We start from the raw sequence: 127,148 nt of genomic DNA on the forward strand, positions 1-127,148 counted from the left end.
TGCCCGAGATTCGATCGTCGGTATCCAATACCTAGTTCAATCTCGTTACCGGCAAGTCTCTTTACTCGTTCCGTAATACATCATCCCGCAACTAACTCATTAGTTGCAATGCTTGCAAGGCTTAAGTGATGTGCATTACCGAGAGGGCCCAGAGATACCTCTCCGACGATCGGAGTGACAAATCCTAATCTCAAAATACGCCAACCCAACATGTACCTTTGGAGACACCTTTAGAGCACCTTTATAATCACCAAGTTACGTTGTGACGTTTGGTAGCACACAAAGTGTTCCTCCGGCAAATGGGAGTTGCATAATCTCATAGTCATAGGAACATGTATAAGTCATGAAGAAAGCAATAGCAACATACTAAACGATCGGGTGCTAAGCTAATGGAATGGGTCATGTCAATCAGATCATTCAACTAATGATGTGATCCCGTTAATCAAATAACAACTCTTTGTCCATGGTTAGGAAACATAACCATCTTTGATTAACGAGCTAGTCAAGTAGAGGCATACTAGTGACACTATGTTTGTCTATGTATTCACACATGTATTATGTTTCCGGTTAATACAATTCTAGCATGAATAATAAACATTTATCATGAAATAAGGAAATAAATAATAACTTTATTATTGCCTCTAGGGCATATTTCCTTCAGTTCCGATCAGACTCGGTATCTCGGTTACTCAAGACACTTCGACAGGTTAAAACAAGACCAGCAACACCGCCCGAATGTGCCGAAAAATCCTGATAGGAGCTGCACATATCTCTTTCTCAGGGCACACTCAGATGAGCGCTCCATACAACTAAAACCAAACCTCGAGTTTCCCCGAGGGGGTGCTGCACAGGACTCTAGTTTGGACCAACACTCAGAGGAGCACTGGCCCGGGGGGGTTTAAATACGATGACCCGCGGGCTCCGGAAACCCGAGGGAAAAAGAGGCTAGGTGGAAAATGGTAAGACCAATGTTGGGCATTGCTAGAAAAGCTTTAATCAAGGCGAAATATCAAGGGGTTCCCATTATAACCCAACCGCGTAAGGAACGCAAAAACCGGGAACATAACACTGATATGATGGAAACTAGGGCGGCAAGAGTGGAACAAAACACTAGGCGAGAGGCCGAGCCTTCCACCCTTTACCAAGTATATAGATGCATTAAGATAACAAGATAATATAATGATATCCCAACAAGTAAATAAATGTTCCAACAAGGAACGGCCTTCAATCTTCACCTGCAACTAGCAACGCTATAAGAGGGGCTGAGCAAAGCGGTAACATAGCCAATCAACGGTTTGCTAGGACATGGTGGGTTAGAGGTTTGACATGGCAATTTGGGAGGCTTGAAAGCAAGTGGTAGGCATCGTAGCATTGGCATAGCAAAAGAGCGAGCAAACTAGCATAGCAAAGATAGTAGTGATTTCGAGGGTATGATCATCTTGCCTGCACAGTTGTCAGAGTTGACTGGATCCTCAAAAGCAAACTCAACGGGCTCCTCGTTAGCGAACTCGTCTCCCGGCTCTACACAAACAAGACAAACTGTAAGTGCATCTAGTGCCACCCCTAGTTGGTTTTGGAGTATTGACGACAAACCTAGTTGAGGGACTAATGTGTTTGTGAGTATTGCAGGAAAACACAGGTAGAAGTCCCTCATTGATTCGGTTTTACTACCAGAGATGACCCCTAAAAATGTATGAAGACATTGAAGACAAAGGTGGTATATGAAGATATTCACATTGAAGACTATGACAAAAGAAGACACGTTATGAAGCCTATGGAGCTCGAAGACTTAGATCTTTCGTAGTTCTTTTTCTTTTGTGTTGAGTCATAGGAACCACCGTACTGTTAAGTGGGGTCTAGGAGAACCAGTCAGAATGACTGAAGTGATGCCTAAATCAAAAACCTATGTCTTCGAGCGAAGACAATGAGAGCGAATCTTGTCCAGAGCCGGACAAGTCAGCTTTTCTTGTAGCCCAAGCAAAGTTGCCATGAGAGTTTGAAATCTGACCGTTGAGACACGTGTCAGTTCCTTAGTGACCCAGGGTCATTTCGGACAAATCAGGTCGGGTTGCCAAGTGGCTATAAATAGCCCACCCCCCACAACCATAAACGGTTGGCTGCTCAGATTTCAGTGCACGCCTTTTGTCGTTTGAGAGCAACCCACCTCGAAGCCTTTGAGAGAAAATTCCTAGTGAGGAGAAAACCCCTAACCACCCAGAGCCAGAGCAAATTGGGCATCACTTGAGTCTTCTTGTCTGTGTGATCTGAAGACTTATTACACTTGAGGACTGTGAATCCTCCAGATGGTTAGGCGTCGCGTTTAGAGCATCCAAGAGACATTGTGGATTGCCAGTGAACGAAGTTTGTGAAGGTTTGGGAGTCTACCTTGAAGACTTACCAGAGTGATTGGGCGAGGACTAAGTGACCTTAGCTCAAGGAGAATACGGTGAGGACTTGGTGTCCTGGACTGTGTGTTCAGGACTGGGTGTCCGGGACTGTGTGTCCCAAGGTTTAAATACCTAGCCGCTCCAACCATACGTACAGTTGTCACAGCAACTGGAACTGATCCAACATATCATTGTCTTCAACGAGTCACTGGTTTCATCTTCACTTCCTTTTCTTACTGTTACACATTGTGAAGCCATTGCATGCTTGCTTTATCTTTTGTCTTCACAACGTGAATGTATGAACTGTTTGGCTTCATAACTTCTTCCTACCTGATCCTTATTACACTGCAGTTGTTTGTCATTGTGCTTTCACTCTATTGAATACATGACCATGGCTGGCCTAGTGTAATCTAACTTCCGCTGCATAGTAAAAGGCTTAATCTTCGCTGTTTGTCTTCATAACTCTCACGTTTTGAAGACTTTCATAAAAATCGCCTATTCACCCCCCCTCTAGTCGATATAACACACTTTCACAAACAAGCAACAAGGATACAATCAACCACGTGCAAACTCAAACAACACGATGCAAAGATGATATGCTATGCGGGATGCGATGCGAAATGCAAAATGCAAGATATGACAGGAAATGCATGAACCTGGCCTCAACATGGAAATCCAAGTGTGCCACTGGAAAAGATGAGATGAAATCGCTTGAAAACGATATAAAGAACGCCGGAATCGGAGTTACGGTTTGGAAAAGGCAAGTGATTCAAATATGACACCGGTCTGCGATTTACAGCAAGTAGGCATCTAAATGCAATGAGATGAACATGCTGCAGCACCCAAACATGACAACAAAATACATGGCAGGGATTCATTCAAGATGCTTAACAAAAGTCTAGCACTGAGCTACGGCCAATTCATCCATTAACAGGTTCAAACCAGCATGGCAAAAATGCATATGACAAACAGATCTCAGACTTAGTGAAATTAACACTTGTCTGGAATTTCAGATCAGGTAGCCCTCTTCGGAGCAACAAAACTACATGCTACAGGATCTGAACATGGCAAAGTAAAGCATGGCATGGAGCTACTCAAAGAGCTTAACAAAAGTCCCTTAGTGACCTTGAGCCAAAAGGGGTCAGAAAATACAATTGCAAACATGTGAACATAGCAAAAACATAATCAGTTTTCAGACTTAGTGAAAAACTGACACATGCTGAAATATAACTCAAGTAGGCATGTTTACAAGCTCGATGCACTCACTACAGAGCAAGTCATGGCAAGACAAGCATACATCCATCAATAAGGCACAAAATGAAAGGTAGACTAGGCAAGAACAATAACATAGCATGCACGGATCAACTACAACATCATCGGCAAAATTGCAAACAAGTTGACAATCTGCCCAGATTCACAAAGTAGCAAAAGTAGAGCTCGATTGACTCAAGCTAGGGCGCTCCATAATTGCAAACAAAGACATGGATGGATAGAGCACTATAATATTAATAAAACATCCTTACTGATCATCCTCAAAAGAGGCACGGATCACTAGGAAACAACATGAACATATGGCATCATGAGATAAACAGCTCCAGGACTTAGTGAAAAACTGAGTCCCTGAAAACAGACTTAGCAAGTGCACCACTTTGCAAGCTTGCACAAGTCACCACACACATCACAAAAATACATGGGTTGCACCTCTGGAAAGATGACAAAACCCTTAACAAAACACATGTAGAGCATCAGGGCATAGCATGCACTCAATAATCATGGCAAAAATGACAAAAACCTAAATGGAGTAGCAGATCTGACAATTAACTCAAGTAGCCCTCTTCTAACAGCATTTCGGGCATCAAGATGAACTCAAATGAAAATGATGTAATAGAATAAAATGATGCATGAGTCGGAGCTACGGATGCAAAGTTACGGAGTCGTGAACATGAGCACTTGAACTGAAAATATCAGGGACTTAGAAAAAAACCCTCAGATCTAGGGTTTGACCCGGCGCGGAAATCGAGGCGGCGGCGCGCACTGTAGCTGGCCGGATCCGTCATTCCCCGGCGACGGGAGCTTGCCGGACGGAGGGGAGCTCGCCGGGGCGGCCTTGCCGGCGACGAGGGCTGCGAGGAGGCGGCGGGGCGACCGAGGCGAGGTGCGGCGCGGCGTCCCGGCCGCGGCGGAGCGGGCGGCGGGGGCCGACAGGCTCGGCGAGGTGGCAGCGACAACCGGAGCGGGGCGGCGCAGCACGGCGGCGCGTGGCGGAGGCGGCGGAGTGCGGCAGGCGGCGGGCGCGGTAGGCGGCGGCGGGCGGGAGCGGGCCGCGGGGGCCGGATCTGGGCTCCCGGGCTGCGGCGGCGGCTGGCGGTGGAGTGCCATGTGGCGGCTCCCGGTTGGGGCGGCGGCGACGTCCGGCGCAGGGCGGACAATGTCCGGCCGCGCGAGGTAATTTAGGGTTTCGGAGAGGGATCCGGATTTCGGGGAAGGGGGGGGGTCTATTTATAGGCATAGAGGGAGCTAGGAGAGTCCAAATGAGGTGCGGTTTTCGGCCACGCGATCGTGATCGAACGCTCTAGATGATGGAGCAGAGTTAGGTGGGTTTTGGGCCAAATTGGAGGGGTGTGGGCTGCAACACACACGAGGCCTTTTCGGTCCCTCGGTTAACCGTTGGAGTATCAAACGAAGTCCAAATGGTACGAAACTTGACAGGCGGTCTACCGGTAGTAAACCAAGGCCGCTTGGCAAGTCTCGGTCCAATCCGGAAATGTTTAATCCCCACACACGAAAGAAAGCGTAGAAATGACCACCGGAGGAGAACGAAGCGCCGGAATGCAAAACGGACAACGGGGAAAATGCTCGAATGCATGAGACGAACACGTATGCAAATGCAACACATGATGACATGATAAGAGATGCATGGAAACGACAACAACACACGGAGACAAAACCCAAACCCAAGGAAATAAATATAGCTTAACGCCGGAAACGGCAAGAGTTGGAGTACAAGTAGGGAAAGTTACATCCGGGGTGTTACAACACTCCACCACTACGAAAGGATCTCGTCCCGAGATCTAGGACTAAAAGAATGCCGGGTACTCAGAACGGAGGTGATCCTCACGTTCCCAGGTAGCTTCACGGTCGGAATGGTGTGACCACTTGACTTTGAGAAATTTGATTGACTTGTTGCGAGTCTTGCGTTCAGTCTCTTCCAGAATAGCAACTGGGTGCTCACGATAAGAGAGATCTTCTTGGAGCTCAATGTCCTCGAAGTTGACGGTGCGGTCAGGAGTCTTGAAGCACTTTCGAAGCTGAGAGACATGGAACACGTCATGAACATTTGCAAAGTTTGAAGGAAGCTCGAGTTGATAGGCGAGGTCGCCTCTCTTGCTGACAATCTTGAAAGGTCCCACGTATCTGGGGGCAAGTTTCCCTTTGATATCGAAATGACGAGTACTTTTCATAGGAGAGACGCGGAGGTAAACATGATCTCCGATCTCGAAAACCAAATCATGGTGCTTACTATCATAGTAGCTCTTCTGGCGGGATTGCGCTGCTTTGAGGTTATCACGAATGACTTTGCACATTTCCTCTACCTCTGTGATTAAGTCATTACCCAAAAGCTGACGTTCACCGGTTTCAGACCAGTTGAGAGGGGTACGGCACTTCCTGCCATAGAGAATTTCAAAAGGGGCCTTGCCCGAACTTGCTTGAAAACTGTTGTTGTAGGAGAATTCAGCATAAGGAAGACAATCCTCCCATTTCATGCCGAAGGAGATCACACAAGCCCTGAGCATATCTTCAAGAATCTGGTTGACACGCTCGACTTGACCACTTGTTTAAGGATGGAGAGCTGTGCTGAAGCGGATGTTGGTGCCCATGGCCTTCTGAAAAGAATCCCAAAACTTCGAGGTAAAGATGCTGCCATGGTCTGAAGAGATCACTTGAGGAATACCGTGCAGAGAGACAATACGAGAGGTATAGAGTTCCGCCAATTGAGCTGCAGTGATCGACTCTTTGATAGGCAGAAAGTGAGCCACTTTGGTGAGTTTGTCGATGACAACGAATATAGCATCATTGCCACGCTTGGACTTTGGAAACCCAGTCACGAAGTCCATCTCAATGTGGTCAAACTTCCATTCTGGAATGGCAAGAGGTTGGAGGAGACCTGCTGACCTTTGGTGTTCTGCCTTCACTCTTCTGCAGACATCACATTCATTCACGAATTGAGCGATCTCGCGCTTCATTCGAGTCCACCAATAAGCTTGCTTGAGGTCCTGATACATCTTCGTGCTCCCAGGGTGGATGGAGAGGAGAGAATTGTGAGCCTCGTTCAAGATCACTTTACGAAGGTCACCTTTGGGTACAACAATACGATCCTCGAAGAAGAGAGTGTCCTTGTCATCAAGGCGGTAGCACTTGTACTTGGACTGACTCTTGGCAATCCCAATCTTCACCTTTTTCACCATAGCATCAAGAAGCTGGGCTTGGCGAATCTGGTCTTCCAAGGTAGGAGAGACTTGAAGGTTGGCGAGGAAACCTTGAGGAACAACTTGCAGATTAAGTTTGCGGAAAGCTTCACAAAGCTCGGGTTGATAAGGCTTGAGAATCAAACTGTTACAGTAAGCTTTCCTGCTCAATGCGTCGGCAATCACATTGGCCTTGCCTGGAGTATACTCAATACTCGGATTATACTCTTGAATAATTTCGACCCATCGAGTTTGTCTAAGGTTGAGATTAGGCTGAGTGAAGATGTACTTGAGACTCTTGTGATCAGTGAAAATGTCCACTTTTCTTCCCAATAGAAGATGTCTCCAAGTCAAAAGAGCATGCACAACTGCCGCCAACTCGAGATCATGAGTGGGGTAGTTCTTCTCATTAGGCTTCAACTGGCGAGATGTATAAGCAACAATTTTCTTCTCTTGCATCAATACTGCGCCAAGACCTTGGAGAGAGGCATCACAAAAGACCTCGTACGGCTTGGATTCATCAGGCGGAGTCAGGACTGGAGCAGTGATCAATTTCTCTTTCAAAGTGTTGAAAGCAATGTCACACTCCGAAGACCAAACGTACTTGACGTGCTTTTGAAGAAGATTTGAGAGATGCTTCGCGATCTTAGAAAAGTTTTCAACGAATCTTCGGCAATAGCTTGCGAGACCGAGGAAGCTACGGAGTTGCTTCATGTTCTGAGGAGGTTCCCAATTCACAATTGCAGACACCTTCTCAGGATTCAAGGCAATGCCCTTGGCAGAGATGATATGACCAAGATAAAGAACCTCATCGAGCCAAAATTCACACTTGGAGAACTTGGCGTAGAACTGATGTTCTCTGAGCTTATCAAGAACCAAACGCAAGTGCTTGGCATGATCTTCCTTGTTCTTGGAGAAAACCAGAATGTCATCGAGATAGACCAAAACGAAGTCATTGGTGTAGGCATTGAAGATGAAGTTCATCATGCGAGAGAACGTCGGAGGAGCGTTGACGAGACCAAAAGACATGACAGTGTATTCATATGAACCAAAGCTTGTCCTGAAAGCCGTCTTGGGAATAAATTGCTCACGGATTCGAATCTGATGATAACCCATGCGGAGATCAAGCTTGGAGAATACTCGAGCACCTTTGAGTTGTTCGAACAGCTCATTGATGCTGGGAAGTGGGTATTTGTTCTTGATGGTCTTCTTGTTCACTGGACGGTAATCAACACAAAGTCGGTCCGTTCCATCCTTCTTCTTCACAAAAAGAACACCACAACCCCACGGAGAAGAACTAGGCCGGATGAGACCCATTTTCTCTTGAATATCGAGTTGCTTCTTCAGCTCCTTCAACTCTTCAGGTCCGAGCTTGTAAGGACGTTTGCACACAGGTTCCGTGCCAGGCTCAAGATCAATAACGAATTCAACTGGCCGGTGCGGAGGCATTCCTGGAAGCTCTTCTGGAAAGACGTCTTGATATTCGCAAACGACTGGAATTTGAGAGATAGCATCCAATTCACCCTTCTCATTCAGAGAAAACAGACGAATGGTATTATCCCGAGCGGCAAAGACAATTACATCCTTAGACGAATGAGTCAATTGAATCTGCCTGGCAACACAATCAAGATGTGCCTTGTGCTTAGAAAGCCAATCCATTCCGAGAATAAGATCAATATCCGAGTTACCAAGAACAATTGGGGAAGAAAGGAACTTGTAGTCACCCAATGTCATAGTAACCTCCGGGACGCAGGTGTTAGCTGTCATCTGCTTGCCCGGTGACACAATTTGCAAGGAACTTTGCAGATACTGATAATCACACTCATACTTTGATGCAAAAGGTTTGGAAGTGAAGCAATGCAATGCACCCGTGTCAAAAAGAACTTTTGCAGGAATATCATTAACAGGAAGGTTACCCATGATGACATTTGGTGAGTCCTCTGCCTGAGCTGCATTCACAATATTGACCTTGGCGAACTTGGGGTTATGCTTGACCACAGCTGTACTTGCCGATCTCACGGGAGGAGGAGGAGGAGGAAGACGCCTCTGGTTGAGACACTTGTTGGCATAGTGACCCTTCTATTGGCACTTGTTGCACGTGACCTCTGAAAGCGGACGGTGATACGGAGCACTCGATCTTGGAGCTTGAGACGAAGTCTTGTTCTGAAAGCCAGGGTTGGGTGGGTGCGAAGAACCACTGCCACCTTTGCTCTTCTACTGATACGGCTGACGGAACAGAGGAGGAGGAAGCCAATACTTCTGCTGCTTGGCCACTTGAGTAGAGGAAGAAGGAGTAGCATCTCTGACTCGCTTCTTGGAAGCATCACACCTCAACTGAGCAGCCTCTTACTTCAGTGCCATGTTGTAGAACTCATCGTATCTCAAGGGCTCAAAGAGAACAAGAGCTAGCTGAATATCTTCTCTGAGACCACCCCTGAACTGGTATATGATGCTCTTCTCATCAGGGACGTCCTGCTTGGCAAAGCGGGCGAGCTTCTGAAACTACTTGTTGTAGTCATAGACAGACAAAGAGCCTTGCTTCAAGTTGTGGAATTCCTCATGCTTGCTTTCAACCACGCTCTGGGGAATATGATGAGCTCGGAAATCTCGACGGAAATCATCGCAAGTGATAACACGTCCACCTCTGGAATCCTTGTACTGCTGGAACCATTCTGCAGCTTGATCTTTGAGTTGGAAGGAAGCGAACTTAGCAAAGTCCTCAGGCCTGACGTTACTACACTCGAAATGCTTACACAGATCCACAAGCCAATCGTCAGCATCGGTTGCCTCAACACAATTGCTAAAAGTCTTTGGCCCGTTAGCAAGGAACTGGTTGAGTGAAGCAAAGTGAGTCTGATAGCTGCCTTGATTCCCTTGGTTGCCTTGATTGCGCTCTCGAAGAATTTGCATGATCAACTGTGTGTTTGCATTGGTTGCGGCCATCACAGCTTGCCATGCCTCCGGAGGAGGTGGAGGAGGTGGCGGATCAGGATTCGGAGTCATGCGCGTTGGAGGAGCCATCCTGAAGAGGTTGACCACCATTAGCACATTAACAGACAAATATTGAAGCTGAATCCAACGGAATGAAAATTGCAACATATAGTCTTCACATCCAAACAAAATGAACGAATGCATTCCTCTTGAAATGGTCACATATCCATAAATTGAGAAGCCACGTAGAATTAAGGTAGAGAAATAATTCAACAAGGTACGGATCAAGAACGAATAATCGGTAAGAAATCCCAATCTCAAACCAATATCCGTGGAAGAAGAACTAGAGCTACTAGAATTCCCACCTATGAAACTCCCGAACCTTTCCGGTTATGCAATCAGGTGTTAGGGATACAGGGGAAGCATAATATCTCACCCAAACTAGCAAATCCTACATCCAGCTGTATCCATCCTTCAACACATAACCAAGAAACCTTCGGAAACCATCTACCTCAACCTTCGAAAAGCATCTGTTATACAAGTTATGGAGATACTCCCGAACTCCCGCCCCACTACTGGGTGGCGTCGAGGTTATCTCACCAATGAACTGCATAAAAGATATTTTCGATGTCGGCGTACTAAACTCAGGTATTCCAGAACTGCAACGACTAATTATGATGACAACACCTCAGAGCTCAACTCCCCGGGACACTTCCACTAAACCCCTGACAGGAGGCACCAAGACAATGTTCTCATCATAAAACCATCGGAACGATTCCAAGATACCCGCGTGATCCTAAAAACAAATTTAGTGAAATTTGAGAAGAGAAGAGTCAAAACTCTACGTCAGGATGCCTTACCAGAGTGATGAGGAGACTGGGAAGTAAAAAGAATTTCTAAACTCTCCGATATATAATTCCTAAATGACTCAAAAAAAAAATTCTAGACACAACTCGGCCGCTAAAAACGATCAAGCAATGGGGCTCCTAAGGTCGGGGAAGGCTTTGATACCAACTTTTAACACCCTCGATGCGACTATATCTCCCACGTATCGAGGCATGACTTAGAGGCATAATCGCATTGAAGGCATATGTCGCAAGTTAGGCAATCTTCACAACATCCCATGTAATATGAATAATAAGGGGGAGATAGCATAGTTGGCTTACACTCGCCACGTCAATCAAGTACATAAATAACATTACATCATCCAAACACTCATGGCCCGACTATGGCGCCAAAATAAAAGATAACCCAACATGCGACACGGTCCCGATCACCCCCAACTGGGCACCACTACTTATCATCGGGAAAGGAAACATAGTAACGTTGAGAGTCTTCGTCGAACTCCCACTTGAGCTCATACGTGTCACCTGGAGCGGAATCATCAGGCCCTGCATCTGGTGTAATAGTAATCTGTGAGCCACAGGGACTCAGCAATCTCGCACCCTCGCAATCAAGACTATTTAAGCTTATAGGTATGGCAAAGTAAATATATGTGGAGCTGCAACAAGCGACTAGCAAGTATGGTGGCTAACTTATTCGCAAAAGAGAGCGAGAAGAGGAGGCAAAGCACGAGCGAGAAACTAGAGAACAACCTGCACAAACATTACTCCAACATCGTGTCCACTTCCCGGACTCCGCCGAGAAGAGGCCATCACGGTAACACACTCAGTTGATTCATTTTAATTAAATAAAGGTTCAAGTTATCTACAACCGGACATTAACAAATTCCCATCTGCCCATAACCACGGGCACGGCTTTCGAAAGTTCAATCCCTGCAGGGGAGTCCCAACTTAGCCCATGACAAGCTCTCACGGTCAACAAAGGAATAGACCTCCTCCCAAGACGTTCCGATCAGACTCGGTATCTCGGTTACTCAAGACACTTCGACAGGTTAAAACAAGACCAGCAACACCACCCGAATGTGCCGACAAATCCCGATAGGAGCTGCACATATCTCTTTCTCAGGGCACACTCAGATGAGCACTCCATACAACTAAAACCAAACCTCGAGTTTCCCCGAGGGGGCGCTGCACAGGACTCTACTTTGGACCAACACTTAGAGGAGCACTGGCCCGGGGGGGTTTAAATACGATGACCCGCGGGCTCCGGAAACCCGAGGGAAAAAGAGGCTAGGTGGCAAATGGTAAGACCAATGTTGGGCATTGCTGGAAAAGCTTTAATCAAGGCGAAATATCAAGGGGTTCCCATTATAACCCAACCGCGTAAGGAACGCAAAAACCGGGAACATAACACCGATATGACGGAAACTAGGGCGGCAAGAGTGGAACAAAACACTAGGCGAGAGGCCGAGCCTTCCACCCTTTACCAAGTATATAGATGCATTAAGATAACAAGATAATATAATGATATCCCAATAAGTAAATAAATGTTCCAACAAGGAACGGCCTTCAATCTTCACCTGCAACTAGCAACGCTATAAGAGGGGTTGAGCAAAGCGGTAACATAGCCAATCAACGGTTTGCTAGGACATGGTGGGTTAGAGGTTTGACATGGAAATTTGGGAGGCTTGAAAGCAAGTGGTAGGCATCGTAGCATTGGCATAGCAAAAGAGCGAGCAAACTAGCATAGCAAAGATAGTAGTGATTTCGAGGGTATGATCATCTTGCCTGCACAGTTGTCAGAGTTGACTGGATCCTCGAAAGCAAACTCAACGGGCTCCTCGTTAGCGAACTCGTCTCCCGGCTCTACCCAAACAAGACAAACAAGCAACAAGGATACAATCAACCACGTGCAAACTCAAACAACACGATGCAAAGATGATATGCTATGCGGGATGCGATGCGGAATGCAAAATGCAAGATATGACAGGAAATGCATGAACCTGGCCTCAACTTGGAAATCCAAGTGTGCCACTGGAAAAGATGAGATGAAATCGCTTGAAAACAATATAAAGAATGCCGGAATCGGAGTTACGGTTTGGAAAAGGCAAGTGATTCAAATATGACACCGGTCTGCGATTTACAGCAAGTAGGCATCTAAATGCAATGGGATGAACATGCTAAAGCACCCAAACATGACAACAAAATACATGGCAGGGATTCATTCAAGATGCTTAACAAAAGTCTAGCACTGAGCTATGGCCAATTCATCCATTAACAAGTTCAAACCAGCATGGCAAAAATGCATATGACAAACAGATCTCAGACTTAGTGAAATTAACACTTGTCTGGAATTTCAGATCAGGTAGCCCTCTTCGGAGCAACAAAACTACATGCTACAGGATCTGAACATGGCAAAGTAAAGCATGGCATGGAGCTAATCAAAGAGCTTAACAAAATTCCCTTAGTGAGCTTGAGCCAAAAGGGATCAGAAAATACAATTGCAAGCATGTGAACATAGCAAAAACATAATCAGTTTTCAGACTTAGTGAAAAACTGACACATGCTGAAATATAACTCAAGTAGGCATGTTTACGAGCTCGATGCACTCACTACAGAGAAAGTCATGGCAAGACAAGCATACATACATCAAGAAGGCATAAAATGCAAGCTAGACATGGCAAGAACAATAACATAGCATGCACGGATCAACTACAACATCATCGGCAAAATTGCAAACAAGTTGACAATCTGCCCAGATTCACAAAGTAGCAAAAGTAGAGCTCGATTGACTCAAGCTAGGGTGCTCCATAATTGCAAACAAAGACATGGATGGATAGAGCACTACAATATTAATAAAACATCCTTACTGATCATCCTCAAAAGAGGCACGGATCACTAGGAAACAACATGAACATATGGCATCATGAGATAAACAGCTCCTGAACTTAGTGAAAAACTGAGTCCCTGAAAACAGACTTAGCAAGTGCACCACTTTGCAAGCTTGCACAAGTCACCACACACATCACAAAAATACATGGGTTGCACCTCTGGAAATATGACAAAACCCTTAACAAAACACATGTAGAGCATCAGGGCATAGCATGCACATAATAATCATGGCAAAAATGACAAAAACCTAAATGGAGTAGCAGATCTGACAATTAACTCAAGTAGCCCTCTTCTAACAGCATTTCGGGAATCAAGATGAACTCAAATGAAAATGATGCAATGGAATTAAATGATGTACTCTCTGAGGTGAACATTCTGATATGCTATATGCATGAGTCGGAGCTATGGATGCAAAGTTACGGAGCCGTGAACATGAGCACTTGAACTGAAAATATTAGGGACTTAGAAGAAAAAATTCTCAGATCTAGGGTTTGACCCGGTGCGGAAATCGAGGCGGCGGCGCGCACTGTAGCTGGCCGGATCCGTCATTCCCCGGCGACGGGAGCTTGCCGGACGGAGGGGAGCTCGCCGGGGCGGCCTTGCCGGCGACGAGGGCTGCGAGGAGGCGGCGGGGCGACCGAGGCGAGGTGCGGCGCGGCGTCCCGGCCACGGCGGAGCGGGCGGCGGGGGCCGGCAGGCTCGGCGAGGTGGCGGCGACCACCGGAGCGGGGCGGCGCGGCACGGCGGCGCGCGGCGGAGGCGGCGGAGTGCAGCAGGCGGGGGGCGGCGGCGGGCGGGAGCGGGCCGCGGGGGCCGGATCTGGGCTCCCGGGCCGCGGCGGCGGCTGGCGGTGGAGTGCCATGTGGCGGCTCCCGGTTGGGGCGGCGGCGACGCTCGGCGCGGGGCGGACAATGTTCGGCCGCGCGAGGTGGAAATTTAGGGTTTCGGAGAGGGAGATCCGGATTTCGGGGAAGGGGGTCTATTTATAGCCATAGAGGGAGCTAGGAGAGTCCAAATGAGGTGCGGTTTTTGGCCACGCGGTCATGATCGAACGCTCTATATGATGGAGCAGAGTTAGGTGGGTTTTGGGCCAAATTGGAGGGGTGTTGGGCTGCAACACACACGAGGCCTTTTCGGTCCCTCGGTTAACCGTTGGAGTATCAAACGAAGTCCAAATGATACGAAACTTGACAGGCGGTCTACCGGTAGTAAACCAAGGACGCTTGGCAAGTCTCGGTCCAATCCGGAAATGTTTAATCCCCACACACGAAAGAAAGCTAGAAATGACCACCGGAGGAGAACGAAGCGCCGGAATGCAAAACGGACAACGGGGAAAATGCTCGAATGCATGAGACGAACACGTATGCAGATGCAATGCGCATGATGACATGATAAGAGATGCATGGCAACGACAACAACACACGGAGACAAAACCCAAACCAGAGGAAATAAATATAGCTTAACGCCGGAAACGGCAAGAGTTGGAGTACAATAGGGAAAGTTACATCCGGGGTGTTACACTAGGTGCCGGACACGGCTGTTCATTTGCTTTCTGTAGTTGGCTTGCACCCCTTTTAATGCAATTTGAAGTTCTGGCATTTCTCGATGGTCTGGTTGAATCCACTCTCCCCCCTGATTCTTCGCTCAGTTCTTTGTTTTGTGCCAGGGAGGGCAGCAGTTGCCCGACGCTCTCCCTCGCGCGCCTCGCGAGGGGGATGGCCAGGTGTGCGTGCGTCCGCGCTCCCCTGGTCTCCGCGAGGCGCCCTTGATTGAGCTTGTGATCGACGCCCCCCCTTTTAAGTCCGTGCCCACGTGTACCGCGACGTGGTGCGCTAGGCCATGATCATCCCATGCTTGAGGCCTCGCGCAAGGAGGGATAAGGATTTCCTAATGAATTTTCGCAGCTTCGCGATGTCGCCCGAGTCGGCAGCAGGGAAACCCCACCAGATGCCAGGAAGCATGCGCCCTCACAAGGTGGAAGATACCTCGGATGTATCAAGCTAAGTTATTCCTCTGTGCCTGCATAAAGCACAGATTCCATAACACAATCCAGAAACAATAAACATAGCCCAAAGCAGCATAAGCACTACAGTTCATTACATGCCCTCACAGGGCCCCATACTTGTTTCTTGTAATACATGAGGAAAGGAAAGGACAGGCAAAAGCGGCTCCAACGACGCGGCTACTCACGAGGACCAGCCCCCAGCGCCCCCAGACTCAGCCGGAGCCCTCCTCGCGCTTCACTGGGGCGCGACAGCGAGATGACCTGTCACCGTCCTCGAAGCGAGCCCGACGACGTGGCGGCTGGCCGTAGCCACCGTTGCTGGAGCTTTCGCCGGAAGAGGAGTTGCCGTCACCGAGGGAGAATTCACCCTCCTCCTCGTCACGGCCATCGCCAAGGCCGAGCACTTCATCACCATCGATGTCTTCAGGGCCGCACCCGGCGCGGCGACCGTCTTCCCGAACACCCTCACGAAGAGGGTCGCGGCGCCGTCGTACTTGAAGTGGAGGGTGCATCGCTGATACGTCCATTTTGCATCATGCTTTTATATTGATATTTATTGCATTATGGGCTGTTATTACATATTATGTCACAATACTTATGCATATTCTCTCTTATTTTACAAAGTTTACATAAAGAGGGAGAATGCCGGCAGCTGGGATTCTGGGCTGGAAAAGGAGCAAATATTAGAGACCTATTCTGCACAGCTCCAAAAGTCCTGAAACTTCACGGAAGTCAATTTTAGAATATATAAAAAATACTGAGCGCAAGAAGTTCACCAAGGGGGCCACACCCTGCCCACGAGGGTGGGGGCGCGCCCTACCCCCCTGGGCACGCCCCCTACCTCGTGGGCCCCATGGTGGCCCTCCGATGGCCATCTACTGCTATATGAAGTCTTTCGATGAGGAAAAAATCATAAGCCATCTTCTCGGACGAAACTCCGCCGCCACGAGGCGGAACCTTGGCGGAACCAATCTAGGGCTCTGGCGGAGCTGTTCTGCCGGGGAAACTTCCCTCCGGGAGGGGGAAATCATCGCCATCGTCATCACCAACACTCCTCTCATCAGGAAAGGGCAATATCCATCAACATCTTCACCAGCACCATCTTCTCTCAAAACCCTAGTTCATCTCTTATATCCAATTCTTGTCTCCAAGTCCGGGATTGGTACCTGTGGGTTGCTAGTAGTGTTAATTACTCCTTGTAGTTGATGCTAGTTGGTTTAATTGGTGGAAGATCATATGTTCAGATCCTATGTGCATATTAATACCCGTCTGATTATGAACATGAATATGCTTTGTGAGTAGCTACTTTTGTTCCTGAGGACATGGGAGAAGTCTTGCTATTAGTAGTCATGTGAATTTGGTATTCGTTTGATATTTTGATGAGATGTATGTTGTCTCTCCTCTAGTGGTGTTATGTGAATGTCGACTACATAACACTTCACCATTATTTGGGCCTAGAGGAAGGCATTTGGAAGTAATAAGTAGATGATGGGTTGCTAGAGTGACAGAAGCTTAAACCCTAGTTTATGCGTTGCTTCGTAAGGGGCTGATTTGGATCCATATGTTTCATGCTATGGTTAGGTTTACCTTAATACTTTTGTTGTAGTTGAGGATGCTTGCAATAGAGGTTAATCATAAGTGGGATGCTTGTCCAAGTAAGGATAGCACCCAAGCACCGGTCCACCCACATATCAGATTATCAAAGTACCGAACGCGGATCATATGAACGTGATGAAAACTAGCTTGACGATATTCCCATGTGTCCTCGGGAGCGCTTTTCTCTATATAAGAGTTTGTACAGGCTTGTACTTTGCTACAAAAAGGATTGGGACACCTTGCTGCACTTTATTTACTTTTGTTACTTGTTGCTCGTTACAAATTATCCTATCACAAAACTATCTGTTACCACTTATTTCAGTACTTGCAGAGAATACCTTGCTGGAAACCGTTTATCATTTCCTTCCGCTCCTCGTTCGGTTCGACACTCTTACTTATCGAAAGGACTAGATAGATCCCCTATACTTGTGGGTCATAAAGACTCTTTTCTGGCGCCGTTGCCGGGGAGTGAAGCACCTTTGGTAGGTGGAATTTGGTAAGAAAAATTTATATAGTGTGCTGAAATTTATTGTCACTTGTTACTATGGAAAGTAATCCTCTGAGGGGCTTGTTCGGGGTATCTTCACCCCGACCAGTAGAGCAAAGAGTTGCTCCTCAACCTACTGAACCTACTGAAAATGAAACTGCTAGCTGATCCTTTTGCAGGAGACGGAACAATGCATCCTGATGAGCACCTAATATATGTTGATGAAGTTTGTGGATTATTTAAGCTTGCAGGTGTACCTGGAGATGTTGTTAACAAGAAGGTCTTCCCTTTATCTTTGAAGGAAGATGCATTGACATGGTATAGGCTATGTGATGATACGCGTTCATGGAACTACAAACGATTGAAATTGGAATTTCATCAGAAGTTTTATCCTATGCATCTTGTTCATCGTGATCGCAATTATATATATAATTTTTGGCCTCGCGAAGGAGAAAGCATCGCTCAACCTCGGGGAGGCTTAAATCAATGTTATATTCATGCCCCAATCATGAGCTCTCAAGAGAAATGATTATTCAAAATTTATATGCTCGGCTTTCTGATAACAATCACACCATGCTCGATACTTCTTGTGCTGGCTCTTTTATGACGAAGACTATTGAATTCAAATGGGATTTATTGGAAAGAATTAAATGCAACTCTGAAGATTGGGACCTCGACAAAGGTAAGGAGTCAGGTACGACACCTAAGTTTGATTGTGTTAAATCTTCTATGGATACCGATGTTTTCCGTAAATTTAGCACTAAATATGGACTTGACTCTGAAATAGTAGCTTCCTTCTATGAATCTTTTGCTACTTATGTTGATCTCCCCAAGGAGAAGTGGTTTAAATATCATCCTCCCATAGAAGTAAAAGTAGCTTCACCTATTAAAGTTGAAGAAAAGACTATCACTTATAATGATCCTATTTTTCCTACTTCTTATGTTGAGAAACCACCTTTCCCTGTTAGGATAAAGGATCGTGCTAAAGTTTCAACTGTGGTTCGTAAAAGCAATATTAAAACTTATGCACCTCCTGAGCAAATTAAAGTTGAACCTAATACTGCTATTGTTAAATCTCTCTTGTCTGATAATATTGATGGGCATGTTATTTATTTCTATGATGAAACTGCTAGAATTGCTAAACCTTGTGCTAAAGATAAACCTAGACTTGTGGTAGGCATGCCTGTTATTTCTGTTAAAATAGGAGATCATTGTTATCATGGCCTATGTGATATGGGTGCCAGTGCTAGTGCAATACCTATTGGCCTATATAGAGAAATTATGCATGATATTGCACCTGTTGAGTTAGAAGATATTGATGTCACAATTAAACTTGCCAATAGAGATACTATTTCACCAATGGGAATTGTTAGTGATGTTGAAGTCTTGTGTGGGAAAACTATATATCCTGCTGATTTTCTTGTTCTTGGTTCCCCACAAGATAGCTTTTGTCCCATTATATTTGGTAGACCCTTCTTAAACACTGTTAATGCTAAGATAGATTGCAAAAAGGATGTTGTTACTATCGGTTTAGATGATATGTCTCATGAATTTAATTTTTCTAAATTTAGTAGACAACACCATGAAGAAGAATTACCTAGTAAGGATGAAAATATTGGTCTTGCTTCTATTGCCGTACCTCCTAGTGATCCTTTAGAACAATATTTGCTAGACCATGAAAATGATATGTTTATGAATGAAAGAAGGGAAATAGATGAAGTACTCTTTAAACAGGAACCTATTCTGAAACACAATTTGCCTGTCGAAATCCTAGGGGATCCTCCTCCACCCAAGGGTGATCCAGTGTTTGAGCTTAAACCGTTGCCTGATACTCTTAAATATGCTTATCTTGATGAGAAAAAGATACATCTTGTTATTATTAGTGATAACCTTTCAGAGCATGAGGAAGAGAGATTATTGAAAACTCTGAAGAAGCACCATGCTGCTATTGGGTATACTCTTGATGATCTTACGGGCATTAGTCCCACTCTATGTCAACATAAAATAAATTTGGAAGAAGATGCTAAACCAGTTCGTGATCATCAACGATGGCTAAATCCTAAAATGAAAGAAGTGGTAAGAAAAGAAATACTAATGCTCCTTGAGGCAGGTATAATCTATCCCGTTGCTCATAGTCAGTGGGTAAGTCATGTCCATTGTGTCCCTAAGAAGGGAGGTATTACTGTCGTTCCTAATGATAAAGATGAATTGATTCCTCACAGAATTATTACAGGTTATAGGATGGTAATTGATTTCCGCAAATTAAATAAGGCCACTAAAAAGGATCATTACCCCTTACCTTTTATCGATCAAATACTAGAAAGACTATCCAAACATACACATTTTTGCTTTCTAGATGGTTATTCTGGTTTCTCTCAAATACATGTGTCAGCCAAGGATCAATCAAAGACTACATTTACTTGCCCTTTTGGTACTTTTGCTTATAGACGTATGCCTTTTGGTTTATGTAATGCACCTGCTACCTTTCAAAGATGCATGATGGCTATATTCTCTGACTTTTGTGAAAAGATTTGTGAGGTTTTCATGGATGATTTCTCCGTCTATGGATCTTATTTTGATGATTGCTTGAGCAACCTTGATTGAGTTTTGCAGAGATGTGAAGAAACTAATCTTGTCTTGAATTGGTAAAAGTGCCACTTTATAGTTAATGAAGGTATTGTCTTGGGGCATAAAGTTTCTGAAAGAGGTATTGAAGTTGATAAAGCCAAGGTTGATGCTATTGAAAATATGCCATGCCCCAAGGACATCAAAGGTATACGAAGTTTCCTTGGTCACGCCGGATTTTATAGGAGGTTCATTAAGGACTTCTCAAAAATTTCTCGGCCTCTGACTAATCTATTACAAAAAGATATACCATTTGTCTTTGATGATGATTGTGTAGAAGCATTTGAAATACTTAAGAAAGCATTGATCTCTGCACCTATTGTTCAGCCACCTTATTGGAATTTACCCTTTGAAATTATGTGTGATGCTAGTGATTATGCTGTAGGTGATGTTCTAGGGCAAAGAGTTGATAAGAAATTAAATGTTATTCAATATGCTAGTAAAACCCTAGACAATGCTCAAAGAAATTATGCTACTAATGAAAAAGAATTCTTAGCAGTTGTATTTGCTTGTGATAAGTTCAGACCGTATATTGTTGATTCTAAAGTAACTATTCATACTGATCATGCTGCTATTAAATATCTTATGGAAAAGAAAGATGCTAAATCTAGACTTATTAGATGGGTTCTCTTGCTAAAAGAATTTGATTTACATATTGTTGATAGAAAAGGAGCTGAGAACCCCGTTGCAGACAACTTGTCTAGGTTAGAAAATGTGCTTGATGACCCACTACCTATTGATGATAGCTTTCCTGATGAGCAATTAAATGTCATAAATGCTTCTCATACTGCTCCATGGTATGCTGATTGTGCTAATTACATTGTTGCCAAATTCATACCACCTAGTTTCACATACCAGCAAAAGAAAAAGTTCTTCTATGATTTGAGACATTACTTGACGACCCACATCTTTATAAAGGAGTAGATGGTGTTATTAGACGTTTTGTACCTGAGCATGAACAGGAACAGATCCTACACAAGTGTCACTCCGAAGCTTATGGAGGACACCATGCTGGAGATAGAACTGCACATAAGGTATTGCAATCTGGTTTTTATTGGCCTACTCTCTTCAAAGATGCACGTAAGTTTGTCTTATCTTGTGATGAATGTCAAAGAATTGGTAATATTAGTAGACGTCAAGAAATTCCTATGAACTATTCACTCGTTATTGAACCATTTGATGTTTGGGGCTTTGACTATATGGGACCTTTTCCTGCCTCTAATGGTTATACACATATTTTAGTTGTTGTTGATTACGTTACTAAGTGGGTAGAAGCTATTCCAACTAGTAGTGTTGATCATAACACTTCTATTAAAATGCTTAAAGAAGTTATTTTTCCAAGATTTGGAGTCCCTAGATATTTAATGACTAATGGTGGTTCACATTTTATTCATAGTGCTTTCCGTAAAATGCTTGCTAAATATGATGTTAATCATAGAATTGCATCTCCTTATCACCGACAGTCTAGTGGTCAAGTAGAATTAAGTAATAGAGAGCTCAAATTAATTTTGCAAAATACTGTCAACAGGTCTAGAAAGAATTGGTCCAAGAAACTTGATGATGCATTATGGGCCTATATAACTGCATATAAAAATCCAATGGGTATGTCTCCGTATAAAATGGTATATGGAAAAGCATGTCACTTACCTCTCGAACTAGAACACAAGGCATATTGGGCTATTAAAGAGCTCAATTATGATTTTAAACTTCCCGGTGAGAAGAGGTTATTTGATATTAGCTCACTCGATGAATGGAGAACCCAAGCCTATGAAAATGCCAAGTTGTTTAAAGAAAAAGTTAAAAGATAGCATGACAAAAGAATACAAAAGCGTGAGTTTAATGTAGGTGATTATATATTGCTATACAACTCTCATTTAAGATTTTTTGCAGGAAAACTTCTCTCTAAATGGGAAGGTCCTTACGTTATCGAGGAGGTCTATCGTTCCGGTGCCATAAAAATCAACAACTTCGAAGGCACAAATCCGAAGGTGGTGAACGGTCAAAGAATTAAACACTATATCTCAGGTAATCCTATAAATATTGAAACCAATGTTATTGAAACCGTAACCCCGGAGGAATACATAAGGGACACTTTCCAGAACGTTTCAGACTCCGAAAAGGAATAGGTATGTGGTTACGGTAAGTAAACCGACTCCAAAACAGTTTTTAAGGCAATATTTCTCCATTTTGGAATATTTAGAAAAATAAGTAGCGGTCCGTGAGGACACGAGGCCTCCACGAGGGTGGAGGGCACGCCCTACCCCCCTGGGCGTGCCCCCCTACCTCGTGGGCACCTTGTGTGCTCTCCGGACTCCGTTTTCTTACACGACACGTATTTTGGTCGGTAAAAATTCATTATATAATCTCCCGGAGGTTTTGACTCCCGTATCACGCAAATATCCCCTGTCTTTGTTTCAAGCTGTTCTGCTGCAGATTTGAGCAACATGTCGTCCCAGGATTTGGAAGGAGAAAGCTATGTGGCTGATTACCTTGCAGATCCTAAAGTCTATGGGGATGTGGAGCATTGTGGTTGGACTACGGAAGAAGAAGAAGAGGACTATGAACTTAAGGGGAAGGAGGAGACGAGCTCAGATGAAGATGAAGTCCCACTACCTCAACCTGGTGACCGTCATGTGGAGTTCAAAAAGTCAAGCATCCCTGATAGAGTAAAGAAACCTAAGATCGAGTTTATCCCTTTTCGCCTCTTGCGGGAAAACAAACAGGAACTATGCAAAAAGATACTGAGCCTGGAGCAGGAGATCGAGGACCTAAGGGACCAAAATTTTGTCCTCAAGCACAAATTAAGGAAGAAGCCTACACCATCAACAAAACCATCACCTTCTCCACCAACAAAGAAGAACTGAGCATCTGGTATAGGCACTCCCCTTGGCAACTGCCAAGCTTGGGGGAGTGCCCCGGTATCGTATCACCATCACTTTTATCTTTACCGTTTTTCTTAGTTCGATCCTTTTGGTAATATCTTGATCTAGTAGAATAAAAGTTCTTAGTATGATCTAGTTGTGAGTTTTGATTTATGATCCTTCTATGTAATCGAGTCCGTGAGCTATATAATAAAGATTAGTTTTGAGTCAGGGGCTTGATTATTTTGCCATGATCCTAAGTGAATAAAAGAAAAGAGAAAGAAATAAAAAGAAACAAAAGAGATCATATGGATCTTTATGGAGAGTAATGAGCTCACCTAGAAAAAGGTATGATGAATAAAAGTTGTTGAGAGTTGACAAACATAGTTTTGGTCATCGTTGCAATTAATAGGAAGTAATAAACAAAGAGAGGTCTTCACATATAAATATACTATCTTGGACATCTTTTATGACTGTGAGCACTCATTAAAATATGACATGCTAAAGAGTTGACGTTGGACAAGGAAGACAACATAATGGGTTATGTTTTCTTACATCTGAGATAAATTATATTGTCATGGATCATCCAACATGGTTGAGCTTGTCTTTCGCCCTCATGCTAGCCAAATTCATCGCACTAAGTAGAGATACTACTTGTGCTTCCAAATATCCTTAAACCAGTTTTGCCATGAGAGTCCACCATACCTACCTATAGATTGAGTAAGATCCTCCAAGTAAGTTGTCATCGGTGCAAAGCAAAAAAAATTGCTCTCTAAATATGTATGACTTATTAGTGTGGGAGAAAATAAACTTTATACAATCGTGTGATATGGAAGATATAAAAGCGACAGACTGCATAATAAAGGTCCATATCACAAGTGGCAGTATAGAGTGATGTTCTTTCGCATTAAGATTTTGTGCATCCAACCATAAAAGCGCATGACAACCTCTGCTCCCCTCTGCGAAGGGCCTATCTTTTACTTTTTATCTCCTACCTTGCATAAGAGTCATGGTGATCGTCACCCTTCCTTTTTACATTTTATCCTTTGGCAAGCACAGTATGTTGGAAAGATCCTGGTATATATGGCTAATCAGATGTGAGTTTTCATGAACTATTATTGTTGACATTACCCTTGAGGTAAAACATTGGGAGGCAAAACTATAAGCCCCTATCTTTCTCTGTGTCCGATTAAAACTCCATGCCATAAGTATTGCATGAGTGTCAGCAATTGTGAAAGACTATATGATAGTTGAGTATGTGGACTTGCTGAAAAGCTCTGATATTGACTCTTTCCTATGTTATGATAAATTGCAATTGCTCCAATGACTGAGATTATAGTTTGTTAGTTTTCAATGAAGTTTATGATTCATACTTGAAATTGTGATTGAATTATTACTCTAGCATAAGAAATCATATGACAAGAATTACATAAGTTGATGTTCTAAGAATGATCATGATGCCCTCATGTCCGTATTTTACTTTTATCGACACCTCTATCTCTAAACATGTGGACATATTTTTCGATTTCGGCTTTTGCTTGAGGACAAGCGAGGTCTAAGCTTTGGGGAGTTGATACGTCCATTTTGCATCATGCTTTTATATCAATATTTATTGCATTATGGGCTGTTATTACACATTATGTCACAATACTTGTGCCTATTCTCTCTTATTTTACAAGGTTTACATAAAGAGGGAGAATGCCGGCAGCTGGGATTCTGGGCTGGAAAAGGAGCAAATATTAGAGACCTATTCTGCATAGCTCCAAAAGTCCTAAAACTTCACGGAAGTCAATTTCAGAATATATAAAAAATACTGAGCGCAAGAAGTTCACCAGGGAGGCCACACCCTGCCCACGAGGGTGGGGGCGCGCCCCCCTACCTCGTGGGCCCCCTGGTGGCCCTCTGATGGCCATCTTCTGCTATATGAAGTCTTTCGATGAGGAAAAAATCATAATCCATCTTCTCGGACGAAACTCCGCCGCCACGAGGCGGAACCTTGGCGGAACCAATCTAGGGCTCTGGTGGAGCTGTTCTGCCGGGGAAACTTCCCTTCGGGAGGGGGAAATCATCGCCATCGTCATCACCAACGCTCCTCTCATCGGGAGAGGGCAATCTCCATCAACATCTTCACCAGCACCATCTCCTCTCAAAACCCTAGTTCATCTCTTGTATCCAATTCTTGTCTCCAAGTCCGGGATTGGTACATGTGGGTTGCTAGTAGTGTTAATTACTCCTTGTAGTTGATGCTAGTTGGTTTAATTGGTGGAAGATCATATGTTCAGATCATATATGCATATTAATACCCCTCTGATTATGGAGATGAATATGCTTTGTGAGTAGTTACGTTTGTTCCTGAGGACATGGGAGAAGTCTTGCTATTAGTAGTCATGTGAATTTGGTATTCGTTCAATATTTTGATGAGATTTATGTTGTCTCTCCTATAGTGGTGTTATGTGAACGTCGATTACGTAACACTTCACCATTATTTGGGCCTAGAGGAAGGCATTGGGAAGTAATAAGTAGATGATGGGTTGCTAGAGTGACAGAAGCTTAAACCCTAGTTTATGCGTTGCTTCGTAAGGGGCTGATTTGGATCCATATGTTTCATGCTATGGTTAGGTTTACCTTAATACTTTTATTGTAGTTGCGGATGCTTGCAATAGAGGTTAATCATAAGTGGGATGCTTGTCCAAGTAAGGACAGCACCCAAGCACCGGTCCACCCACATATCAGATTATATTATCAAAGTACCGAACGCGAATCATATGAACATGATGAAAACTAGCTTGACGATATTCCCATGTGTCCTCGGGAGCGCTTTTCTCTATATAAGAGTTTGTCCAGGCTTGTCCTTTTCTACAAAAAGGATTGGGCCACCTTGCTGCACTTTATTCACTTTTGTTACTTGTTGCTCGTTACAAATTATCCTATCACAAAACTATCTATTACCACTTATTTCAGTACTTGCAGAGAATACCTTGCTGGAAACCGCTTATCATTTCCTTCTGCTCCTCATTGGGTTCGACACTCTTACTTATCGAAAGGACTACGATAGATCCCCTATACTTGTGGGTCATCAACCGCTTGCTCAGACCGCGTGCGCGGGCAAACGTCTGCCAGCCGCGGGCAAGGGCTACGTTTCCCTTGATGGATACCTCCACCGTGACCCACGAAGCCTTGCTACAGCAACCGTCGGCCTGCAGCTAGAGGCCGCCAGGACCCATGGCCAGCAGCTCGCCGGCAAAGGAGCGTGGAAGTTGAAGCCAGGTGCCGGCTGGGTTCTCTGACCACACGACGAACTCCGGTAGCACCTCTGACGAGTGGAAGCGCGGCCGAGGAGGCCAAACGACCATAGCGCGCCTCCCTTCGTGGGCGGTACTGCCGTGTCTCGGGCAGCTCCCGCCACGCGGAGGGACACCGTCGCGACCGCCAGGGACGGCGCCGGACCCCGAGGAAGTTCGCCTGCGCCCACGAGGGACCACAGCAGGGGTTGCGACATGCTTGCGGGGGCGACCACGCCCCTCTTAGGCGGTGGCAAGACGGGACCCTCCTGGCGAGCATTCCCCTTCTCTGCGGCCGAGAGCCTCTTTTGTCAGCGCCATGAGTGTCGCTGCAAGGCGATGGAGCAAAGAGGAGGAAGAAGCGGGCGAAGTGGTGAAGCAGATGAGTGACGGGGGCTCCGCCCCTCTCATTTATATCCAGAGGGAGGCAAACCGCCGGCCTCCACGATCTAAGGTAATGATGGTTTTTTTCTGCATGCAGCAGGGACACGTCAAGCCGAATAGTTCCCGAGGCAGCGTGGGGAAGCGGAGATGCCCACGTCCTGTCAATCGCCACGCGTCAATCAAGGCCGCAGGCGGTTGGGGCCCGCGGTACTCCGCACTTGCCCTTTGGCTTCGCCTCGAAACCAAGTCCGAGCACGCCTTGGGCCCGGGGGCTACTATCGGCGTCCTGGGAATGTGGGTACCCAGACTTGCCTGCCTACGGCCCATGGCGTGGCTATACCGGCGGCCCGGTACGGCCCATCTCCACCAGCAACCACTCAAGACCCTCGCTGATGTAGGGTGGAACCCCAATCGGCCGATCTTTCACGAAAGGAGCAGATCCCGCGAAGAACACAAGAACACGAGGAGGGGAACGAGGGAAAACACGAGAGAAACACGAAATAAACACTAAACCAACAAGAAATAGTCACACATGTGCTAGATCCTTGAGTACATAAGAGATCATGCGATCCACGGACAACTAAGGACGATACAAAGGTAGCCAGTCTTCTCCACAAGGAGGTCTTGAATCCAAAGGGATCTTCTCCGAAGAGGGGCCGCGGTCTCTCTCGTGGAGTAGATCCGATGTGGATGAGCAATGCTCTATCTCTAAATATGAGCTAAACCAATGCTAACCCTAAAACATAGGTAGGAGAAGAGTATATATAGTCTAGGTGGGCGAAGGGGTACACGGGCCTCGGGCCCTTACACCATGCGCAGACAGGGGAGGCCAGATGTCCGGGGTGCCGGATGTCCAGGCTGTCGGGCCGGATGTCCGGGCTCTGGATCCGGGGACGAACATGATGAACACCGCGTGGAGAGGTCAAATCCGGGCAAAATTCGGAGGAATTTGTGGATGGAAATTGGGGAAAAGTGGATGGAAAGCTAGATCTACCTGCAACACACGACATCCGCGGATCAAATCCAACAAAACTTCATCACACCAACAAATCACAAAAAACAATTAGGGCTATTTTTGTGGGGACATTTTCGAATTAGGGACAAAATCAACAAAAATAAGGCTAGAAACACAATGGGGAGGCTCTGAAATCGTGATCAACGTGGCTCTAGATACCAAGATGATGTAGGGTGGAACCCTAATCGGCCGATCTTTCACGAAAGGAGCGGATCCCGCGAAGATCACAAGAACATGAGGAGGGGAACGAGGGAAAACACGAGAGAAACACGAAAGAAACACTAAACCAACAAGAAATAGTCACACATGTGCTAGATCCTCGAGTATATAAGAGATCACACGATCCACGGACAACTAAGGATGATACAAAGGTAGCCGGTCTTCTCCGTGACGAGGTCTTGAGGTCTTCTCCGCAAGGAGGTCTTGAATCCAAAGGGATCTTCTCCGAAGAGGGATCGCGGTCTCTCTCGTGGAGTAGATCCAATGTGGATGAGCAATGCTCTATCTCTAAATATGAGCTAAACCAATGCTAACCTTAAACGTAGGTAGGACAAGAGTATATATAGTCTAGGTGGGCGAAGGGGTACACGGGCCTCAGGCCCTTACACCGTGCGCAGATAGGGGAGGCCGGACATTCAGGCGTCGGGCCGGATGTCCGGGCGTTCGCGGAGGGCCGGATGTCCGGGCTGGGGTGGCTGGATGTCCGGGCTGGAGGCGCTGGAGGCGCTGGCCTTGCTGCTCTCTGGTTTGGTGGTGTCTGGATATCCGGGCTTGAGGCCGGATTTCCGGGCCTAGCCGGATGTCCGGGCTGGGGCCGGATGTCCGGGGCCTGTAGATGCTCGGCGGCTGGATGTTGCTGTAGTCGAAGTCTCCAGCGGCCGGATGTCCGGGCTCAGGGCCGGATCTCCGGGCCCTGGAGCTGCCTTCTTGCCCTTTCGACGTTCCTCTTCATCCGTGAACTTGGCGGTTTGTTCGTCTTCACGTGCATCTTCGGGAGGGTCCTCTTGGTACCTAATCATGCACAATATCTCGGACTTAGGTAGTAGACATGTCTCGAGGGGATCATATGCAATGTCACTAAGGAGAGAAGTCACCTCGGTCTCGAGAGCTCTAGCTGGTGCTTGTGTTGTGGGTCCTCTTGGCACTTCGTGAGGCGATGGTAGGTCCATGGGAATGACCGTAGGATGCTCCGCATCATCTCCCCTCCCTTGGGGAAGATCCGACCTCAGATCGAAATCCTCATCACCATGGTAGGGCGAGAGATCTTTGACGTTGAAGATGTTGCTCACGGAGTACTTGTCGCGCGGGAGGTCGATCTTGTAGGCGTTGTTGTTGTAGCGTTCAAGCACCTTGAAGGGTCCATCCGCTCGTGGTCGAATTTTGGACTTGCATTCGTTGGGGAAGCGGTCCTTGCGAAGGTGTAGCCATACAAGATCTCCAATGTTGAATACCATGGGGTGCTTGTTGATGTTGCGCTTGGTCGCAAGTCATTGTACTTGGCGCTCGATCGTTTGCCTTATATCTTCATGCACCTTCTTGAGATGTGTCATGCATGCACTTGTGTCCATATTGATGCACTCTTGTAGTGGTAGAGGGAGAATGTCCAACGGGGACAAAGGGTTGAATCTGTAGACGACCTCGAAGGGGGACTTGCTGGTTGTTGAGTGTCTTGCGCGGTTGTAGGCGAACTCGGCGATAGGTAGACACTCCTCCCACTCCTTGATGTTCTTCTTGATTAGCACTCGAAGTAGAGCGGAGAGTGTGCGGTTGGTCACCTCTGTTTGGCCGTCGGTTTGAGGATGGTAAGCCGTCGAGAAGAGTAGCTTGATTCCGAGCCTGGCGCATAGGGTCTTCCAAAAGTAGCTTAGGAACTTCAGGTCGCGGTCGGAGACAATTGTCATTGGCACTCCATGTAGACGCAATATTTCCCTACAAAAGAGGTTGGCAACATGTGAAGCATCGTCTATCTTGTTGCAAGGAATGAAATGTGCCATCTTGGAGAAACGGTCCACAACGACAAATACCGAATCCTTTCCATTTCTAGTCCTAGGCAAGCCAAGTACAATATCCATGCTAATATCTTCCCATGGTTGATATGGAATTGGGAGAGGCATGTAAAGGCCATGGGATTGAGCTTTGGACTTAGCTTTACGACATGTAGAGCATCGTTTGGTGAAGCGGTTGACGTTGCGAAACATCTTGGGCCAATAGTAGTTCTTGGAGAGCGTGGCGAAAGTCTTGTTGCGTCCAAAATGTCCCATTAACCTCCTCCATGAGATTCCTGCAAAAGCAACAAATGAAGAGAAGACTCGGGAATGTAGAGTTTGTTAGCTCTCATAAGATATCCATCTTTGATGTAATAGCGTTCCCAAGATGTATGCGTCAAACATTTGGCATAAGGAGTAGCAAAAGTAGGATCATGCTCATATAAGTCTTTTATATGCTCAAAGCCAATGACATCCAATTCAAGTTGAGTAACAAGCATGCATATGCGGGAAAGGGCATTCGCCATAATATTTTCCTTACCTTTAATGTACTTGATGACATAAGGAAAAGACTCAATAAATTCACTCCATTTAGCATGACGCTTATTCAACTTGGTTTCACCTTTAAGGTACTTGAGCGTCTCATGATTGGTATGAATGATAAATTCATGAGGGCAAAGATAGTGTTCCCATTCATGTAAAACTCGCACTAAAGCATATAGCTCTTTGTCATATATGGGGTAATTGAGTTGCGCTCCGGAGAGTTTCTCACTAAAGTAAGCTATGGGGCGCTTCTCTTGCATTAACACACCTCCTATGCCATTACTGCTAGCATCGCAATGAATCTCAAAGGGTTTGTCAAAGTTGGGTAATGCAAGCACGGGAGCATGAGTAAGCAAATTCTTAAGCTCATTGAAAGCGGTATCTTGGGATGGTCCCCAAACAAAAGGTGCATTCTTCTTGCTCAAAGCATGCAAAGGCGAAGCAATGGCGCTAAAATCTTTCACAAAGTGACGATAGAAACCCGCAAGGCCAAGAAAGCTACGCACTTGTTGCAAGTTAGTTGGTTGTGGCCAAGTCTTAATAGCATTGATCTTGGACTCATCTACATGAACACCCTTAGAAGATACAACAAAACCCAAGAAAACAAGCTTATCAATGCCAAAAAGGCATTTCTCCATATTAGCATAGAGATGCTCTTTTTGAAGAGTTTGCAAAATGGTTCGAATATGGGTGACATGATCTTGAAGAGATTTGCTATAAACAAGGATATCATCGAAGTAGACCACAACAAACACACCAATGTAAGGGCGAAAGACATGATTCATAAGACGCATAAAAGTACCCGGTGTTTCCGATAGACCAATAGGCATGACTAACCACTCATACATCCCAAACTTGGTTTTGGAAGTGGTCTTCCATTCATCACCCTCTTGTATGCGGATTTGATAGTAACCACTCTTAAGATCAATTTTGAAAAGATAGTGGCACCACTAAGTTCATCAAGTATATCGTCAAGGCGTGGAATGGGATACCTATAGCAAACGGCGATAGCATTGATAGGTCTATAATTAGAGCACATGCGAAAGCTACCGTCTCGTTTTGGCACAAGAATGACCGGGACGACACAAGGGCTCAAACTTTCATGCACATGTCCATGGTCTATGAGATGCTTTACTTGCCTTTGTATTTCTTTGGTTTCTTCGGGGTTGACGCGGTAGGGAGCTTTGTTCGGAAGCGTTGCTCCGGGGATGAGGTCGATGCGGTGCTCGATGCCTCGTAGTGGAGGTAGTCCCGGAGGTAGCTCGTTGGGGAAAACATCTTGAAATTCCCGCAAAAGAGAAGACAACACTAGAGGTAGAGTGTCAGAGGTCTTAGCTTGTGTTTCATTGTTCTTGCACAAAAGGACATAGTGTAGGACACTAGATGGGTTCTCACACACTCCTCTTATCTCACTTTTGGTGGCAAATAGGACTAAGTTCTTATTGTCGCTCATCGTGGAGGCGCTCGATTTGGGCTTGTGGCGCTCACTCTCTTTTTGGTGGCTCACTCTCTCACTATTCTCTCCATGATGGGTGGCTTGCTTGTCGGCCATCACTTGGCTTGGAGACATGGGCGAAGTACGTACTCCTTTCCTTTCATCTGGAAGATGTAGTGGTTCGTTCGGCCGTTGTGGATGACACCTCTATCAAATTGCCATGGGCGTACAAGGAGAAGGTGGCAAACGGTCATTGGAACGACGTCGCACTCCAAAGTGTCTTTGTAGGCGCCAATTTTGAAGGAGACTTGTACTCGATGCTCAACTTGGACAGTGTCGGAGTCGCTAAGCCATTGAACTTTTGTGATAGCCTGGCTTATTAGGGATGATAGACTACTCATATCAATAAGGAATTCCTTCTTTTCCGGAAGCCCATTCGGACAGAACTCCAAAGTTAAGCATGCTCAGCTTGGAGTAGTTTCAGGATGGGTGACCGACCGAGAAGTTGCTCTCAGGTGCGCACGAGTGAGGACAAAGTGTGCAGAAAAGACTAGTATTGATCTGTGGGTCCAGTCTAGATCCCGCCAGGAGTAACGACCACCAGCGGGTATGTCCGGGGCGTTACAACTTTGTACGGATGTGGGTGCTTCATCTTGGGCAATTGGAGCTTGGAGCAAAGTTCTTCACTTGCGAGATTATGACAACTCCCTCCATCGATGATGACCTTGACAGATCGTCCATTGATGCTGGCCTTGGTATGAAAGATGTGGCATTGTTGGTCTTCTTCTTGGTGATGTTGGAGAGTCAAGACCTTGGAGACAAAGAGAGTGGGACTTGAATCTTCATCGCAAAAGACTTGTTCTTCTTCATCGTTCACTTGCCGGTGCATGGCGACTTGCTTAAGATCATCCAATTCTCCTTCACTCATTGAGTCATAAGTGTCGTCGTCATTGAGGATCATGGTCTGCTTGTTGGTGCACTCATCGGACTTGTGGCCTCGGCCTCCGCATGTGAAGCATTTGAAGGAACTTGTCTTGACGGTCTCATTGGTTGGAGTTGATGATGATGAAGCTCTCGACTTAAAGTTGCTTGTTGTAGTATGATGACTTGGAGTTGACGAAGCTTTCTTGGAACTCGACTTGTCAATGTTGCTTGTAGAAGGCTTGGTAGACGGTGCTGGAGTCATTGAAGCTTGGTTGTTGGAGAAGCCGTAGGACTTGGATGAGAACTTGGCATATTGAAATCGTCTTGCACTTGACGTTCCGCTTTGTAGCTTGATGCATGAGCTTGATGAGGTTCGAGTATGGTTGGAAGTCGGTGATCTTCTTGATAGGATGGTTGAATCCATTCAAGAAACATGTCATAGTTTGCTCATCATCTTCCGTGACATTGGCTCTTATCATGGCAATCTCCATCTCCTTGTAGTACTCTTCAACGCTCTTGGTTCCTTGCTTGAGTAGTTGGAGTTTCTTGAAGAGGTCGCGGTTGTAGTAGGTTGGCATGAAGTGCACTCTCATGACATCCTTCATTTGCGCCCAAGTAGTGATGGGTGGTTCACCTCTTGCCTCACGGCGCTCGAGTACTTGTTCCCACCAAATGAGGACATAGTCTTGGAACTCAAGGAATGCCATTGCAATCTTCTTCTCTTCTTCATAGTTGTGAAAACGGAAGATTTGTCGACCTTGAATGCCCATGATAGGTACTCTTCGGGATCGTTGCTTGCATTGAACTTCGGCATGGTGAACTTTAGCTTGTCGTAGCATTGCTCTTCTTTGTGTTGGGGTCGGGGATGATAACGCCCATGTTGTTGATAATTGTGAAGCTCGTGTTGCTCTTGTCGTGGAGGATTTCCATTGTCTTCATGCTCTTGGTGAAGTTTATGTTCTTGGCGAGCTTGTGGAGGAGCTTGTCGAGCTCGAGGAGGAACTGGAGGAACTTGACGATGCATGCAAACTTGAAATCTTCATTCGTGAGCTTCTTCGCAAAGTGCTTCTTCATGTTCACGAGCTTGTCGGTCTCGGTTGGCTACGGCTAGACTTGAATCTTGGAGGGCTTGTTGCGCCTAAAGTGCTTGAGCTTCACAGAGTTGTTGTTCTTGGCGTTGTGCCTCGGCATCTTGTGCATCTTGGTGTAGACGCGCGCGCTCTTCCTCTTCATGTTGGCGTTGTCATTGCCGTTCTCGTTCTAGTGCAAAAGCCTCTTGGCTTTGACGTTGTTAGTGCTCTTGAGAGTTGGTGTCACATAGAGGATTGAGGCTTGCTTGAAGATCGTTGCGCGCGACACATCGAAGAGTGTTTGACGTCCGTGTACTTGAGCCAGAGAGGGTGAAGTCAGAGTGTCGACTTGAGCGGCTCCATCTAGATGAGGACGAAGTGGAAGAAGAACGGTTGATCAACAAAGCGCGAATCTCGTCCATTCTTGCGTCGTTCTCTTGCTTCTAATCATCGAGCTTGTGGTCGAAGTAGTCCCTTGTATGTTGCTCGGAGAGTCGCAAGTCGGCGGCGAGGTTGTCGATGTGTTCACTCATTGCTTGTTGATCTTGATGCAGAGCATGTTGTGCACCAAAGAGGTGGCTCTTGGTGACGTAGGAATTCATGTCGTCGTGCTCAATGAAGAGTGGGTTGGTAGAGGTACTTGGCCTATCCATCATTCCAAGAGAAAAGTGTGAGTGGTAGAAAGAGAAAAACGAATACCAAATGTACCTTGACCGAAATTGAAAGTGGATCAATGATCACTCCAATGTGGACAAGCAAATAGCACAATTGGTACCAATTCTTGTCGGTTTCTCACACCTACACAAGTAAAAGCTTATGGTGGAGCTTGGTTAGGATGGTGGCACAAAATTTGATGCAATTGTTAGTGAGCTTCAATAATGTTGGAAAAGATTCGCAAGTTCGCAATGCAACAAGTAGACCAAGCAATATAAGGAACACGGAAACACACACGCAAAAAGATAAGTGGGGTCGTGCAACCAAGGATGAGCCAAAATGTGGAATCCACAAAAATGCTCTTGTTGCACAACACTAGAGAGACGCTAGCACGATTGCACCATAGGCGGATACAAAGACTTGTGCACAACCTACTAAGCAAAAATGCAAGGACTTCTATCCCAAGTATGCTCTATGCAAGGTGTTTCTATGATATGATCCAAGATGATCTAGTATGACAATCTTAATGTTGTATGATGCAATGGTTCTTGCTTAAAAGCTCTTTGCTTATCTTTCCCTTTTGCTTAAAAGCTTGTTTGGCTCTTTGTTGTTTGAGGTCTTTTCTCATGCAATGCTTCACGAACCAAGATATCAATTGTGTATGCGATGACAACCTTGTGACACAAGAGATGATACCAAGATATGCAACAATGATGTATGTATGCTATGGGAAGTATGATCACTAATGTGCACAAGTCTCGTTGCCGGCAATACTTAACGGCTAGTCTTGATGGGTAAGCGACGCAAAGGAGTAAGGCTATGATGGCTATCAATGTAATGGCAAGAGTGATATGTCTGATACCAAGGCGAGGTTACCGTTCTTGCGTATGGTGTCAAAATGGTGGCACGAATACCAAGATGTAGTCGAGGTGGTCGTTGTTGGTGACACGTCCGTGGCGAAGATGAGCGGCGGTGATGTTGATGTCAAACCGTACCTAAATAGCCGAAACATAAGTAGGACACGGAACCGCAACTCAAATTCTCAAAGCAAAATTGGACCAAAATTGTCGAAGTTGGAAGTGGTAGGCGATGGTGGTGCTATGCGGAGGTGGTGGTGGTATGCGGAAGTATATGTGGGCACCGGATCAAAATTTGGCAAAAGATGGACGAAAACGGGAGGTGGAGAGGAAGTGTTGCTGCCAGGGGCCGGATCTCCGGGCTTGAAGGCCGGATCTCCGGGGTGCCAGATGTCCGGGCTGTCGAGCCGGATGTCCGGGCTCTGGATCCGGGGACGAATGTGATGAACACCGCGTGGAGAGGTCAAATCCGGGCAAAATTCGGAGGAATTTGTGGATGGAAATTGGGGAAAAGTGGATGGAAAGCTAGATCTACCTACAACACATGAAATCCACGGATCAAATCCAACAAAACTTCATCACACCAACAAAGCACAAAAAAAATAGGGCTATTTTTGTGGGGAAATTTTCGAATTAGGGACAAAATCAACAAAAATAAGGCTACAAACACAACGGAGAGGCTCCGAAATCGTGATCGACGTGGCTCTAGATACCAAAGATGATGTAGGCTGGAACCCTAATCGGCCGATCTTTCACGAAAGGAGCGGATCCCGCGAAGAACACAAGAACACGAGGAGGGGAATGAGGGAAAACATGAGAGAAACACGAAAGAAACACTAAACCAACAAGAAATAGTCACACATGTGCTAGACCCTCAAGTACATAAGAGATCACACGATCCACGGACAACTAAGGACGATACAAAGGTAGCCGGTCTTCTCCATGATGAGGTCTTGAGGTCTTCTCCGCAAGGAGGTCTTGAATCCAAAGGGATCTTCTCCGAAGAGGGGCCGCGGTCTCTCTCGTGGAGTAGATCCGATGTGGATGAGCAATGTTCTATCTCTAAATATGAGCTAAACCAATGCTAACCCTAAAACGTAGGTAGGAGAAGTCTTCACGTGCATCTTCGGGAGGGTCCGGGGCTTGAGGCCTTGCTGCTCTCTGGTTTGGTGGTGTCTGGATATCCGGGCTTGAGGCCGGATTTCCGGGCCTAGCCGGATGTCCGGGCTGGGGCCGGATGTCCGGGGCCTGTAGATGCTCGGCGGCTGGATGTTGCTGTAGTCGAAGTCTCCAGCGGCCGGATGTCCGGGCTCAGGGCCGGATCTCCGGGCCCTGGAGCTGCCTTCTTGCCCTTTCGACGTTCCTCTTCATCCGTGAACTTGGCGGTTTGTTCGTCTTCACGTGCATCTTCGGGAGGGTCCTCTTGGTACCTAATCATGCACAATATCTCGGACTTAGGTAGTAGACATGTCTCGAGGGGATCATATGCAATGTCACTAAGGAGAGAAGTCACCTCGGTCTCGAGAGCTCTAGCTGGTGCTTGTGTTGTGGGTCCTCTTGGCACTTCGTGAGGCGATGGTAGGTCCATGGGGATGACCGTAGGATGCTCCGGATCACTCGCGAGGGGCCAAGCCTGGCGAGGCGGACGACACAGGACCTCCTCAGAGGCAGCCTCGCTAGGCTGGCTCCCAAGGAGCGGAGATATCAAGGCGAGGGGCACCTCGCGAGGTTCGCGTGACATGAGCCATGACGACCGAAACCAGGCGGGCCCGGCGGGCGCAGAGTGCTAGTTTCCTCTTTGGTGCTAAAGAAGCAGGCGCAGGCGAGGCATCCCGAGGCATCAGGCAAAGGTTTCCATATCGGTGCAACAAGACCAAGACCAGCAGGACGGCAGGACGGAGGTCATCGCGGAGCCCACAGCTGCATCACCACTAGAGCCTTTGGCAGGCGAAGACCACCTTTTGTTAGGATAACCTGTACCAGTTGTCTCCCTTCAAAATTGGTTGTTGTGGGATCCCTTCCTGCCTAAAATTTGGGAAGAGGACCAGGGCCTCTATAAATAGGGCTAGCCACCACCATAGCAGGGACGGATCATTCGGACCATCCTCAGACATACCAGCTCGTCGAGCTCAAGAACACTTCTCCTCAGGAGGCTGTTCATCCACTGTACTAATTCATCCTCAGCCTACGAGGCAATCCACCACACCACACTGGAGTAGGGTATTACACCACAACGGTGACCCGAACCAGTATAAACCCTCGTGTCTCTTGTTCCTTGGGTTCGGCGAGCTACGCCTTGAGATCATTGCGAGAGCAGGCTAGGAAGAGAGAGATCTTCGTGCGCACCCAGAGTTCGAACCTCAAGGGTTTGCCTGAACCCTGAATCCGACAGAGTCCTTGGCTATGCTGACTCGGAGATGCTTCGTATGTCATGTGCACTGCCTTGTACATGATGGTGCTGTACGATCGAGTTGTGTGGGCCCCACCACATAAATTTCGGACGAAATCACTATCATATGTTTGTTTCCGGCTTATTCTGCAAGCCAAATCCTTTTGTTTTGTTTTGTTTTGAGTTGTGGCATTCGAGTTGCTTCAATGTCAAGTGTTGATTCCATAGCTTTCCTAAGCGGTGTTCTCATATTTCTATGGGAGTACTAATCCTTCTTGATCATCGAGATTGTCATGTCAATCCTTCTCAACCGGTGTGCTTCTCTTCAAGTTAATCATATGCTTTCAATTTCTGCTAGATCAATTATCAGTTCTATGCAACGGTGTTTGTTTGATCTGTCCCAAGTTGCCTTTGTTTTCCCACCCTCCCACCCTTTTCATCAAGGACTCAGATATCTTAATCAAGTATCCATTTTATTCATGTGAAGTCTCTTCATTATTTTCCTTCAATATTCTTACCCAATGATTCTCATGAAGATGCTAAGGAAGCTTCAAGTTTATCATCCGTCATTCTATTTTCTTCTCCGGTGGACTTAATTCAAGCTTTTGTCTTAATCATATCCCTTTCTTTTGTTTCACATGTTTTATCATGTTGCAATATCTTAACCAAGTCTCTCTTATTTATTCACCTCTCTCTATTCATATCCGGAGTGCTATAGATATCTCAGAAGATTCATATTTCCATTCTTAATCCGTTCAAGCCATTTGGAGATTATTGTCTCATTCAAGTCATTTAATTCAACTAGTGCAATCTCTCTTCAAAATCATTTCAACGGTGCTTATTTTGAGTAGGCCCTAACCCACGGGTCTTTTCCCAGGATCTTACCTGACTCTTCTAATTTTTTCCGGAGCTATTCTCAAACTCTTTTCAATGTTTGACGTAAGAATGGATTTCCATCAGTCTTATGCCTTCTCCAAGATTGTTTCAAATTGTTTTCATCTTTCGTTCAAACTTTCTATTCTTCATTCCAGAGTGCCTCAACAATTCATGGTGGTGTTTCTCGTCGTCATTCTCAAATTTTTAAGACCGAAGAAGAATTTCTCTTGAATCTTGGTCCGTTCTCTTGAAGATTCATGGTTCTAGCTTCGTTCCATCCTCATAATTGTTCGGGTTGCGAGAAATTCTTTTCATACCCATCCGAAGCATTTCAAGAGTTGCTTTCCTTTCTCGATCATCTGAAGGCCATCATCTCTGAAGATTCTCTTTGTTCTAAGTTTTCAGCTCTCATTCCCCATTCTTCCGGTGCATCGTTCAAGTATTCTCTAGTCAGCTCGTGATCTCTTCGTTCTCTTGTATCAAATTCCCTCAAGTTTTTTTTCATTCGTTTCAAATTCTTACCGGTGATTCGTTCTTTTTCTTCAAGGGTTTTCAAATGCTTACGGTGGTTCGTTCAAGAGTTCTCTTCCTTGGTTATCATATCAATTTATTCGTTGTTTCAATCCTACCGGTGGTTCATTGAAGACCTTCCCAAGTTTGGCTATATCTCTTTCAATATTTTCAAGAAGAATAAGTAGTATGCCAAATCTGTTGCTTGTCATCAATTTAAATTGGTGAAGGATGTGCATAACATAATTCTTATTCTTGCTTCATCCAAGTAATTGATTCATTCTTCCGGCGTTTGTTCATGATGAGTAAATTCTCGGTTCGAGATGCTTCATCTTTTCTTTTCGGAGTTCCAAGCTCTCTCGGTTTTATCGGCACGAAGCTTCATCTAAATCATTACAAGGCTTCAATCTTATTCTTTTCATCCTTCACTTCTTTCTCATCATCCTTTTATTACCGGAGTTCTCACGAATGCTCTACATGGTGGTTCATCAAATATTTCATTCCTTCTTCTAGTGTTCGTCATCCTTGTTGGAGGAGATCAAGCATTCTTCATCGTGCATTCTGAAATGCAATTCTTTCTACATTATCTTTTGAGGTGTTGTTATATCATTCCTGATAATTTCCCTTCGTGTTTCATGATTCACAAGTTTTCAAGGGTGACATATTGTAAACCCATCATTTTCAATTTGTTCATGAGATCTTTTCAACCCAATAATTTCTTCGTTGGTGTTATCATGGTATAGATTTCACTTAAAGCCTTCCCTAAGGAATGTTGTTATTATGGTGTTTATCAGTGATCCAAGTTTCCTTATATTCTCATGGTGAAAGAAGTTTTTCCATCTCTTCGTTCCTCTCAGCTAATCAATATTTTGGTAATGGTTGGTTGTCACCTCATAATTTTAAGATGTCTCCATAAGATGTCTCCATAAGCCCACGAGGATCATATCCTTTCGTATTGATCTTCCAACAACTATGTTCAATCCTTCTTTTTAAGGATGCTCTCTTAAATTCATTTTAGGTAGAACATGTGGTTTTCTTCTCCGTTCTTTTGATTCCATTCTTACATTTGTTCTGTAGGGATTGTGATGTTACTCTCTGCGACCCATCGTCTCGTTTTATAAATACCATGCCCTTTTCCTTGCTTATCAAGTTCTTTTCATCTCTCAAGTTCTTTTCATCTTATCAAGTCTTGCATCTCTTTTCAACCAGAGTGCAGTTCAAATTCTTTCATTCTTATCCTTGTCTATTTCGTCCTAACCGGAGTGGTTTCAAAGTCTATCTTCTTCTTAAGCTATTGGTTCTCGTCGTATTGCTAGTTCCTCTTGCCCAACAGACTGTTTGCAATATCATTCATCTCTACTGTATTCTTTCTTTCAATTTGTTCAACCTCTCAAGGTTCATGGTTCACTCGTTTGTCAAAAAAGCAACTTAGTTTTACCTCTTCCTTCTTCCGTTTCTCTCCGGTGCCATCCCTAGATCTCGGTGCGAGATATCTTGTAAGTGGAGGAGTGTTGTGATGACCCGAGACCAACGCTCCAGATGCCTTCCATGTTTTGCGTGACCGATGTGTGTTTATTTGTTTGTTGCATTTCAGCATCGCATCTTTTGCATTGCATCCGCACTCTATTGCCGTCATTTTTTTTAAAAAAACCTGCATTCGTTTGTAGTCGCCGCTCCTTCCTTGTCTCTGTTGACCCCTTCGCAGATCAACCGGACTGCTCTCTTCTCTCTTGTCTTCTCCGTGGCCTTTTTTCAAACCCCTCGCGTGCGCGTCTGAAAACTTTCCCGAACCTGACCCACTCAGTCATCACCGTTGGGTCCGGATCATCCCCAAACATCCCTAAATTATTTTAATTTTATTTATTGGACTCCCTAGTCTCTCAACCACCCGATTTTGATCGGAGGGTCCGAATCTACCCTAAACTCTCCCACTTTTCTTATATAAGAGACTCCTAGTCTAAATCTGGAAAAACCCTAAAATCTAAGAGATGTGTCCCGTCGCCCACCGCCGCCTTCCAAATCCCCCTCGGGATCTCCCCTTGCCCGATCCACCAACCAGCCGCCGCCACCCTCTCCCTTGTTTTCCCCACCGAGCCAATCCCAGGGCACCAGTCTCCAGTCCCTCGCCCGAGGCTCCCGCAGCCACCTCCTTTCCCGACCTGGTCGTCGACCCCGTTGTTGCCGGCGAGCAGCAGCAGCCTGGAGTCCGTAGCCTCGCGTCGTCGTTGACCGTGACCATCGCGCCTCATCTACGGATACAGGCTTGGCCTCCTCGTGCCCTCCTTCCTCCCGTTCTTCTTATCTCTCTGCTCTAACCTATCTCTTCCCTGTGTTCCCTTCCAGGAGCACCACACCATGACCATCGTCCCATGCCGTCGGACATCGCCTAGTCCTCGCCCCGCGCTGGATCCATCCATCCCCGATGCCTGCTGCCTCCTTCCTGCTCGGATCCGGGAAGTTCCGAGCCGAGACGCCACCATTCCCCTACGGCCTCCCTCCCTGCACCATGCGTCGATGTGCCTGGCCTCGTCTTCTCCAGTTAGTGCACCTCAAGAGCCGACCATGGATGCCCAAATTACCATGTTTCCTCCCCGAGCTCCAAGTCCCCGCACTGCTGACCCTGCTGACGCGTCGCCGTCGGTCAGCAAGCCCCCCTCGCGGCCTCCCTATTTCCTCCCCGATTTCTTTCCCTCTCTGAAACCTTCTCTGTCGTTTGAACAGAGAACATGCGCTGCCTCTTTCAGCTCCGCCCGCATGCCACCTCACCGGAGAACGCCGTTACGCGCCTCGATCCGCCCGTTCCCACCGGTTCCCACCGACCCCGTCGTCGGGACCCCCGGCTGTCGTCTCCTGCGTCGCCATGGACGTGCCACTGTTTATGTTCTTCAGAAACGAGCAGCAGCAGCTCGCCCGCTCATCCCCGTTGACCGCGGCCGCGCGTGGCCTCCGCGCCTTGGGCAGCCTTCTGCCGCCAAGGCCCAGTGCACCTCCAGATCCAGCCCAGCGCCACCTCAGGCTGATTTGGCCCAAGGTGAACAGATCCCCAATGCCCTCCTCTGTTCCTACTTGGGCTTGGCCCGATTCTACTACTGCTACTGTCCTGTGCAGCCCAGATCTGTTCAGATACGGCTAAGAGTCTATTTTTTTACAGTCTGCGAATTTTCTATTTATCCAAGGAAAATTGTTTTGCAGAAAAACCCTTGCACTTCATGCATATCAAAACTCAACAATCGTGCATCATATTAAAATGACTCATATATGTAAAATGCCTAGAATTTCATCTAGTTTCACAATATGTCACTTTCATCAATGTTTAAAATGTTAAACTTTCTGTTTGCATTAATTTTGCATAATGACATGTTAAAATGGTTTATTTCATAACTAAATAACCTTAGCCCCGTTTTAAATAAACATTATATGTAAATGGGGTAGAAAATGCATAGATTAACATGGTGCACTTTATTTTACTGTTTAACAACAATAAAATATGCTTTAGGGCGGAACAGTACCAAATTTGAAATATGCATATGCGGATTTTCTGGAATTGTTGTTTGTTATTTCTGGCCTCATTTAAACTTGTCTAAATAGTTAGTTTACTTATGCTTCACCTCTTTCCATGTTTGACAACATTTAATATTGTTGAGTACATAAACAATAGTGAACTAAATAATCAATATGGTGTTTCGTCAATATGCAACTCATTGCATATTGAGCTCCACTTAATTTGTATTATTTGATTGTTGTACTTTGCCATGCCATGTTTATTAAACCAGACATGCATCATACTTGGTTGTGCATCATGCAATGATTATGCTTGCTTATTTACTATGTTGTTTGCTTCTTTCCGGTTATGCTTATTCTTGATAGTTCTGGTTACGTTGCGATTGTGAGGATCCGTTCAACCTCTTCATGGACTCGTTCTTCTTCCTAGCGGGATTTCGGGAAAAATGACCGTTACTCTGGATACCACTACTATCTTTGCTATGCTACTTGTCTCGATGCTATCGCTCATGCTACCTACCACTTGTTTATCAATCCTCCTAAATTGCCATGATAACCTCTAACCTTTTTACCCTTCCTAGCAAACCGTTGTTTCGCTATGTTACCGCTTTGCTCAGCCCCTCTCATAGCGTTGCTAGTTGCAGGTGCAGGTGCAGTTGCAGGTTGTTCCATGTTAGGACATGGATATCATGGGATATCACAATATCTCTTATTTAATTATTGCACATATATACTTGGTAAAGGGTGGAAGGCTCGGCCTTATGCCTGGTGTTTTGTTCCACTCTTGCTGCCCTAGTTTCCGTCATACCGGTGTTATGTTCCTTGATTTTTGCGTCCCTAACACGGTGAGGGTTTATGGGCCCCTCTTGACAATTCGCTTTGAATAAAACTCTTCCAGCAAGGCCCAACATTGGTTTTACCATTTTCCTAATAACAACTAAAACTTGCATAGGGACTTGCTGGCCCCCGAGGTCCCTTAATCAACCCCCGGGCCAGCGCTCCACATGAGTGTTGGTCCACCTACCTAGCAGTCGGAGGTGCCACCTCGGGGCAACTCGATGGTATTTTGGGTACCGTCCACTTCGCATAGACGGTGTTGTCTTGAGAACGAGATACGCGCGGCTCCTATCGGGGTATCGACGCACCGGGTGGTCTTGCTGGTTTTGTTTTACCATTGTCGAAATGTCTTGTGCACCGGGATTCCGAGTCTGATCGGAGGGTTCCGCGATGGAGGATTGTCTCTGCGGATCGTGAGCTTGTCATGGGCTAAGTTGGGACACCCCTACAGGGTTTAAACTTTCGAGAGTCGTGCCCGCGGTTATGTGGCAGATGGGAATTTTTAATATCCGGTTGTAGTGGACTTGAACTAAACTCAATTAAGATACACTAACCGTGTGCGTAATCGTGGCCGTCTCTTTTCAAGTGAGTTCAACAAGGGAACACGGTGGGGTTATGTTTGACTCGTAAGTAGTTCAGGATCACTTATTGATCATTATTAGTTTGCGACCATTTGTGTAGATTCTCATCTTACTCTTGTAATCATAAGTTAGACATCATACATTGCTTAGTCGCTTGCTGCAACCTCACCACTTATCCTTTTCATACCCATTAAGCTTTGCTAGTCTTGATGCCCATGGTAATGGGATTGTTGAGTCCTCGTGGCTCACAGATTACTACGACAACAGTTGCAGGTTCAGGTAATGCGATGATCATGACGTGAGAGCGATGTTTACTTGTTTGGGAGTTCTTCTTCTACGTCGATCTTGGGTTTGGTTCCTGGTCGGCAGCCTGGGCTAGCAGGGTGGATGTCATTTGAGTTTCTGTTTGTGTTTCATTCGTAGTCGGATCTTGTTTTTATGTATGATGGTTGATGTATTCATGCGGCATTTGTATGCCTTGTATGTGTCCCCAACTATTATGTAATGGTACGACGTAATGATATCCACCTTGCAAAAGTGTCTCCAATATGCGCTTCTACCCTTGGTGGGACCGTCGAGTTCCTTTAGGGTAGGGTCGCATATTGGGCGTGACAAGTTGGTATTAGAGCCTCGACCAATGATAGGAGCCCCCTTGTTTGATCGTAGTTGGCCGTTGTCGAGTCTAGAAGAAAACTTTTTCGAAGTCTAGTTATATCAGAGAGTAGGACTTCTTTTTACTCCTCAGCCCCTTCATCGCTCTGGTGAGAAATCTTGACGTAGGTGTTTTGATATACTCCACTTCCCCTTCAAAATTTTTTAAGATCACGCTGTTAGTTTTCGTTCGTTGCAATGTCAGCTCTTTTCATACGGCACACTTCTCTTCGAGTCATTCGACCCTCGTCGTCTTTTACGAGATCAATCATCAGTTCTTTATCAACGACGCTGCCCCCCCCCCCCGTATGAAGTTGTCTTTCTTTTTCCCACCCGCCCACCCTTTTTCTTCTCAGAGCCTGAGTCCGTAATCGAGTATCCATCCTACTCGTGTGAAGCCTTTGCATTATTTCCTCAATTTTTTTCAACCAATGCTTTTCTCTTCAAGTTATCCATCGGTTCCCCGTTCCAAGTTGCCTATGTTTTTCCCGCCCTCCCACCCCCTTTTCTTCCTGGATCCCGAGTCTGGTCGGAGGGTCCCGCGATGGAGGATTGTCTTCGTGGATCGTGAGCCTGTCATGGGCTAAGTTGGGACACCCCTGCAGGGTTTAAGCTTTCGAGAGCCGTGTCTGCGGTTATGTGGCAGATGGGAATTTGTTAATATCCGGTTGTAGTGGACTTGAACTAAACTCAATTAAAATACACCAACCGCGTGCGTAGCCATGACTATCTCTTTTCGGGTTCGTTCGGAAGAGAACATGGTTTGGGTTATGTTTGAACGTAAGTAGTTCAGGATCACTTCTTGATCATTACTAGTTTGCGACCGTTGCGTAGTTTCTCTTCTTATTCTTGTACTCGTAAGTTGGCCACCATACTATGCTTATTCGCTTGCTGCAACCTTACCACGTATCCATTCCACACCCATTAAGCTTTGCTAGTCTTCATACCCATGGTAATGGGATTGCTAAGTCCTCGTGGCTCACAGATTACTACAACAATAGTTGCACATACAGGTAATGCAATGATCTGACGCGAGTGCGATGCTTGCTTGTTTGGAGTTCGTCTACTTCTTCTTCTTCGATCAAGGGTTAGGTTCCGGGCCGGGGAACCTGGGATTAGCAGGGTGGATTTCGTTCTTCTTTTTTGTTTGATTTCATCCGTAGTCGGATCCTGCTCTTCTGTATGATGGTTGCTATGTATTGATGTATTGTTGTATGAATGTTGTAACTTGTGGCGAGTGTAAGCCTTTATCTTGTATTCTCATCTATTCAGTACATGGTATGTTGTAATGGTATCCACCTTGCTATGCGCTCGAAATGCGGTTGTGCCCCAATCATGAATTCATCACGTGATTGGGATAGAATTGCATCTTGGGCGCTACAAGTTGGTAGTAACTTGATCTGAAGTTTCATGATCATGAACAGGATTACCGTACCACTCTGGTGCGGAACGTACTCTGGTTGACCTACGAGGTTTGGTAGTAACTTGATCTGAAGTTTCATGATCATCATCTTTAGCTTCCTCACTAATTGGTGTAGGCATCACGGGAACAGTTTTCTGTGATGAACTACTTTCCAATTTGAGAGAAGGTACAATTACCTCATCAAGTTCTACTTTCCTCCCACTCACTTCTTTCAAGAGAAACTCCTCTATAAAGGATCCATTTTTACCAACAAATATCTTTCCTTTGGATCTGTGATAGAAGGTGTACCCAACAGTTTCTTTTGGGTATCCTATGAAGATGCATTTCTCCGATTTGGGTTCGAGCTTATCAGGCTGAAGCTTTTTCACATAAGCATCGCAACCCCAAACTTTAAGAAATGACAGCTTAGGTTTCTTGCCAAACCACAGTTCATATGGTGTCGTCTCAACGGATTTAGATGGTGCCCTATTTAATGTGAATGCAGTTGTCTCTAATGCATAACCCCAAACGATAGTGGTAGATCGGTAAGAGACATCATAGCACCATATCTAATAAAGTACGGTTACGGTGTTCAGACACACCATTACGCCGTGGTGTTCCAGGTGGCGTGAGTTGCGAAACTATTCCACATTGTTTTAAATGAAGACCAAACTCGTAACTCAAATATTCGCCTCCGTGATCAGATCGTAGAAACTTTATTTTCTTGTTACGATGATTTTCCACTTCACTCTGAAATTCTTTGAACTTTTCAAATGTTTCAGACTTATGTTTCATTAAGTGGATATAACCATATCTGCTCAAATCATCTGTGAAGGTCAGAAAATAACGATACCCGCCGCGAGCTTCAACACTCATCGGACTGCATACATCGGTATGTATTATTTCCAATAAGTCAGTGGCTCGCTCCATCATTCCGAAGAACGGAGTTTTAGTCATCTTGCTCATGAGGCATGGTTCGCAAGCATCAAGTGATTCCAAAAGCCCATCCGCATTGAGTTACTTCATGCGCTTTACACCAATATGACTTAAACGGCAGTGCCACAAATATGTTGCACTATCATTACTAACTTTGCATCTTTTGGCATCAATATAATGAATATGTGTATCACTACGATCGAAATTCAACAAAAATAGACCACTCATCAAAGGTGCATGACCATAAAAGATCTATACCTACTATTAAAGGGAGGTGATATTCTTGGTTTCGTCCCACTTCGTTTGGTCCCGCTTCAATTAATTTCACGTATGCTTTTTGATTTCGTTCCTTGCCATCCGTTTTGGCCCAATCAAGGAAGCCCACCTGACGGCGCACTGTGGCCCACGTCCGGAGAGCTGGCAAAAAATAAAAGAACCGATGGTAGGTTTCGATCGCATAACCCTCCAACCGGTCACGCACAATTTGTCCAACTGACCCAGCTAGAGATATGAGAGGATTCTTTTTCTCCCGTTGTAATGCACGGGCATTTTTGCTAGTATTACTCATATAAATAGAACAACCATTATTCTCAGATTTAAATGAATAACCATCTCGCATCAAACAAGATCCAGATATAAATATAATGTTCGTGCTCAACGCTGGCACCAAATAACAATTATTCAGGTGTAAAACTAATCCCGAAGGTAGATGTAGAGGTAGTGTGCCGACGGTGATCACATCGGTCTTGGAACCATTTCCGACACGCATCATCACCTCGTCCGTAGCCAATCTTTGTTTAATCCGTAGACCTTCTTTCGAGTTGCAAATATGAGCAACAGAACTAGTATCAAATACCCAGATGCTACTACAAGCATTAGTAAGGTACACATCAATAACATGTATATCACATATACCTTTCACTTTGCCATCCTTCTTATCCGCCAAATACTTGGGGCAGTTCCGCTTCCAGTGACCAGTCCCTTTGTAGTAGAAGCACTCAGTTTCAGGCTTAGGTCCAGACTTGGGCTTCTTCCCGGGAGCAGCAACTTGCTTGCTATTTTCTTGAAGTTCCCCTTCTTTCCTTTGCCCTTTTTCTTGAAAATAGTGGTCTTGTTAACCATCAACACTTGATGCTCCTTCTTGATTTCTACCTCTGCAGCCTTGAGCATTGCGAAGAGCTCGGGAATCGTCTTGTTCATCCCTTGCATATTATAGTTCATCACGAGGCCTTTATAGCTTGGTGGCGGTGATTGAAGAACTCTATCAATGACACTATCATCCGGAAGATTAACTCCCAGCCGAGTCAAGCGGTTATGGTACCCAGACACTCTGAGTATGTGTTCACTAACAGAACTATTCTCCTTCATCTTGCAGCTATAGAACTTGTTGGAGACTTCTTATCTCTCAACTCGGGCATTTGCTTGAAATATTAACTTCAACTCCTGGAACATCTCATATGGTCCATGATGTTCAAAACATCTTTGAAGTCCCGATTCTAAGCCGTAAAGCATGGCACACTGAACTGTCGAGTAGTCATCAGATTTAGCTTGCCAGACATTCATAATGTCACCAGTTGCTCCTGCAGCAGGCCTTGCACCTAGTGGTGCATCAAGGACCTAATTCTTCTGTGCAGCAATGATGATAATCCTCAAGTTACATACCCAGTCTGTGTAGTTGCTACAACCATCTTTAAACTTAGCTTTCTCTAGGAACGCATTAAAATTCAAGGGAACGGTAGCACGGGCCATTGATCTACAACATAGATATGCAAAAACTATCAGGACTAAGTTCATGGTAAATTTATGTTCAATTAATCATATTACTTAAGAACTCCCACTTAGATAGACAACCCTCGAGTCATCTAAATGATCACGTGATCCATATCAACTTAACCATGTCCGATCATCACGTGAGATGGAGTAGTCTTCAATGGTGAACATCTCTATGTTGATCATATCTGCTATATGATTCACGTTCGACCTTTCGGTCTCAGTGTTCCGAGGCCATGTCTGTACATGCTAGGCTCGTCAAGTTTAACCCGAGTATTCTGCATGTGCAAAACTGTCTTGTGCCCGTTGTATGTCAACGTAGATCTTATCACCCCAGATCATCACGTGGTGTCTCGGCACGACGAACTGTTGCAACGGTGCATTACCGCTGTACTAAGCAAAATAAGATGCATAGAAGATAAACATCACATGCAATCAAAATATGTGATATGATATGGCCATCATCATGTGCCTTTGATCTCCATCTCCAAAGCACCGTCGTGATCTCCATCATCACCGGCTTGACACCTTGATCTCCATTGTTGCATCGTTGTCGTCTCGCCAACTATTGCTTCTACAAGTATCGCTAACGCATAGTGATAAAGTAAAGCAATTACATGGCGATCGCATTTCATACAATAAAGCGACAACCATAAGGCTCCTGCCAGTTGCCGATAACTTTTTACAAAACATGATCATCTCATACAATGACGTATATCACATCATGTCTTGACCGAAATCACATCACAACATGCCCTGCAAAAACAAGTTAGACGTTCTCTACTTTGTTGTTGCAAGTTTTACGTGGCTGCTACGGGCTTCTAGTAAGAACCGTTCTTACCTACGCATCAAAACCACAACGATGTTTCGTCAAGTTTGTTGTTTTAACCTTCAACAAGGACCGACCGTAGTCAAATTCAATTCAACTAAAGTTGGAGAAATAGACACCTGCTAGCCACCTTTATGCAAAACAAGTTGCATGTCTGTCGGTGGAACCGGAATCATGAATGTGGTCATGTAAGGTTGGTCCGGGCCGCTTCATCCAACAAATACCGCCGAATCAAAATAAGACATTGGTGGTAAGCAGTATGACTATGATCGCCCACAACTCTTTGTGTTCTACTCGCGCATATCATCTACGCATAGACATGGCTCGGATGCCACTGTTGGGGAATGTGGCATGCAATTTCAAAAAAATTCCTACGATCACGCAAGATATATCTAGGAGATGCATAGCAACGAGAGGGGAAGAGTATGTCCACGTACCCTCATAGACCGAAAGCGGAAGCATTAGTTTAACGCGGTTGATGTAGTGAACGTCTTCACGATCCAACCGATCAAGTACTGAACATACGACACCTCCGAATTCCGCACACGTTCAACTCGATGACGTCCCTCGAACTCTTGATCCAGCAAAGTGTCCAGGGAGAGTTTCGTCAGCACGACAGCGTGGTAACAGTGATGGTGATGTGATCCGCGCAGGACTTCGCCTAAGCACTACGACAATATGACCGGAGGAGTAAACGGTGGAGGGTGGCACCGCACATGGCTAGGAAATAATTGATGTGATTTGGGGTACCCTCCCGCCCCGTATATAAAGGAGGAGAGGGGAGGAGGCCGGCCCGAGGGGCATGCCAAGTGGGGGGAAACCCACTAGGACTCCTAGTCCTAGTCGACCCCCTTCCTTTCTTTCAGAGGGGGAAAGGGGAAGGAGAGTGTAACGCCCTCGATGCGGATATATCTCCCACGTGTCAATGCACGACTTAGAGGCATAACCGCATTGAAAGCAATGTCGCAAGTGAGGTAATCTTCACACAACCCATGTAATACATAAGGGAAAGAGATACATAGTTGGCTTACAATCGCCACTTCACACAATTACATGAATTAAAGCATTACATCATCAAAATACAATCAAGGTCCGACTACGGAACCAAAATAAAAGAAGACTACCCCAAAAGCTACACAGATCCCCGATCGTCCCGACTGGGCTCCACTACTGCTCAACTAGAATGAAACAACACAAAGGACAATATCTTCATCGAGCTCCTCCTGAGCTTGGTTGCGTCACCTGCTCGGTAACATCGGCACCTGCAAACTGGTTTTGGAAGTATCTGTGAGTCACGGGGACTCAGCAATCTCACACCCTCGTGATCAAGACTATTTAAGCTTATAGGTAAGGTAAAGGTATGAGGTGGAGCTGCAGCAAGCGACTAGCATATATGGTGGCTAACATACGCAAATGAGAGCGAGAAGAGAAGGCAAAAGCACGGTTGAAAATCTATGATCAAGAAGTGATCCTAGAGCAACCTACGTCAAGCATAACTCCAACACCATGTTCACTTCCCGGACTCCGCCGAGAAGAGACCATCACGGTTACACACGCGGTTGATGTATTTTAATTAAGGTCAAGTTCAGGTTTTCTACAACCGGACATTAACAAATTCCCATCTGCCCATAACCGCGGGCACGGCTTTCAAAAGTTCAAATCCCTGCAGGGGTGTCCCAACTTAGCCCATCACAAGCTCTCACGGTCAACGAAGTATATTCCTTCTAGCGGGAAGACCCGATCAGACTCGGAATCCCGGTTACAAGACATCCTCGACAATGGTAAAACAAGTCCAGCAAAGCCGCCCGATGTGCCGACATCCTGATGGGAGCTGCACATATCTCGTTCTCAGGGCAACACCGGATAGGTCAAGCTACGAGTAAAACCAGCCCTCAAGTTTCCCCGAGGTGGCCCCGCAGGCTGCCCATTTCGGACCAACACTTAGACAAGCACTGGCCCGGGGGGGTTAAAATAAAGATGACCCTTGGGCTGGCCTAAACCAAGGGAAAAAAGAGGCTAGGTGGCGAATGGTAAAACCAAGGTTGGGCCTTGCTGGAGGAGTTTTATTCAAAGCGAACTGTCAAGGGGTTCCCATTATAACCCAACCGCGTAAGGAACGCAAAATCCGGGAGCATAACACCGATATGACGGAAACTAGGGCGGCAAGAGTGGAACAAAACACCAGGCATAAGGCCGAGCCTTCCACCCTTTACCAAGTATATAGATGCATTAAATTAGATAAGAGATATTGTGATACCCCAACAAGTAAACATGTTCCAACAAGGAACAACATCTCCATGTTCCAACAAGGAACAAACTTCAATCTTCACCTGCAACTAACAACGCTATAAGAGGGGCTGAGCAAAGCGGTAACATAGCCAAACAACAGTTTGCTAGGACAAGGTGGATTAGAGGCTTGGTCCAACAATATGGGAGGTATGATAAGCAAGTGGTAGGTATCGCAGCATAGGCATAGCAAAAGAGCGAGAAACTAGCAAGCAAAGATAGAAGTGATTTCGAGGGTATGGTCATCTTGCCTGAAATCCCGCAAGGAAGAAGAACGAGTCCATGAAGAAGAACAAACGGACGTAGACGAACGGATCCTCACAAATGCGATGTTATCGGAACCAACCCGAAGAAGCAACACTGGAAAAGAAGCATACAACATAGTAAACAACCAACACATCAACATGGCGTGATGCACAATCGAGTATGATGCATGTCCGGTTTAATGAAGCATGGCATGGCAAAGTGCACAAACAAAACTACAAGTTAAATGGAGCCGAATATGCAACGAGTTGCATATTGACGGAACACCACATCAATTATTTTGTTCACTCCCGGTTAGGTACTCAACAATATTAAATGTTGTTAAGAATGTCAAGAGGTGAAACATAAAGGGATTATCTATCTAAACAATTTAAATGGGGCTGGATATAGCAAACAACAAATCCGGTAAATCCCCATATGCATTAGTAAATTAATGCAAACAACAACTTTAAACATTCAAATGTTGTTAACATGATGCAGATGACATGTTCAAGTTTTATGCAAGTTTTATTAAAAGTTGACAGGATAAGAGATGAGGCATTTGACATCGTGGCGGAAACAAAAGGGGTGCCACGGCAACGATAACGAAAACGGTGCCACTGCAACGTTCCAGTTCCAGTAACTCGATTGAGATACCGATGCAAAGGAGAAGTGTGCAGATGCATGCAAAAGATGGTGGGGCACTCCCGGATACCGGGTGTCCCATGAGTCGACGACGGTGACAAGGCAAAAGAGGGGCAACATGCACCGACAATTCGGGCACGGAGCAAGCACGGGCATCTCAAACAACATGCATTCATTCTCGGAAGGTCGTCTCGGCGGTTATACCTTCCAAGCGTGCAAACGAGACGGTTTGGGTTCGATGGGGCGTAGTGGTACTTTCGGTCCTCGGCGACAGAAGAGGTACAGACGTTCTCAAGGCACTTGTCGGTCCGGACTTGGTGTAGTTGTACATGGCAAACGTAGTGGTACTCCGAGTCTTGTCAAACCCAAGTGATGGTAGTCGTACACGACGCGTTGTGGAAGTAGTTGTACTCGCGGACTTCGGCGGCGGTAGTCGTTCAGGGTCTTGGCGGTTCATCGTGTAGCCGTACATGTTCGACGTGGTACACGGTTCGAAGTCGTGCATGTCCCGTAGATGTTCAGGGTCACCGTGAGGAATTTGTCAAATCCAGGGTCTCAGTCGTCGGTAGTGGTACATGTTTCAAAGGTGAACTTGACGAACTCGGCTCCCTTCGCGGTTGTCGAGGTACTTGGGATCTTCAGACCCGCCGGTCCCGTTCTTGCAATGGTAGTCGTTCACGTTCATTCGGAGGGGTACTTGATGACTCCAACGTCTTCGGGGCGACGGTAGTGGTACACACGAATCACCATGTAGTCATACACTTGTCAGAGAGGATCTTGGCGCATCCAAAGCGAAGCAACACAAAAGGGCCTCGGGTCTCGGTGGTCAATGAACAGAGGCTGCCATGGATGGAGCTACGAGCAGAGGACGAACAACCTAGGCGAACCGATGCAATTGAACTTGTACAGGGAATGGCGCCGAACTGGATGGAGCTCAGCTCCTGGTGAGGAAGCGATGCAGGGGGGCTAGCAGAGCCGAGGCTAGACCGGGCGGGGTAGCAGGAGAGGCGGAGGCAAACTGCTGACGAGGCGGCCATGGCATCAGCAGGGGCCAGCGGGAGGCGAGCCCAGCAGCAGCGCCATGGTGGGCTCACGGCAGCAGCGGAGGATGGAGCAGGTCCAGTGAGGCGGAGGCGCAAGGCGGCAGAGCACACGGGGTTGCGACCATGGACGGCCAGCGGCGCACGGGGCAAGAAGAGCTCCTGGTGATGCGGTGGCCTGGTGGATGGTGCTGCACGACGAAGCAGAGGCGGTGAGGCTGTCCCTGAGGGGGGGGTCACGGCGCGCGCGAGGAGGCGTAGAGAGGCGGAGGAGGAGAAGGGCTTCGCCGGGGATGGCTCGGTCGTTGCCGCAACGCGGGGGGGATCGGGGACGGGGGAAGAGGAGGATCGGGCCAGGGAACGAGAGGGAGATGGCGGCGCGAGGGGAAGGTATCGAGGAAGAAGGGAGTCGGGCTCCCTGGGTCTAGGGTTGCGGCACTAGTGGGCTGCATGCAAGGGTTAGGTGGGCCTAAAGGGCCGGCCTAGCATAGGTTGTAGCTGGGCTGGGCTCTCTCTCTCTCACTCTAAAGAACAGAAAAAAAAACAGAGAAGAAAAACAAGAAAGAAAGAAAGAAAGAAAGAAAGAAAGAAAGAAAAGAGAGAAAAGAAGATGGTAGGAGAAAGAATATACTCTCAAAATCATAAAATTGAGTCTAATCCAAGAAAATAGGAGTGGGCATGGATGCAAGGCTTAGATTCAAACACATTTGAATTAAATTCAAATGGGTGAATAGGAAGTGGAGGTTTGGAAGGTCCAAAATGTTCGGTTTTTAGAGGAACCTTGATAAAAGAGATACAGAATTGTGGACAAGATTTGAAGGTCAAACTCGAAGTGGAAATAGGCATGAGGATTATTTTTGCACGTGTGTTATGGTGAATATCAAATTAAAGAAATATTGAATATAGCTCCCTACTATCGGGAGGATAGGTTATAAAGAGAAACCACCATGTGAGTTCCCTCGGTTTAAATGGATCAAAGATCCATGCCATTTATTTAGTTGAGTTAAGAAAAAAAGAAATGACATGATGGCATGATGACATGATGCAATGCACGCGATGAAAAGATGAATGCAACAGACGAAACAAAACACACAACAAACCCAGAAACCCTGGAAGGCATCTGAAGCTCCGGACTCGGGGCGTTACAACACTCCACTACTACGAGAGGATCTCGTCCCGAGATCTAGAATGGCACTGGAGGGACAACGGAAGAGAAAGAGGAGAGGTAAAGCTAAGTTGCTTCTTTGACCAATGAGTGAGACCAAAGAACCTTGAAAAGGTTAAGCCATATCGAGAAAAGAATACGACAGAGATGAAAGAAGTTGAAAGCACTCTGGTAGGGAAGAGGAAAGAAGGAATTACAAATTCGGACAGCACTTCGGTTGAAAAGAGATGCAAGGCTTGATAAGGCGAAAAGAACTTGAGCAAAAAGGGCACAACACTCCGGTTAAATGGATAGGCATGAAAAGAGCATGATCTTTGACAAAACGAGATGATGGGTTGAAAAGATGAGCATCATAATGCCTCCGGAACAAAAGTAAGAATGGAATGAAGTGAACGAAGGGAAACAAGGTCTTGAGGGAGCACGCTTACAACAAAAGCTAGAACGGAGTTGTTGGAAAACCAACAACAAAAAGAATAAGCTTGATATGGTCTTATGGAATACATCTCCAATTATGAGGTGACAACCTGCCACTCACGGGAAAAAGAATTGGATAGATATGAACAAATTGACGAGAAGGTTATTTCACCGGAAGGATAAAGAAGAACTTGGGTCCTTTATAAGCACCATGGATAGCAACAATCCTCAAGGAAGGCTTTTGGTGAAATATAACTCAAGATAATTCCAAAGAAGAGATTGATGGATTTAAAATACCTCATTCTTAACAACATGTGAATCATGAGACATGAACTCAAATTATCAAGAATGACGTAATACCACCTTGAATGATACGGTTGAAAGAATTGCACTTTAAAATGCAAGATAAAGAATACTTGAGCTCCTCTAAAAAGAATCTCGATGAAAACTTCGAGAAGGAATTAAATCCTTGATGAACCATCATGTAGAACCTCCATGAGAACTCCGGAAATAAAAGAAATGATCAATCGAAATGGAGGATGAAAAGAATAAGGTTGAAGCCTTGCAATGATTAGATGGATCTTCATGATGATGAAAGCTTGGAACTCCGGAAAAAGAAAAGATGAAACAAATGAAACTAAGAATAAGATATGATGAACCACTCCGGAAAAAGGAATTAATCCCTTGGATGGAACAAGAATAAGAATTATCTTATGCGTATCCTTCAACAATTTAATTGCTGACAAGCAGCGGATTTGACATATTACTTATTCTCGTAGAAAAAATTAAGAGAGATATAACATAAACTTGAGAAAATCTTCAACACACCACTGGTAGAATTGAAATAACGAATAAATTGATGAGGAAGAGAAGTCTTGAACGAACCACCGTAAGAATCAAAATGAACGAAGAAAAGATAAAGAAACACCGGGAAGAATTAGAAAACGAATGAAGATACTTGAAGGAATTTAGATACATGAGACGACGAGATCACGAGCTGATTAGAGATCACTTGAATGATGCACCGGTAAGATTTGGAGTATGAGAACTGAAAGCTGGAATGAATAATGCTGATATGATGGCCTCCAGAGAATCAAACTGAAAAGACTCCTGAATTGCTCCGGATAGGTGAAAATAAATCTCACATTTGAAAACAATTATGAGAGGATGGTCTCGAGCTAGAACCACAAATCCCTGAGAGAATGGATAAGATATGGAGGTAAGGCTCTTCTTTGGTCTTCAAATGATGAGAAAGACGATGAGAAACACCACCGTGAATTGTTGAGACACTTCGGAATAGAGAAGAATAGAAAAGTTGAACCAATGATGAAAAGAATTTGGAAGATCTTGGAGAAAGACATTTGACTGATGATAAATCATTCTTACGTCAAACTTCGAAAAGAAATTTGAGGATAGCTCCGGGAAAAAATAAGAAGAGTCAGGTAAGATCCTGGGAGAAGACCTGTGGGTTAGGGCCCACTCAAAAGAAACATCGTTGAAGGATTTAAAAGATAGATTGCACCGGTTGAATTACATGGCTCAAAAGAGATAACATCCTCGAAAGAGCTTGAATGAAAGCAGAGTGGAAACACGATTCTTCTAGATATTATGAACACTCTGGAACAATTGAATAGCAAGAAAAGAATGAATATGAGGAGCACCGGTATGAGAAGGCATTTGAAACGAGGGAAGGATATGATCAACAAAGCTTGAATTAGTTCCACCGGAGAAGAAAGAGAATGAATAATGATGAACTTGTAGAGCATCTTCATGAGAAACACCGGGTAAAAACATGAAGGAAAAAAGAATAGAGAGAATTCTCATGAATAAAAGGATACTTGATTAAGAAATCTGAGTCCTTGAAGAAAAGGGGTGGGAGGGTGGGAAAACAAATACAACTTGGAGATGGATGAAACAAACACCGTTGACAAAAAATTGAGTTGATCTTGCGGATGTTGAAAATGATCGGATCCACTTGAAGAGAACAAACACGCCGGGTGAAAAGTTTTGACAAGACAATCTTGATGATCAAGAAGGATTGGTATCCACATCGGAGTATGAGAACACCGCTTAGGAAAGGTATGGAATCAACATTTGACTTTGAAGCAACTCGAATACCACAAATCAAAACAAAACAAAGGATTGGCTTGCAGAGTAAGCCGGAACAAACATATGATAGAGATTTCATCCGAAGTTTTCGTGGTGGGGCCTACACGGGCTCGATCGTACAGCACCATCATGTACAAGGCAGTGCACATGACATACGAAGCGTCCATGAGTCGGCATAGCCAAGGACTCTTTAAGACACAACGAGACCACTGTAAAACCAACCGTGAATAGGCGGACCACTAGACGTCGAACCCCAATTTCATATCATACATCTGTCGGGAAGATATCCTAAGAGCTACTTGAATTCCCACCTATGAAACTCTCGAACCTTTCCGGTTATGCAATCAGGTGTTGGGGATATAGGGGAAGCATAATATCTCACCCAAATCTAGCAATTCCTACATCCAGCTGTATCCATCCTTCAACACATAACCGAGAAAAACTTCGGAAACCATCTACCTCAACCTTCGAAAAGCATCCGTTATACAAGTTATGGCAATACACCCGAACTCCCGCCCCAGTACTGGGTGGCGTCGAGGTTATCTCACCAACAACTGCATAAAAGAGATTTTCGATGTCGGCGAAACTTTCTCAGGTATTCCAGAACTGCAACGATAAAATTGTGACGACAACACCTCGGAGCTCAACTCCCCGGGACAATGCCACAACCCCTAAATGTCAGGAGGCACCAAGAACAATGTTCTCGTCACAAAACCATCAGAACGATTCCAAGATACCCGCGTGATCCTAAAAAAAATCGTGAAATTTGAGAAGAGAAGAGTCAAAACTCTACGTCAGGATGCCTCACTAGAGAGACGAAGGGACTGAGGAGTAAAAAGAATTCCTAACTCTCCGATATATAATCCTAAATGACTCAAAACATTTTTCTAGACTCAACAACGCCAGCTATTCGATCAAGCAGGGGCTCCTAAGGTCAGGGAAGGCTCTGATTACCAACTTGTAACACCCTCGATGCGGCTATATCTCCCATGTGTCGAAGCACGACTTAGAGGCATAACCGCATTGAAAGCAATGTCGCAAGTGAGGTAATCTTCACACAACCCATGTAATACATAAGGGAAAGAGATACATAGTTGGCTTACAATCGCCACTTCACACAATTACATGAATTAAAGCATTACATCATCCAGATACAATCAAGGTCTGACTACGGAACCAAAATAAAAGAAGACTACCCCAAAAGCTACACAGATCCCCGATCGTCCCGACTGGGCTCCACTACTGCTCAACTAGAATGAAACAACACAAAGCACAAGATCTTCATCGAGCTCCTCCTGAGCTTGGTTGCGTCACCTGCTCGGTAACATCGGCACCTGCAAACTGGTTTTGGAAGTATCTGTGAGTCACGGGGACTCAGCAATCTCACACCCTCGCGATCAAGACTATTTAAGCTTATAGGTAAGGTAAAGGTATGAGGTGGAGCTGCAGCAAGCGACTAGCATATATGGTGGCTAACATACGCAAATGAGAGCGAGAAGAGAAGGCAAAAGCACGGTTGAAAATCTATGATCAAGAAGTGATCCTAGAGCAACCTACGTCAAGCATAACTCCAACACCATGTTCACTTCCCGGACTCCGCCGAGAAGAGACCATCACGGTTACACACGCGGTTGATGTATTTTAATTAAGGTCAAGTTCAGGTTTTCTACAACCGGACATTAACAAATTCCCATCTGCCCATAACCGCGGGCACGGCTTTCAAAAGTTCAAATCCCTGCAGGGGTGTCCCAACTTAGCCCATCACAAGCTCTCACGGTCAACGAAGTATATTCCTTCTAGCGGGAAGACCCGATCAGACTCGGAATCCCGGTTACAAGACATCCTCGACAATGGTAAAACAAGTCCAGCAAAGCCGCCCGATGTGCCGACATCCTGATGGGAGCTGCACATATCTCGTTCTCGGGGCAACACCGGATAGGTCAAGCTACGAGTAAAACCAGCCCTCAAGTTTCCCCGAGGTGGCCCCACAGGCTGCCCATTTCGGACCAACACTTAGACAAGCACTGGCCCGGGGGGGTTAAACTAAAGATGACCCTTGGGCTGGCCTAACCCAAGGGAAAAAAGAGGCTAGGTGGCGAATGGTAAAACCAAGGTTGGGCCTTGCTGGAGGAGTTTTATTCAAAGCGAACTGTCAAGGGGTTCCCATTATAACCCAACCGCGTAACGAACGCAAAATCCGGGAACATAACACCGATATGACGGAAACTAGGGCGGAAAGAGTGGAACAAAACACCAGGCATAAGGCCGAGCCTTCCACCCTTTACCAAGTATATAGATGCATTAAATTAGATAAGAGATATTGTGATATCCAAACAAGTAAACATGTTCCAACAAGGAACAACATCTCCATGTTCCAACAAGGAACAAACTTCAATCTTCACCTGCAACTAACAATGCTATAAGAGGGGCTGAGCAAAGTGGTAACATAGCCAAACAACGGTTTGCTAGGACAAGGTGGGCTAGAGGCTTGGTTCAACAATATGGGAGGCATGATAAGCAAGTGGTAGGTATCGCAGCATAGGCATAGCAAAAGAGCGAGCAACTAGCAAGCAAAGATAGAAGTGATTTCGAGGGTATGGTCATCTTGCCTGAAATCCCGCAAGGAAGAAGAACGAGTCCATGAAGAAGAACAAACGGACGTAGACGAACGGATCCTCACAAATGCGATGTTATCGGAACCAACCCGAAGAAGCAACACTGGAAAAGAAGCATACAACATAGTAAACAACCAACACATCAACATGGCGTGATGCACAATCGAGTATGATGCATGTCCGGTTTAATGAAGCATGGCATGGCAAAGTGCACAAACAAAACTACAAGTTAAATGGAGCCGAATATGCAACGAGTTGCATATTGACGGAACACCACATCAATTATTTTGTTCACTCCCGGTTAGGTACTCAACAATATTAAATGTTGTTAAGAATGTCAAGAGGTGAAACATAAAGGGATTATCTATCTAAACAATTTAAATGGGGCCGGATATAGCAAACAACAAATCTGGTAAATCCCCATATGCATTAGTAAATTAATGCAAACAACAACTTTAAACATTCAAATGTTGTTAACATGATGCAGATGACATGTTCAAGTTTTATGCAAGTTTTATTAAAAGTTGACAGGATAAGAGATGAGGCATTTGACATCGTGGCGGAAACAAAAGGGGTGCCACGGCAACGATAACGAAAACGGTGCCACTGCAACGTTCCAGTTCCAGTAACTCGATTGAGATACCGATGCAAAGGAGAAGTGTGCAGATGCATGCAAAAGATGGTGGGGCACTCCCGGATACCGGGTGTCCCATGAGTCGACGACGGTGACAAGGCAAAAGAGGGGCAACATGCACCGACAATTCGGGCACGGAGCAAGCACGGGCATCTCAAACAACATGCATTCATTCTCGGAAGGTCGTCTCGGCGGTTATACCTTCCAAGCGTGCAAACGAGACGGTTTGGGTTCGATGGGGCGTAGTGGTACTTTTGGTCCTCGGCGACGAAAGAGGTACAGACGTTCTCAAGGCACTTGTCGGTCCGGACTTGGTGTAGTTGTACATGGCAAACGTAGTGGTACTCGGAGTCTTGTCAAACCCAAGTGATGGTAGTCGTACACGACGCGTTGTGGAAGTAGTTGTACTCGCGGACTTTGGCGGCGGTAGTCGTTCAGGGTCTTGGCGGTTCATCGTGTAGCCGTACATGTTCGACGTGGTACACGGTTTGAAGTCGTGCATGTCCCGTAGATGTTCAGGGTCACCGTGAGGAATTTGTCGAATCCAGGGTCTCAGCCGTCGGTAGTGGTACACGTTTCGAAGGTGAACTTGACGAACTCGGCTCCCTTCGTGGTTGTCGTGGTACTTGGGGTCTTCAGACCCGCCGGTCCCATTCTTGCGATGGTAGTCGTTCACGTTCATTCGGATGGGTACTTGATGACTCCAACGTCTTCGGGGCGACGGTAGTGGTACACACGAATCACCATGTAGTCGTACACTTGTCAGAGAGGATCTTGGCGCATCCAAAGCAAAGCAACACAAAAGGGCCTCGGGTCTTGGTGGTCAACGAACAGAGGCTGCCATGGATGGAGCTACGAGCAGAGGACGAACAACCTAGGCGAACCGATGCAATTGAACTTGTACAGGGAGTGGCGCCGAACTGGATGGAGCTCAGCTCCTGGTGAGGAAGCGATGCAGGGGGGCTAGCGGAGCCGAGGCTAGACCGGGCGGGGTAGCAGGAGAGGCGGAGGCAAACTGCTGACGAGGCGGCCATGGCATCAGCAGGGGCCAGCGGGAGGCAAGCCCAGCAGCAGCGCCATGGTGGGCTCACGGCAGCAGCGGAGGATGGAGCAGGTCCGATGAGGCGGAGGCACAGGGCGGCGGAGCACACGGGGTTGCGACCATGGACGGCCAGTAGCGCACGGGGCAAGAAGAGCTCCTGGTGATGCGGCGGCCTGGTGGATGGTGCTGCACGACGAAGCAGAGGCGGTGAGGCGGCCCTGAGGGGGGGTTTACGGCGCGCGCGAGGAGGTGTAGAGAGGCGGAGGAGGAGAAGGGCTTCGCCGGGGACGGCTCGGTCGTCGCCGCAGCGCTGGGGGGATCGGGCACGGGGGAAGAGGAGGATCGGGCCAGGGAACGAGAGGGAGATGGCGGCGCGAGGGGAAGGTATCGAGGGAGAAGGGAGTCGGGCTCCCTGGGTCTAGGGTTGCGGCACTAGTGGGCTGCATGCAAGGGTTAGGTGGGCCTAAAGGGCCATCCTAGCATAGGTTGTAGCTGGGCTGGGCTCTCTCTCTCTCACTCTAAAGAACAGAAAAAAACAGAGAATAAAAACAAGAAAGAAAGAAAGAAAAGAGAGAAAAGAAGATGGTAGGAGAAAGAATATACTCTCAAACTCATAAAAATGAGTCTAATCCAAGAAAATAGGAGTGGGCATGGATGCAAGGTTTAGATTCAAACACATTTGAATTAAATTCAAATGGGTGAATAGGAAGTGGAGGTTTGGAAGGTCCAAAAATGTTCGGTTTTTAGAGGAACCTCGATAAAAGAGATACAGAATTGTGACAAGATTTGAAGGTCAAACTCGAAGTGGAAATAGGCATGAGGATTATTTTTGCACGTGTGTTATGGTGAATATCAAATTAAAGAAATATTGAATATAGCTCCCTACTATCGGGAGGATAGGTTATAAAGAGAAACCACCATGTGAGTTCCCTCGGTTTAAATGGATCAAAGATCCATGCCATTTATTTAGTTGAGTTAAGAAAAAAGAAATGACATGATGGCATGATGACATGATGCAATGCACGCGATGCAAAGATGAATGCAACAGACGAAACAAAACACACAACGAAACCCGGAAACCCTGGAAGGCATCTGAAGCTCCGGACTCGGGGCGTTACAGAGAGGGAGAGGGAGAAGGAAAGGGGGGCCACGCCTCCTCCCCTTGTCCAATTTGGACTCCCATGGGAGGCGCCACCCCTTGTGGGCTGACCTCTCTCTCCCTTATGGCCCATGTTGGCCCATTACTTTCCCCGAGGGGTTCCGCTAACCCCTCGGTACTCCGATAAATATCTGAAACACTCCGAAACCATTCTAGTGTCCGAATACCATCATCCAATATATCAATCTTTGCCTCTCGACCATTTTGAGACTCCTCGTCATGTCCATGATCTCATCCGGGACTCCAAACAATCTTCGGTCACCAAAACACATAACTCATAATACAAATCGTCATCAAACGTTAAGCGTGTGGACCCTACGGGTTCGAGAACTATGTAGACATGACCGAGACACATCTCGGATCAATAACCAATAGCGGAACCTGAATGCTCATATTGATTCCTACATATTCTATGAAGATCTTTATCGGTCAAACCGCAATGACAACATACGTTATTCCCTTTGTCATCGGTATGTTACTTGCCCGAGATTCGATCGTCGGTATCCTCATACCTAGTTAAATCTCATTATCGACAAGTCTCTTTACTCATTCTGTAATGCATCGTCTCGTAAATAACTCATTAGTCACATTGCTTGCAAGGCTTAGCATGATGTGCATTACCGAGAGGGCCTAGAGATACCTCTCCAATACTCTGAGTGAAAAATCCTAATCTCGATCTATGCCAACCCAACAAACACCTTCGGAGACACCTATAGAGCATCTTTATAATCACCCAGTTATGTTGTGACGTTTGATAGCACACAAGGTGCTCCTTCGGTATTCGGGAGTTGCATAATCCCATAGTCAAAGGAATATGTATAGGTCATGAAGAAAGCAATAGCAATAAAACTTAGCGATCATTATGCTAAGCTAACGGGTGGGTCTTGTCCATCACATCATTCTCCTAATGATGTGATCTCGTTCATCAAATGACAACACATGTCTATGGTCAGGAAACTTAAGCATCGTTGATTAACGAGCTAGTCAAGTAGAGGCATACTAGGGACACTTTGTTTTGTCTATGTATTCACACATGTATCAAGTTTCCGGTTAATACAATTCTAGCATGAATAATAAAAATTTATCATGATATAAGGAAATAACAACTTTATTATTGCCTCTAGGGCATATTTCCTTCACGGACCGCCCAACTTTGGATTGGTTTTGGGGCCAGTACAATCTTTGTCTGTGGAAGTTGCTTCCGTCGGCTGAGAAAGCCAGGCAAGTGGCGTTCAAGAAGGAGATGGTGGAGGAGGAAGCCAGGTACCAAGCAGCATGTGAAGCCCGTGATGCCGCCTGGAAAAAGGAGGCGGTGGAGCTTCGGGGGCGGGCGCGTCATCGTGCGGAGGAGGTGTACGAAGACGGGTACTTCATGAGGAAGGTCAAAGGCGTTAGGTGCCTCATCGCTGCCTGGAGGTGGATCGATAAGCTCCAGCATGCCATCGACGAGGAGCTCCGGTGGGCGCCCAATGAAATGGCAAGATCGTTCGCGCCCGTCTACCAATAAGAGGCAGATCGGTACGTCAAGCGCTGCGAGGCGGAGGAGGCGGAGTATTGCCTCTGTGCTAGGAAGACGCCGGGTACCAGGGAGCTACTGGCAAGGGGCTGCCGGTATACTGGCCCCAGGAGGAATTATTAGTTTTAGTATTGTTCGTTTTCAATTTTATGCATTGTACGTAGTAGTTAAGTATCATCACGTATATGTGATGATATTATGTATATTATGTGATGAAGTAATGAACAATTAATATATATATTATGGAATTCCATTTTCTATCTGTTTTTGTATACTAATTTGAATCTAGTTGTTATCATCCACATACAGAATGGAAAGCATATATACACACATTGAAACAGAACATATAACGGAAAACAGAGTTCACACATTGAAACAGAGTAATAAACAGAGCAATACAATGATTGCTATGAATACATAGCTATCCACATCGAAATGATTCAACAAAATAGAATGCGTTCATGAAACCATGACCAGCAGCCCTTGCCTATGGTAGCTCTTGGCTCTGCCTGAACTCGTGCATGCGTTCGTCCAAGTGGTTGACACGCTCGTGGTACATCTGGATCGCGATCTCGAGCTCCAATTTGGCTATTACATTGGAGATCACCAACTTGAGGATGCGAAAGCCATGTTCCTCTACTGCGCCCAGGTGGACACCTGGGCCAAGGAGGCGGTCGAGCCTACCGACCAACACGTTGGCATCGAGCGGGACGCGGACAAAGCAAACGGCGCGACCCATGCGAACCGTGCGGCGGGTGTCGGTGCAAGTACGGCGTGACCGGCCTCTGGTGCAAGTCGGCGCAGAGGGCCTCTACCCACTCCTGGCGAGGAATGGGGGTACTGATGGGACGTGTACCCAGCTGCGACACCCTGTTGATAGCAGGCAAGCGCCGATGGACCCGCTCTTGCTGTGCGGCGCGCCGCGCCTCTCGCTCTGCGGCGCTCCAACGGTTTCGTCGTGCGGCAAGCTGCAGCCTATCGGCATGGACGCGCCTAGCTTGCTCTGCAGCGTGCCATCTATCATGTTGTGCGGTGAGCTGCAGCCTCTCGGCGCTGACATGCCTATCTTGATCCGCGGCGCTAAAGCACCATGCGCTAAGGGTCCGCTCAACCCTGGCGATGACGCGCATCACGGCGTTGTCCATCGCGTTGCCGGGGAGCGCCTCGGCCTCGATGAGCCGTGGCACCTTCTTGTTTTCCTCGTCGATGAGGTTGATGGCAGAGGCGACGCTTTGGTGGGTTGGCATGCTTGGAAATGGTGGATGTGCTACAAGCTGCACTTGTTGCCTTCGTGCGTTGCGCGCCGCCTACGTTTATGCGCAATATCACTGGGTGGGGGGAAACCGGTGAGGAAATGGTGGGAAACGGTGGCGTGTTCATAAAATGCCATCAAGTAATGGAAACTTAGCATAGAAGGAACATCTAGCTAGCACAAGAAGTAGATGATGATCAGATGATCGTTTATCCTAGTTAATTATGCATCTAATAGTTTACTTTGGTGTGTGGAAATGTCATGTGTGTACTAGCCACCTATGTAACTGGATGTTTGCCGCGTATTACACACATCTGGTTTATGTGAAACGTTTATGTTCTCTTGGCTCAACACAAACAGTTTATCTGAATAAATTGTATGCCCTCTATTGCACACACCTTGATCTGGTTGAACCGTTTCTGTTGCGTTGCCTAATCGAAAACAGTTCATCCGAGTGAACTGTATGCCATATATCGCACACACCTTGATCTGGTTGACCGTTTCTTTGTGTTGCCTAGTCACAAATAGTTCATCTGAGTGAACCGTATGTTGTATATTGCACACACCTTCATCTGGCTACCTATTTCTTTTGTTCCTCCTCATCGCAAACATTTCATTGAACTGAACCGTATGCCCTGCATCACACACGCAACTAAAATCTGAACCGTGTTTGATGCATCCGTCATCGCAAATGTATTGCACCTTTTTAGACGGTTTTTTACACCACCGTTTGCGATTATTTCATCGCACACAGTTCCGTCAAAGGGTCTCTGATCGTAGTGCCGTGTTAGCAGCATCCTACAGTAGTGACTGATTCAGTTGGCCTCGGAGAATTTGATGCGTCTGCAACTGGTTCATGAGTAGCTGAAGGAATTGCTTGTACATGAGAATTTTCTCTCTGTGCATCAGCATCTGGAGGAGGAGGAGCATTCTTCTTCGCTATCTTTTTCTTCTTCTGCTGCTTGGATGGATCAATGTGCCCTTTGACCAGTTCATTATACCCAGACACTTTGGCTTGGTGATCAAGGCAAATCTTGCGAACAATCTGATCGAAATCTGAATGAAATCCGATTCTCCTATGCCAAAGAATTGCCAGAGCCTTGTCGACATCCTCATAAGATTCTTCGAGTTGCTTGATGATAAACTTAGACTTCATGGCCTTCATGCGGTTGTCAAGCTCGTTGAGTTGCGCAATGAGGTCATTGATCTCTACTGAGTCATTTCTCATCTCTTAGACCAGATCAAAAGCTTGAGCTTTGACTTCAGTGGGAATGGGCAAAGATGCCACTTCTCCATCAAACAAATCTTGTCCAGTTACTCCATAATGAATGTGCGATTGAAATAATGTGGTGCACATTTTCAGTCTGTGTAGCAGCATGAGCAGGAGGAGTAGTGTGTGCCACATTTTGCTCGGTCGGAGGCATAGAGGCCAATGGTTGAGTTAGTTTTGAAGCAAATTTGGCAACCTTTTCTTTCACAAAATCATTAGGTGGGCCTTTTGCTTGGCAGCAGGGGCTTTGATTTGCTTCGCCTTTTCTTTCGGGACTTGTTCTCCTGGCTTAGCTGTGCCAACAAGGGCTTCAACCACCAAGTCTTGCAAGTTTATTGCATCAGGATGAGGTTCTGTGTTTACTTTGACAACCATGGTGACAGTGGTTGTAGTGGTCTTTCTCTTCAATGGGTTCTTTTTCGGAGGTGCATTTGGAACTGCACTTGTTCAAAGATCAGGCAGAATAGTGGATGTGGTGACATTCACCTGTTCGGAGGTAGTTCAGTCAATTTCTTCTAGGGTGAGCGGAGGATCATCTTGATCAGAGGAATCACTTTCAGGTTCAGCTGGCTTCGCGGACCTTTTCCTCGGGGCACTCTTTTTCTTCAGAGCAGCAGATATCGGATCATGTTTGCTCTTTGTTCGACATTCTGCTTTTCCTTCTGCCTTTTTATTCTCGATGTATGATTTGATTAGACGAAGATTTTATTCTTCCTTGGCTTGATCTTTTGCGGCCTTCTTGACACGCTTTTCAGCATTCTTGAGGCGCTTGGCCTTTTCCTTAGGATAAGAGTCAGGAGTCATGGTGGATGACTCATGAGCATCAGGAGGTGGCGGAGGCCTTTGCTGGGGTTCACCTGCCCGTATGAGCCCAATATCGCGACAGTCACCCCATGGGGGATGGAAAGCAAAGTTCTTGCATACCAAGGATGAACCATCTTGTAGCTAAAGCATTTCCGTACCCAGTGACGCCGAATCTTTTGCACACGTCCTTTTCTCTGAGTTGGATCTTCTCCTCGAACTGCGTTGTATTCATCATGAGAGACATACTTAGTTGTATTTGTGAGTGGTTTTCTGCCACCTCCCCTCTTCTTCGAAGAATTTTCTTCTTGCTCATTTGCATTTTGTTCGGCTCTTTTTCTTTTGCTAGTGCATAGGCCTACCGTTGGGCCCTTTGCATTTGGTGCTTTTGATTCGTCAGTTGTGCCCATGAATGCCTCTTTGTCATTAGCCATACTGTGTACCTTAGTAGAATCCTCAATAGACTGCATTCACCTGTGAAAGAGAATAGGTATGAGGGAAAATGGGGATAGGGTCACAAATGCTCATAGCGAAAGCTTTTCTTGAACAAAAACATTTTGAGGAAGAATCAGATACAAACTTTGAGAGATGTTTTGATGAATGAAACATATAGATCGAGCTAGTAGGTCTGAAGAAGAATACTAGACAGCGAGCTAGCCATGTCATTCGGGCAAAACATAACTCAAAGCCTACATCTAACAAATTCAGATGCGAGGAATAACTACAAACCACATCCGCACTAGAAGAGTAAAAAACCTAGATCTAAGATAAGTGGTAAAATCGGAGAAAAATAATGTAGACGAACTCGAATCATGAAGGATGGAGGTCAGAGTGCGAATTGCACGTACCCTAGCTCGGTGATGCGCGACAACTGCGGCGGTGCGGGGAAGAAGATGTTCCGCGGAGGCATGGAATGACTCCGGTGACCTCTTTCTGGCAGTTAAGCGGCAAAGGGGTCATCGACATCAAGCTCAAGGTGGAGCTATGCAGCGCGGGTTTCGATGGAGAGAGAGCGAGGAGAAAGAGAGTAAAGGAGGAAGAAGGGAGTTGTGTGGTTTATATAGGTGAAAGAAAATAACCGCACACCGAGGTTTTTGATCAGACAATCTCTAGGCAGAGACGATAGCGATTCAACGGGTAGGATGGATTGGTGGTTGATGTGTTGCACGTGGTAACCGTCAAAGATCATGGTTTATACCTAGGAGGGAACAACCAAATTTTCGACAGCTTTTGCCAAAATAGATTAAAGTTCGGACCAAATCTTAATCATGGTTAAGGACACCAGATAAGTTTCGTTCCAGATAAAATTGAGCATTTGTAACAGAAAAACATAGACTGGAAGAGATATATCAGAGGGAAAAATAGGGTCCTATGCATTTCACTCAGAAGGAAACACAAGAATACAAGCAAATAGCTATGAGAGAAATGCATTCGAACAGAAACCAAATCCATCGAATCAAAGAGAAATTCAACCGAACAAAAAGTTGTGGTGGCGTGACCCACCGTATAAGAACTGTATGAACCCGAGCGCCGCACAATTATCGTGGCACCCGGTTAGTCTAGTTCTTCGTTAATGTATTCACTCTCAGAAAGAAAATTTCACTTTATCAAAAATATCAAACTCTTCGAGTGTTTGCACCCATTCCTTTTCAAATGTGGAAGTGTTAGCATGGGAGCCGAGTCCAGTTTACTGCACGTTTGAGAAGTCTAGGATATTTAGCTCACACTATAGCGCACAGGATCTTTTCTCATCGAGAGGCTTGGTGAAAATATCAGCGAGATTATCTTCGGTCTTGACGTGATTGATAACAATATCCTCTCGAGCCACATGATTGCGAATAAAGTGATGTCTGATGGCAATGTGCTTTGTGCGAGAATGCTGCACAAGATTGTGTGCCATTTTGATGGCACTTTCTTTGTCACAATATAGAGGGATATGCTTGACCTTGATGGCATAATCCTTCAGTGTCTGCTTCATCGACAATAACTAAGTGCAACAAGAGCCAACAACAATATATTTGGCCTCAGCCGTACACAGTGATACACAATTCTACTTCCTTGAAGATCAACAGACCAAAGATCTACCGAGGAAATGACATGTCCCCGAAGTAGATTTCCTATCAACCAAGTCACCAGCCCAATCTGAGTCTGGATATCCAATGAGATCAAACGTTGCTCCCTTAGGGTACCATAAACCTAAGGTGGGGTGTGAGCCAAATATATTAGAATATGCTTGACCGCTTGGTAATGCGATTCTTTCGCTGCAGAAGCTTAACCCATTGTTTGTCCTCAAGCAATTCAGTTGACAAACTGAAAGTGACAAAGAAAAACTTTTACAAACTCTGTTTGATCTTGTTGTTGCAAATATGTCTAGCCAGTATTCAGGTTTTCAGCAAATATTATGAACTAACCATATTCACAATAACATTTATGTCTCACATTTACTCATATCAATAGCATAATCAACTAGCGAGCAATAATAATAAGTCTCGGATGACAACACTTCTTCAAAATAATCATGATATAATATGACAAAATGGTATCTCACTAGCCCTTTCTGAGACCGCAAAACATAAATGCAGAGCATCCCTGAAGATCAAGGACTGACTAGACATTATAATTCATGGCAAAAGAGATCCAGTCACCCTCATACTCAACATCAATTAAAAACAAAGCATACAAATGACACTGGTGCTCTCCAGCCAGTACTTTTTATAAGAGGATGATGACTCAACAATAGAAGTAAACAGATAGGCCTTAGCAGAGGGAAGCAAAGATAGATTAAATTGTATGAGATTGGATAAATAGATCTGACAAAAACACAAATAAAATAAATAAAGAAAAAGTGCAACAAGGTATTTTTGGGTTTTTGGAATAGTAGATCTGAAAACAATATGATAGGAAATAGACCCGGGGCCATAGATTTAACTAGTGGCTTCTCTCGAGAAAATAGCATACGGTGGGTAAACAAATTATTGTTGGGCAATTGATAGAAGAGCAAATAATTATGACGATATCCAAGGAAATGATCATGTAGGCATCATGTCCAAGATTAGTAGACCGAAATGATTCTGCATCTACTACTATTACTCCACACAACGACCGCTATCCAGCATGCATCTAGTGTATTAAGTTCATGGAGAAATGGCGTAATGCAATAAGAACGACGACATGATGTAGACAAGATCTATTCATGTAGGAATAGAACCCATATTTTTATCCTTAATGGCAACGATACATGTGTGTCACTTCTCCTTCTGTCATTGAGATTGAGCACCGCAAGATCAAACCCATCACAAAGCACCTCTTCCCATCGCAAGAAAAATCAATCTAGTAGGCCAAACCAAAGTTTTGGAGAAGAAATACGAGGCTATAACAATCATGCATATAAGAGATGAAAGAAGACTCAAATCATATTCATAGATAGATTTGATCATAAACTCATAATTCATCAGACCCCAACAAACACACGGCAAAAAGTCATTACATCAAATAGATCTCTAAGAACATCGAGGAGAACAATGTATTGAGAATCAAAAAGAGAGAAGAAGCCATCTAGCTACTGCCTACGGACCAGTAGGTGTGTGGTAAACTACTCACGCATCATAAGAGGAGCACCAATGAGGATGATGAACCCCTCCGTGATCGTGTTCCCCTCTGGCAAGGTGCCAGAATAGGGCTATAGATTGGATCTCGTGGTTCTGGAGCTTGTGGTGGCTGGAATTATGTTTTGTAGACTCCCCTTGGATTCCTGGAATATTCGGGTATTTAGAGCTGAGAGGCGGTGGAAAGGACTCCCGTCAGCCCCACTACCCACCAGGGCGCGCCCTGGTGCCTTGTGGCCCCCATAGGCCTCCCCTCGTGCACTTCCTTAGCTCCCAAGTTGTCTTCTCGGTAGAAAAAAATCTACAAAAAAAGTTTCGCTACATTTGGACTCTGTTTGATATGGATATTCTATGAAGTAAAAAACAAGAAAAAAACAGCAACTGGAACTGAGCACTATGTCAATAGGTTAGTCCCAAAAAAGATATAAAGTTGCTATAAAATGAATATAAAACATCCAAGAATGATAATATAACAGCATGGAACAATCAAAAATTATAGATACGTTGGAGACGAATCAGGATTATACTGATCCTCGTGCACCTCTGAGTAATCGGGTTGTTGCTCGGGGGCAGCAGGGTCGCCAAAGTCTTCCATATTGTCCGGGATGTCGTTTTCTCCAGTGCATGTGTTGCTTTCCCTACCTCTACGCCTGTTGGATCATCGGCGCTGTCTCCGGCGTTTGGGTGGCTCTTTGCCGGGCTCATCACCATCTTTTCTGGGGGTGCTGTCACTGTTCCTCCCATTGGTGTCGTCGCCCTTATCGTTGGGGGTATCCACCATATATACATCATAGGTGGAGGTGGGCGTCCATCGTCCGGTGATGGGAGGGGCGGTAGCAGCATGGGCTATAGCTTCGACATTTTCATCCATGTCTTCGGCCTCCTCAGAGGTGTAGTCTAGCATGTTGGTTAAGTATTCAACACTAGCTACTAAGTGGGTTGTGGGTGGGGCATTTAATTCCCTGGAGCCCGCCTCAAGACCGAGCCGAGCGTAGGTCGAGGATGGGCCCGTGGTGATCATCATCTGGATCCGATCTAGCATTTCATTTATCAGGGCGAGACTAGCCAAATTGGTATCCAGGATTTCTTCGAAGTCGACCTCCATTATGATGGTGGGAGGGGCGAGTCCGGCCAGGGTTGACTCCTGGTGTTCAGACGCCGAAGCCGCGTACAGGATTGATGCCGGATCCTAGGCGAGAAGAGCGAGTCCGGCCGTGGTTGACTCCCGATCTTTGGACGCGGAGATCAAATCTAGGCTTGAAACCAGATCCGAGGTAAGAACCGACCCAGGGATCGGGTCGGAGGGAGATCCCAAAGTCAAAGCTTCAGGGTCTTCGAGCGCCTCAGGCAAGGCTGAGAAGCATATGAAGATCATATTGCCCAAAGTGTAAGTGACGTCTTCTAGGTTACCAAACCTAATTTGGTGCTCAAGGGCGAAGCTGTCGACCTAGTCGAGATGATCAAACGAGTTAGCATGCAGAACGATGCCTCCGAATGCGAAAAGCTGACAGGGGGTAAAGATGCCCCCCGTGTTGATGCCATCTCCTATGATCAGGAGAGCCATTGATCCTTCGGCGATCTCACAGCGGAACTCTCCATGAAAGCACCAATGCCGGTGTCCAAACCGGCGGATCTTGGGTAGGGGGTCCCGAGCTGTGGATCTTGGATCGATGTGGAACAAGGGACGAGGAACACGATGTTTACCCAGGTTCGGGCCCTCTCGAAGAGATAAAACCCTACGTCCTGCTTGATTATATTCGAGTGTATTGGGTGATTACAGAGTCGATCTACCACGAGATCAGATGAACTAAACCCTAGGTGAGTAGGATGATGGTTTTTTTTCTAGCCTCTATGGACTAAACCCTCTGGTTTATATAGGCACCAGGGGCACTAGGGTTACACATGGTCGGTTACAAGGAAGGAATAAACATGTCGATTCTTATTATATTGACTTGGAGGACACACCAAGGCGTCACCAGTTTCCTATCCGGATACGAAATCACCTTATAGCTTGGCCTTGTAGTAGTCGTACAACATCCCACCTGTCTGGCCCATAAGAGATAGGCCGGTAGCCTGAGGACCCCATAGTCCAGGACTCCGCAGCTAGCGAGGCCATGCTGTGGGGAGCGTGTTCCTATTTACGTTGACCGTGGGAAGGTTCTAGGAGCTGAGATAGGGCTCGATCCCATTTGTTCGCCTCTCTTGCCATAACGGCAGACTAGGACTTCAGCGCCTCGTTGCCGAACTAGACTTCAACTGCCAGGGTCGTTGTGTGCTCCTCGGTTCGGAGTGAGTGCTCCGTGTTGCCATTAACGATGCTAACGCCCTTGGGTCTGGGCATCTTGAGCTTTAGATATGCGTAGTGGGGGGCGACACTGAAGCGAGCGAACGCTATACGGCGGAGAAGTGTGTGGTAGCCACTGCGGAAAGGGACGATGTCGAAGATCGAGTCTTTGATGCGAAAGTTGTCGGGCGAACTGAACACTACTTCCAAAGTCATAGTTCCCGAGCAGCGGGCTTTGACGCCTGGGATTACTCCTTTGAAGGTGGTGTTGCTGGGTTTGATCCTTGATGGATCGATGCCCATCTTTCTCATTGTATCTGAGTAAATCAGATTGAGGCTACTGCCTCTATCCATGAGGACTCGAGTTAGGTGGTACCCATCGATAATGGGGTCAATTACCAAGGGCGCCGACCCTCCATGCCGGATACTGGTCGGATGGTCCCTGCGGTCAAAGGTGATCGAGTATGCCGACCACGGGTTGTATTTTGGGGCTATCGGCTCTATGGCGTAGACGTCTTGAAGCATGCGCTTCCTCTCCTTCTTGGGTATATGTGTGACGTAGATCATGTTCACAATTTTTACCTCGGAAGGGAATTGCTTTTGGCCTCTATTATTCGGCCCGCAAAGCTCGTCATCGTCCTCGCTGCAGGGCCCCTTGCCTTGTTCCTCGGCTGTGAGTTTGCCGGCCTGTTTGATCACCCAACAATTACGATTGGTGTGGTTGGCGAGCTTGTTTGGGGTGTCGTGGATCTGGTAGGGTCTATCCAAGATTTTATCTAACGCGGTGGGTCCATCCCAGTTCCCTTTAGAGGACTTCTTTCACGGTCCTGATTTATTGAATCCAGCACTTACTATCATGTCTTTGGCTTCACCACCGTTGTGCCGGCGTTTGTTCTTGTTGCCTCGTGGTTTCCCGTTACCGTCCCAGACTTTTGTGGTGTCGAGTTTGTCCGGGTTGTTGCTTCTACGAGCTAACCAACTATCCTCGCCCGCATAAAAGCGGTTCATGAGAGAGGTTAGTGCTAATATTGTCTTCGGCTTGTCCTGGCCGAGCTGGCGAGCAAGCCATTCATCTCTGATACTATGCCGGAAGGCGGCTATTGCCTTGGCATCAGGATAGTTGACGATTTGATTCTTCTTCGTCAAGAACCGATTCCAAAATTGTCGGGCTGACTCTCCGAGCTTTTGGACCACGTGGCTCGGGTCATCGGCATCCAGAGGCCGAACATAGGTGCCTTGAAAGTTAGCTCGGAAAGCATCCTCGAGCTCTTCCCAACTCCCAATGGAGTTTTCGGGGAGGCTATTCAACCAATGCCTGGCTAGTCCTTTGAGCTTGAGTGGTAGATATTTGATGGCATGGAGGTCGTCTCCGGGCCATGCGAATGTGGAGAAGGAAGTCTTCGATCCATATGGTTGGGTATGTTGTCCCGTCGTATTGTTTGATATTTATGAGTTGGAACCCTTTGGGGAACTAATGCTGCATCACCTCATCTGTAAAGCACATTGGGTGAGCGGCGCCCCTGACCCGGGCTACGTCGCACCGGAGATCGGCTACCATCTATGCCCGGTGCTTCTCTCGAGCTCTATCATTTCGGTTGCGCCAAGCTGGGTATCTGTCCCGTCCAGGGGGGCGTACCCTCTAGATCCATAGATGGATCTTGTCTGACCTGCTCTAGTGGTGAGGTCGTGTTGTAGGTCATACGGATCTTCAGGCTGCATTGGTTCCTTGCCTCTCCGTCGAAGGAGTGCAAGTAGATTTTCGGCCTCTCCAGCCGTCATGTCCCGTGCTCGAGGGAGGCATTCTGGCTGGTTGTTCTAAGTGCGTTTGGGGGTGCGGGCTCCAGGGCCTCGTCGTCGAACTGAGGTAGCGAACATCGGTGTGGGTAGCTTTTGTTTTGATCCTACCGCTCATTGTCGTACCCCTCTTCAGCTGCTAGGACTCTCATCCATCTATCACTGAGGGTATCTTGTTCGGCCTTTAGCTACTTCTGCTTCTTCTTTAGGCTTCGGGCAGTGGCTATAAGTTGTTGCTTGAATCATTCATGGTCCAGCTAGTCCTCGAGGATGATGAAATCCTTGGCTCCGAGGCTAACCTCTTCTTCAGAGAGAGGAAGGTAGTTATTGTCCTCAGAGTCATTGAGGTCCTCGGGATTATACTGATCCTCATGCCCCTCCGAGTCATCGAGCTGTTGTTCGGGGGCAACGGGGTCGCCGAGGTCTTCCAAATTGTCCGGGGTATCACTTTCTGAAGTGCATGTGTTGCTTTCCCTTCCCTTGCACCCCATGGATCGTCTGCGCTGACGTCGGCGTTTGGGCTGCTCCTCGTCGGGCTTATCACCATCCTTTCTGAGGGTGCCATCGCCGTTCTTCCCAGTGGTGCCATCGCCCTTATCGTTAGGGGTGTCGACCATATAGACGTCATAGGTGGAGGTGGTTGTCCACCGATCGGCGATGGGAGGGGCAGTAGCAGTATAGGCCATGGCATCGACATCTTCATCCATGTCGCCGTCCTCCTCAGAAGTGTAGTCCGGCATGTCGGTTAAATCTTGGACAGTGGCTACCAAGTGGGTGGTGGGTGGGACAAAAAAATCCCCACTATCTGCATCAGGACCAATCTGATTGTAGATCGAGGGAGGGGTGCCTGTGATGCTCATTGTCTGGATCTGATCTAGCAGCTCGTGTAATAGGGAGAGACTAGCCGGATCGATGTCCGGGATTTCTTCGGAGTCAATCTCCGGTGTGGTAGTGTAAGGGGCGCATCCGGCCAGGGTTGACTCCTAGTCTTCAGGCTCCAAAGTCGTCTCCTGGCTTGAAGCCGGATCCGAGGTAAGGGCCGACCCGGAGATAGGGTCAGAAAGAAAATCCGAGGACGAAGCCTCAGGGTTTTTGGGATCCTCAAACGAGGTTGAGAACCTGGTGAAGATCAGATCACTCCGAGCTTTGGCGATGTACTCCAGGTTGCCAAACCAGATTTGATGCTCAGGGGCAAAACGGTCGACCTGGTCGAGGTGACCGGCCGGGTTGGCGTGTAGAACAATGCCGTTGAACGTGAAGAGCTAGCCGGGAACAAAGATGTCACCGGTGCGGATGCCATCTCCGATGACTAGGCGAGCCATCGATCCTTTTGTGATCGCACAACAAAACTCTCAATGAAAGCACCAATGTTGGTGTCAAAATCGGCGGATCTCGGGTAGGGGGTCCCGAGCTGTGGATCTTAGATCAATGGGGAATAGGAGAACACATGGACAATATTTACCTAGGTTTGGGCCCTCTTGAAGAGGTAAAACCCTACGTCTTGCATTGCTTCACTGTACTGATGTGTATATGATGTCTACAGAGTCGATCCACCACGAGATCAGATGAACTAAACCCTAGGTGAGTAGGATGAGGGTTCTTCTTCTAGCCTCTACAGACTAAACCCTCTGGATTATATAGACACTAGGGGTACCTAGGGTTACACATGGTCGGTTGCCATCAGGGAATAAACATGCCGATTCTTCCTTCTTGACTTGGAGGACACACCAAGGCTTTGACGGTTTCCTGTTCGGACACGGAGTCGCCTTATAGCTTGGTCTTCTAGTAGTCGCAGAGCATCCCACCTGTCCGGCCCATAAGAGATAGGACTACAGCCCGAGGACCCCTTAGTCTAGGACTCCCTCAGTTGTCTTCGGTGTTGATCTTGGTGCTTTGTCTTGATCTTCTCCCAGTAGCTTCTGCAACTGGGCCTTGAATCTTGGTCTTGGCAGTATTCGGCAAGCCTTGGCCAGCAGGCAAGCTGCCACCGTCTGTGCATAACTCATGGTGTAAATTCCCATGTTTTATACACCGACAGGAGCCCCCGGGCCTGGGCCATACACGTTTCCCAAGCGTCATTGGGCTAGGCCCAAATAATGCACACACACACGGGGCAAGAAACTAACCCTGCAATTTTTGTCATGATGGTTTTCATCTTCTGAGATCTTCTTTGCTTCTTCATTAATCTGGATTTAATTTGCTTTTGGCCATCCTCCGGCAAACCTGACGTCGGCGAGCAGCTACTGCCTGTGCATAGATCTAGAGTATGCACGTACACGAGGCATCGTCGGGCCAGACCTGAACAGGTGCATAGCCACGCGTGGCGAAGAGTAACTACCATATTTGTCTTAATTTTCTCTTTTATTTGCGCCCTCTCGCCACACGCACTTCATCCAAAATGCAGGGTTAATAAAAACAAGGCGGCCGTTGGAGTGTTGCGCCTGGCAGGAAACGCAATGCACGGGGTTGATGAAACTGGGCTGTCACTGGGGTAGTGCACCTGGCCAGGAATGCAGGGCATGGGATTGGTGAAAATGGGCGGTCATCGAAAAATAGTGAAGAGCCAGCCCTCGCGCCTTCCCTATAAAGAGGGGGGGGTCAGGGAGAGCGATGCTCATTCACCTCTTTCCATTCCAATCCCCCAGCCATCATTGCATCTTCCTTCTTCTACCTTCCCCTCCTGAATCTGTTGTCACTATGGCGAGGGGAAAGGGTCGAGCTCGTGCATCCGTCGTTGCTGCGAGAGCTTATCCTCGGCACCACACACACGTTCCGGCCATAGCTACGGAGGCCGGCTCCGGCGCTCGAGGAAGGGCCGCGGTCTGTGGTCATGGCGAACGCGGCGGCCGGGGTTGGGGTCGCCACGGCGGAGCACTCGTCGTTTCATCTACAGCCACTCCTCCCCCGGTAGAAGGCCATGCGGAGGACACGGCGCACGAGTTCGTCATGGAACTACGCCATCGGCCACGGAGCTGGTTGCGTCTTTCCCATCCCTTTGCTAGGATGATGGAAGATAGCCATCCGCGCGGCCTATGGCTATGCATGGACAGCTGCTGCAACGGCCCCGTCTAGGTGATCGTCGAGATCTCCGCCAACGACATCATGTACTTCACACGCGGATGGAAGTCCTTCGTCCACTCCCGCAGCTTGGGGCAGGGACACCTTCTTCACTTCAGGCTGGTCGGATCTAACACGCTCTTTGTGAAGTTCTTCGAGGCTTCAGGCGCTCGCCTGGAATGCTGTGCGAAGAGCTCGAGCGACAGCGACACCGCTTCCTCCACCAAGACCGAGGACGATGATACAACTCTCCAGGTGTCCAGATCGAGGACGACGGCTCCGACTCCAGCTGAACACGGGCAGCACCATCATCTGGTCTTCCGGGAGCGAGTCGGGCTTCGCCTAGGCACTCCTTTTGCTCCTGTATTGCACTCGGTGTAAACCCCGCGGGGAAGGGCTAAGAAAATGTTATCGAGCACTCGTTAATGAATATCTACCGTTTATCATGCTTAGATGAATGTGTGATGTCTCCCTTGTTTCTCTTCATCTTTGTATGATTTGATTTTTTACCCTACGCATGCCAGAAGCTTGCCGGGGCACGCACTTGCCGCGAGCGCTTGAGGAACGGGTCCTTAGCAGCCAGCCGGTAGTCTTGCCGCCGACAAGTTTTCCTTTAATGTTTTCAATGCAGCTACTTAAATTGTTGAGCGGGCTCAAAACAAAGTAAGAGCACGAATGATCATGACAAGGTTCCTTCGTGTGCAAGTTTCTCATACAAACACAAAATCGTTCAAAGGGGAATTACAAATATAACAAGGAAATTGTTTCAAAGTTTTTCAACTCAGCTTTTCCCTTATGTTGTTTTTCTTTTTTACGAAATGATCACTTGAAACACCAACGCCATTCAAATGGTATTCCCATTGTCACTCCCCCAGGGAAGCTTGTACGCGAGGGATCCTTCCGTCCTTTGAGAAAAAGAAAGAAGAGAAAAGAGTGGTTTGGAAACCTTGGCGGTTCATCAGCCATCTCATACAAACCAAAGTGTAATCACAACATTACATGCATTTATACATAAATGAATATGTAGAAACACTTAGCTTTATTCACATGATCTACGCCTGGCTTTGTACAAAGGCTAACAAGTCTTGCCGACAAAGCTTGTACAAAAGGGTTTGTTGGTAATAAGGCTCGGCAACTGCGCCTCATGGATAGAACTTGCGAAGATACTCAATATTCCATGAGTTCTGCACTTTAATGCCATCCTCGATCTCTAGACGGACTGCGCCAGGTCTGGTGACTTGTACTACCCGATAAGGGCCTTCCCACTTTGGTGTCAACTTGTTTGATCTCTTGGCGGCTTGAATGCGTCGAAGAATAAGGTCGCATTCCTCAAAGCTTTGGGCATAAACTTTGCGGCTATGGTAGCGGCGCAAAGCTTGCTGGTAGCATGCAGCTCGCACAGCCGCCCGAAGACGATCTTCCTCAAGGAGCGTTGCATCAAGTGGCCGCAACTGCTCTTACTCTGACACATCATAGGCAAGCACCCGAGGTGACCCGTATGTGAGTTCTGTGGGGAGCACCACTTCGCATCATAGACCCGTTTATGAGTTTTGTGGAGAGCAAAATAGGCCAGCCCAGACAAAGGCCTGGTTAAAGCCCATGGGCTTAAGTCAAAACATAGGCGATTTGGCTCATGTAAGGCCCTTTAACGGCTGCTTGCATGTAGCCAATTTACGGCTCGGGTTCACATAGTTAGGACCTTCATGAATTCAGCTCCAGCACGTGGGCCTTTCAACATGGTTCTAGGCCGTTGATACTTTTGGCTCATGTGTGGTTTGTGGTGCCTCTGGATCAGTTTTAGACTATACTGCCTTTCAGCCCATTTACAATTGTACAACCTCTAGGACCTTTTACGACCCGTGATGAATTCGACCCATTTACAGCCCATGGTGTCTTTGGGCCATTTTCGGCCCGTGATGTATATCGGCTCATTTCCAGTCTGTTGTGCGTCTTAGCTAGTTTCAGCCATGGTCTCTTTCGACCTACACCCATTTGTATCTGGGCCAGTGTAGGCCCATGATCCATTTTAGCCCATTTACAACCCAAAGTATCTTTCGACGAGTTTGTGGCCCATGATGCGTGCAGTGCATTCCTCCTATATATGCCTTATGCGGTGCATTCCTTCTTTAGTACGCCGTTCTAATCAATGGATTTGGATAGCTCTCCTACCAACATTAAAAAAAAAAAACTAGCATCCCACACAGCTAGTGCCAGTTTTTTTTTTTGAATGAGTAGTGCCCATTCTTTGATGCGGCCAGTGTGGAGCTGCGGGCAGCTCTTCCAAGGGGGCTCCTCGCTCTGCTCCAAAATGCAGCCACCACTAATCAAGACAGAAGCTCTCCATTGTTGGCACACAAAAAAAGTCATTGCATACGCAATATCCACATCAAGAAAATACAGAGCTTCCAGATCTAAACTCATCCCTACATTGCATTTAGTTCTGCAAAATAGAGATACAATGCAGTCTTGAAAACTATGTGAACCCTTCTGGGTCTTCACAAATGTAGCATGTTCAAAGTTCTGAGCGGTGAACATCCCTCTCTTATTATACATTTCAACAGGCACCTCTGAAGAAAGATGAGCTCACTCCAAATGGTGAGCCACATAGGTTTCTGGTGCAGTAAAGAACAATTTCCATCAACTTACACCGCAGAAATCCTCAGTAAAGACCCAAGAATTTCCACCAAAATGTACCAACTACTCCCCAAATCAAAGCATTAATCGCTGCTGCTGTAAACCCCAGCTTGAATACATCAGGAAGGTCAACATACCCAGCTGCAGTGCAAAATAACAAGAATTTGGTTAAAGCCCTGATATGAGAAATCTAACAGTTAAATACATTAAAAAAAGGACTTCTTTAAATGTCAGCTTGTGTATATGGACTCGTGGTTTCCGAACGAGGCATTGGAATGGTGTTGTTCTATGCAACAATCTTGAAGGTGGTTTATACACTCCCCATACTTAAATGGAACGTTGCTTCTTTTTTTTAAGAAACAGGACAAACAACCCGATATATCAGAAAAATGGTTTTGTTTAGATGTGTTTTTACATTGAAACACCAAACTGGACAATGTAAATTGACAGGCATGTAACACACAAGTGCTTGTGAACATGCATAAATTTGAATCTCAAGTAAAATTACCTCCATAGTAAACCGCGGACTGCCCACTGCTATAATGTGTTAGTGCTCCAAAGAGATTTGAATTGTACGTCAGAGCAAGTGCTGAGAGTATAGCAGGAACACCAGCTGCTAGGTGCATGGCAAGAAACGCCGAGTATAGAGCTCCAACATGTGCAGTTTGGCTTGCAAATAGATAGTGAATAAAGAAATAGGAGGCCTGAAGAACACCAAATGCTGCAGGCCAACTCAATGAGAAAGACTGAAGAACCTTTGCAACACAGTTTGACATCCATGACACAATCCCGAGGTCAGTGAGCTGCCCTGCCATTCCCACTAGAATAGCAAACCAAGCTAAAGTGTCCCACGCAGACTTTTCATTCAAGCAATCATCCCAGTTCATCACTCCAAGTAGAAGAAGAATTGAAAGCCCAATCATTGCAGCAACAACACTCGACACACCAATAGCATCCCTGAAAAACAAAGTGTACAACAGTTCAACATGAAGCTATATTTTGAATAATAAACAAATAATTACACATTTCTATCTATTTGTAAAAACAGGCATGGTGTTGCACTTTTAAGAACTTCTGTCGCTGTTTTAGTTTCCTACTTCTAATCTTGTTGTCACCATGCTGCCTCTTACGAAAACATTTACAAAAATTCCATGCCATACAGAATGTGACTGCAAGTCGAGATTTTGGAAGCAAACAATCACATAATCCCTGCGCAGGAAGAACATAACAGTATTTCCAAACAATGAAGGCATAAGTAAAACTTAAAGGATTTCAGTTTTATTTACTACTACGATCAGGCAGCCAAGGTGGCAAAGAAGGCCGCAAAGCGAGCTGTGAGTGAAGCAAGGGGTCCGGACGTATGAGGAGCTCTACCAGCACTTAGACACGAAGGAAGGCGAAAGAAACATCTATAAGGGCCAGTTCTTTTGCTGACTTCTAGAATAAGCTGCCAACCAAATTTATTTTTTTAGAAGCCTACCAATTAAGACTTGACTAGTAGGCTTCCAAAAAGAAATTTTGGTTGGGCTTCCAGAATAAGCTCGGTAGGGGGCAGCTTATTCTAGAAGCCCAAAAAAGCCGCCAAAAGAACTGGCCCTAAGATGGACAAGATCCGAGAGAGGAAGGCGAAGGATGTTGACCAAGTCAAACACATCAAGGACGGAGCAGATCAGCTCCTGGTGAAGAACGAGGAGATTAAGCATAGATGCGGGAGTACTTCGACAACTCCGCCTATGTTGTCTCAACATAGCTGGTCCCAAGCCCGGGTAAAGGAGGAGGGTTGTGATAGGCTTGGCGAGCCAACGTGAAAAGTCAGCCACTCTTATTGGAGATGAAACTCAAAAGATTTTTGTTGCTCTCAGCGACGCGCCACATCGGAGCCCGGGTGTGCTGTCAAATGGGCAAGGGCCGCCCCCCCCCCCCCCCCAGCCCGCCGTATCATGATCTGGATACGGTGGCAAGTGAGCAAGGATCGGGTCGTCGCATCCTTAGTGGCGCGCTACGTCGACGCCCTGTTGTAGTGGAAAATGAGCAAGGGTCTTCGCATTTGACTCGACGAGTGCGAAGGGTAAGGAAGCTAGCTGAGCCTAGGAGGGTCTGTTAGGTAGCTGGAACGTAGGGTCCTTGACAGGTAAGCTTCGGGAGCTAGTTGATATGGCGGGGAGGTGTGGATATCCTTTGCGTCTAAGAAACCAAATGGAGAGGACAGAAAGCGAAGGAGGTGGAGGATACCGGCTTCAAGTTGTGGTACACGGGAACAGTTGCAACCAGAAATGGAGTAGGCATCTCGCTTAACAAGAGCCTCAAGTATGGATTGGTGGTCTGGTAGACGTCAAGAGACATGAGGACCGGATTATCCTGGTCAAGCTGGTAGTTGGGGACTTGGTTCTCGATGTTATCAACGAGTATGCCCCGCAAGTAGGCCACAATGAGAACACCAAGAGGGAGTTCTGGGAAGGCCTGGAAGACATGGTTAGAAGTGTACCGATTGGCGAGAAGCTCTTCATAGGAGGAGACCTCAATGGCCACGTGGGTACATCTAACACAGGTTTTGAAGGGGTGCATGGGGGCTTTGGCTATGGCATCAGGAATCAAGAAGATGTCTTAAGCTTTGCTCTAGCCTACGACATGATTGTAGCTAACACCCTCTTTAGAAAGAGAGAATCACATCTGGTGACTTTAAATAGTGGCCAACACTCTAGCCAGATTGATTTCATCCTCTCGAGAAGAGAAGATAGGCGTGCGTGCCTAGACTGTAAGGTGATACCTGGAGAGTGTTGTACCTCAGCATAAGCTGCTGGATGCTGACTTTCGCTTTCTGATTCGTGTCAGCGTGATAAGCATGCCAAAGTCGCTAGAACAAAGTGGTGGAAGCTCAAGGGGGAGGTAGCTCAGGCGTTCAAGGAGAGGGTCATTAAGGAGGGTCCTTGGGAGGAAGAAGGGGATGCGGACAATGTGTGGATGAAGATGGCGACTTGCATTCGTAAGGTGCCTCGAAGGAGTTTGGAGTGTCCAGGGGAAGGAGAAGCGAAGATAAGGATACCTGGTGGTGGAATGATGATGTCCAAAAGGCAATTAAAGAGAAGAAAGATTGTTTCAGACGCCTATACCTGGATAGGAGTGCAGACAACATAGAGAAGTACAAGATGGCGAAGAAGGCCGCAAAACGAGCTGTCACTGAAGCAAGGGGTCGGGCGTATGAGGACCTCTACCAACGGTTAGGCACGAAGGAAGGCGAAAGGGACATCTATAAGATGGCCAAGATCCGAGAGAGGAAGACGAGGGATATTGGCCAAGTCAAATGCATCAAGGACGGAGCAGGCCAACTCTTCTTGGTGAAGGACGAGGAGATTAAGCATAGATGGCGGGAGTACTTCGACAAGCTGTTCAATGGGGAGAATGGGAGTTCTACCATTGAACTGGACGACTCCTTTGATGAGACCAGCATGCGTTTTGTGCCGCGAATCCAGGAGTCTGAGATCAAGGAGGCTTTAACAAGGATGAGAGGAGGCAAGGCAATGGGCCCTGATTGTATCCCCATTGAGGTGTGGAAAGGTCTCGGGGACATAGCGATAGTATGGCTAACCAAGCTTTTCAACCTCATTTTTCGGGCAAACAAGATGCCAGAAGAATGGAGACGGAGTATATTAGTACCAATCTTCAAGGACAAGGGAGATGTTCAGAGTTGTACTAATTACCGTGGAATTAAGCTGATGAGCCAACAATGAAGCTATGGGAGAGAGTCATTGAGCACCGCTTAAGAAGAATGACAAGCGTGACCAAAAATCAGTTTGGTTTCATGCCTGGGAGGTCGACCATGGAAGCCATTTTCTTGGTACGACAACTTATGGAGAGATATAGGGAGCAGAAGGACTTGCATATGGTGTTCATTGACTTGGAGAAGGCCTATGATAAGATACCGCGGAATGTCATGTGGTGGGCCTTGGAGAAACACAAAGTCCCAGCAAAATACATTACCCTCATCAAGGACATGTACGATAATGTTCAACAGTTAGGTGTGGCGGAGATGCGTATGTTGAGATGGATGTGTGGCCACACGAGGAAGGATCGAGTCCGGAATGATGATATACGAGATAGAGTTGGGGTAGCACCAATTAAAGAGAAGCTTGTCCAACATCGTAAGAGGTGGTTTGGGCATATTCAGCGAAGGCCTCCAGAAGCTCCAATGCATAGTAGACAGCTAAAGCGTGCGGAGAATGTCAAGAGAGCTCGGGGTAGACTGAATTTGACATGGGAGAAGTCCATTAAGAGAGACCTGAAGGATTGGAGTATAACCAAAGAACTAGTTATGGACAGGGGTGCGTGGAAGCTTGCTATCCATGTGCCAGAGCCATGAGTTGGTCACGAGATCGGGTTTCACCTCTAGCCTACCCCAACTTGTTTGGGGCTAAAGGCTCTATTGTTGTTGTTGTTGGCGGGAGTACTTCGACAAGTTGTTCAATGGAGAGAATGAGAGCTCTAGCATTGAACTAGACGACTTCTTTGATGATAACAACAAGCGTTTTGTGCGGCGAATGCAGGAGTCTAAGGTCAAGGAGGCTTTAAAAAGAATGAAAGGAGGCAAGGCGATGGGCCCTGATTGTCTCCCCATTGAGTGGAGAGGCCTCGAAGACATAGCAATAGTATGGCTCACTAAGCTTTTCAACCTCATTTTTCGGGCAAACAAGGTGCCAGAATAATGGAGGCGGAGTATATTAGTACCAATCTTCAAGAAAAGGGGAATGTTCAGAATTGTACTAAATCCATGGAATTAAGCTGATGAGCCATACAATGAATCTATGGGAGAGTCATTGAGCACCACTTAAGAAGAATGACAAGCGTGACCAAAAATCAATTTGGTTTCATGCGTGGGAGGTCCACTATGGAAGCCATTCTCTTGGTACGACAACTTATGGAGAGATACGGGGAGCAAAAGAAGAGCATGCATATGGTGTTCATTGACTTGGAGAAGGCCTACGATAAGATGTCGCGGAATGTCATGTGGTGTGCCTTAGAGAAACACAAAGTCCCAACAAAGTACATTACCCTCATCAAGGACATGTACAACAATGCTATGGAAGTGTTCGAACAAGTGATGGCAACACTGATGACTTTTCGATTAAAATAGGACTGCACCAGGGAGCTTTGAGCCCTTATTTTTTTGCTTTCGTGATGGATGAGGTCACAAGGGATATACAAGAAGATATCCCATGGTGTATGCTCTTTGAGGATGATGTGGTGCTAGTCAATGATAGTCGGGCGGGGGTTAATATAAGATTAGAGCTATAGGGACAAACCTTGGAATCGGAAGGGTTTGGGCTGAGTAGAACTAAAACCGAGTACATGAGGTGCGGTTTCAGTACTACTAGGCACGAGGAGGAGAAGATTAGCCTTGATGGGCAGGTGATGGGCAGGCGGTACCTCAAAAGGACACCTTTCGATATTTGGGGTCAATGATGCACAAGGATGGATGAAGATGTGAACAATCGAATCGAATCAAAGCCGGGTGGATGAAGTGGCGCTAAGCTTCTGGTGTTCTCTATGACGAGAGAGTGCCACAAAAGCTAAAAGGCAGGTTCTATAGGACGGTGATTTGACCTGCAATGTTGTATAGTGCTGAGTGTTGGCTGACTAAAAGGTGATGACATGTTCAACAGTTAGGTGTAGCGGAGATGCGCATGTTGAGATGGATGTGTGGCCACATAGGAAAGGATCGGGTATGGAATGATGTTATATGGGATTGGGGTAGCACCGATTGAAGAGAAGTTTGTCCACTATCGTCAAAGATGGTTTGGGTATATTCAACGCGGGCCTCTAGAAGCTCCTATGCATAGCGAACGGCATGATGATAATGCCAAGAGAGTCAGGGTAGACCGAACTTGACACGGGAGGAGTCCGTAAAGAGGGATTTGAAGGACTGGAGTATCGACAAAGAACTAGCCATGTACAGGGATGCATGGAAGCTAGCCATCCATGTGCCAGAACCATGAGTTGGTTGTGCGATCTTATGGGTTTCAGCTCTAGCCTACCCCAATTTGTTTGGGACTAAAGGGTTCATAGTTGTTGTACGAGGGGAGCAAATATTTGTTTGGGTACAAATGTCAGTTAGGTGCAACCAACAAAAATGCATGACTTCTATAGTTGAAAACAAAACGACGCATACCTTTTTCAAGACAATGGAATTAGTTTTAAACCCGTTGAACTTTACGTCAGACTGATAAAGGAAACTTCATAAAATTCTGGAGGGAACAAATTTCTGTACCATAAGAGCATCTCCAATCGATGATGTGGATGAAAAAATAACATATTTTAGCACCACCAGGGGCAAAATCGGTGCTCCAATAGATGATGTAGATGCAATTATTTTTACTAGAGGGATAGGGCATGGTGTAAAATGTTAGGAAATATGCAACTTGTATTCCCATGAGGCCATAGGCCGATATATATATACATGTACAGGTGTGGAACATATGCAGGAAACCCCTCATACAACGGGATAAATACAAAGGGGTACATGACTTATATTATAACTAACACCCCCCCTCAAACTCATGGTGGATGAACAACACTGAGTTTGGAGAGATAAAAGCCATGTTGTGCTCTAGTCTGAGCCTTCGTCAGGAAATCCGCAAACTGTAACTCGGAAGGCACATACTAAAGAGCAATAACCTGATCCTGCACAGCAGCGCGCACATAGAAAGCATCAACACCAATATGCTTGGTGAGCTCATACTTCACAGGATCGCGTGCAATGCTGATAGCACCTGTACTGTCAGATAAAAGCAGAGTCGGTGTAGTGACAGAAACACCAAAATCCTGAAGTAACCACCGTAACCAAGTCACCTCTGCCGTCAAAAGAGCCATTGCTCGCAACTCAGCCTCGGCACTCGAACGGGAAACTGCAAGTTGTTTCTTCGTCTTCCAGGCAATGAGAGAACCACCAAGAAAAACACAGTAAGCAGAAAGTGAACGGCGATCGGAAGGATCACTAGCCCACGTAGCATCCGAATAGGCCTGGAGCTGTAAAGAACTGGAGCGAGGAAAGAATAGACGGTGAGAGATCGTGCCTCGAAGATATCGAAGAACACGAAGGAGATGACTATAGTGAACCGAGGTGGGGGCAGAGACAAACTGACTCAGAATATGAACCGGATAAGAGATGTCCGGACGAGTGACAGCTAGATAGACAAGACTGCCAACAAGATGACGATAACGCGTCGGGTCAGGGAGAGGATCACCATCAGTAGCACGGAGGTGAACATTGAGCTCCATAGGAGTCTCAACAACGCGCTCGTCAGTAAGAGCAGCACGAGCAAGAAGATCCTGGATATACTTTTCCTGGGATATAAAAAAGCCATCAGAGGTAGAAGAGACTTCAATCCCAAGAAAGTAGCGAAGGGGTCCAAGATCAGACATAAGAAACTGCTCACTAAGACGGGCCTTTACAAAGGCAATATACTCGGGGTCATCCCCCGTGATGATCATGTCATCAACATAAAGAAGAAGAGTCCGACCACAAGGAGAAAGGTGAATAAACAATGCTGGATCATGAGCACTTGCTAAAAAACCAGCAGCAGTGATCACAGAGGCAAAGCGGTCAAACCAGGCGCGGGGGGCTTGCTTAAGACCATAGAGAGAGCGACGAAGACGACATACCATGCCATCAGGAACAGAATACCCAAATGGTGGCTGCATGTACACCTCCTCACGCAGCTCACCATTAAGAAAGGCATTCTTAACATCAAGCTGAGATATAGACCAGTGGCGTGCAGAGGCAACGGCAAGAAGTGTACGAACAGTGGTCATATGAGCCACAGGAGCAAAAGTCTCGTCATAATCACGACCATGCTCCTGCTGAAAACCACGAGCCACAAGACGAGCTTTGTGACGCTCAAGAGAACCATCAGAGCGAGTCTTAACCTTGTAAACCCACTTACAAGTGATCGGACGGACTCCGGGAGGAAGAGAAACAAGATCCCAGGTACCAGTGCGTTCAAGAGCAGCAATCTCCTCTGCCATCGCAAACTGCCATTCAGGATGAACAACAGCCTGACGGTAAGAAGTCGGCTCAAGAACAGCAGCACCAGCGGTGGGAAATCCAAAGCGATCAACAGGCGGACGAGGACGAGAACGCAAGCCATAAGTAGGCTGAGAGGAAGATGACGACCCATCCACAGAGGCATCGACTGGTCGTGGACGACGAGTGTAATGCTGAGGAAGAGATGGAATAATAGAAGGAGGAATCGGCAAGGTAGAATCAGGGAGTGGCGACGAAGAAGTCACTGGAGATGAAGGTGTAGAATCCGGTGACAGATTGGGAGAGGAGACCGGGGAGGAAGTCACCGGAGATGAAGGTGGAGAACCCGGTGACATGCTAGGCGAGGAGACCGGGGAGGATGGTGGCTGCAAGTCAACTAGATGTGGAGAAGGAGAGGAAGTGGAACGGAGAGGTACAATGTCGGCGGGGGTGATAAGTGAGTCAGGAAAAGTGAGGAAAGAGATATCCTGCACTGAAAAAGTCGAGGAAGATGGGCGTGGGTAGAAGGGACGAGACTCTTTAAAAGTCACATCTCGAGAGATACGCATCCAACGACCAATAGGATCCCAACAACGATAGCCCTTATGCTCATCACTGTAGCCTAAGAAGACACACTCAACAGACTGAGCGGTCAGTTTGGTGCGTTCGCGAGGGGCAAGAAGAACATAGCAAACACAACCAAACGAGCGAAGCATCGAATAATCGGGAGAACGATCAAAAAGTCGCTCGAAAGGAACACCACCCTGTAGAGCAGCGGAAGGCTGTATATTGATAAGATAGGTGGATGTGGAGACGGCCTCAGCCCAAAAATGAGGCGGGAGAGAGGCAGCAATCATCAATGCACGAGCCGTCTCAAGAAGATGTCGATGCTTTCGCTCAGCCACACCATTCTGAGCATGAGCACCAGGACAAGAGAATTGAGAGAGAGTCCCGTGCTCAGCAAGAACACCACGCAACATCTTAGAGATATACTCGCCAGCGGAGTCAGCACGAAAAACACGAATGGGTGAAGAGAACTGAGTATGAACCATGGCAGCAAAACGCTTATAAATAGACAACACCTCAGAACGAGAAGTCATGAAATAAAGCCATGTGTAACGAGAGAAATCATCTATGAAAATAATATAGTATTTATGACCACCTTTCGAAGCGAAAGGGGCCGGACCCCATACATCAGAATGGACTAAATCGAAAGGACGCTTAGACACGGACTCACTATGTGAATATGGTAACTGAATCTGCTTGCCAAGACGACAACCCTGACACTCTAAAGAGACATCTCCTGAGACAGACCCCAGAAGGCCTCGACGAACTAAAGAAGACAACCGAGAACCACACAGATGACCAAGTTGATGATGCCACTGCTGGAAGGAACCAGTGACGGAGGCAACAGAAGCGGGAGAACTGGCGATGGTGGTGGCAGCAGAAGGAACATGAAGCCAGTCCAACTCCCAAAGACCCTGAGAATCACGGCGGCGAGGGCCAGCCCCAACCAGAGTGTGCGTGTGACGGTCCTGGACAGAACAAGAGTCAACGTCAAGGATGACGCGACAACCAGAATCCGTAAGTTGACCAGCAGAAAACAAATTCATGGTAAGTCGAGGAACATGAGCAACATCAGGAACAGAATAAGAAGGAGTAGTAAGATTGCCTCTACTAGCAACAAAAAGGGGAGTACCATCAGCAGTGAGGACATGAATAGGAGAATCCAGTAATCGAAGAGAGGACAAAGTGGAAGAATGAGAAGACATATGAAAAGAAGCTCCAGAGTCCAGAACCCATGGGGATGTACCTGACTGTGTAGAGGGTGATTGCTCAGTGCGGGAAGCATCAGTCACAGAACCAGCAGTACCCGTCGAGGAAGAACCTGAAGCCGCGAGCAGACGCTTAAGTCGCAGAATATCCTGCTCAGTCAAAGCAATGGCTGAAGCTGTCGAGGTAGATGACGAAGTCCCTGAAGATGATGAGCGAGCCTTGCGCAGGTGTTTCTTCTTCGTGTAGCACTGAGACTCAAGATGACCATCATTGTTGCAATAGGCGCAATGTGGACGGGGGCGACCGGAGCCTCCAGAAGGAGTGGGCAAGAGCGGCGGAGCACTCGAGCGAGAAGTGGTCGATGGAGCAGGTGGCGTAGGAGCACGAGTAGCAAGCACAGAGGGAACCTCCAGCAAACCAGCACCACGTAAGCGAGTCTCCTCAGCACGAATCTCAGAAAGCGCCTCCATGAGAGAAATACGGCCACGAGCAAACAACTGAGCACGCCGGGGCTCAAACTCCTTACGGAGCCGAGACAGGAACTCATAGACGCGATGAAACTCCAAATTGGCCTGGACAGCCTGGCAACAGGGGCAGGTACGACACCCAACACTACGGAGAGAATCAAGCTGGCGCCAGATAGCAGAACTCTGTGCATAGAAGTCATCAACAGTAGAGTCACCCTGCTGAAGAGCATGCTCCTGACGGATCACAGAGAGGTATAAGGCATCACCAGAGGGCTGATAGCGCTCACGAAGACGGGTCCACATCTCAAAGACAGTAGGAAGACCCAGAAATTCAGAAGCAAACTGAGGCAGAACACTAGCAGTGAGAACAGCTGCAGCACGAGCATCATCATCAAGCCACTGGGTGTAAACAGACAGAGCACCATGATACGTCTGAAGAGCCTCCTCATAAGCCAAAACCCTCTCATCATAAGCACGATCAGCAGCCTCATCAGCAAGCTTAGCCGCATCCTTGGCGACCTGATTAGCATCCGTAGGAAGAACCGATGGAGTTGGCGGAGTAGGGGCCACCGGAGGAACTGGACGTGGCGGACAGCAGACCTCGCCAGAAAGAACACCCCAAAGACGGATGCCACGCATGTGAATGCGCATGAAGCCAGTAAACTCGGTGTAGTTAGTACCATCAAAGATCACCGGACAGCGAGGGACAGCAACATAGCCCGATGCAGCAGACATTTTTTTTTTGGAACCGACTAGAGATAGCGTACGAAGACACAACCAGCAGCAGAACGACGGAGATCAGCGGCAGAATCCGGCAAGGGCGGCGAAAATCGGTAGCTGGTGGCCGCCGCTCCAGAGCAGAAGGCGATCCAGAGGGTTGGTGGCAGGGCGATCTGGTGGCTGGAGCGAACCAGGAGTGCACGAGCGCGATCGATCCAGAGGGTTGGTGGCGGGGCGATCTGGTGACTGGAGCGATCGATCGGGAGAGGCCCGGGGCGAGCGCGGTCGGGAGAGGCCCGACTGCGGGGCGATGGCGACCAGAGGCCCAAGGCCCGACTGCGGGGCGGGGCAGAGCGATCGGTTCGATCGGGAGACCTGGCGAGGGAACGGAAGACGGCGGCTCAACGCGATCGGATCGATCGGGAGGAACAGAGGAAGACCGCGGGGCGAGGCGGGCAGATGAAAACCCAGCGGCCGGCGGCAGGAGCGGATCAATGGCACGAGTTGCAGCATGCAAAAAATTGACCTAGCTCTAATACCATGTTAGGAAATATGCAACTTGTATTCCCATGAGGCCATAGGCCGATATATATATACATGTACAGGTGTGGAACATATGCAGGAAACCCCTCATACAACGGGATAAATATAAAGGGGTACATGACTTATATTATAACTCTAACATAAAATAGGCCACCAAGTGATGCAAATTTGCATAACTTGTGTCGCTCGAGCAAAACTTGTGCAGTCGTGGCGTAGCCCAACTGCCGCGTGGAACATTCCTACGCCGCTCCTGCCGCCCGCTCGTCCACCCGACCACCGCTGCCAGCAATTTTGCAAGGGAAGGCTGCGGCCGCCGCTCGTCCATCCTCCCCTGAGTTCGCTGCGACCCCATCCAGCCGCTGAAGGTCCTGCCGCCGCGCCATGTTTTGTCCGATTCGGCTGTTGGCCAGAGCGCCGACTCTCGCAGCTCATGGCCGTTGTCCGGGATAGGACTTCTGGCCACCGGTGCTACCGCGGGCAGTCGCGCGACCGCCATGATTTTGGTCGGCGCCGCCGGCACCATGTCACCAAAATCACGGGCAGCCCCCAACCGGCACGCGTCAACGAGGCGTAGAAGAGGCCTTAGTGAGCGTCTCGTCGCCAGCACGGCTACCATCTTTGCTCCGACGAGCAGCCGCCCAGTTTTCTCCTCCTCGTGCACAAGGTGTTCGACAAATATTGCACAAGATAAAAATATCCTAAACCTGTCATGGTTTTTTTAACGTGCACGAAAGAAGTACTTTCATGGAGATTTCCGTATTGTAGATGAGCTCATGTGACTCCTCTGTTTGGGATGATTCCTCATCGGATGAGGAATATGATTTGGCCGACAAAGAGGACACTATTTCGCTCGTGATTGCTTTGCTCTTGATGATGCACAAGAAGAGGCCGAAGCATGGCGGTTCCATGTTTGGCCGTGAGCACACGAAGAGAACAGCTCGAGGCTCACGCAAGATTGATGGGCAACTATTTTACTCCTAAACCAGTTTTTTCATAGAGGTACTTTCAATGCCGGTTTAGGTTTAGGATTGATTTGAAATGATTTGGTTCACATATGTATGAAATTGTGGAGCGGCTGTTGTGCGGCTGCTCTATTTTACATCACCTCTTGGAGCGCTAGTGCCCTATTTTACATCATCTATCGGAGTTGGAGGTTTTTGGTGATGTAAAATAGCACTTTTAGGTGATGTAAATTTTACTCGAACCACAATTTGGTGCCCTATTTTACATCATCTATTGGAGTCTAATGATGATAGTTTGTTATAACTGGAGACGTCATCCAGGGGCAACCCGTCAGCACCACCGATCGTGAGCTAGACAGTCATCCCCAGTATCTTAATTAAATAGTGCCTAATTCATGTTAGGTCCCTCTTAGTTTCGACAACTGGACACAACTACAAAGTCAGCAGAGCCAACCATAGAAGTATTTGTAATCATGTGATGTGTATGTGTGTCTGCTTTCACAAAAGGTGTAACGTAATAAGAGAAGCAGCAAGATATGCAGTTCGTGAAACTGCAAGCAACACTGCAGATAACAAGTAGATATAAATGGAGACAAACGCACCATTAGTCATATTGCTTACGCAGGATGAGTACTTTAGTCACAGAACTATTAGATTGTTAAATAGCGGTCGCATTTGTTTATGAGCAAACAGATCACATACCCTTTTGCGGAGTAACCACAGCTGACATGGCATGCTGATGAGGCCGTCTTTTTACAAAATAAACCCTGATAATATCTTTAGAGTGGTTTAATGTGCAACTTAAACCTCCCTCTTCCCCTCGCGCTCCTAGCCATGGCTCGGTGGCGCTCATGCTCGCCGCCGCATGCCCTCTTGTCCGACAGCACAGCGTGTCGCCGCCCACGGCACTGGGGTTCAGGGGCTGGCCGTTAGGGCTGTAAAAAAAGCTTGGGCTCGTCATGTTGTTCGAGTTTGATTCGTTCCAGGCTGGATTCGAGCTTGGCTTGAGAGCTAAACAAGCTGAGCTCAAGCCTGATGTGAAGCTCACGAACCTGGCGAGCTCAAGCTTGAACGGTTCGCAAAGGCTCGGTAGAACGAGCATGCTCAACGTTCCAGCTCTTTCAGCAAATAACTGTAGGCCCAATGTTATCATACCCCTGCCACTACTACCTGATATGCACAAGTCTGGGCACCTCACGGGACTTCACTCCTGAGGCAATGAAGCCTTTTGCAGCCTAGTAACTCATCGTTAATGCATGTGCGTTGGAGCACTCCAGTTCATACCACATCGGTTGCTGATACAGAGCACGGCAGAGCTCCAGCAATAAATAGAGGCTTGTGTTGTTGTCATCTTGGCCAGTATACTCTAATTTGTGCCGTCTAACAGATGTGCTGGTTGAATTTGTTAAATATAAAAAATAAAGAGTTCTGCAAGCTTGTAAAGCCTTCAGCTAGTAGAGCGCAACCTCATGCCTAAGCTCACGACCCGAGCTCGAGCTAACCTTTTGGCTTGTGATGGAAATCGAGCTCGAGCTGAGCCTGGGTGGCAGCTCGGTTTGTTTACGGACCTACTGTCCATGCTCGGCGCTAGGCAGGGCCATGGAGCAGCCCATGGCGGCCCTGGACGGGTCCGTGAGCTACGAGGACACGCACGCCAGTTTGCCCATGGCGTCCACAGGAGTGGAGGTGGCCGGATTGTCACTGGATGTGAGCACAGACGGTGCCAATGGAAGGCATGTGTGGCAGTGACGAACACAGCGGTGATGGTCCGCAGAAGTCATGGAAGAGGTCTTGGGGGCTGACCCACAGCTACGCAGGGGGCATGCAAGTCGTGGAACACGCTCGGAGTCGTCGTCGTACTCGACAAAGGCATAGCCCTTCCCTTCCCCATTGCACCATGGGCGGCGAGGTGGACGGAGAGGACCCGGCCGATGAGCTCGTTGGCGTCACAGACCTCCTTCTCCGTGGTGTCAAAGGGGTTGTGACAAGGACACGGACGGCACCAGGGTATAGTCAGCAAGGCCGAAAGCCAGCCCAGCGACCCTAGCATGGCCGGACTGGCGACTCACGTCCGGCTCCTAGATGGGATGTCTCATCATCTCGATGGACAAGTCAACCAACCAGCTCACCCAGCAAGCCAGGGTCCGCTGTGACCCAGTAGCCCCCACCAACTTGTAAACCGACCCGAGCAATGTAACCCTAACCTGACCACATATATAAGGAAAGTTATAGGCCTCTCGAGAAACAAGAGATTCATCTCAGATCATTCTACACACCACTAGCGAGATCTATGGTTCCTCACCTAACCCTTCAGCTCCCACCTCTGCAGCCACCGTGGCGCCCCTTGTACAACCCTAGCTGAGATGTCTCCGATATCCAGCCGGCACACTAAGCAATACATTTCAGCAGCAGGAGTAGAGTATTGTGTGTCGCCATTCTGATCTACCACTCGTAGACCCCCGATAGTTACTATCGGATCAGAATGCTGACATTATGTTCTCGACGCGCACGACACGGCTACACAAATAGGTGGAGGAAACTGCGATGATGTCATCGATTGACAACTTCAGTCGAAGTCCCTTTTTTAAGTGCGTCGTGCCATAAGTCGGTTTCGCAGCCTCATCAACCTCGTGGAAGAGAGAGGGGTTTAATTTGCACTAAACGACACTAAAGCGTCATCATAGTTACTTTTAAAAAAAATACAGCCTCATGGCTGGGAGCGTGAGGGGAAGAGAGGGGTTTAATTTACATGTCACATGTTTGCTCATAAACTATAAGTCTTGTGGCCACTTTAAAATTAAAACATTCTTAGACTACACATATCACATGAGCTGTATGACTAATGATGCGTTTATCTCTTGTAAATCAATCATAAATCTGAAGTATATTGCTAGTAGGTAAACTCAGTGCAGAGAAATACTTTAGTCAAAAAGACATAAATCTTACCCAAAAATCCAGAGTGAGACTGCAAGAATCATTGTAGCAACCATGACCCATTCATTTTTTGTCACTGGGCCCATTTTCTTTAGTTTTTGAGCAGCTAATGCAGGGGCTTCAGGAGTGTCCTTTATTTCTGGAGGGAATATTTTGTATAGCAAATAAGGTGTTGCTAAAAGCGAAATGATGGCAGGCAAACTTGCAACCTTGAACCATGATATCCACGGGCTTGCAATTTTGACACCAGCCTCCTCCGCTAACTTCAAACACAAGAGATTCTGCGCAGCAGCGGTCAGAAAGAGAGCACTGGAGTTGCCAGATGCCTGTCAAGCAGCAGAAACCAACACGACACTGTTATTGGTAGTTTTAAAATTCAAGCTAAACGGTTAAGAAGTGAAACAGAGATAAATTATACATGCAACCACTCTAGAAGCAACACATCAGAAATTCTGGGAGTATATCACAGAGAAACGGCACCAGAACTTCCAAACTTAAAGAAGGATTGTTGGTTGCCCATGGTTTACTTTGAAACTCAGATTTCTCCACCAAAACATCGACATACTAAAGCATATCTTATCCTTCCATATTATCATTATTTTAATGATTTAGTCTCAGTATTCCACTATGCATAGGATCGCACCAGATCCTCTACGCACATACCCAGAAACAGCTCCAGATCACACAAAGAGCAGCGGACATTACAAAACCACACTTCAAGACCTTCATTATTAAAGGGAAGCTTAGGTAGCAAAGGTATAGGCCCTTCCCTATTATGAGGAAGATCAATGATAATGCTTATGTGATAGATCTTCCAGGCGAGATGGGCATACAATGTTGCGGACTTGACTCTCTTACCACCCAGAAGAAGCGCTATATGAAGATAACTCAAGGTCGAGTTACAAACAACCAGGGGAGAATGATGAGGAACAATAGAGGAAAATAAAAGAAGAAGAAGAAGAGAGCAAACTTCTAGATACTTCTCAACAACAACAACAAAGCCTTTAGTCCCAAACAAGTTGGGGTAGGCTAGAGCTGAAACTCATAAGATCTCGCAACCAACTCATAATTCTAGCACATGGATAGCTAGCTTCCACGCACATCTGTCCCCTCCAGTATTTTCTTTTCTTAACCTAGCTACTGTTTTCTAGAGTCTTCTAGATATAAATGGAATATTGTATCTTAAGTGATGTTTTCTAGAATGTTCTAGCTACAAGTAGAATTTGGGATGTGAAGACTTCCCAAAGTCCTATAAATAGAGGTCCTCATCTCTAACTTGTGACAAGGCTATGTACCCCCCACTACCTATAATAGAACTTGGTATTCTTATCTAAGATCTTGGAGTAGATCTTGTGCTCAAGGAGTTTTGGACTAAACTCCTGCTGCCACATTGGCCTATTTGGCCTCTAGAGCGATATCTAAGGAGCACATTGAAGTAGTTCCTTCAACACTTGTGTTGCACACTGTGTAGGAGCAACCAGCAAGGTGGAGTTGTTCCTCCACAACCTTGTGCTGCTTCAATTTCCCCCCTTCTCTTTTCTTTTTCCACATACCCAACAACACGCTTATACAAAACACTCGCAGACTTTTTCAGCACCAGTGCCAGTTTATTAATTTGATGGTGTCGTCTACTCAGATGAGCTCTACAGCGCAACCTTGTGTATAAACATCAAATATCTAAAATTGCATCCTTAGTGATGGACTTTTAGACTGAATATCCAATATAATACTCCAAACTTGATGTTGAACTACCATGCCCAATGCAAATCTAAGCAGCTTTCTTGCGCAGTCTGAAGAATCTACTACTGACATAGCCCTAATTATTGAAAAGTAGATAAAACCAGACGATAATATTCTTCTCTGCTTTGTTGAGAGGGGCCGAGCCCCTTTATATTGTTGTAAATAAAAATATCAGCTATCAATCAGAAGGTTCCTGGTTCTCCATGTTGTATAAGCCAGAGCACCAAGAAATATTGAAGATCAAAGACATGAAAAGAAAGGTCAAATGCCAAGTCAAATGGCAACCTAATGATAAAGAGACCCAAGAAAGTATGAAGCCCATTAACCCCACTCATGCACATCCCTCATGGACCAAAGAAGATTGAAATAACCTTCCTCTTCTTTTTGTTTGTAGGGGCATTTAGTTTTTTCTACAATAGACTCTTTTGCCCATGCTTTCCCTCCCCACCAGGGGTAGTGGTGGTCATTTGTACAAGGCCTTGAGCCTATAAAAGGCACCACATGGATCATTTGTAACCTATCTCTCATTTGGAATAAGAGAGCTCTCACAACAGGCAAGACCTTGGCTTCCTTTTGAGACGACCGCTTAGGCAATCGGGCCAAGTGAATTTCCCTCCGAGCCCAGGCTCGGAACGGAAACATCACGTAGAAAGCTTACCACGTGTCGAGGATTCAGCCTACAACACGGGGCCGGGTATCGTAACGGTACTCGGGGGTCCACCCCTCAACGAGATTAAGCTTCACTCGATCAGGAGGCATGGACAAACCCAAAAGAAAACACCTCTCTCCAGTATACGTCGACCGGTTGCATAACCAATGTGTATGCCCGTTTTTAAGGTTGATGAATGCGATGCTTGCTAGCATTGTGCCACGTCGACTCGATCAACGACAAATATCTACCAAGACTATTCAAACTTCAGATCGAATATATAGCAGACAAGACTTGATCGACAAAAAAACACCTTATGTGGTTTTTCATTAAGCAACATATATAGTACATAAGACTTGATCAACAAGCTGGTAAATCTATTCAAACTCTAATACGATCTCTAAACTAACTAGACTCTTTCTAACAAACTTGCTTAATCAATCAGGACTCTGGTTAAGGGATAAGAGCAAGACTCCATGTTTGATGGGCTGGTCCACTTATCATCTCTCCCTTTCTTCAAGGAACCTTGGGTACTACTAGTTGTGGAGCTATCTTGGTCGTAGTCATCAGCCTCGATGAAGAAGAGCCACGCACAATGATGACCACCGAACATAAATCTCGTTGTGCTACCAACTCAGTTGGGGTGAGGCACCAAACTTGCCATGGCAGCGTTCACTGGAGTGGTCGACGATGTTGTGCAAAGGCCCAACGACGACGTTCTACCAACTCAATTGGGGTGAGGCGCCAAACTTGCCATGGCGGCATTCACTGGAGTGGTCGACGATAGAACAAGTGCTAGTGGTGCTGGAAGTGGCGGTATTGGAGTTGCGTTGATCATGGGAGGGTCGGAGGGGCCGCTCAGAAGGCTAGTGTAGTAATGTTGCGAGGAAATGCCACTGCTCATAGGCCTTGGTGAAGGAAATGGCGGTGTGGACGTCAGATGGTCGTTGAAGCTCGATGTCAAAGCGAAGACCATTAGGCAAGCCTACTTTGTACTAGTACTGTTGTTGGGACGGTGTTAATGGCTCATTGTTGCAGCACTTGAGCGCTAGAAACCTGTTGGTGTAGTCAACGACCAAGGAAGTGAATGGGAAACGTGCCAACTCACCCAAGGGATTTGCTCGACGTGATGGCCCAAACTGAATGTGGCAAGCCTCCTTGAACTGTTCCCATGGCCAACTGTCGAAATTGTGCTCGAGTTGTAAGTACCAAAACTGGGCATCATTAGTTCATGTGTTGTCCATGAAAAAACTGCTCAGACCTATTGAGGCAACCAAGAGGATCAAGCAAGACAGCATATGTTGGGAAGTCGAGCTTGTGGAAGCGGAGCATGCCGGAACCTAAACCAAAGCCAAGGTAATGGTTAGGCAGGGGCGAGGGAGGTGATGGGCAGGGTGGATCCATAGATGGGTTGTGGAAGGGGGCACGGCCATACTGGTGTAAGGAATCAGTTGGTGGCTGGAGGCGTGAAGGCGGTCAAGGCGGCAGAGATCTGCGCCTGGTGATGGTAGAGCTGTTGTTAGTAGGTGGGCGACAAAATTGGGGCGGGATTGGGGGTAGGATTTGAGTTGTAAGGTGAGGGTGCGAAGTGGCCCAAATTGATGTTAGGAGGCAGCTGGTGAGTAAGGAGATGGCTGGAGGTGGTAAAAGGGGAATGGTTGCTGGTGGTGGTTAGCAGGAGTTAGCACAGGGTTGTGTTGCGACAGCAAGCAGCCGGTTGATGGCAGGAAAGCGAGGGGTGGTTGGGGTGGGCAATCGATGATTCCCCGCTCGAGAAGGGTTGGCGAGGGGGGCACTAGGGGCACATTGTCGCCGGGGAGGAGGGCCTGGGACAGGGAGGTGGTGTAATGGATGGCCGCTGCAGCCGTGGGATCTAGTGCCACGGGCAAGGCAGCAGCCATTGCTCGAGGGCCGTCACTAGCCCGGCAAGGAGCGTCTGGTCCTCTGCTCGTTGGCGCGTGAAGGCCTCCAATTGCTTCATGATGCTCTTCATCTGCTCCACAGCCTCGATCTCGATTTCTTTGCCCACCATCGTAGATGGCTCAAGTACCAAACTGGAATAATCTACTGATGACATAACCCTAATTATTGAAAAGTAGATGAAAGTAACAACACTATTTCTCTTTGCTTGCTTTATTTACAGGGTCGGCCCTTTTATACAGTAGACAAGAGTTGACCGACAAGCCGGTAAGTATATTCAAAGGGAAATGTTCTAAAACAGCCGGATGATTTTGGGCTTCGTAAGCCGCGTCGTGCGCCGTGTGATCGCACGCCATCGTGTGGCGTGGAGCCTCTGGCCTTCGCGTGAACACCTATCGTGACGCGTTTAACAGGTTCTTTTTACTTTTACTTTCACTTTCACACATAGTGCTTAGCACGTCCCCACATATTTACGTGACGCTACCAACAATTTCAAGAGGAAGTACATAGCCAGCACTAAACAAGGATTTCAGAATGCCATATATTTGACGTTGATTGTAGGTCTTTGTTGGATTTTGGTACTAGCAAGCACATGGAGTCATGATTTGCTTAGATATAGCAATGCTTAGAGTAGCGTTCCTGCCACCGTCATGGCCGTCGAAACATATATACCACCGCAACATCATCGGAGCAGTCGGGCTGATGTCATAGCATCATTGAAACAGCCATCCTATCATCGAAGCACTGCTACGGCTGGGAAGCACGATGTTACAGCATCGTCGAAGCAATCGAACCATCGTCGGAGCATCATCGTGGTCATCAAAGCACGCCATCGCAGCATTGCCGCAATCGTTCAAAGAACGCCGTCATCGCGGTTCGCCGCAAGATAGTCGTTAGTGTTGGAAGCATGCCGTCACAACATCATCGAAACAGTCGGCGTGCCGTCGTGCATCGTTGCGACTACTGAAGCACTCGCCGCTGCCGTCAAAGCGTGTCAATGCAACATCATCGAAGTACCCGTGTTTACATCGTAGCATCACCGCGGCTGTTAAAGCACCCGCCGTGGTGGTCGAAGCACGCCATCACAACATCATTGAAGCAGACAACTTGTCGCCGTAGCATCACTGCTACCTTCAAAGCATGCGGTCGCAACACCGTTGAAGCAGATGGGCTGTCGTCGCAGCATCACCGCGGCCGCGCGCATCGTGCCATCGCCACAGCCGTCGAAGCATGACATCGCAACATCGTTGAAGTGGCCAGGTTTTCCTCACAGCACACCTTGTAGCATCACCGCCGCCGTCGAAGTAGTCGGGTTGTTATCGCAGAGATGACCGTCCAGCGTCGCGACACTGCTCGCACCCTCACACTACGCCCGCAACAGTCAGACAACCCGTTGCGACACTTCGCTCGCAACAGTCAGACAACCCGTTGCGACAATGTTGTCTCTGCTTGCAGCGCGTCTACCTTCGTATGCAGCAGCCACTCTGTCGATTGTCTATGAAGCAGCTGGTGTCGTTGCATGAGAATGGATGACTTGCTATTTTTTTATGAGCGCTGCTACATGGACGACCGTTTGTGCATGATTTTCAGACGACAGAGATCTACAACCGTTTCGGGAGCTAGTTGATGCAGCGGTGAGGAGAGGTGTTGATATCCTTTGCGTCCAAGAAACCAAATGGAGAGGACAGAAGGTGAAGGAGGTGGAGGATACCAGCTTCAAGCTGTGTACACGGGGACGGCTGCAAACAGAAATGGCGTAGGCATCTTGATCAACAAGAGCCTCAAGTATGGAGTGGTAGATGTCAAGAGACGTGGGGACCGAATTATCCTAGTCAAGCTGGTAGTTGAGGACTTGGTTCTCAATGTTATCAGCGCATATGCCCCGCAAGTAGGCCACAATGAGAACACCAAGAGGGAGTTCTGGGAAGGCCTGGAAGACATGGTTAGGAGTGTACAGATTGGTGAGAAGCTCTTCATAGGAGGAGACCTCAATGGCCACGTGGGTACATCTAACACAGGTTTTGAAGGGGCGCATGGGGGCTTTGGCTATGGCATCAGGAATCAAGAAGGAGAAGATGTCTTAAGCTTTGCTCTAGCCTACAACATGATTGTAGCTAACACCCTCTTTAGAAAGAGAGAATCACATCTGGTGACTTTTAGTAGTGGCCAACACTCTAGCCAGATTGATTTCATCCTCTCGAGAAGAGAGGATAGGCGTGCGTGCCTAGACTATAAGGTGATACCTGGAGAGTGTTGTACCCCAGCATAAGCTGGTGGTTGCTGACTTCCGCTTTCGGAATCGTGTCCAGCGGGATAAGCGTGCCAAAGTCGCTAGAACAAAGTAGTGGAAGCTCAAGGGGGAGGTAGCTCAGGCGTTCAAGGAGAGGGTCATTAAGGAGGGCCCTTGGGAAGAAGGAGGGGATGCGGACAATGTGTGGATGAAGATGGCGACTTGCATTCGTAAGGTGGCCTCGGAGGAGTTTGGAGTGTCCAGGGGGAGGAGAAGCGAAGATAAGGATACCTGGTGGTAGGATGATGATGTCCAGAAGGCGATTAAAGAGAAGAAAGATTGCTTCAGACGCCTATACCTGGATAGGAGTGCAGACAACATAGAGAAGTACAAGATGGCGAAGAAGGCTGCAAAGCGAGCTGTTGGTGAAGCAAGGGGTCGGGCATATGAGGACCTCTACCAACGGTTAGGCACGAAGGAAGGCGAAAGGGACATCTATAAGATGGCCAAGATCCGAGAGAGGAAGACGAGGGATATTGGCCAAGTCAAATGCATCAAGGACGGAGCAGGCCAACTCTTCTTGGTGAAGGACGAGGAGATTAAGCATAGATGGCGGGAGTACTTCGACAAGCTGTTCAATGGGGAGAATGGGAGTTCTACCATTGAACTGGACGACTCCTTTGATGAGACCAGCATGCGTTTTGTGCAGCGAATCCAGGAGTCTGAGATCAAGGAGGCTTTAACAAGGATGAGAGGAGGCAAGGCAATGGGCCCTGATTGTATCCCCATTGAGGTGTGGAAAGGTCTCGGGGACATAGCGATAGTATGGCTAACCAAGCTTTTCAACCTCATTTTTCGGGCAAACAAGATGCCAGAAGAATGGAGACGGAGTATATTAGTACCAATCTTCAAGGACAAGGGAGATGTTCAGAGTTGTACTAATTACCGTGGAATTAAGCTGATGAGCCAACAATGAAGCTATGGGAGAGAGTCATTGAGCACCGCTTAAGAAGAATGACAAGCGTGACCAAAAATCAGTTTGGTTTCATGCCTGGGAGGTCGACCATGGAAGCCATTTTCTTGGTACGACAACTTATGGAGAGATATAGGGAGCAGAAGGACTTGCATATGGTGTTCATTGACTTGGAGAAGGCCTATGATAAGATACCGCGGAATGTCATGTGGTGGGCCTTGGAGAAACACAAAGTCCCAGCAAAATACATTACCCTCATCAAGGACATGTACGATAATGTTGTGACAAGTGTTCGAACAAGTGATGTCGACACTGATGACTTCCCGATTATGATAGGACTGCATCAGGGGTCAGCTTTGAGCCCTTATCTTTTTGCATTGGTGATGGATGAGGTCACAAGGGATATACAAGGAGATATCCCATGGTGTATGCTCTTTGTGAATGATGTGGTGCTAGTTGACGATAGTCGGACGGGGGTAAATAGGAAGCTAGAGTTATGGAGACAAACCTTGGAATCAAAAGGGTCTAGGCTTAGTAGAACTAAAACCGAGTACATGATGTGCGGTTTCAGTACTACTAGGTGTGAGGAGGAGGTTAGCCATGGCCAGGTGGTACCCCAGAAGGACACCTTTCGGTATTTGGGGACAATGCTGCAGGAGGATGGGGGTATTGATGAAGATGTGAACCATCGATTCAAAGCCGGATGGATGAAGTGGCGCCAAGCTTCTGGCATTCTCTGTGACAAGAGAGTGCCACAAAAGCTAAAAGGCAAGTTCTACAGGACGGCGGTTCGACCTGCAATGTTGTATGGCGCTGAGTGTTGGCCGACTAAAAGGCGACATGTTCAACAGTTAGGTGTGGCGGAGATGCGTATGTTGAGATGGATGTGTGGCCACACGAGGAAGGATCGAGTCCGGAATGATGATATACTAGATAGAGTTGGGGTAGCACCAATTGAAGAGAAGCTTGTCCAACATCGTCTGAGATGGTTTGGGCATATTCAGCGCAGGCCTCCAGAAGCTCCAGTGCATAGCAGACAGCTAAAGCGTGCGGAGAATGTCAAGAAAGGGCGGGGTAGACCGAATTTGACATGGGAGGAGTCCGTTAAGAGAGACCTGAAGGATTGGAGTATCACCAAAGAGCTAGCTATGGACAGGGGTGCGTGGAAGCTTGCAATCCACATGCCAAGCCATGAGTTGGTTGCGAGATCTTATGGTTTTCATCTCTAGCCTACCCCAACTTGTTTGGGACTAAAGGCTTTGTTGTTGTTGTTGTAGAGATCTACAACCGTTTATCACGTATGTATTGCATGCAGCAGCCATCGATGGGAGCATCGTGCAAAAATCGTCTGTCAAACAATCGTGTGCATAGCAATTTCGTTTTTTTATTAGGCAATGGGTGACTTGCTACGGAACTGATATGAGATGACTTTGCTACTTAGCTGAACAAGAAGCTTCACTGTGTCATGTGTGCGTAGCTTTATGTGAAAGAAGTACCCGCGAGTCGCGACCCGCACCCTCCAAAAGAAATGAATCGAACAGGTTTGACGGGTGGATCGGATGGCTTATAATACGGGCTGGCAAGACGATCGAGTGGCTACCGACCCGGCTGATCCCACACACGGATCAGCCGGATGATTCCTAGCATCCGCCCTACTCAAACTCTAATACAATCTAAACTGATTGGACTATTTCCTAAGTCCTAACAAACTTGCTTAATCAACCAGGACTCTAATTAAGGAATAAGACTCCATCATTTGATGAGCTAGCCCACATAACAGAGTCAAATTCCAGTAATTATGAAGAACCCTTAATTAATAGTAAAAATATATAGACTCCATGACCACAACTATCTGTTGACCGTGTAAACCCATTCAAACAACACTAGTACAGCCTACATGTATCAAGTTCTGCCCCTGACACGGTGTTTAACGCAGGTAGCTAGCATACTAAAAAATGCCATGCAAACCAGATCTTGTGATACAAATGCCACATATTTTCCAATAGTTTCAGAGTGAAGGTGCTTTCAAGTATAAGAATGATCCAGAACGCATGCTTCTGGATGCAATGAGGAAGCAAACAGAACTCTTGATTAATAATAGCAAGACAGAAATTTTCGCACAAGAAATTATAATCTTAGGAGTATAATAATTATTACTAAGATCCATCCTACTTGCTTGTCAGCATATGGACAACCCATGTGACGCAATGAAGAACTCATTCTGAGCACCCCCATAAGCAATGTAGTATAGAGATAAAATGGTAATTATGTATTCTATCAGGATATGAGAAACAGAACGTGATCCTAGCTATGAGCGCATATCACGGACTCAGCGATCTCGGGAAAAATTGATGACCATCTGGGCAAAATGCACCTCCAAGATTACAATGATTCATCAGTAATATCTTAAATTCGTAAATAAAAAGCGCAGTCTTTTGGCATGTGCGTCAGTAAATTGTAGTGTACCTGCAGCTGAGACTGGACAAGGTAGGCACCCAGTTTCTTCGCTGATGGATCATTCGGCTTGCTGCCGGCCGATAGCGACAGCGACTTGACAATGGGAAGGAACACCCCTCCAGCCCTCGCCGTGGTGCTGGGCATGGCCGGCGCGATGCATGCCTCACTGATGGTGAGACCGTAGGATAGGCCCAGAGTGCTTCCACCCAACCACTTGACGAAGTAGGTAGCAACGCGGTCGCCGAGGCCGGTCTTGACGAACCCCCGTGCAAAGAAGAAGGAGATGACGATGAGCCAGATGACCTCGTTGGTGAACGCCCCGAACGCCGCGGTGAAGGGGAGCGTACCCGTGGCCACGGTAGCAGTGAGGCCGAGGAATGCCCACGCGCCGACGGGGAGCGGGCCGAGGACGAGCCCTGCGATGGTGGAAAGGAAGATGGAGAGGAGCTGCCACGCCTGCGGAGTCACCTCGGGGGGCCGCGGCGCCAGGAATCGCACTGCGAGGCCGACCGCGATGGAGGCGATGAGGGGGAGCAGCTTCGCGCCGGACGAGGCCGCGGCGGGGGCCGGCGCCGGTGCGGGCTCGGTGTTGGGGCTTGAAGCTTGGGTGGCGGACGCGGAGGCCAGGAGAGGATGGAGGTGGCGGCGAGGGGCGAGGGAGATGTGAGGGGAGATGGGGCGGCAGAGGGAGAGAGAACTAGTGGAGGGCTGCAGCTGGAGATGGCGGCGGCGTAGGTGGTTGTGAGGAGTGGGGAGGGGGAGAGCCGGGCGGTGGGACACCGCGAGGTGTAGGCGCTCCATTGGCACCCGGCTGTGCACGGCGGCGCGAGCGGCCGAGCGGAGGAACCGGGGGTCGGATACTGGTGACTGTGGCCTTCGGAGAGCTACGGGTGAGATTGGTCTATACGGGAAAGCATAATCCGTTAGGGTTCTGTATACAGTGTAGACACTGGCCCGTCGTGTCAGTGTCTTAGTGTGCATTTTGCGCTTTTTTGTTCTGATTTGTGGATGAGAGTTAGGAGGTGTTTGGTTCGTGCTTTTGTATCGTAACCTGATTACAGCGTTAACAGATACCGTCAAATCTTGTTTGTTTTCGTTGCTCCATAATCCCATAACATGGTATTAGATCCCAGCCTAGTACAAATCTGTTACCGGTCAAAATTATCCGTAACGAAAGCCGCTGCAGCCGTCTTCCTCCTCGCTATCTCCTCTGCGATGGTTAAAGCGTTGCTGCCGCCACCAGCCGTCTACGCCATCGCCGCAACCAGCCGCCGGCACCATCGCGTCCGACGCCGCAACCAGCTGCCGTCGTTGCGACCGCCGTCGGCGCTGCCGCTGTCGCCACCACAACCAGCCGCCGGCGCCATCGCGTCCGCTGCCTGCGCTGCCGCAACCAGCCGTCGTCGTTGCGACCGTCGCCGTCGTGTCCGCCGCCGGCGCTGCCGCTGCTGTCGTTGCTGTTAGCCTCGCTCTCGGGCCCTCGCCCCCAAGACAGGAACGATGTTGCCTTCTTCCTTGCCTCCATGCGCAGGTCCAAGGTATTCATTAACGTTACAGCGTAGGTAGCCAAACAAAGTTTGATTTTTGCCTATACCGTTTACGTTAACGCTGCAATCCGATTACGTTTGCGTTTGCGTTACCGATCTGCAACCAAACACTTCCTTAATTGCATACAATTACCACATTTGTGGCTGGGTTTTCATTGATTTTTTAGCATATCAGTACAAAGCTTAGGGTAGGCCGCAAAAATTAGACTAATTCTAGTTTGAACCTTTTTTTTGAAAGCCTAACTGGACAAATAGGGCCCGCTTGCAAGGATGACATGGCGGGGAGGCATGCCGACTACGCCCGCGAACCTTGTGTGGTGGACCGCGCCTGAGCCTTCTCTCTCGCTCATATCACGCGGCGGCACTAGTGACGAACGGAACAACGGTCAGCTCACCAGTCATGGTGCGGTCGCTCGGGCCGCATCCTCGCAGAGTGGCAGCACCTGAGACAACATCCTTCACCCACAGCGCGCGGGAGGAACGGCATCATCCAAGGCGAGGCTCTCCTCGGCCAGCAGCGACCCGACACCCGTCGACCCTCCAGTGTGCAGCCAACAACGGTGCGGCGATGCTCATAGGCGACACGTATATTGCCATGGCCATCGGCCGGTGCATGCTTGGCAAGACCCCCTCGGCCTGAGATACAACATGGGCCACCCCGCCACCAACGCACAACCGCCCATGCTTGCACTCGGCTTGGTCCTGGTCCATTTGACCATGTCCAAGTTCCTTGATTGAGACGGTGTGCGGCGCAGAACATCCTCCAGCACGCGACACAACGACGCGGCCCTCGGTTCATCTCTAGAAGATCAGGACCAGTGGTGGCTCTCTTCCTCGCGACGCGGAGATGCTCGCGATGATGTCTTATTGTGGAGGCGTTGGCGACGCCCTCGGGCTCCAACGCGATTTAGACTCAAACCTTATACATGGTCCAACCAAGCCAAATTGGTTGGCCGAGCCGAGCTAGCGCTGCTGCTCCTCCTCGGTGCCGGTTCGTCAGACAGCTCAACCTCAGCTGACAGTGCAACTCGCTTCGCGGCGCTGCAACTCGCACAGCCAGCGCGAGGCGCATAGGCAGTCGAGCAAGCCAACAGTACACGATGACGAGCACCTTGCCAGAGAGTCTGTCGCATGCCCGGGGTCGCGCAGGATACACACCATCTGTTGGGGATATAACCCCGCGATATCACCCGCTCGTTTAGGGCCGGGTCATTCTTTTTAGCCCCCAAGTGCCATGTAGATGCTTGCAACTTCTTGGGACTAGAATATAGAAACTTTTCAGTCTTGAATCCCCAAGGGTGGGGTTATGCAACTTTGCCGGCTCGGGACTCAATATGTATCCATGTTGACTTTGCTGGTTTATGACAGGATATGTTGAACCTTGCGGAATCAAAGGCTGCCAGCTTTCAAGAGCAGCTCAAAACTGAGAAAAGGTTGCGCGAGAAGGCTGAGTCATCAGCTTCCTCATTGCAAAAAGCAGTGCTTGTTGATTCTGAAAACTTGAGCTCCTTGAAGACCTCTCATGAGGAGGAAAAAGCAGCGTTGTTGAAACACGTTGAGGAAGTAGAGGGCTAGCTTAAACCGGTTACTAAAGAGCTGAACTCATTGAAGCAGCATATCACTCAGACGACCACAACTACTTTGGTAAGCTAGCTTGTTCTGAACTAAGTTGATGATAACCCGCCTAACAATTTTTAGGCGGCATTTTTTGTAACCTTTGAATCTCGAAATTGTGTAGGTACAAGAAGTGGAAATCTCTGTTAGGCACCCCTGGTGAAGGTAAAGGCTGTATATACCTTCCTGGAGCAGCTATATGCAGGAGGCATGTTTACCATCATGGTTGTGAAGGGTGGTAAAGAGCCGCCACAATTTATAAAGGATGTGTTGAAACAACTATCAACCATCCCCAAACAAATTGAGGAGTGGAAGAAATCATCCGCCCGCACTGGTGCGATGATGTCACTTAGTCACGCCAAAGCTTTTTTGCCAGAGATGGAGACGGCTGAGATGCTTGGCGGCTTTCATGAATTCAATGTTGATGGCAGTCAGTTTTTTGCAATAGACTATGCCCGCTGCATGAAGGAAACGCGCGTCTTGGCGAGTCAACTAGTTCAAGATCTTGATTTGAACAAGTATCAGCCAACTTATAATGAGGAGAACGCACGAGTTAAGCCGCCAACCATTGAACCTTTTAACCTGACTCCTGCACGGCGTAAGCATATCTTCGCTCCTGATGTCGATCCATCAATTATCATGCAAGTCGATGCCATCTTCCAAGCATTAACAACTATCGACTGGGATCTGAACAACCTTCAGATCGGAGAAGAAGAAGAGCCGGTGCAGGATAAGCCAGAGGCTTCAAACACGGGAGATCGCCAAGAAGGTGTCAACCGGGAAAGAGACAACCCGGAGGGCACAAAGGCCGGCTTATAGGAGTAGATAACTCCTGAAAAAACTTTGTTAACATACTGAGCCCAAGCGTGGCTATGTAATAGGGTAGTAAAACTTTTGCATCATTTGTGGTGCCTTCGCGCACTTTTGATACTTTGAGCATAAAGATTTTGACTGGTGTGGGTTATGTTGACTGGCCCAGTCTCCTTTGAAAAATCTGTTTTGTTAAGTAATGATTTGGCGAGTCATATTTGTGTGAGTCGCCAATAACTAATTCTTGTCTGCCAACTGAACCATAAGTTATGATCAGAATAATCAAGTGCTTTATTGACCCGGCAAATCATGGTCGATATTTGTCTGTCCATGATCAGAAAGAAGACATTGTATTAATGACCTGGTGGCTCATGGCAATTATCAATCGCAATCAAAGAAGATAGTCCTGTAAAATGAACAAGTTTAATAAACATAGATAAATATAGATGTTAGGTCGCCTTTCGAGGCTCGAGTCTTGCTGCAATGAAGTTGGCTTGATAGCCTATGGTTTATCCTAGCTTTCTATAAGCCGACTCTCTCATGACTTAAGACGGTGTTTTAACCTTGACAAGTTCAGGGTCATAATACATTGACTGTCAAGAGTACGCCGGGTCATCTCGGCGGATGAGCATCAAGCAAACAGGCAGGTTTAACCATGATATATAATGGCATATGTCGGGCCAAGATGGATGTTAGTAGCTAAACTCGATGAGTTGGAAGCCCCCAATTGACCTATGATCAATAAATAAAGACTCATGTACAATATATGGGACAAAGGGACAGAGGCCCCGAGTTTCGGGGATGTCGGCGTTATTAACATTGATCATAAAAAATATATACACATAGGTATGTACAAAAGCTGGAGCCAGTGGCTCTAAGTGTAGTAAGGACGGAGATGAGCAATATTCCAAGGCATGTTGGTCTCCTCCTTAGATGTACGTGACTTCTTGTGTTCACGTATGTCAATCAAATAATATTACCCATTGTTGAGGTTCTTGCTGATGACAAAAGGCCCTTCCCATGGAGGTGAAAGCTTATGCATGCTAGTTTGATCTTGTATCAGTCGGAGCACTAAGTCGCCCTCCTGGAAAGTACGTTGTGATAGCAACGTAGGTATTGCTGATATATTGTTGATCTTGATGCTGCAAAGTCACGTTCTGATGAGGACATCCCAACCATGGGCAACACACCACCAATCATCAACGGTCCAATCACAAGAAGCCGCGCAATGCAAATACATGATCAGGTGAACTCTAACTTAAGTATATCATTTGACCTTGAAAACATGGTTGTGCCTTCACCTCCTTTGTTGTTGGTTGAACTCAGGTGCGATATCGAAGAAGGCCAAACACATTTCAGTCCGTGCAAAACAATGTTTTATGGCGAAGGAACAAAGTTAGGAATTCATGAAGAATGAGTTGTCTGCTGAAGAAACATTGTTCTGATTCTGACGAAACAATGTTTTGTATGAGTTTGCATATTCCAACTTGCGAAAGGTTCCCAGAACTCGAGTTTGCTACTGAAGGAAACATTGTTCGACTCCAGTGAACAATGTTTGGTCGGGAACTGCCAACCACCTCCAACGAGAGTATTCCAGAAGCTACCTCATTAAGTCTTGAAGCCATTTAGTCAAACAAAGTGGGTACCCTTTCACACCCAAGCTGGTTCCAGAAGCTAGTTCTCTTTCACACCTATCGAGGGGGGTTGTCCCGATTATAATTAGGCTAGCTCTTCCCTTTGTTGGGGACTTTTGCCATTTCTATCAAAGACCAAAGACATAGACTCCTCCTGAGATTGGAGAGCTCTTGTTACCCTTATTCTCGTGATTCCTTGAGAAATCGCTCCTAATTCGTGCTCCACGACCAGATCGTGTTGTGTGGGTTAGAGTTCGTGGTTTCCCTTGCGGATTGCACCTATCCTGTGCTCCACGACTTGAGCGTGGTTGTGTGGGGTAGTATTGCGGGTTGTGGATCGGTGAATGTTCGGATTGCAAGCTTCGGTGAGCCTCCTCCTCATCGGGTCATAATCTCTTATTTTCCATTTTCCGGCTGATTGCAGCTAGTTATCCCCATCCGTTTATCAATCCTATGCCGTGAAGGTCAGACCTCCCCTTGAACACCCTCTTCTCCAAAGACGGTGTCGCATCATCTGCTATCAGAGCAAGGTTTACACGGTAGGATATGTTCTTTGTTGCTAGATCTATCCTTTTTAGTTTGGTTTTCCCCGTCCTAGAGTCCAAAGCCAAAAAGCCACAAAAAAATCCAAGCCTTTGTTGTTGAGATCTAGTTGTTTGCTTTCCTCTTTGTGTTTGCACCAAGTTCTATCCAAAGTTGCTGATGTTTTTCTTTGAGTCTTGTTGTTGGATCTATTGTGCTACAAAAAAGAGCAAAAAAGAGTGAAAAGAGCAAAAAAAGAGAAGAGAAAGTGTTGAGCAAGTGTGCAATCATTTTCAGTTGGGTGAGAAATTTCAGAAGTTGTAGTGGCAAGTGTTGCAGCTCAAACGTGGTGCAAGGATCTACAATTTTTTTCTTGTTCATTTGGTTTGCATCGATTGGATCTCAGCACTAGCTCTCCCTTTTTACCCCACCCAAATCCACCTAGAAACCATCAGCTTCCTTCCTTTCATTCGCTTGTCCACTCCTGATTTGCTACTTCCGCATAGCCGCCAAGGAATCATTAGAATTTGGGTAAGCAAGAAGGTGAGCTGAGTGTTTTCCACATATATTTTTCTTTTGTCCACTTGTTTCCAAGATTTAACATGACAAGATCCAACCCGAGTGTACATGGACATCAACATGTGGAAGATGATCTCCCAAAAACTCACGCAACACTTGGTGATATGATTGAGGAGAGTATAGTTGCAGCTATGCGAAGGATGTTCGGTGGTCATCTTCCTATTGCGGTTAATGGGGATGAACATCAACACAGCCCCGCTGCCTCGTTGGCCGCCGACAACCGGCAACGTCAAGAACACAACGATCGCCATGTTGGTGGTGGACGAGTGGCAGGAGCTGCTGCCCGCGGCGCCCCTACTGTTGGTGCTGAACGGAGGCGTGGCGACTTTGCTGCCCCCGTGAGGGCTGGCTACATGGAGGAGAAGCTCGCAGGTGAGGCCATGACCCCGGCGGGTTTGCTGCTGCTCACTGGCGACGAGTGGCACATGATGGTGATGCCATCTTCCTTGAAGATCTCTCCGAGCATGGTGACGAAGATGAAGGCATGGGGGACTATGAACCCTACTCCCCGCCTCGCTGTGGTGCTATTTTTGGTCGCAATGGTCATCATTATGACTGTCGTGATCAGGATGATCGTGACAACCAAGCGAGAGTGAAGCTCCATGTGCCATCATTCATGGGAAAAGAGGATCCGGATGCATATAGTGAGTGGGAAGAGAAGTGTGATCAAATCTTTCATATACATGTTTTTTCTGAAGCCAAGAGAGTTGATCTTGCTGTTATGGAGTTATCTGGTTATGCTCTTACATGGTGGAATCAGGTGCAAGACGATCGGTTGATGTCAGGCAATAATCATATCCGCAGCTGGACTTTGATGAAGGAAGTCATGAGGCGCCGTTTTGTTCCATCATACTATGAGAGTCAATTGTACAAGCGGTTGCAGGGGCTCACTCAAGGTTCTCACACTGCTGAGGAGTACTATAAAGAGATGGAGGTGCTGCTAATTCGGACAAGAACCTGTGAAAGTGATGAGGTGAAGATGGCGAGATTTTTACATGGGCTGAATGATGAAACATCAGATTTTGTGGATATGTTTCCTTATGATACATTACAAGATGTGGTACATCAAGCTATAAGAGTTGAGAAGAAGAATATGCATAATGGTCATACTCGTGCCTTCCAAGGTCGCACCACCACACGCTCATGGCAGTGAGCACAACAGCCATATGGTTCTCAGTTTGAGGGTGCACCACCTAGACACCCACATGCCTCGATGGCTTCCTCACCTGCTATTCGCAATCAAGATAAGAGGTCATCAGGTACAGCTGGAGTATCCTCTGCTCCACCTCCAGAAAAGAGTTCTACACGCAGCAGCGACATTCAATGCCACAAGTGCAAAGGAAGAGGTCATATCTCTTCGGAATGTCCAAGCAAAAGAACTATGATCATCAATGAACGAGGTGAATGGGAGTCTTAAAGTGACCCTGAAGGTGGCAATGATGAAGTGGAAGAGGAGCAAGGTTGGGAAGTAGGAGGAACTATTTTATCTCATGAGGAACTTGATGGAGAAGCTTTGGTTGTATGTCGTTCACTTAACGCCCAGGTTGTGGAGGAGGACAAGGGGCAACGGCATAATCTTTTCCACACCTGTTGCCATGTCAACTCAAAGATATGTCGAGTGATTGTTGATAGTGGCAGCTGCAACAATATTGCAAGCACGGAGATGGTTGACAAGCTTCAATTGCAAAAAAACGTCACCCACACCTAGACCGCATGCAATGGTTGAATGATTGTGGCGCAATTAAGGTGATTAGCAGCGTGCGAATACCAATTTCTGTTGGGACATATCAAGATGATGTTGAGTGTGATGTGGTGCCAATGCACGCTTGTCACTTGCTTCTTGGACGACCGTGGTTGCATGACCATGATGTGCACATCAGCGGGCATGCGAATCGCTTATGTTTTGTCCATAAAGGAGAAAAGTTCACTTGGGTGCCCATGATACCCGAGGAAGTCTATCTTGATGAGATGAAAAGAAAAGGAAAGAAAAAGGGAGAGAGTGATCATACACAACGAGTGAGCCACCAACATAGTGAGGGAGTGTTTCCACAACCAAAAGCTCCACATCCAAATATGACCAAGCCCGGGGAAAAACAGGGATTAGTTATGACGGCTAGGAAAAGGGATATGCGGGAATTGAGAGAACCTAATACTCCATTCTTTGTACTCATGTACAAGGAAACTTTATTGGCTGCTAACGATTTACCCACAACTCTTCCTAGTGTTGCTTTTGATCTTTTGCAGGAGTATCAGGATGTGTTTTCCAAGGAGGTACCACCTGGTTTGCCACCGAAGCGGGGCATTGAGCACCAAATCAACTTGGTTTCGGGCGCCCCACTACCAAACCGACCACCTTACCGAGCAAACCCAGAGGAGACGAAGGAAATTCAGAGGCAAGTGGAAGATCTTCTTAACAGAGGGTATGTAAGGGAAAGTCTTTCTCCTTGTGTTGTTCCTATACTTCTAGTTCCAAAGAAAGATGGTACCATGCGCATGTGCACTGATTGTAGATCCATTAACAATATAACTGTGAGATATCGACACCCTATTCATAGGCTCGATGACATGCTTGATGAACTTTGTGGCTCCACCATATTTTCCAAAATTGATTTGCGTAGTGGTTACCACCAAATAAGAATGAAAGAGGGTGACAAATGGAAAACTGCATTTAAGACAAAATTTGGCTTGTATGAATGGTTGGTCATGCCTTTTGGATTAATGGATGCACCTAGTACTTTCATGAGATTGATAAATCATGTGCTTAGATCCTTCATTGGCAAGTTTGTAGTGGTTTACTTTGATGACATATTGATTTATAGCAAAACTTTGGAGGATCATGTTGGACATATAAAATGTGTGCTTGCTGTTCTACGGGAGGAAAAGTTGTATGCTAACGTGGAAAAGTGCACATTTTGCACAAACAAGGTTGTGTTTCTTGGCTTTGTTGTTTCAGCAAAAGGTGTGGAGGTCGATGAAGAGAAGATCAAGGCTATTAGTGAGTGGATGCCTCCACAAAATGTGAGCCAAGTACGTAGCTTCCTCGAACTTGCAGGTTTCCACCGCCGGTTCGTGAAGGATTTCAGCACCATTGTTGTACCCATGAATGAGTTACTGAAGAAAGACACTCCATTCCAATGGGGTGGTGCCCAGGACAAGTCCTTCCAAGAACTGAAGATGAGATTGACATCAGCCCCATTGCTTTCACTTCCTGATTTTGGTAAGACCACTAGTAGAAAAAGGGTCAAATGTTCAGCTCATTAGTGCCGGTTTGAATTTGAACCGGCACTAATGTGTCCATTAGTGCCGGTTCCAACGGCTAGCCGGGCCGCTCTCATTAGTACCGGTTCTTGCCAAACTTTTAGCACTGGTTCGTGCCACGAACCGGTACTAATGAGAGTGGTGGTAGGATGTTGTCAGTTTGGAGCCCCTCCAGCACCTTTAGTACCGGTTCGTGCCACGAACCGGTACTAAAGGTCGCCCTATATAAACCCTTCATCCACTCGAGCTCGCTTCTTTCCCCTTTCCCCTCTCCTTTGTTCTTCCCTTCCTCTCGAGCTCATCACAAATTTTGCCCAAATTTTGTCAAGATTTGAAGGCCCCCCATCCATTCAAATGATCACAAAGGTTAGCAACTTTGTCCTTTCATATCTCATTGCTAGATTATCTCTTGCAATGGTTTATATAGTGATTAATTTGTGGGTTTTAGTAATTTGGGAGGAATTATATGTGGTAGTATTTGATTTATATGCAATTTGAGGTCAAAATAACACTTAGTTTGCATATGTAGGTGTGGTTTACTTAGTGCCTTCTAAATCTCCGCCGTGACCACCATCGATCGCCCGCATCGTCCCGTTGCCGGCACCACCTTGTGGTGAGCCTCTTGTTCATGAATTTTTTATATAAAAAATTGATGTTTGTGTGATTTGGATATATAGTTACTCGTACAATTATCTTACCCGTACGTTGTTTGTTATACATAGTGCCATGGTTTTGATATCTGTCCTCGTCAGCCCTCGTCCTTGTTATGATTCGGATGTGGTATATTCTCTTTTGAAACTATTTGTTGCATTTCTTGTTTATGACAAATTATGCCCATCGAGTTGACATAGATATTTTTATGTAGGAGCTATGTGAACCGGAAATTCCAACCGACCCTATAGTCGGGAGGTTAAATTTACGTGAAAGAGAAAACGAGTATTTGAAAGAAAAATTGAAAATAATTGAGGGGGAGAAGATGGAATTGGAGTTGCATGTTGTCAATGTCGTCGATGATCACAAGATCAAGATGGAGAAAATGCGCTTGAAGATTAGAAAGATTAGAAAATATGCCATTGATAGTGAGGCTTGGTATCATTATGCTGTTGGATCAATTGTTACCTTAGTTGCGATCTTGATCGCATTTGTTGTTGCATTTTAATGCTTTAGCTAGAGAGTTATTTGTTTGTTGCATTTAAGTGTTGTATGAACTTTATGTATGAACTTGTATTAATTTGGTCTTTTCGGTGTTGTGTAATGAAGATGAGTCGACAATGGATGTACGATGACCGATGCTCTCCCGAGTTCATTAATGGCGTGCAAACTTTTCTGCTTGTGGCTGAGGCAAACAAGCGGGCGGATGGTTTTATGCCTTGTCCATGTGCTGGCTGTAAGAATGATCACAATTACTCTAAGTCAAGAACCATTCACATCCACCTGTTTGAGTCCGGTTTCATGCCCCACTATAATGTTTGGACCAAGCACGGAGAAAGAGGGTATGATGGAAGATAATGAAGAAGAAGAGGACGACGACAGCTATCCTGGCCATGGGTTCCCTGAATACGATGATACAACAATGGGGGAAGAAGCTGAGCCGGCAATGCGGGAAGAAGCTGAAGAAGAGGCATTATATGAGCCCGCTGATGATCTAGGTCGGGCCATTGCCAATGCAAAGAGAAACTGCGCAAGTGATTTGGAGAAGAAGAAGTTGCAGCACATGTTAGAGGATCATAAGAAATTGTTGTACCCGAATTGCGAAGCTGACAAGAAAAAGTTGGGCACCACACTGGAATTGCTGCAATGTGAGGTAGAGAATGGTGTATCTGACAAGGGATTTGGAAAGTTGCTGGTAACGATAAAGAATATGCTTCCAAAGGACAATGAATTGCCAGAGAGTACGTACGAAGCAAAGAAGGCTGTCTTCCCTTTAGGGTTAGAGGTGCAGAAGATACATGCATGCCCTAACGACTGCATCCTCTACCATAGTGAGTACGAGGATTTGAACACTTGCCTGGTATGCGGTGCATTGCGCTATAAGATCAGCTGCGATGACCCTGGTGATGTCGAGGGCGAGCGCCCCAAGAAGAAGATTCCTGCCAAGGTGATGTGGTATGCTCCTATAATACCACGGTTGAAACGTTTATTCCAAAACAAAGAGCATGCCAAGGCGATGCGATGGCACAGAGAAGACTGTAAGAAAGACGGAAAGTTGAGAGTACCCGCTGACGGGTCGCAATGGAGAAAAATTGAGAGAAAGTATAGGGAGGAGTTTGCAGGTGACGCAAGGAACGTATGGTTTGGTCTAAGTGCAGATGGCATTAATCCTTTTGGGGAGCAGAGCAGCAACCATAGCACCTGGCATGTGACTCTATCTTTGTATATCCTTCCTCCTTGGTTGTGCATGAAGCGGAAGTTCATTATGATGCCAATGCTCATCCAAGGCCCTAAGCAACCCGACAATGACATTGATGTGTACCTAAGGCCATTAGTTGAAGAACTCTTATAGCTGTGCAATGGAACAGGTGTACGTGCGTGGGATGAGTACATGGGGGAAGAATTTTACCTAAAGGCGTTGCTATTCATGACCATCAATGAGTGGCCTGCTCTCAGTAACCTTTCAGGACAGAAAAACAAGGGATACCGCGCATGCACGCACTGCTTGGATGATACCGACAGTATATATTTGGGTAATTGTAGGAAGAATGTGTACCTGGGACATCGTCAATTTCTTCCAAGCAGGCATCCCGTAAGAAAGAAAGGCAAGCATTTCAAAGGTGAGGCGGATCACCGGACGAAGCATCGTCACCGTACTAGTGCTGATGTACATGATATGGTCAAGGATTTGAAGGTAGTCTTTGGAAAGGGTCCTGGCGGACAACCTGTTCCGAACGACGCTGACGGACGCGCACCCATGTGGAAGAAGAAATCTATATTTTGGGACCTGCCCTATTGGAATGACCTAGAGGTCCGCTCCGCACTCGAGTGATGCACGTGACGAAGAATCTTTGCGTGACCCTGCTTGGCTTCTTGGGCGTGTATGGGAAGACAAAAGATACTCCCGAGGCACGGGAGGACCAGCAACGTATGCACGGAAAATACAACATATATCAGGGTCATGCCAGCTACGCTCTTACCAAAGAAGAGAAGGAAATCTTCTTTGAATGCCTGCTCAGTATTAAGGTACCGTCTGGCTTCTCGTCGAATATAAACAGAATAATAAATATGGTAGAGAAAAAGTTCCAGAACCTAAAGTCTCATGACTGCCACGTGATTATGACGCAACTACTTCCGGTTGCATTGAGGGGGCTTCTACCGGAAAATGTTCGATCAGCCATTGTGAAGCTATGTGCATTTCTCAATGCAATCTCTCAGAAGGTAATCGATCCAGAAATCATACCAAGGTTAGAGAATGATTTGGTGCAATGTCTTGTCAGTTTTGAGTTGGTGTTCCCATCATCCTTCTTCAACATCACGACACATGTCCTAGTTCACCTATGCGAAGAGATTAACGTTTTGGGTCCTGTATTTCTACATAATATGTTCCCCTTTCAGAGGTTCATGGGAGTCTTAAGGAAATATGTTCATAACTGTGCTAGGCCAGAAGGAAGCATCTCCAAGGGCCATGAAAATGAGGAGGTCATTGAGTTTTGTATTGACTTTATTCCTGACCTTAAGCCGATTGGTGTTCCTGAATCGCGGCATAAGGGCAGACTGGACGGAAAAGGCACGCTAGGAGGGAATCAAATAATATGTATGGACAGACATTCTCTCACTGAAGCACACTACATAGTTCTACAGAATTCCGCCTTGGTGGCTCCGTATATGGACGAACACAAGAATTTTCTACGCTCCAAACACCCGGAGCGGTCTGATGACTGGATTACACGTGAACAAACGAGGACTTTCGCCGGCTGGTTGCAGACACGTGCCATGCATGACGCCTCTATTGAAGATGACATGTACTTGCTGTCCCAGTTACCATCTTCGAATATAATGACTTTCAAAGGGTACGAGATAAATGGGAATACATTTTACACGATTGCCCAAGATAAGAAGAGCACCAACCAAAACAGTGGTGTCCGCTTTGATGCAGCAACCAAGACAGGAAAGTAAACGTATTATGGTTACATAGAGGACATATGGGAACTTGACTATGGACTTGGTTTGAAGGTCCCTTTGTTTCGGTGCAAGTGGGTCAATATGACACGAGGCGGGGTAAAGGAAGACCCGCAGTACGGAATGACAACAGTGGATCTCAACAATCTTGCGTATGCAGACAAACCATTCATCCTAGCCAATGATGTGGCACAAGTTTTCTATGTGAAGGACATATCTACCAAGCCGAGAAAAAGAAAAGATAAGGAAGCGAATGCATCATACGATGAGCCAAAGTGCCACATAGTTCTTTTTGGGAAGAGAAACATCGTCGGAGTGGATGACAAGACAGACATGTCAGAAGATTATGAAAAGTTTGATGAAATTGCTCCATTCACAGTGAATATTGATCCGAGCATCTAGTTAAATGATGAAGATTTTCCATGGTTACGGCACAAAGGGACGCACGCGAAGAAAAAGTTTCACACCCAAAGATCTGGGATGTGATCGGCTTCACTATCATCACTTTCTTCCGTGTTTCACACATAGGAGGGAATCTCTGTAATAGTTAGGGTAGTTATGTGTTTTGGCATTTGAAACGCTTTATTTGCAAACAAATTCTTTCATGCATTTACTGATTTTTTCCAGCTAAATGACCCTGAAATTGAAAACACTTCAAATAAACTCCGAAAAGGTTGAAAGTTGGCATGGTATCATAAATTCACCCACATAGCATGTGCAAAAAAGTAGAGAGGATTACGACAAAAACTGGATGCACTTCGTGTACAAAATGGACAATCTCTTTCGAAGTATCAGAGTTTCGGACGAAAACTCATCTGTTATAAAGGCATTTCATTTTTTAAATAACCTAAGCATTACCAAATTGAATATAATGATAAAACACACTAATATTAAACATAAGAAAAAAGAATCACTGAAAAATCTATTTTTAAAGTTAAGTTATTCACAAACTAGTGATTCACACAAATTTCAAATAATTCAAAATTTAAACTATTCAAATTTGAAAACTACCGGCACTAACAGAAAGTTTGTAATTCTTGTACCTAAAGAAAAAATATTCACAAAGAAACTCTAAATACAACAAAAAACAACTCAGAAATAAATAAAAGAAAATAAATAAAGCAAATAAAAAAAAATAAAAAAAATAAAAAAAAATAAAAAAGCTCGCCTACTGGGCCACAACGGCCTGCATACGACTAGAAACCCAACCTGTTGTTGGGCCAGGATGCAGGCCCGTAAGGCCCAGTTGGCCCACAGGGCAGCACAGAACAGGTAGGCCCAGAAGGTCTGCTTTGGAGAGGAGCTCGAAGGAGCAGCCGCGGCTGGGTTTATAAACCAGTGCGGCTGCCCTTCGCTAACCGAGGTGGGACTAAACTTTGCACCCCACGCCTGGCAGCACACCCCTTTAGTACCGGGTCGTGGCTCCAACCGGTAATAAAGGGGGGGGTCTTTAGTACTGGTTGGGGCCACCACCCGGTACTAAAGGCCAGCCCTGCCCGCCGCTTGGCCTGGCCAAAACAGGCATTTAGTACCGGTTGGTGGCTCCAACCGGTACTAAAGGTGCCTCCTATATAAGAAAACACTTAAAAAATTTCAGTTCCTCATCTCCCACTTCTCTCTGCCGCCGCCCCGTCCTACACCGTCGCCGTCCCCGTCCCGCGCCGTCGCTACCCCCGTCGCGCCGTCCCGCGTTGTCGCCGTCCCCGTCGTGCCGCACCCCGTCCCGCGTTGTCGCCGTCCCCGTCGTGCCGCACCCCGTCCCGCGCTGTTGACGTCCCCGTCGCGCCACCGCCCCGTCCCGCGTTGTCGCCGTCCCCGTCGTCGTCGTTGTCGCCGTCCCCGTTGCCGTCACCATCGCCGTCGCGTCGCCGCCCCGTCCCACGCCGTCGCCGTCCCCGTCGCCTCGACCTCGCCCATGCGCGCTGTGAGCCCCTCCCCCGGCCTCTCCTCCCTCCAATCTACCGCGCCGCCATCGGCGCCGGCCGCGCGCGCACACACGCACACACATTACACGCGCGCACGCGCGCGCGCGCGCACACACACACACACACTACACGCGCGCGCGCACACACAATTTTTCTGTTAATGTCAAAGGTTTTTTCTATTTTTATACAAATGTTATAAATTTTAGTATATAGAAATGTTAGCAATTTTAGAAATGTTAGTTTTAGCTAGATGAATTAGATTAATTTCAAATTGTTAGACGATGATCGATGTTTTTCTACTTTCTTATAATTTTAGTTATAGAAATTTAGAATTTGAATATAAGACACAATCCAATAATTTAAAAAATGTTACATTTTCATATAGTATTTGTTTTCGACGATGCCCGGCCTGCATCCTCGCCGTCGACCCCTTCGCGATGACACCCTGCTTCAGAGGACCCATGTCCGGGACTGGGCTTCGTCGGGCTGGCACTGGGAGGTGCTACCTTCAAGGGCACGCCGCTTGTTGAGGAACCCGACCCCGGGTCCCGTCATCGACCCTGATCTCGTTTGGTGGCGTTCGCGTGGGCCACATTCGGTGCAGAGGGAGCTGGCCCCGCCGGAGGTGGCACGTCACCGTGTCAGGGAGGAGGACGAGCACGTCCGTCGCTACATGGCTGCTATGGACGTCAGGTTCTCCAATACCTGGCAGGTTCTTTGGGAAGATGACCGGAGATATGATCCTGTGATGGTTCCTTCTCTTTGGGTGTCCACCGCCCGCCCTCAGGAACCGCGAGTGGCCTAGGTTCTTCTGTACTATTCGATCTTTATTAGCTAGCTAGCTAGTGATGTATTCGATATATAATATTTGAGACGATGTATTCAAGATTATATATATTACTAGAGACGATGTATTCGAGATTATATATTATTCGAGACGATGTATTCAAGATTATATATTATTCGAGACGATGCATATTATGTACTATGATTCAGTTTTTCCTTATTGATTGCATCCATGCATTGTAGTTTGAATACTAAATTGTTTTATATTTCTTCTGGATTAGTTAAATAAAAGCTATGGTAGACAATACCGACAGAGGGGGAGAAGAGGCCCTATTCGAGATCATACGCAGCCCTCGCAGGCCAGATGATCTGAATGAAGAAGATGAAGGCTCTCAATATCTGAACAATACGGGGGAGGGTGATGATAAGATATTCGATCTCGATGACCGAATTGATGAAGTCATGAACTATGATTATGATTATGATGATGCAGACAATGTTGATCTTGAAATAACAAAGACCAGCAAGGTATATTTATATAAGCAAGCATCTGGTGATCATCACATGCTTTTTGATTTGAAGTTATATTAACGAATCGATCTTTCTTCTTTCAGCCGTCCGGATTGAGCAAACCTGCTTCTACAGGCATCAGGACAAAGCGAGGCCCGGGCAAAAAGTTGAAGGAGGGTGTAAAGTACAACATCGATGCCATCAAAGCTAATGGTGAACCAAGCACACCTAAGAACATTGCGAACAAGTTTATTCGTCAGTGCGGAGTTCTTGTGAAGGACCAACTCCCGATCTCCATTCAAGAATGGAAAGAGCCAAAAAATAAACGTCCAGATCTTACTTGGGTCGACGACAGAGCAAAAAAACGCTTTGGGAATCTCTCATGGAACATTTCACCCTAACAGATCATTTCACTTATGCAGATGTGCAGAAAGTCAAGGACGCTGCTCTTAGGAAGATGGCAATTGCATTCAACACCCACAAGAAAACTGTATGGGCCAACTAGGTCGAAGGAGGAAGGAAGACTCTAGAATTTAAGGGAACACTGGAGAAGCAAAGAGAACACTGGCCCGCTTTCGTGAATTTCAAGAAATCAGAATTATCTAAGGAACGGTCGAGAAAAAACAAGGCCAATGCCGCAAAAAAGACGTAGTTCCATAGGCTGGGGCCAGGTGGCTATGTGATGGCAATGCCTAAGTGGGATAAGTCTGAGCAAGAGATGCTAGATGCAGGGGTCACTCCAGTTACTAGGAGCTGCCCCTTAGGTGCAGAACTTGGTTCTATGCGCATGGGGGGCGTTGGACCCGAAGACAGGCCTGGTTTCGAAGAAGGCAAGTCTAAAAGGAGCCAAAGATAAGTTACTTCAAGCAATAGAAGATGCTCGAATGGGGCTGTTCATGCCCAACAGAGAGAACGACGAGCTTACGCGCGCCCTGGGAAATCCTGAACATCCGTGAAGAACACAAGGCAAGGGCGTTATTCCTTGGTATGAGGGATTTTTGGACTGGAATGACGACTACAGAAGTCATGCAAGAAGGAAGATGGAGGAGGAGAAGAAGAGGAAGCTGGAGGAGGAGCAGAGGAAGCAAGAAGCAGAACGCCTTCAAGGCCTAGAATCAGTGCATGCGGACTTGGCACCCAAATTCTAGCGGCAGCAGCAACAGATCGACTCACTTAGCCAGGAAAGGGGGTCTCAGCAGCGGCAACAGCTAGTGGATGATCCAGCATTGGATAGCACCGTCTCATCCATGCCGAGAAGTAGCATTGGTTCTGTTGGGGAACGTAGTAATTTCAAATAATTTCCTACGCACACACAAGATCATGGTGATGCATAGCAACGAGAGGGGAGAGTATGATCTACGTACCCTTGTAGATTGACAACGGAAGCGTTAACTTGGTTGATGTAGTCGTACGTCTTCACGGCCCGACCGATCAAGCACCGAAACTACGGCACCTCCGAGTTCTAGCACACGTTCAGCTCGATGATGATCCACGGACTCCGATCCAGCAAAGTGTCGGGGAAGAGTTCCGTCAGCACGACGGCGTGGTGACGATCTTGATGTACTACCGTCGCAGGGCTTAGCCTAAGCACCGCTACAATATTATCGAGGACTATGGTGGAAAGGGGCACCGCACACGGCTAAGAATATGATCACGTGGATCAACTTGTGTGTCTAGGGGTGCCCCTTGCCTCCGTATATAAAGGATCCAAGGGGGGGGGGTGCGGCCGGCCCTAGTAGGAGGCGCGCAGGAGGAGTCCTACTCCTACCGGGAGTAGGACTCCCCTCCCTTTCCTTGTCCAAGTAGGAGAGGGGGAAGGAGAGAAGGAAAAAGGGGGGGCGCCGCCCCTCCCTCCTTGTCCAATTCGGACTAGGGGGAGAGGGGGAGCGCGGCCTGCCCTGGCAGCCCCTCCTCTTCTCCACTTTAGGCCCATGAGGCCCATTAACCCCCCGGGGGGTTCCGGTAACCCCCCGGTGCTCCGATTTTATCCGAAACTTTCCCGGAACACTTCAGGTGTCCGAATATAGCCGTCCAATATATCAATCTTTATGTCTCGACCATTTCGAGACTCCTCGTCATGTCCGTGATCACATCCGGGACTCCGAACTAACTTCGGTACATCAAAACTCATAAACTCATAATATAACTGTCATCGAAACCTTAAGCGTGCGGACCCTACGGGTTCGAGAACAATGTAGACATGACCGAGACACGTCTCCGGTCAATAACTAATAGCGGAACCTGGATGCTCATATTGGCTCCTACATATTCTATGAAGATCTTTTTTTCGGTCAGACCACATAACAACATACGTTGTTCCCTTTGTCATCGGTATGTTACTTGTCCGAGATTCGATCGTCGGTATCCCATACCTAGTTCAATCTCGTTACCGACAAGTCTCTTTACTCGTTCCGTAATACATCATCTCACAACTAACTCATTAGTTGCAATGCTTGCAAGGCTTATGTGATGTGTATTACCGAGAGGGCCCAGAGATACCTCTCCGACAATCGGAGTGACAAATCCTAATCTCGAAATACGCCAACCCAACATGTACCTTTGGAGACACCTGTAGAGCTCCTTTATAATCACCCAGTTACGTTGTGACGTTTGGTAGCACACAAAGTGTTCCTCCGGCAAACGGGAGTTGCATAATCTCATAGTCATAGGAACATGTATAAGTCATGAAGAAAGCAATAGCAACATACTAAACGATCGGGTGCTAAGCTAATGGAATGGGTCATGTCAATCAGCTCATTCATCTAATGATGTGTTAATCAAATGACAACTCTTTGTCCATGGTTAGGAAACATAACCATCTTTGATTAACAAGCTAGTCTAGTAGAGGCATACTAGTGACACTCTGTTTGTCTATGTATTCACACATGTATTATGTTTCCGGTTAATACAATTCTAGCATGAATAATAAACTTTTATCATGATATATAAGGAAATAAATAATAACTTTATTATTGCCTCTAGGGCATATTTCCTCCAGTCTCCCACTTGCACTAGAGTCAATAATCTAGATTACACAATAATGATTCTAACACCCATGGAGCCTTGGTGCTGATCATGTTTTGCTCGTGGAAGAGGCTTTGTCAACGGGTCTGCTACATTCAGATCCGTATGTATCTTGCAAATCTCTATGTCTCCCACCTGGACTAGATCCCGGATGGAATTGAAGCGTCTCTTGATGTGCTTGGTTCTCTTGTGAAATCTGGATTCCTTTGCCAAGGCAATTGCACCAGTATTGTCACAAAAGATTTTCATTGGACCCGATGCACTAGGTATGACACCTAGATCGGATATGAACTCCTTCATCCAGACTCCTTCATTCACTGCTTCCGAAGCAGCTATGTATTCCGCTTCACA

At 46.7% G+C, this 127,148-nt stretch overlaps 2 protein-coding genes across 2 annotated transcripts; one reads left to right on the forward strand and one right to left on the reverse strand.

Moving 5' to 3' along the window:
- The first annotated feature begins 41,013 nt into the window (after positions 1-41,013).
- LOC125523147 lies at positions 41,014-42,664 on the forward strand. Its single transcript, XM_048688205.1, has 2 exons — positions 41,014-41,655; positions 41,737-42,664. Exons 1-2 carry the CDS (start codon positions 41,438-41,440, stop codon positions 42,146-42,148), a joined length of 630 nt encoding a protein of 209 aa, XP_048544162.1. The 5' UTR covers positions 41,014-41,437; the 3' UTR covers positions 42,149-42,664.
- A 38,197-nt stretch (positions 42,665-80,861) lies between these two features.
- Positions 80,862-107,376, reverse strand: LOC125520535 (dicarboxylate transporter 2.1, chloroplastic-like). Its single transcript, XM_048685488.1, has 4 exons — positions 106,485-107,376; positions 96,519-96,832; positions 81,596-82,044; positions 80,862-81,228 (listed from the first exon to the last, which is right to left on the reverse strand). Exons 1-4 carry the CDS (start codon positions 107,274-107,276, stop codon positions 81,113-81,115), a joined length of 1,671 nt encoding a protein of 556 aa, XP_048541445.1. The 5' UTR covers positions 107,277-107,376; the 3' UTR covers positions 80,862-81,112.
- Between the last annotated feature and the right edge of the window lie 19,772 nt (positions 107,377-127,148).

Source organism: Triticum urartu, chromosome 7 (genome assembly GCF_003073215.2).
Source record: "Triticum urartu cultivar G1812 chromosome 7, Tu2.1, whole genome shotgun sequence".
Lineage (NCBI taxonomy): Eukaryota > Viridiplantae > Streptophyta > Magnoliopsida > Poales > Poaceae > Triticum > Triticum urartu.

Bases quoted from the DNA above. Each gene is read 5' to 3' on its own strand.
- LOC125520535 (XM_048685488.1), bottom strand. From the start codon at position 107,276: ATGGAGCGCCTACACCTCGCGGTGTCCCACCGCCCGGCTCTCCCCCTC. The intron at 82,045-96,518 runs GTAAGATTTATG...TTTGTTTTTCAG, and splicing joins GTCTCACTCTGGATTTTTGG to GGATGCTATTGGTGTGTCGA. The intron at 81,229-81,595 runs GTAATTTTACTT...TTTGCACTGCAG, and splicing joins GTCCGCGGTTTACTATGGAG to CTGGGTATGTTGACCTTCCT.
- LOC125523147 (XM_048688205.1), top strand. From the start codon at position 41,438: ATGCCTGCTGCCTCCTTCCTGCTCGGATCCGGGAAGTTCCGAGCCGAG. The intron at 41,656-41,736 runs GTCAGCAAGCCC...TCGTTTGAACAG, and splicing joins CTGCTGACGCGTCGCCGTCG to AGAACATGCGCTGCCTCTTT.